This window comes from Mauremys mutica, chromosome 1, assembly GCF_020497125.1.
Source record: "Mauremys mutica isolate MM-2020 ecotype Southern chromosome 1, ASM2049712v1, whole genome shotgun sequence".
NCBI lineage: Eukaryota > Metazoa > Chordata > Testudines > Geoemydidae > Mauremys > Mauremys mutica.
The window spans coordinates 248,367,344-248,511,522 of NC_059072.1; the positions used below are offsets into that span (position 1 = coordinate 248,367,344).

Here is a 144,179-nt window from a genome sequence, read left to right on the forward strand (position 1 = left end):
TTGGTGTTGGAGCAGGATTTACCCAGATACAGTTACCCCAACATCCCATTCAACTGTTGCTCAGGAGATGGGACTGCCCATAATTTGGAATTGCAATCACAATCGTAGGGATGGCTGCTCAGCAGCGCCAGGCACAAACCTGGGACAAAAATGTTATTGTAGCTCCCGTCATCTCACACTTCAACTGATCAATTATGCATTCTTTGACCGGGCAATGGGACTACTCACGTGCACAAATATTTGCAGGACCAAGGCCTTAGATGTATCAATCTAATAAAGGAAATTTAGCTATAGATTATAGAAAGAACATGTGAACAACACTATCCAAAGTAACATATCACGGTGAACTATAATAAAAAAACAAAAGGTAAACAAATCTAAACCTTTTCCTGTCAACAATGCATATTCACATTGTTGAGTGTTCAAAACTATGGAAGAGGTTATTTTTGCCTCTTCTGAAAACCTACATCAGCTATCAATGTCAGTTATACCTTACCTCACTAGATATCTCAGTTACGCATACCATGAGCACGTTTTCCCAGAATTTCAATCACTTCCTCTTGGCTGCTGACGTGAAATAAGAACCAGACAAGATTGTCCTCTTTACCTGTGGTGACCTGAATGCTTTTGTATTTTGTTCCATTACAGAAACTATTTTTATTATATTTTATCTTATTGGAAACAAAACTTTGATTTTAAGAGTCTTGTGATTGTTTAAAAAAGCAGTGTGAGACAAAGGTTGTGCTGTAACTGTAAATTTATTGCTATATATTATCTTTATAGCAGTAATCTTTAGCAATTGCTGTAGTTCTAGTTGCAAAACAGTTTCAATCATACAACACTCTGTTTTCAAATGCTGATAACTTTCAGAATTATCCACCTACTTGGCTGAAATGTTCCAGGTGTAGTCTGTTCAGCTGCAATTTTCTTTTGGATATTTTGAGCAAAATCCTTTTATCTCTTTTTAAGTTATGGATGAAAGAGGGACAAAACTTATACTTTTACTCTTAATAAGGAATGTATGCTTTATTATCTTTTGAAGTGGAGGATATCAGCTGTATGCAATGAAAAATCACCTTTGAATACAGCTGGTCAGAAAACTGTCATGAGAACAAAATTTCAATAGAAAATGGAAAAGAAACCAGAATTTAATGAAAAATGTTTTCCATTCTTTTATAGATGGTTGAAAAATTGCTGTCGAAATGTTAATGAAAAAGGGGACAAATATTCATAAAAAAGTTCATGAAATTGTTTTCTGTTTTCCAGTTAGCTGCAGCTTGTTGCTTTTTTAAAGCAGGATTATAAATACTAGCCATATAAATATCAGAGACAATGCAATAATCATTAGAACAGTGAACTTTGGTTTAGAGAAACAATATACTGTAATATAATCATTTTATCTCATATTGAATGGGGTGCTGCATGTTACAGCTGCATTTTTGATCATATTATCCATGGGCATCTATTAAGATTTTAACAGGGCCTATAAAAATGCCATCTTCTTTGAGACTTCATTGCACATTAGCCTTTTCAAACCTGGCTGACAAAGGGGTGGCTACTGTTAGGCTACTGCTAGGACAATTTACAGGAGGGACATTGCAAATGTACTACTGAAACGTACACAACGATATTGTCCAGAAAAATGCTTTAAGGTCAGGAGAAAATTATACATGGAAATAAAATTGAAGATCATGTGGTTTAGGGTCGCTCTGAAAATATGACTGAATTCTACAGTATTGTGATCATTCTCTCTATTTAAATGTTTGTCTTTTGCCACTGTGAAAAGAGTGAGCACAATGTTAACAAGTGAATATCTTTTTCCATTTTAAGAATATAGTCAGCATGATAATAATCCATCCTTTAAAATCAAAACCTCGATCTATACTAAAGCAAATACAAATGCCGTGATTGTGCATGGTTACAAGTGCTTTTATGTGTGGACACAAGGACCCTTATGTCTGGAGCCCCATTGACCTCAGGGGGCTCTGAAAGGGTGCAGCGATCCACCCACACCGATCCAGTTACAGGATTGGAGGCAATGTGGGCGACGAGAATGATAGGTAATTATCAAGCAAGTCTCTAATGTTCAGAGGCTGTAGGAAGAGAGAAAGCACCATCCCATTTATCTCAGTAAACTGTGAGCATCAGAACCTAACTGGGATTATCTAAATACCAGTATTATTACACAAAACATGCAATTGCTGTTCCTAAAAAGACAGATCCAGGAAATATTTATATAGAGATGTCAATGTAACACCATAGCCATTTCCATTAATTCCCTTGTCGCCAGCTCCAATTTCAGTGCCTTTCCCCTTTTCTCACCTTTGGCTTGTAGCAATATGTTTCTTCATCACATCCCCTCTTATCAGGAAGGTAAATCACTGGTCCGAGGATTTATGACAACACTTCACCCCCCACCCACTGTCTTCCTCTCTCCCCTATACCAATTTCCATTCTTATGTGCTCCTTAGTTATATTTACATTAACTCAATATGGAGCCTTTGGGTCCTAATAGATCTGAGAAATAGTTTAACTCACAAGATGATCTTTTTATAGGGAGAGTTCTACCACATTCTGGTAGCTCATCCAGTGGTACACACTTGTAGGCATTTGTATGTTCCTCTCCATATTTTCTTCTCTGTGCTCTGGCACACCAACAGGTGGCTGATATTTTTCCAAACTTTGAAGAAAAGAAAATGTCAACAAAACAGGTCACACACAAATGTGGCCATTTCTTTTAACCAGCTCTACTTGTATCTAAGAGAAAGAATGGTCCAGTGCTTAGGGTCTTAGCATGGTACTCAGAACTGGATGGTTCCCGACTCTACTTTGCCACATGTGACCTTGGGAAAGCCATTTAGTTTTTCTGTGCCTCACTTCACCATTGGGGAGTGATAATACTGTACTATCACACAGGGGTGTGCTGAGGATACATTAAAGATTGAAAGCTGCAACCCCGCCCCCTGGCAAATGTTATGTGAATAGAGTTACCATGGATAGATAGGTGTGGACACCATCTCCTTACCACAACTTTTTCAGGGGAGTTTGTTAAGATACTGCTCCAACTGATGTAATGTCCTGAAGCCACAGAAACATAGATCCACCTGGCTTGGTAATGTCGCTTTGGTGTGGCAAGCTTCATTTGTAGGCTTTCTTCCAACAAATGGCCAGATGGACAGAGGTATTTCCTGGCACTGCACAATCTTTTCTTTCTGTATCAGTATCTCCTTCCAGGGAGAGTTCCTTAGTATGAACAGTATTCAGCAGTCCCTCTCTTAATTCAGGGAACCTAAGACAAGAAACAAAAGCAACACTAAGGTCTTCTTGCAGAAGGGTACCAAATCCAACATATAGTTGGAATGTTTGTAGACTGGCTAGAAATTCAGACATATTTTTTCCTTCCATTTGATTTTCTAGGTGCTACATAGCTTTCATATAAAAAAATCTTGGTTTTGATACATCATGGCCAAAAAATTCAAACTTGGGTACCTACTGATATGCTCTGAAATCTATTAGAAACAAGTACAATGGCCAAACTTTGAAAGACGTTGAAGTCATTGAGAGCTGCAAGGATTCAATTCTGCTTTTTATTTAGGATCTTCACCCAATCTCCCCCAGAGCCTATGAAAACCAAAGTATTTAAACATGGCAAAAGTAATTTTCCCCATCACTGTTAGGAAGAAAAGAGCAGTTACTGCTGTCTTTGGTGGTATTTGCATTAAACTACTATTAAGACAAAGGGAATATCTGATTGTGCACGATGAAGTTTCTATTGGGCTGAGTTTTGAAATACTACATTGCTCATTAGTGGGGAAGCCAGAAGAAAGTTATGCTGATTATCCCAATAAGTCTCGGTAAAAAATGTATTCCATACTATTGGGGGAAAACGGCTTCTTTGAAGTCAATGGCAAATCTCTTTCAAGTTCATGGCCTTCAGCGAGGACCAGATTTCACCTGTGTTCTGTATATGCAATAGGTATTTTTAAATCTTTTAAATATATTGTAGTGAGTTGCAAGACTACATTGGGACTATTTTTGCAACTATCATATGTAAAGCCAAATGTCTTAGGTCCCCACTTTGCAAATGCGTGTATGTATGTGCTTTACTTTAAGCACGAGTAGTCAAATTATGTTACAAGTTCAGCACATGCATACATGTCTGCAGGATCAGGCCCAGTTACCATGAGTCAGACTGTACAGGACTCAGACATAGTCATGTAAACCTCTAAAATAGCCGCGGGTAGCTTGTTTTTCATGCATAATACATGTATGTCACTGTCTTAAGCTCTGTTACCTTGGGACCTTCCAGGGTTGGGATCAAATGGCAGATGTTCTACTAGGAGGCTAGAGGTCTCTCCTTTCTAGCATTATGGGGGCCAGGAGACATCACCGGGAGGGGGGATGACTGAATACGTTCTGTCCTGGGCCTTGGGTCAGTATATTTTTTGTAGGGGAGGGGTTCCACATTTCCCTGGCTGGTTTCTCATCGCTGGCAGATGAGGGAAGGTTGGGAGGCGCTCAGAGCGCCGGTATAAATGGGAGGAAGCCTAGTGGGCAGAGTGCAGGTGAGGTGGCCCCAGGAGGAGGAATGAGTGGCAGGATCCTGGGGCAGGTGGCCGAAGGGTGCCCTGGGCTGGCTCTCTGCCATGCGGCGCGCACAGCTCGGGCTGTCCGGCGGCTCCCCATTGTCCCCAGACCGAGCCTTTGGGCGCTTGCTTTCCTGCCCAGCAGGAGCCGGGGCTGGCTATTTCCTGGGCCCGGCCGCACCTCGCTCGCTGCCGCGCCGGGGGAGGGAGCGGGCTGGCTCCCTGGGCGCCGGCGGCAGGTGCGCGGTGGCAGCCAGCGCCCTTGTGCCCGGGGCGGCTGCCGAGGGGCGTTGCCGGGGCGAGCGCGGGGCCGGCCCTGGGCAGAGGCAGGCGGCCGGGGGAGGCAGGGGCCAGGTGAGCAGCAAGGGGCAGAGGGAGCGGGCGCCTGTGCGCAGCCCCGGGGCGGGGCGCATCCGGAGCCCGGGGAGCCAGGCTTGGCACGGCCCCGGGAGCGGGGCAGCAGCGGGCGCCGGCCCGGCACGGGGGGATCCTGCTGGGCGTAGCAGGGGGGACCCCGACAAGCCGCGCCATGGGCTGCCGCTGCCCCCGGCTCCTTGCCGGGCCCCTCGTCCTCCCCCTCCTCGCCGGGCTCCTGGAGCTCCGGGCGGCCTCTGCCTTCTCCGCAGCCGCGATGGGCACCGCCAGCGCCGAGCCCGGCAGCTCAGGGACTCTGCCGCCGCCGAGCGGGACCCCCTTAGAGGAGACCCGGCTCCATGTCTTCACCCTGGACTATCCGCACGTGCAGATCCCCTTCGAGATCACCCTCTGGATCCTGCTGGCTTCCCTGGCCAAGATCGGTGAGTGCCCCCGGCCCGGGGCGGGCGCCGATGGGGAGGCTGAGGCTGGGCGACTGCCCCTGGGTCCAGCGGAGCTGTGGGAGCCAAAGGGAGCTTGGGTGGGAGCCCAGTCGGCGGGCGGGTGGGGGCAGTGCCCAGCGCACTTCACCGGCGGGGGAAAGCCTCCTGCAGGAGCACTACAAGTGTGGCAAAGGGAGAGCCTTGCAATGTACGCTTTGCTCTTAAAAATAGGGCAAATATATGGGTAGATAATGTGGCCCTCCCTGTCTATTTATACATTGAGGGCTAGTGAGAATGCGGATACATAAGGCTACTTCTACTGCTGTTCAGAAATCCCTGAAAAGCAGCGAAAGTCCCCAAGTTATGTCTTCATTTATATATGTACACTCTCTAATTGTTCATTGGGCAAGCACCCACCTAGATTCTAGATTTTAACTTAATAGTGGCTTTCACTATGACCCTGCTTGGTTTTTTTTAAGACAAGCAGTGAATAACACTGATTTATAAAATAGACGCAAGTCACTGGGAATTACCTTTCAGTGTGATAAGTTCAGTGAAAACTCCTCAGATGAAAGATAAGGTGGGTGAGATAATACCTTTTATTGAACCAGCTTCTGTTGGTGAGAGAGACAAGCTTTGTAGCTCTTCTTCAGGTATGGGAAAGGGCTCAGAGTGTCACAGTTAAATACAAGGTGAAACAGATTGTTTAGCATATTTAAGGAACATTTCCAAGTGAAATGTCCTTTTTACACCCCTTCAGGGGGAGAATGGAAAAGGTCGGGGAAGGCAGCTTGTGGGGTTGTTGCAGTTAACCGTAAATCCAGCATCTCTTTCAGTCCTTGACTTGTAGTGTCTAGCAAAGTTATGAATTAAGCCCCATCCTTTGAAGGTGTTGTGAAGATTTCCTTTGAAAATGAAGACTGCTAGGTCAGGTACAGAGTGGTAGCTGACTTTTAGAGTTACTGACCATTAGAGTTACTGACCATTAGAGGGATTTTCTTCTATCGCTTAGTGATGCAATTTGAAGCCTTTGGCATGATTTGGCAGACAAATTTTTTTTGCTTCTTCACAAGAAACAGTATGAACGAGAACATTCGATTAAATTACCATTAGAAAATGTCCCTCATATTAGGCCTAAACAAAACATAAAGCTTAAAATAATTGGTTGCAAAATATTTAAAATGTAGACCTAAAATCTTATAGTTTCATTCATCCTTCTGTGTATACATGAAACACATTCCCTAGAGTCTCTAGATACATATTTACTAGAACAGTCCTGAATACTGTATTCCTTTCCATAAAATATTACAGTACATAATGGTAGGCAATTATATAATTTATCTTTAATAAATAATTTCATCTTAAGAAAATTTATGGCAAGGGACTGATGGAAAGCAAACAAAAATGTTAATCAGTGTGGATTAAGCCTCCCCTTAGTTTTTTTTTTTTTTTTTACCACTCAGCTATGTCCTGTGAATAGTTCCTGAAAGATGAGAAACACTGAGTGATTAAAAGGTCATTCATTCTCTGATGTGGGAAAAGTTTGTATTGCATAGTTCCACAGTGTTGTGTTCTCTTTATAAGGGAAATATATTTTTGTTTTTGAATTAACTGTTTTATTTCTTGTTACAATAAAATATTAATTTAAACTAGTAACAGAGTGATCTGGAAAACAAAGGATTTTAGGAACTGTGTAAAAATCAGTAAGACCATGTATAAATGATGAAATTCTTTTTAACTAAGTTTCTTTCTAAGCAGACCTTGAGAATCTTAGTCTGGAAGAACCTGCTTTGAGGAATAAATGGGAAAACATACCATTACCATGTTTGTTTGACTTCAAATGCCTTTTTTGGTATCACACATTTCACTGAAAACTATGAATACATTCATGTGGATAACTACTTCTTGAGCCAAATTAGCTCATTTACTTGTAAAACTTTAGTCTTCTACATATACATTCTGCTTAGTAGCCATATAGCTCTGCTCCTGCAAACACTTAAGGCATGTGCTTAACTTTAAGCATAGTCTCCTTGACTTGAACAGAGCTACTGCAATTTACATCAGTTGAGGTTCTGTCCAATGGGACTACTTATGTGGTTAACCTCAAGCATGTAAATAAAGGTTTGCAGGTCTGGGGTCTATATATTTAATTTTGATATATAGAGCACCAATGTATTACAACTAATCGCCTGATATAAACATATGCCATTTGTTTTGTATCCATCTCTCCTCATTTAAAAGAGTACTGTAAAGTTGATTTAGGCCAAAATTTAGATTTTATAATAAAAAGTCTTGCAGAAGCTAAGACCAATGGAAATATTTCTGTGATTATTTTTATAATTCCAGTGATGCCATTTTAAAAACATAAATATTCTGGTGGACTGTTTGCTATCCAAATATTGCAGCACTTTGTTAATGCTTAAGGCTCCAGAAGGTGAAAAAGACAAGTCTAATTTTATTTTCTAAGAGGAATGCAATGCAAAAAGTAAACCAACTTCATTAACTGTGAGAAGTAAAGTAGATTTTAAAAACTCTTTCAGATGTAATAATCTAAAGCATTATCAGTAATACAGAACATTGCTTTATTAAAAAAATGCACTAAACAATAAGACCCTTTCAAAAATTACTCAAGCTCATAGGATATGATCAAATTTCATAACCTCTCATTGCATATGAACAGAACGTCATGAACCTGAAGGTCAAGTATATTTAAATGTGCTGTTATTATTAGAGCTGGTCAGAATATTTTTGACTAAGTGTAGTGTTGTCAAAATATGCAGTTTTGTTGTAGCCAAAATGCTAGCAGAGAACTTGTCAATCTCATCAGTGTTTTCATCTGGAAGGTTTCAGAGGGCCTGGGTGGCTTCTGGTCACTGCAGATCAGAAAGAGTAAGAGAACACAGAATCTAAAACCTGAGTTTTCTGAGTGAAAAATGGGCATTTTGACACAATGCTGTTTCTCAAAAGGTTTGGTTTTGTTCCATCGCAGAATGAAAACAATGGCCTTTTTCAAAATAATTTTTTTAAACTATTGATATTATCAAAATGTTTCAGTTTTTATGAGCAATTCCATGCATTTAAAAAATCAGATTTTATAAATCAAAAATGTTATTGAAATGGTTTTCAAGTTTTAATTTTAGAGAGTCTGTTTCAATAAGGCTTTTGATACTTTTTCTGATAAATGTTTTGAAACATTCCTGAAGAAAATTCATGACAAATTAAAACAAACAAACAAACAAACAAACAACAACAGAAAAATGCGTACACTTTGAATTCTCGGCAATTAAAACAACTTCAACCTTTCCATTTTTTCATGAAATTAACTTTTTCATGTCCCACCAGCTTTACTTTGTATTAATAATAACTACAGAGGTGGGCCTAAGTGGTAAAATTTCCAAAAGTGGGCCAGAGAAAGTGTGAGGATGACTCTGTGGCCTAGTGGTCAGTGCATTCACCTGGGAGAGCAGGTTCCAGTCCCTGCTCCAATGAATATTTAAATACTTTATACAAAGTGGGCCTATGAAGTCATTCTCACTCTCTGTGGCTCAAAGAATCTTTAATTATTTATACCCAGTGGAACAGCTTCCAGAGGAGAAATTGAGAGAGCACCATCCCACATAGCTCTATAACTCAGTGATTAAGGCATTTCTGGGGGAGATCTGGCTTCAGATCTCTGCTTCAAATTAGACAGGGTGGGAATTTAAACAACCACATCTGCCTGAGTATTCTAACCACTAGGGGAACCTCCTTTTGGATGTCTTTTGTGTGGTGTAGGTGTGCTCCAAGAATGCCTACTGGATTGGGCCCCACAGGCAGGATAGACAGGGGAATGCTTAGTTTGAGAATCTACCAGAGTTTAGCTGCTGAGAAGATTTACAGTGGCAGGACTTCGATGGCTTTACACATTTGCACCAGCAGAAATGTAGGCATCTCCAGGGTTAATTAGCTGAGCAGAGGTTTTGAAGATCTAAAGCAGGGGTAGGCAACCTCTGGCATGTGTGCCGAACATGGCACACGAGCTGATTTTCAGTGGCACTCACACTGCCAGGGTCCTGGCCACCGGTCCAGAGGGCTCTGCATTTTAATTTAATTTTAAATGAAGCTTCTTAAACATTTTAAAAACCTTATTTATTTTACATACAACAATAGTTTAGTTATATATTATAGACAGAGAAAGAGACCTTCTAAAATGTTAAAATGTATTACCGGCACGCGAAACCTTAAATTAGAGTGAATAAATGAAGACTCGGCACAGCACTTCTGAAAGGTTGCCGACCCCTGATCTAAAGTTTGGACTTGGGCATCTGAAGTGGCAGTTAGGCATCTCAGTCCTTTTTTGGATTTAGACTGTCACTTTTGGAAATGGCTCTTAGGCTCCTAAGTCACTTGGGCACTTTTGTAAATGTTACCCAAATCTCCTTTAACCAGTTTTCAATATTTTAAGTGGCAGTAATATCACTATCACTAAGACTTGGAATTTTCATTAATTAAAGTCTTTCTTTTCAGTGTTGACATACTGAGGTGCAGTTTCTATTGTCTTCTGCTAGTTTCAGTAAACCTAGCCCAATGTCTTTGTATACACAGTACAGTATATTTCCACTTAGTGTGCCATCCTGTGAAAATACAGATGCACAAAGAAAGGTAATTCACGAAAGCTAGGAGTTGCCGGCTCTCCACCCTGCTGCAATAAAGGCATAGTTGTGATTTTATATTACCTGTGCAGAATCCAGGTGTCAGAAAGAAAATTTTTGATTCAGTTGATCACGACAAGTATGCAGGGCTATAACTAGCAGGAAAAATTGAAATCTTTCTGGCAGGAGCAGCTCCAGAAACTTGTGAAACTTGACTGTAGGGGTCAGGTGAGATTTCACTCTCTTCATTGGAAAGTTTGTTCTTCTGTCATGGCAGAAACCGGTACGAAGCATGACAATTCAACATGGAACTGATTGGAAGATGCAAAGCACCACCTATGGTCCCCAATGGCTCATTCTCATGTCCCTTAAAGCCCTCACCTGTTGACCAAGCAGCAAACTGGAGGTGTCCTACTGCAGGTTATACTGAGTGGCTTTGACAGCCTCTTCCACATTCACTCAGATTCTTACTCTTGAAATTAAAAAAATATATCTGAATTTACGTGAGCTAGACATATTTTGGAGGGCCAACTTGCTATATGGGTACCCTGTAACAGAAAAAAATAATTACGCTTGTGCCCTTTTAGTTTAAAAATATCTTTATGGTGTATAATAAAAAAGGCCTGTAAGGTTTTTGTTTGCAGTTTTTTTCTGTTTGCTTTTTACATGAGAAATTCAGACATGGGGCTTGTCTAGATGCAGTTAGTGTTGTTTGAAATGGGAGTAGATCAAAGTGCATTAGGGAACTTATAGTGCATGGTACCAAGATCCATACAGATAGTTAGTTTGTAGTGTGCTAGCGTGACTTAGATTTACACCCCAGCTCACCACACGTTCACTATTCATTTACCCACACCCTTTGTCTACCCTGGAAGACTCTCTGAGGACCAGAAAACTAGTGAAATATGTCACAATATCAAAAGTTGGAAAACTGAGGCCTGGTGTGCACAAAGTTTTTGTACCAAATTAACTATTTTGTTTGTGAGTGTGAGTGGTACTGAAATAGTTAAATCAGTACCATCTGGAGTAGAGATGTGGTTATGTCTCTATAAAGGCATCTAAGGCCTGGTGTACAGAAGGAAATTAGGTTGGTATAACTGTGTTGCTCAGGGGTATGAAAATTCCATGCCTTGACTGATGCAGTTAAACCAACCTAACATCTGGTGTAGACAGTGCTAGGTTGATGGGAGAATTCTCCTGTTGACCTAGCTGTCACCTCTTGGAGAGGTGGATTCCCTACGCTGGTGGGAGAACCCCCCCGTTAGCATAGGTAGTGTCTTCACTGAAATCATTAGATAAGTGTAGACAAGCCCTTATACTGGCTTAGCTTATTCCCCTTCCTGTATGGGAATAGCTGTAGAAATATAGCCCTTTATCCCAGTGTAACTATACCCACACTAGGGGGATTGTACTGGTTTAACTATACTAATATAGTGAAATTGGTACAATTTCTGTGTGTAGATAGCTCTGAAAAGACGGAAGGAATTTAGAGTCAGCCTGTTTAAAAAATTGTGTGTATGTTAACAGCCATTAAACTTCAGTGACTGAAGAACACTTTCTTGATGTATTTGTTAAAGGTTCAACTTCTCCATCCCTTGCGTTAAGAATGAGAGGGGCTACCTAAAGATCCCTCCGTCCCCAACAGATCCTCCAGCGAAGCCAAGTCTGATCAGATTTGACATTCTTGATATTTCGGATGAAAAATGAAGCAGAAGAAACACACTTGCAAGGGGAAAATAAACTATTTTCTAAATAGAATGAGTCATAAGCACTGACTCCATGGGTGCTCTGGGGCTGGAGCACCCATAGGAAAAAAATAGTGGGTGATCAGCACCCACCAGCAGCCCCACGGATCAGCTCCCTCCCCATCACTTCCCACTCACCATGATCAGCTGTTCAGCACGGTGCAGGAGGCACTGGGGAAGAGGGGGAGGAGTGGGGCAGAAAGAGGTGGGGCTGGGACAGAGCGGGGGCAGGAAGAGCCAGGGAAGGAGTGGAGGCCTGAGGGAAGGAGTGGAGTGGGAGTGGGATTAGGTGGGGTGGGGTTGGGGACTTGGTGGGAGGGGTGGAGTGGGGGCAGGGCCTGGGACACAGCAGGGAACTGAGGAAGTTGGCATCTATGGAATGAATTCACAAAATGTAACATGATGTGTCAGAGGCTCATTAAACCCTGATCTAGAGCCCATTGAAGAGAATAGCAGCTCTGCCATTGACTTCAGTGGCTTTTAGTTGGGACCTAAATCAATTTATATTACCATATCTTCTAAGTGTGGGGAGTCAGATGATGTTTACTACCACAGTCAAAGTTTACCATATTTATGAATGGTACCACCCATTTAAAACCATTACAATGCTTTTCAGTTAGCCAAGAATTGTAGATCTTGTGGGTGGGCTTTGTTTGCTCTTGATTTTCAACAAGCCCTATTTTCCATTCATGAATAATTACAAGGGTTAAATATAGCTAAGGGTGGTATGGAAAAGCTTGGCATCTGCCGAACCTGAAATGTATCTTTGGTGAGTAGGAGGTACATTCATGTCAAATCCTAAAAGCAAAACTGAACTGTCTGGATGCCTCAGACAGGGCGGATTAACTCTCCTGTGGGCTTGGGGCTATTAGATTTTGTGGGGCCCCTGTGTACAAGCCTTTTTGTGGGAGAAAGTTTGATGCAGGAGGAGGCTGCGGCAGGGGATTGGGGTGCAGGAGGAGGTGCGGGGTCTGGGTGCAGAAGGTGATTCTGACCCGGGGCAGGGGATTGGGGTGCAGGAGGAGGTGCGGGGTCTGGGTGCAGAAGGTGATTCTGACCCGGGGCAGGGGATTGGGGTGCAGGAGGAGGTGCGGGGTCTGGGTGCAGAAGGTGATTCTGACCCGGGGCAGGGGATTGGGGTGCAGGAGGGGGTGCGGGGTCTGGGTGCAGAAGGTGATTCTGACCCGGGGCAGGGGATTGGGGTGCAGGAGGGGGTGCGGGGTCTGGGAGGGAGTTTAGGTGCAGGAGGGGGATTCTAATCTGGAGCAGGAGGTTGGGGTGGAGGAGGGGGTGCAAGGTGTAGGCTCCGGCCGGGAGGCGCTTACCACAGGCGGCTCCCGGCCGGTGGCGCAGCAGGGCTCAAGCTGCCTGCCTGCCTGTCATACCCCATGCCATTCCCAGAAGCGGCTGGCTGCTAGCACATCTCTACGGCTCCTGGGGGGAGGGGGATAGCAGGTCTCCGTGTGTAGCCTGTGCCTGCAAACACCACACCTGTAGCTCCCATTGGCTGGTCCCGGGAGTGGCGTGGAGTCACGGCATACAGGCAGCCTGCCTGAGAGCCCCTTTTAGTGGCCTGGAGATTGCTGCCTGTGATTTATTTTTGTGGGGCCCCCCCTTGAGTTGGGGCCCTGGGCTGCAGCCCCTAAAGCCCCTACCTTAATCTGGCCCTGGCCTATAGGTTATGGAACCTTTAGGTCACCACTGAAAATCTCTTCCAAGAAGTTTTCTATGTATTTGTACAGCAGACAGCACACTGGGTGTTCAGCAGAATTGTGAAATAATGAGGCACTAAGGCCCAGATTTTAAGAATTGTGAATGCAAAATGTTAAGTGGCTTCTTGCCTAATTAGAGTGCACAATTACCACAACCGTGTGCACAGCCATGGTAAACTTGTGCACAAATGTCAAGTCAGATCTCTTACCGCTCATTTACATGTGTATTTACTGCATGGTCTGGATTTGCCTGGTGAATGGGCAGGTTGGGAGATGACTATCAAATCTACATATCTGCCAAACAGGACCTGTATTCTATCCCCACCTCTTGCTGCACAATGAGATTATGTGTGTTTGTTTTCTGCTTCTCTGAACGTTTCTTTGAAGTGAAAATAAAGTTATCATGTGATTATTATTTCTTTAGTATAAAGAATAAAATAACATGATTTGCTTGTAGATTCTGGAGAAGTAACTATTTTACTTTCTTTTGTTTTGAACTCCCCTTGAAGGCTTTCATCTCTATTACAAGTTGCCCTCCATCGTGCCCGAGAGCTGCCTCCTTATTCTGGTTGGATTACTACTGGGTGGAATTATTTTTGGAGCCGAGGAAAAGTCCCCACCTGTAATGAAGAGCGATGTTTTTTTCTTGTATCTCCTTCCACCGATTGTACTCGATGCTGGGTATTTCATGCCAACTCGTCTGTTCTTTGAGAACTTTGGTACTATATTCTGGTATGCTGTAGTGGGCACGCTCTGGAATTCTATTGGCATTGGGCTTTCCCTCTTTGCAATTTGCCAGATTGAAATATTTGGCTTGACCGATATCACTTTGCTGCAGAGCCTGCTCTTTGGCAGCTTAATTTCAGCTGTGGATCCTGTGGCAGTGCTGGCTGTTTTTGAAAATATTCATGTCAATGAACAGCTTTACATCCTAGTGTTTGGAGAGTCTCTGTTGAATGATGCCATAACGGTGGTAAGTTACTATATAAACAATTATTGTTGCTGCTACTTGACTGCATGGCACCATCATGCCATATGTCTTTCTATCTAGTTCTCACTATCTACTGAGAGCCAAAGCCAGTTTATCAAATTCTTTCTTTTCACTAGACCTACATGCTAATATTTAATGGAGGCATATAAATATTTCATAGATTTTAATACACCTCTACCGTGATATAATGCTGTCCTCGGGAGCCAAAAAATCTTACCGCATTATAGGTGAAACTGCGTTATATCGAACTTGCTTTGTTCCACCAGAGTGCGCAGCCCCGCCCACGGAGCACTGCTTTACCACATTATATCCGAATTTGTGTTACATCAGGTTGCGTTATATCGAGGTAGAGGTGTATCTGAAGTCTTCAGGTATTTATCATTGAAATCTGTCAGATTTTTAATAAAAATTTAGAGCTTTTCCCCAGATGCAGAAATGTCTGTGGGGGAGAGGAGGAGAGAAGTGTTCAGCATGGATTCCCATGAATACACCCAGAAATAGTTCAAATCCACATGGAGACTACAAGCCCAGTTTCCAATTAGTGCTAATTTGATGTGGGCACCTGCCCAGTTGGAGCTGCACTGAGATCACCAACTTATTTCCTATAGGACACCAAGCAGCCATCAGATGTCTAATGATTAACCAGCTGAGCTAAATTTCTTATGCTGACCTAGAGATGAAAGTCTGCAGAGCCCATTACCCTTTCCCTGAGCCATCCACCTCCCCATGTGTAAATCCGCCATCACTGTATCTCGAATATTACTGGCATTTATTCTTACCTGGCCTTATCTCTCCTGAAATCCTTACCCGTGTATAAATCTCCTGCCATCAGTCCTGTAATGTCCTGTTTTATGATCAATGTAACTCCAGTTTTCCACATGTCATAAGGACCAGACAGCTCCATGAATTGGAACCATCTCTCTCTTTTTTCTCCATCACTGGCTTCCTATTCATCTCCTAATTCAACAATGAGTTGTCTTCCTGATTTTTAAACTTTTAAAGGATTTTCTCCAGTTTATCTCACTGACCTCATATCCCCCATCCACTCTATCTGATCCTTCAGTATTGGCCATTTTTCTTTCCCTTCCCATGATCCTCCACAGTTGGAATATTGTTTTTCCACTTATACTTCCCAATCTACCTGATGTTATCTCCTTCCAAGCCACTGAATCATATCCTCTCTTTAAAGCTTATCTTAAAGCCTGACTTTTCTTGTTAGTTTGTAGCTGAATCTCTCTATCATGTCTATGATGGTATTAGGGTTGGCCTAACACAGTACTGCAAAAACAGTGCAGGCAAATATTAATTCCAATTCCAAATGGCTGTTTGGTTCAGACATGTCTATTCCTGTCTTAACAATCATTCATGCAAAGGTGTTTCTGTTTGCATCAATATTTGGGGAATGGCTGTTCTTCGTATTTATATGGAGCCTTCTCATTGTGTAATTGTTTTCAACAAAAACAAACACTTTTCAGTTCAAACAGCATCTAACCTAAACACAAATGAGCACACTTTGCTAAAAAGCCCACTGTTTTTGAGGCCTGAAATACGTGTGCCATGATCAAAATGACACTGACTCCCACCTACCATTCTGTACATACACTGCAGTCGTGGTGCTGTAACCAGGCTGCAGATCTTTGTTACGGTCTTCATGTTTGTGTACCTGCTTCTAAAGAAATAATTTATCACAGAGATTTTGAGCATCCTGGGGTCAGATACAGAGGACACAATTTATGGCTCTACCGAATGAGGCCAACTGGCCTCGTTCAGCAGATGAGCTGACCATGCTAACAACTTCACCTTGCAGCTCTTTTGAAGTCTCTTGTTGGTCTGTTTTAGATGTTGTTTGGGCTTCTATTTTTATCCAGAAATGTTCCAGAGTCAGCAGATCTGCAGTCAATGGGAGTTTATAATCAATTCAGTTCCGCTTCAGAGGCAGTGAGTGTTTAAAGATATCTGAGTGATTGTTAGAAGGCCCAGTAGCTTGGCATTAGACCTACTCATGGCTTCTGGTTATGATTTTGCAGAGCTCTAATCAGTTGATTATATTTAAAATATAACCCAGGTGATCACATTGCATGTTGTTCTAAATGGAACTTGGCAGGAGCAAGAGGCATTGTAGCCATTCTGGGTTTGCATCTGTCACAGTTCGGCTGAGCAGATATGTTTTCAGACCTGTTGTCCCACAGCCTCAAATGTCTAATGGAATTACTTGATTTTACTGGTGAACAAACAAATCGTTCTTTTCTTTTCTTTTCTTTTCTTTTCTTTTCTTTTCTTTTCTTTTTGAGTCTGAAAAATCTTGCCTCGGGCAGGGAAAATGTGAAGTTAGGAAGTCTGAAAATGATTGGTAGCATAGATGGGACACAGGAATTTGCATCAATCTGGAGAAATTGGTTTTATTCTTGGCGTGGTTGATGACCTGCTGAGTGACTTTGATGGAGTCAGTTTGCCTTTCTGTACCTCAGTGTCTGCAAAATCAATCTGCAAAACAGGAATATTGATATTTATCCCCCTTTGTAAAGTACTTTGAGATCTATGGATGAAAAATAGTATATATATACATATTATAAATATATAAGTAGATTATTAATTATTTAGCATATTTTTAAAGTGAATTCAAGGTAAAGACAAAAATACAAAGTCTTCCATTAGAATGCAGGACTACAGTGACACTGAGAGGAATTGGGAAGGCTTCTGATAATGTGCTTTCTTTTCTCCATAGGTCCTGTACAATTTGTTCAAGACTTTCTGCCAGATGCGCACAATTGAGACCATTGATGTATTTGCTGGAATTGCTAAATTCGTTGTGGTGGGGATCGGTGGAGTGTTGATTGGAATCTTTTTGGGCTTTGTGGCAGCATTTACAACCCGTTTCACCCATAAAATCCGAGTGATTGAGCCACTTTTTGTCTTCCTCTACAGTTACTTGTCATACATAACAGCTGAAATGTTTCACCTCTCAGGCATTATGGCGTAAGTACACAAAAAAGGTACTTTAGTAATAATAGCACCAAATGGCAACGCAAAGCCAGACATCAGTGATGGCTAGATTCTGCAGGCTGTACCTCACAATGAGTAGTACTTAGTTATTTGAATAAGTACTGTTGAATGGAGACAATGCTGTTCCATTAATGTTAAATGAAAAAACTCCCATTTACTAAATTGGGAGTAAGATTAGGACCAATGGGATTAAGAATTTCAGAATCTTGCTCTAAAGTGATCTTATAATAACTGTTGATCTTTGCTTCTTGGGGCTAGATCAGTGGTGGGCAACCTCGAGACATTTTGCTGTCATTGACCGTCCACAGGCACGGCCCCCTGCAGTTCCCAGTGGCCGTGGTTTGCCATTCCCGGCAATTCTCATGCTTGTTCACTCTCTCTCTCTCTCTGGCCCTGTGACTTTTCAAATTGTTTATTCACCATGGAACAGCTTCAGCAGGAGAGACTGAAGGGACCTCCTTTCCAGCTCAGAATATCCCATAACCCCACAGCTAGGGCATTCACCTGAGTGGTGACAGAGCCCAGTTCAATTTCCTTCTCCCCATCAGGCAGAGTGGGAACTTGCACCAGGGGTTTCACACTTCCTGGGTTTGTATTCTAACTGCTGCTATAAGTTATGCGAAAGATGGTCATCCTCCTTCTCCTTCCCCCTGCGCCCCCTGCTGTTTTGTATAAACTTGTCTATAGGGGCCCAGTCTGGCATGCGAACTCTGAGTGGTGATTATTGAATTTGGCCGCATAAGAATGCATTTCTTTCCCCAGTTCATGAATTGCTCTGTGGTTTATGTGTCCACATACCTGGCATGGGGCTGCAATGCACATGCAGAAACATAGGCACCTAGGGAACTTTTTACTGCAAAAATATTAGGTGCTGAGCTTGTTTAAATGCCTATAGGGCTTGGAGGCAGCTGAGCAGGGGCTTTGTGAATCCCAGCGGGCCTGTTTCTTGAATTTAGGCACCTATAGTGGCTCCTAAGTCATTTTGTGAATCTAACCCTTTGTGTGTGTGTGTGTGTGTGTGTGTGTAATTGCAAACAAAAATAATATTTTCTCTGTTATTTCTGACAGATAAAAGTATTATAGTGCTCCCCCATAGCGCTTCAAAAGGAAGAACTAAGTCACCCTTCCTGTACTGCATAAAATGACCTGTAATGACCTAAGTTTTAGAAAAGACCATCATGACATCAAATAAATTAAAACAGTTTATTGTGATTCAAGCAAATATTGTGTAAAGAACAATCTTCTTTCACTTAAGTATTGCATTGTTCTAGTGACAAACATGAGGCAGTCAGGTTTCAGAAGCGATAATATTTTATGAAACTTAAAGGTTACTACTTAGTATCTCTAATATTTGGTGACATTTTTGTTGTTTTTAGAACCTTTTCTAGTATCTGGTTGAAGATAGGATTGTTGATTTATCACTGATGTGGTCATTCAAGTTTTTCCAGGGCTAAGAAGCAATTAAATGGGAAAAACAACCCTAATTATTTAAGTACTATAAACATAGAAATATTCTCCCCACCCCCAAAAAGAAGAAGAGAAAGAAGTGGAAGGCATGCTAATGAACGTAAAGAACTGAAGGGTGCATGTGTTTCTTTCTTAGATATGAACCGAAATAAAGTAACATACAAATCCAGTTTGACCTAGTTCTGAAATGACCCATCTCTTCCACTGGTTGCTATTGATAGCATTTGTGTGGTTTCCAGTTTCCTCCTGTTCTTAGTCAAATGTCATTGGCAGCATATGATCATGTACTTAAAGGGCTCCCATATCAAAAAGGGGAGTGAAGCATTATATCAAAAAGTCATAATAGTTTGCATGAAAATGCTGAACTGGACTCTGTGAGCCTAATATAAAACTAATAACACTGCATGTCTCCTAATGTGTAAATGGAATAAGCACATGGGTGGAGAATAATACTGAAAGTATACAGCTGTATGGATAAATATTCATTACTATGACAGCCTTAGTGTCAACATGTGATTGGCCCCTGCGTGGGTATGAAAGATGGAGGAAGTGGTAGGTAGTATTATTCCTATTTGATATTCCAACATGACCACAATATATCTATCATCAAATGTATCTTGAACGTGTTTTTACTCTAAACTTGTTTCATGTTTATAATACTTTATACATATTAATTATTATTAAATATTTTACTCTTTCCAATAACATGCCATATCCATAATACTGTGCTTGGTCATTTCTGGAATAGATTAATAATGATCATTTATAGCCTGACCTGTGAGCCCATGTGGGGAGTAAGCTCCCTTCCCCCTTTATTCTTCTGTGGTGTTTACTTGGGCCTTCCAGTTGTGGATAGGATAAGTAGACACTGTACATCTATTCTTCCTCTCCCCACCTTGAGCATATGGGCAGAGGGCCCCTCGGGGCAGTGCAGCTATGCATCACCCCATACACTGCAAAAGCAAAAGCATGTTCTACCTCTTAATTTAATAAAGCACAAAAAGCACATGGTGTATGGCATTGAAATACAAATTTTAATAGCAGGTCCAGGTTTTCCTCTGGCATCTATTTAGTCATCTTGAACAGCAAAGACTAGAAGGCCGTGGGTTCAGTCCCACAGCAGGACTTGGGCTCACAGTGAGAGCTGACACTGCAGTGCAGTACTTGGAGAAGACAGCACTGCCAGACGTCTCATCATTTGTATAAGACTTTAAACCCTGGCCACTTTTGCCTAGTGGCTTCCAGACAGAAGTTATGAAATATCAAAACAGTCCTATAATGTATTATTTAGAAAATCAGAATATTCTCTATTTTGAAAATGAGGTTGAAAGTGGTGTTTACTCTATCATCCAGGTAAAAGTCTTGGATCCTTATACTTTGGGAAAAAGGTTGTTGACATGTCTGAAGCATATGTGATAGCTGCAGGTGCCAGAGATGAGTGAACAGTGAATCATTGTACCAATGCAGATGGAAGGCTGTGTACATTTAATTTAAAACATGCTGTTTCAAAGATTGATTTCAGATTATTTTCAAATAAATTCTTCCCCCAACCCCTCAGCTCTAGGTTTTCATGTATCACAGCCACTTAGCCCTGAACTTCTAAAATCCAGTTTCCATTTACCTGAATGAAAAGAACACTGAAACTGACATATTAAAGTTGTGGCACTGGTAAATTACTGGAAAGGAAAATGCATCATTATCAAATAAATAATATCTATTGACCCTGTCTCCTCACCTGTGTGCAGCTGGGAAATTGATTGAAGCCAGAGGAGAAGAGGAAAAAAAGGAGTTAATGCCTTTTACTTTTAGCCAAAATATCCCATGCAACATACTTGTCATGGGGACAAGTGATTCTTGAAACAGCCATTTATAACTCCTGGCCAGATGACTCATCAAAAATAGTAGGTTGTAATGGATTAATCATCTCCCAGATAGTCCCTATTAGAGTGTTCTCTTCTGAAGGCAAGGAAATGTATTATGATGTAATTAGAGCTGGGCCTGAATCAAAACCATGAATTAGAAACAGTAGCAGCGGAGCTGAACTTTTCAGTCTAGTCCCACCTCAAATTATAATACTACATTTTCTGTTTATAGTTTTTATAAGGTTTGTGAAACAGCAGAACTATTAATATGTGTTTCTTTTTTTGCAACAATGAATGAACAACCTAAAAGAAACATGCACTGAAACTACAGTTAAGTTTAGTAGGTCAAAGAAACTTGAGGACTGAATCCAGAACTCTAGTTTATTCCAACCACAACAGAAACTGCACTGTTTGTGCAAATGGACTTTCATTAGTCGAAGGGAGACAAAATACAATTTGATGGTAATCAGTCCTTTATTCTTTTCCTGATTTTAACATAGCAGAGTCAACAGTCTGAGAGCAAAGAATGCAGGAGCGACATGTAAATTGGATGTGAACAGGAAGTACAAAACAAAATGAAGAGAACACCTAGGCTTTCCCACTCGCAGATTATGTTGACAATATTAACCTGCATTGGAAAGAAAATATTAAAATAATATTTGTATTTTGCACCTTTTAGAAGTTTGGTAGCTATCTTGTAATTTCATTTTTCCAAATGAAGAAACTCACATAGGATTTTTTGTTCAAATAGAAGTAACTAATCTAAAGAGCTATCAAATGCAAAATTGTACATTGACTAATTGTAGCATAGTCATCATTTGAAGATTAATGAAGATTGATAGCACTGCTCAATCTCAATACATTACTGAATTAAGTCAGTTACTGACATTCAATAAGTGAAAGTAATATTGTTATTGAAAAAATATATATAAAAAATTAGGATGCTGTCCCTTTAAATTTTAGTGGTTAAATATATGAGATGCATTAAGTTACAGAGGGACAAATTAATCTGGTGACAGATTATTTTCAGACATCCGTGCACAGAGTCTCCATTAGCTCAGGATCCAAAAACAAACTGCTCCCAAAACTGGTTGACTCACCCTGGAGCTGCAGGGCTTTCCTACCTGTCTGTAATCATGATAAGAATTAAAGTTAAGAGGGGAATCAATAGAATCTAACATTTAATTTCATTTTCTATTAGTTTGTACACTGTGACGGTCAGGCTTCCCAATAAATCAGAAAGTCAGGAAGGTGAAATGTTATATTGGTTAGACACCTTGCTTCACACAGCCTTCTGGGAGTGGTTTCGGGCTAACCTTAATGAGTCCTGGCAAAAGACAACGGCTACATTATCATGGACAATACGTTCAGGCCAAACCAAAGATGTTGAGGGGGGAAGAATGAGATCTTCACCCATTCTTCTCTGACAGGTCCTGGCCTGTCATGACAAGCTCCTTTTCCCAAAGAACCCACAGGTGCAGGGACCCAGAGACTACATCCTAGATTCAGTTTTACTCAACATCTGCATAAAAACACTGGGGTTACAATAAGGCGATATTGGACACAATCCTCACCAATGTCAAACTCATGCTCAGCACAGATGAAGGCCAGGGGATGCAAAGGTAGCTCTACACTAACTTTATTCCTCCTCCATCCTCAGCTTGTCCGGGGACAGAGCCAGCCCTCAAAGAGGAGCCAAATGGCTGCTCCAGATTGCACTGACTGGTCTATGTTTCATTAGCAATACGTGAGGTTGCAGGAAGACAGCACTGTAGGAAAGAGATTGTTATTAAGCATGCTGGGGCCAGTATTGCACAATGAGGACCTGCTGTGTGAGTGGTAATGGCCTAGCCCTAGCCCCACCCTACTTGCATTTTTGGGCATCCATTTCTACGCTAAACTCATTCCCTCCTGAAACCTGTCCCTCTTTTTCCAGTTCCACTCATCATACTGCACTCTCCTGGGAACCATTCCGCTAGTCAGGGATCAGCAGAGCACACTGTGCTCCAGCCCTGCCCCTCCAGTCTCCATCGTGCCTGTCATGGGGAGAGGGAAGAGTTGGATTCCCCCTTACTGGGGTAAGACTCATCAGCCACTTATGGCTCTGGCTGTAGCAAGGGATCCTAGAGGAGTAAAGGACTTAATATATTCAGCTATTAGTCTTTCTCATCCAGAGTAAACAACACTGTCTCCCAGTATCTGAAGGAAATTGGAATCTGGACAAAAGATCAAGCTAAATCAGGAAATGATGGAAGCAGTTTTACTAGGAGAGGGTACCATTTTGAGAAAGTGTCACCAACTACAACCTCAACTTCCCCCATTGTCATCTTCCCACAGCTGCTCAAGGTAGTGCATTATTCTGAAGTCATTTGGGACTCACTGCTGATTTTGGATGCACAAATAGCATCTATCACCAGAAATGCCTTCTTCCCTCTTTGGTTTTCAAGGACATTTAGTTTGCTCTTTCCACTAGAAGATGGAAAATCTTCCACTAGAAGACAGTCCTAGTCCTGGTTATCCCATAGTGCCACTTCCAGACTGGACGACTGCAGCATAACTATGCCTGTGCTAGAAAGTACAGGCTATTCAGAAAGTGAAACTGATCTATCTTCCAGCAGCCCCAAACCCAGAGAAATAAAGGGAGCACATGCTGTCTCATTGTGTTCTGTACCTTGCATTGGCTCTCCTTTCAATTTTGGATGTGTATAAAGATGCTGATTCAAATCTCTAGAGCCCTCAGTGGGTTTGGCCTGACCTCTCGCTATGAGTGCCACTCCTTCAGTGCCCCAGTGTGGCGATTATGACTGACAGGGGTGATAAGGCTGTCTCAAAGATGGGACTCTGTGACTAGGGGCTGAACATTCTCAGTTGAGGGCCCTCTCCCCTGAAAGTCTCTCCAACAGACAGACAAGAGGCATCATCCTACTGGACAACAGAAAACAATGTCCCAAATACCAGAAGGATGAAGAGTATAGGTCCAAGTTTAGCCAGAATTTTCTGTGACTCTGAGTGTTGTAACACACATGTTAAACGTATAAGGAAGTGGATTATGGTTGCATGCTGGGATGTGCAGCTTTAGTGCAGGCTATTTTTCAGGGGCTACATGCAGAAAGGCAAAATGGATTCACGTCTTTCCATCTCTATCTGCAAACCACTGGGCTTCATGTGCTTTGACCAAAAACTCTTATGCAGGTTTATATGAAGCCAGTTTTTAACTGGGAAATCAGCAAAGAGCTGCATGGTGGCAGCATATCCCTTTAACCACAAACACATAAGATCAAGGGGGACAGTTGTTTGATAGTCTCAGCTAGGGATCATGCTCTCAACACACACACCTGAGGTAAATACTTGGTCACTTAGCTTCCTATACTTATGCCCATCTATTTGGATGTCACTTTGCCTGCTCATATATTGGTTGCAATATTCCATAAATGCTGAGTGACTAAAAGTTTATTTGAGCAGCTTGCAGAATACTGAAGGGACAGTACCATCTGAAAACTGGAAGACACCATGGGTACATGTACACAGCAAACAGTGCCCTGCATCAGCAAGTCTCAGAGCCTGGATAAACTTACTTGGGCTAGCGGGGCTTGTGCTGCAGCACTGAAAATAATAGTGTAGATGTTTCGGCTTGGGCTGCAGCCCTGGCTCTGAGACTCTCCTCCCTCACCAGGTTTCAAAGCCCAGGCTCCAGCCTAAGTCCAGACATGTACACTGCTGTTTGAAGTCCTGCAAGCGCAAGTCAATTGATCCAGGCTCTGAGACTCACTGCTGATTTGCTGTGTAGACATACCCTAAATCACAAGCATTATTAGCTGGCAAAACTATACTAGTTTTAGTATAGTAAGCTCCATGGAAAACATATTAGCAGCACTCATGTTGTCAAATTAAACCACAGAAAGTATGAGAGTACTGCCCTCAAAATCTCAATGTGATGTTCATCTGATGGCACCTGGGGAAAAGCTAAGCCCTAAAGGAGTGATCCCCACAAAGCACAAGAAAAAAATTGGACATTTGACCTGTGATACAATAAGCCAGCTGACAGAACATATGAAAAACACAATGAAAGAAATAGGGTATTTTCTACAGTGGGATTTCAGTCACAGATGTAGCTGCACCAGTGCAAAAAACTACTATTGACATGGTTTTCAGTGGTGCAGTATGATTAGTACAAGTGTAGATTACTGTGGTTTTGAGGCTGGAACTAAACCACATTGGTTCCAATCATCCTGTACCAATAAAACATAGCCATGCATTATTAGGGATTTGCCCTGGGGCAACTATGCTGGCGGCTGAAGTCCTTCTGTAGAAAAGGGGTAAGATTTTCAAAACTACCTAAGTGACTTAGGCACCTAAGTCCCATTTTCAAAAGTGACTTTCAGCCAGACTTTTAAAGGTATTTAGTTGCCTAAAGATGCAGATAGGTACCAAGTGGGATTTTAAAAAGCTTCTAGGAGCCTAACTCCCATTGAAATCAGAAATCAGTGTCATTCCTTCAAAGTCAAAATCCCATTGACTTTCAGTGAAATTTAGGGTTCTGAGTACCTAAGTTACTTTTGAAACTGGAACTTAGGCACCTAAATCACTGAGACTTTTTTGAGCCTTTTACCCAAGGCCCCTGTCATCTCTTTCCTACTCAGAGTCAGTCCATGAACAGAAATAGATCATTATACTGAGTTATGACCATCATGGAAAAGGACATAGAAATACTTGTTATCAGAGGACATAGAGGAATAAGGGAGAAATATGAATGTTGTTCTTTAATAGCGAGAAACTGCTAAGTCCTTGGCCCTTGCTGTCTATGTCTGTCTTAGTAAGCCTTGCTTCTTCCCTCATATGTTGGATGATTGTACCGAACATCCCCATGTCACTCACTCATGCTGGAAACATATGTATGCTGAAGGACAGGTGTGATGTCTTGCATTGTGTTTCTTTGAAGGGGTTGTTTTGGAAGCTCTGCATTAGAGTCTTGAGTGACCCTGCAGAGGGTCTTTCATTTGGGCTGTGTGGATCAACCTGTGAGAAAAGGTTCTCTACACTAATACTTTTTTAGAAAACACACCTCTGGGGAAAAAAACCTTGTATAAATACATTCTACATATATAACTGAAAATAGGTAGTTGGTAGAATTAATTATGCTTTTTATTTAAGAGACAACCAATATCAAAGGGAGCCCTTCCTAGCTGAACATTAATAATATAAAAAAATAATAATTGGAGATAAACCAGTCCCCTAGAGCTGGAAGGGACCTTGAAAGGTCATTGAGTCCAGCCCCCTTCCTTCATTAGCAGGACCAATTTTTGCCCCAGATCCCTAAGTGGCTTCTTCAAGGATTGAAGTCACAACCCTGGGTTTAGCAGGCCACTATTCAAACCACTGAGCTATCCTTCCCCAGTATTGTTCTCTTTAGATGAATGGGTTTAAAAAATAAACTAAACGCTAACTTTTAACTTTGCAGGATAACAGCTTGTGCCATGACCATGAATAAGTATGTGGAGGAGAATGTTTCCCAGAAGTCCTACACAACCATAAAGTATTTCATGAAGATGCTGAGCAGTGTCAGTGAGACCCTGATCTTTATTTTCATGGGAGTGTCCACGGTTGGAAAAAACCATGAATGGAATTGGGCCTTTGTTAGCTTCACCCTCCTCTTCTGTTTGATCTGGCGTGCACTGGGTAAGAAAGTCTTGACATCCAACGTCATTCTTAAGCATTCTTTACAAGTGAAACGTGCATCTTTTGTGCCACAGAACCTGTGAAAAAGTAATAGCTAATCTGTATAGGATAGGGGAAAGCTGAATATCTGCTTGTGCTGGATATGGGAGACTAACAACTTCTTCCCTAACTATTGGCAGGTGACTTCAGGTCAGAGCTCTAGGGATAGATAAAGCTGAGTTTCAGTAGGTCACAAAGTGGTCTCCTTACATTTAAGTGTCCTTTATTTCAAAGAGGTTAGTTTGCTTTCCAACGATTACTTTCAGCTCAGTCTTGTGCTCATGAAATGCGTGGGAGTCCATACATTCCCATAACCATATTGAAACTAAAGCGTCATCCTTGTCACAAGCATTTTATTTGAAAGTGGTTTAAAAATAAACAAAAAATGAAAGAAAATTTCCCAAAATTATTGGCAGCATCACAAAAAGGAAACAAATAAGAGTTAGTTAATGTTTTGCATGTTTATCCAAGTCAATCATGGTCAGAAATACCAATAGCATTACAGTGGGGGATACCATAGTTAAATTTCTGTTTACTGTGTTATATGGTTCTTAAACCAGAAAAGAAGAAAGTGTCTTCTATATGTTGAAATGAAACAAACCCTTTAAAGAGTCTTTTTGGCTTCTCCTGTTCTGGGCCACAGTCCTGCAAAGATTTATGCACATGCTTAACTTTAGTCACTTGAATAACCCATTGGCTTCATCACTCATGCAGGTAAAGTTAAGCATGTGACTATTTCCAGGATTTGAGCCTTTGTGTGTTGGAGACAACAGGTAACATTTTTGAAAATGTCTAAGTCCCATTTTTACAGTTATTTAGGCACTTAAGGCCAGGTTTACAAAGATATTTAGGCACCTAAAGATTCAGATCAGTGTCTAGTGGGATTTTCAAAAGTGTTTTAGTAATTTAGGACTAGATTCACAAAGTTACGTGCCTAGCTGCCTCTTTAGGCACCTAAATCTCAGAATCAGGCCCCACTGGGATTCACAAGCCCCACCCCCCTCAGCTGCCACCAAACCCTATAGGTGTCAAACTAGCTCAGTGCCTGAGTTTTTGCATTAAAAGTTCTGTAGGCACCTATGTTTCCACCTCTGCACATGCGCACTGCAGCCTCATGTTAGGTGTCTGGATGCCTAAACTCCAGAGCAGTGCACGTACCAGAGGAGGAGAGGCGCTTCTCCACCTAACTTGCCTGCAGGCCCAATCCAGTCTGCTTAAATGGGGGGAGGAGGAAGAGCTCCCTCATAATCTTTAGCCCAGTGGCTAGGGTACTCATCTGGGATGGGGGAGATGCCCAGCTTAAGTTCCCTCTGTCCCTATAATAGTAATAATTGGAGACATACCAATCTCCTAGAACTGGCAGGGACCTTGAAAGGTCATTGAGTCAAGTCCAGTCCAGTCCCCTGCCTTCACTAACAGGACCAAGTACTGATTTTGCCCCAGATGGCCCCCTAAAGGATTGAACTCATAACCCTGGGTTTAGTAGACCAATGCTCAAACCACTGAGCTATCCCTCCCCCATGAGAGGAGAAGGGATTAGAACAGGGATCCCCTGGCTTTTGGGTGAGTGGTCTACCCACTGGCTATGGGATATTCTGATCTGAGGCTTAGTCTCTCCTGTTGAAGCTGTTCCACTGTGGATAAATAATTAAAGGGTCATTGGGCCAGAGAGAGTGAAAGCACACAAGCTGAGAATGACTCTGTAGTCTGGTGTTTAAGACACCTAGTGTTCACCAGAGATGTGGGAGACCCAGGGTCCTGCCCTTCTCCTTCAATGCCTCTTTAATTATATGGAACAGTGGAACAGCTTCAATAGGAGAGTGATGGAACCCCCCTATCAGAATGTCCCATAGCCCAGTGACTAGGATAGTCACTTGAGAAGTGGCAGATTCCCTTTTCCCCCCTCAGGTGGAGGGAGGACTTGAAACAGGGGTCTTGCACATCCCAGGTGAATATCGTGCCACTGGGCTAAAAGCTACGAGGGAGCGCCTATTTCTTCTCCCCACTGGCTTCTTGCAGAAAACAACATAAGAAGCTAATTTCAAGGGAGTTCAGAGCTGAGAATCCAAAGCAGAGGGAGGTGCCTCTGTCCAATATGGATTTAGGTGTCAAACTCCTTGAGCCTGAGAAAGGTGGGGCTTAGGACACAACTCTCTCCTTAGCATCTCCCATAGGCTAGCTTGGCTGGGGAACTGACTGTGAATGCTGGTGATTTCTAGCTGTCTAACAGTTAGGTGTTGTGACACACAGCACCACAGTGCCTAAGTTCCTTTGTGAATCTAGCCCTTAGGAGTTTAACTGAGCTTTTGTAGACTTTCAGTGGGAATTAGGCACCTAACCAGCTTTGATGATTATATAAATTTCACCAGGTGCACCTTGGTGCCTAAATACCTTTGTAAGTCTAGCCCTTAGGAGCTAAAGTCCATTGATTTTAAATGAGACTTAGCCACTGGAGTGCTTACATCATTTTTGAAAATAGGACTTGGGCTCCCAAGTCTCTTAGGCACTTTTGAAAATGTTACCCAAGGTTTTGAACTAAAAATCTCTCAATCTGGTAAACAGACATTTCCTTTCTTAAATAAAAAACAGAAACAAACTCTGTGTCATAAAAATAAACATCAGCAACGATGAGGCTTTCCATGTCACCTCAGTTTTCCGTTTGACTATTGTCTTCATCCTTTCCTCAGGTGTTTTTGTTTTGACTCAGATCATTAACATGTTCCGGACAATTCCTCTAACTTTTAAGGACCAGTTCATTATTGCCTATGGAGGTCTCCGAGGAGCCATCTGTTTTTCTCTTGTATTTCTGCTTCCTGTTGCTGTGATCCCCAGAAAGAAATTGTTCATTACTGCTACTATTGTGGTGATATTCTTTACCGTTTTCATTCAGGTGAGAACTCTCCTCCTGTCAGGTTTTGTTTCCCAGATGTTTTGTGAAGAAGCATTTGAGAAGAAAATCGAAACATTTAATCTGCCTGAATGAGCCTTTTTCAGAGGGTTTTGTCATATGACCATACCTAAAAACGCAGTGTAGCCAGCAGCCAGGCAGCAAAGATGTGTCAGGTATTTATTAACAGCTTATGTTAATGTGTAAGTAGCATTAAAATAAAAAGAAGACATTTCCTCCATAAGTAAATGTTAAAAACTAATATAGCATGTTGTGCAAGCCAGAAGTTGGTGCCTTCTCTTAAAATAACCAATTGAGGATAAATACTAACCAAAAATTCCACTGTTACCTACTCTTCGATATTAATTTCCATATTACTATTTAGTCATCCCTGAATTTTAATTTCTAAAACAATAGCTGACGGAGAATGTAGCAAATCTGTGTTTGAAATAAGAAAGATTTGCTTCTGGTTTCAAAAGCTGATTGTTTTTCTTCATCATGCAATTCTTGAAAAACTTTTATTGTAAAAAAATGGTTGCCATTAGCAAGTGGCAAGTCACTAATAGGATTTGTCAGATGAATGCATCCTTTTTTTATGGACATCAATCATAGTCTGGAGATTCCCTTCACTTCTGCTTTGCTAGTGGGGACTGTATTATGTGAGGGAGCACATTGCTGACTAAATGCAACACTTGCTAATTACAGGGATGAATTCATATTTGAAACTACTGTACCATACTTGTGTTTGAGGAGCCATGAAGACCCCCAGGCTGGTTGTCACAGTTTTGACTGAAAAAAAAAAGAAGGCAAATGACTGCAATGTATGTCTCTATTCCTTTATGTCTATGAGTCAACAAAGATTTTTTTTTTCTGTTTTCTGTACAGGGAATAACAATTCGCCCACTGGTGGAGTTTCTTGATGTTAAAAGATCGAATAAAAAGCAGCCAGTAGTCAGTGAAGAAATTTACAATCGGGTATGCCATAGCTTTAGCATTATAGAGTGAAATCCTGGCTCTATTGAAGGCAATTGCAAAACTCCCATTGACTTCAGTAAGACCAGATTTGACCTGTAATGTGCCTGTGCCACAAGGAGATAAACTTTATATATATATATATATATATATATAATTTGCCTTTGGATTGTTCATTTTTTAAATTGTTGATCTGCTGTGATAAAATTACATTCTTTTTACTCTTTATATAGGAATTTGCTGCAGTTTTAGGACTTGCCTGTGCTAGAACAGTGGCACATGTTTAACTAAACTGATATTAAATTCAACTAATGAAACCAGTGCAAACCCTAATGTAGACACCCTTAAACCAGTTTAACCCTACCTTACATCAATTTCTCTCTGAATCTAAGATACATACTCCCATAGTTAGATGTCTAAATACGTTTGTGAATCCCACTCTGGGTGCACCACAATTTGTAATGTATTTACCCACAGAATACCTCTGAGCAGTAGAGAAGTGCTATTATCTCAATTTTACAGATGGAAAACTGAAACACAGAGCGATTAAGGCTCAGATCCTCAAAGGTGTTCAGGCACCTAACTCTAGTTGATTTCAGTGGAATTTAGGAGCCTAAATACCTTTGAGGGTCTAACCCTGATGATGTGTACACTGCATCTGGGAGCGAGCCTCCGAGCCCAAGAGACTCCTGTTAGCGGGGATCACATTAGTACACTAAAAATACTGTGTAGACGTTGCTGCTCGGGCTGGAGCTCAGGCTCTTAAGCCCCTCCCACCCACCCCGATTTGAGAGCCCAAGTTACAACCTCAAAGCAATGTTTACACAGCTATTTTTATGCACACTAGCATGAGTCCTGCTAGCAAAAATCTGTGCACCTGGGCTGTGAGGCTTGCTCCTAGATGCAGTGTAGACGTATCCTAAGTGACTTGCCCCAAGGTCACACAGGAAGTTTGTGGTGGAGTAGGACATTGAAGCCAGGTCTCCTGAGTCCTAGGATAGTGCTTGAATCACTCGATAATCCTTCCACTCAATATAAAGCAATTTAAACACAGACTAAACAGATTTTAGGGCATCTATTAACCCTTGCAGTCCCTTCTAACCCTGTGGTTCTGTGATTCTACTTTACAGATTTGCACTGGTTTAACTCAATTGACTTTTGAATTGATTGAGTTAAACTTTTCTAATACAGACAAGACTTTAGTGATTTAACTAAGCTATCATTAAAGAATCATATCTAAGAGCAAGCTAAATGATGTCCGTGGGAATTCATAATGAATCTGTATTTTTGCCTTTAGTTCTTTGATCATGTGAAGACTGGAATTGAAGATGTGTGTGGACACTGGGGTCACAACTTTTGGAAAGATAAGTAAGAATGTTATTTAAAACTCTTTGTGGTAGAAGAGAGACTAAGTTGGCTGAGTGGATGAGCTGGCTCAGCAACAGCAAAAGCAGCCAGTCGGGCAGCAGATTTACGCCTCGGGGTTTTACTCCTGTTTGCTTTGGGTTTAGCATGCGTGGGTTACACAGTGGGACAAAATAGTTTTACAAAACCACAGGAAAACAGAACAAAAACATAAGGCTGTGTAAAAACCCAGCCCTCTGACCCAAGTTATGGAATTCCATCACCTCAAACCATTTGTTCCCCATTTCTGGCTGTTTTTGCAATGTTTTCTGTATGGTTTTTGAGAGTGTGTAAACCTGTAGTCCCCAGCCTGCTTTGCTATTCCAGTCTGTACAGCTTTGTAATGTTGAAGCACAGGGTTAGCTCCTTGCTTGGTGGAAACCAATCAGAGTCCTTTGGATCTTGTCACAGGAAGGCTCAGAACTAGTTGACTTTGAGGTGCCTGAAAGAGTTGAATATCAGAACAGCAGATTGTCTGTTGTGTGATTCTTGATGGTTTTATTTCAAACTTAGTAAGGAGAAGGAGGATCAATAGTGGTTCAGTAAGCATCCAGTTGCTACACTAGAGGTGAGAACTTTTAACAAACTGGAATGTTCTTTTTCAGGGGGCCATTAAAAGTTCAGAGCATGAAAGGTAGTGAGTTCAAGCCAAGGCCTTTTTGTCGCTATTACAGTAATATTTACTGCTCCCTTTGTCTTTTAGGCAAATTGCTAATTAAAAATAATAATTGTCAATAAGCCAACACAATTAAAAGCTAAAGGTCGCTGTTAGAGGGTGAATGTATGAGCTCACACAGAGGCCAGTCCCAGCAGAGAAAGATTTACTTGATCCTTGATTAACTCATTCATTGATATTTGATTGACCTGGCCAGAAATCCATCCCGCAGGGAGTAACCTCCATCCCCATCACTGTAGCTGTGGAATATTTGCTTTCCCAAACTATTTGTAACAGAAGCTAACTGGTCGGGTTGGTTTGCCTTCCCCACAGGTTTAAAAAATTTGACAATAAATTCCTGCGGAGACTTCTAATCCGGGAGAACCAGCCCAAATCCAGCATTGTTTCCCTGTACAAGAAGCTGGAAATCAAACACGCCATTGAGATGGCAGAAAGTGGGATGATAAGTACAGTCCCATCCTCAGCTTCTCTCAAGTGAGTAAAGCCAGTGTGGATGAATCTCCGTGTAGGTGTGTGGATTTATTATACGACACCATTTGTGTACAGGGATCATGTCTTCTTTAAGGCTGGTATCCTGGTGTTGCCTGACATTGACTGTTACCATTTACCCCACGATGAATCTGAAATGAATGCCATCAGCGGGAGTGGTGGCTGTAGCTTTGGGGTCGCTCGGGCTCTGGCCCACTAAGAGAAGTGAAGGGATTCATTGTTGCTCAGTTTCACCTTCAGCCCACAGAGACTGAAGGTGACCTTTGCTCTTCCAGGTTGAAGAGCCTGATGGCACAAGTATCCCAGAGTGCAGCACATTCCCATAGGGAGCTGAGTCTAAATTCTGAGACAGTGCCTGCCGTTCTGAAAGCAGCTGGTACAGCCATGGCCAGATTTAGGGGCAGGCGACCACCTGGGGTGCTGGGCTTGGAGGGCACTGGGCTCAGGTTGCTATAAGTTAGTCAAAAGTTTAACAAATTGGGGAGGGGGGTCCCTTTGGTCTAGGGCCAGCCCTGGGTACAGCAGCTGGAAAGGAGGTTTCAGGGGCACTTTGAAAAGTACCTCAATCAAATCTGTAGTTTAATCCAACCTGTATAGAATTTTGAGAGAGCATGGCATTTTTGGGTGAGTTTTGAGCTTTGCCATTGACTTCAGTGGAGTCAGGATTACACCCTTCATCTTGTAAAAAAAAATAAAAATTCCCACTATGTAAAATGTTATTTTTATCTCTAAGGAAGAAAATTGGTAATTTGTATGATCAGGTATTAAGCATTTCTCTCTCGCTCTCTCTCTTTTTCTACTTTTCAACAGTGACTATCTGGAAGATAAAGTAAGGCCGCTTTCCCCTGCTGAAATGGATAATATGCGAGAAATATTAACAAAGAATCTCTATCAAATACGACATCGAGTAAGGGTGAAGTTATACTTAATAGAATGTCCCACATCAGTTTTGAATGTAAAGATCATCTGTAAAATCCATTCTCAGACCAGATTCTCAGCTGGTGAAAATCAGTGGAGCTCCATTTGGATTTATGCCAGTTGAGGATCTGTCCCTTTTATGTTCACAATAAGCAATCAGGGCTTTACTCTCATTTATACCTAAATATTATTGTTACATTACAATCAGCTTATTTACTTTACTTTTGAAGGGTCATGTGCACACAACCCCATGAAACCAAACCCCCGTTTTGTCCCAGTTCTGTCATGCCAGTGTTTTGGTCAGCTCTTGATGTGAGACGGCTCTTCTCATTTTCAGTGGTTGTGTGGTCGTTTCTACTGAGAGTAAGAATTGATGAGCTGAGAAAGTCGTGACATAAAAGCAAAAAGGACACTGTTCTTACACCCTCCTGTGGCTAAAATGGTTTGTGTGTCTGTGTTTTTGGAAAGTGTTCAAATGAGGATCTGGTTTCAGCTCGCTGGAGCTGAAAATATTTCCCCCCTTTGGTGACTGATCTTATCATCTTCAAACGAGTGTCCTCTATTGACACATTGAATGAGCTAGTGTGAGTCTGGCATAAACACTGTATTAAGCCATTTTTTCCCAATTCTTTTTCATGATAAATATTGGCAGGTTTAACAAAGGCAGGTGCCGAACAGAACGCCTGTGGAACAGATGACTAAACAGACATTGACCTAATCACTCATATTGTCCTTAATCAATTTTTAATGTGATTCGGTTTGGAAGATATTTGTGACGCTTAATAAAATGTTAAAGCAAAGAGTGCATTTTGTGCTGTTTGTAAATCGTCAATGCATTTGCCATTGTGCTTTTGAAAACATTACCACTGCCTTTGTTTTTCAGACGATGTCATATAACAGACACAGCTTGGCTGCAGATGCAAATGAAAAACAGGCCAAAGAAATTCTTATCCGTCGCCGGCACAGCCTGCGGGAGAGTGTAAAGAAAACCCGCAGCCTGTCTAGGGACAGACCGGTATTTGCATTTTAGTATGTTTGTAGAAAAGAACTCGTCATAGCTAACTATCATGCAAAACATCCCCCCTGAAACACAGGAAAGCTTGAATGTGCAAGGGAACAAGTAAAAATCAGTCATTTGTAATACTGACACTTAGGCTCTGATCTTGCACCTTGTTCTATGCACGAGCCCTGGAGCTTGTGTGAAGCCCCATTTACCTCCACAGAGCTCCATGCAGTTGCATCTGTGTGGAACATGTTGTAGGGTGAGGTTCTATTGCTGCTGTCATCTGAAATGTCCACAGAGAACTTAACAAACTTCATACACATAGCACTACAGACCTCTCTCTGTGAAGGTGCATCTGTATGTTAATAGATCCCGCTTGGCTGAGATAGACAGTAGCACTGAGGCAGAAAATCTGTCCATAGGATGCTCCGCAACAATGTAAAGAGGACAAATTTTGACCAAGCTCACCAGACCACTCCCCTCATTTGAAAAGTGCCAGGTGTTCTGCAATATCCACAGAGGGCACATAAGACCCCCAGCTTTGAGGAGGCACATAAAGGACCCCCTCTCCCCGCCAAGTAAATTGCATGGTCTGCTATTTATTCTCCTTCAAATGATGCCGTTTGAAGGGCTGAGTCAACCTGTACTGCAACAATCACAGGTCATATCTGAAAGACTAGGGGGAAAGGGTCTTCCAGCAGAGGCCACACTGGCAGCTGCTTTGAAATCAATCCATCTACCCACTTTAGGAGAAAGGAAAATTAACCATTCTTTGAATATTTATTTTTGCATTCCATGGTTACTTGGTAATTGCTGTACTCATTGTTACAGCTGAGGTCAGAGTGACATCTGCAAGAATCACTGTATTTGGTTATCATCATTATTGAGGCTACCATGGCATTTAGTGTAACACTGGATCTTGTTCTGGAAGCACGATATTTTCCTGTCACTGCAGCCATGGCTACACATTGCCTTGGTCATGCAAATAACTGATTTACTAGCCAGGGATACCAGGGAGAAATACAGGACAAAGAAATTTTGTGGGTGGGAAAAGAAACAGGGGGTCCAAGTCAGATTGTCAACATGCACAGGCAGTAATTTTAAAAATAATTTTTCTTAAATAATGCTGGTTTTTTTAAATTTTTTTTACTTTACTTAACCAATATGCCTTCAGCTTAGTGCTCATGGGTAGCACTACAGTATCCAGATGACAAATGTCTGCTAGGAAATAATTTCAATTTCAAGTTTCTTTTGGGTACACAATGAGTGGAAAGGGTAGATAGGGAAAGAGGGCAGATTTAAAAAAAAAAATCTCTTGACAGTGTCACTTTAACTACCACAAACTGGATTCACTTGAGAAATTGTAGATAAAAAATTCAGAGTCCTACGCTGTAAGCTACCTACCACCAGTTGCTGACTGTCTTCAGCTCCACCTGATTTTAATGACTCAGCACTTTGCAGGAGTGAGGTGTTTAGGCTCTGATCTTGCAAACACTTAAATGTGTTTAACTCTATGCAGTGAGTTGCCCCATAACCTCACTGGGATTAGTCACATGTCTCAAATTACTCAGATATATCAGTGATTACAGGATCAGGGCCTAGATTTGTTCCTGCTCTGAGAGTTTGTAAGCCAACTTTGAGCTAATTTTAATAACTGAATAATAAAGTTCTAAACAGGGATTGTGTATAGAAAGACTTTGGGTTTTCCTACATTAGCAAAAGTGGTCAAGGAAAGGTTGGGGTTAATGAACATGTAACTAACTCTGACCTATCCAGTCTAGTATAGATGGATATTAACATATTTTATTTTGGTTTAGCCAGCTGACATTAACCTTAGGCTTCCCATTGGCTAGGGTAGGCCTCAGCCAGCTAAACTGAGACAAAAGATTAACCTAGGTCTGTGGTGGGAAAAGATCATGATTAACTATTATGTGTTTGCTAACCTCAGCCTAGCCTTCAGCTCTTTTCCTAAGGTAGACAAACCCTTTCCGGCGTCTCGCTTGTGTTTCTGATGTTCATTATGTGATATTTCACTCTGCTATAATTTAACACTTCCTGCATTTATTTATACAGGCTATCACCAAAGCAACACGGTTTCTGTCCCTGCCTAAAGATGCTAAACTGCCAGAGAAATTACGAATAAGGAATAAAACATCTTTTAGAGGTAATGCAACATGGTCTGATACCAACGGCAGCACGGCCTACTATATTGTATATTTGGGATGGACAGACTCCCCAGATAGGGCCCCATTTACCCATATGAGTAATCCTTACGCGTGCAAGCAATTGCATTCACATTAATGTAATTACTCACATGACTAAGGACTACTTGTTGGAGGAGGGTTTGCAGGATTGTGCCCATATCCTTGCTCCTAAACTATAGATTCAGTAACTTCTTCAGTTGTTTTTAAGACCTCAGCACTATTCAGTTGAAAAGCGGCTATTGTAAGCATTTTTGTAATCTCACCTTAGAGCAGTGGTGCCCAAACTTTTCCTGTCACGCCTGCCCACCCCCTTACCAGTAATGGAATCTGTTTGCACCAACCCCCTTTCCCCCCCATTATGCACAGTTGGCTCAGCAGAGGAGCTTGAGCTGAATAGGGTGACCAGATGTCCCGATTTTATAGGGACAGTCCCGATTTTTGGGTCTTTTTCTTATATAGGCACCTATTACGCCCCCCCCCATCCCGATTTTTTACATTTGCTGTCTGGTCATCCTAGGGCTGAAGGTGGTGCTGGGGGCTGAACTGGGGATAAGGGAGGGGCTGGCCTGGGGGTGGAGAAGGAATGAGGGCAAAGCTGGGCATGGAGTGGAGCTGCGTCTGGGACCGGAGCTGGGCTGGGGGCGGAGTGGAGCTGCCACTGGGGGTGGAGCTGGGCTGGGGGCAGAGTGAAGCTATGGCTAGGGGTGGAGCTGGGCTGGAGGCAGAGTGAAGCTGTGGCTGGGGCCAGAGCTGGGCTGGGAGCAGCATGGGGCTGGATGGCTCTCCCTCCCTGCAGGAGCTGGCCCAGACCCCGCCGCATGCCCCCTTGAAAGTTCCTCTGTGCCCCCCTAGGTGGGGCGTGCCCCATGGTTTGGGGACAACTGCCTAAGATGGTACTGTGTTACTTTGCCATTGCAAATACTGCTCTTATGGGGCTATTAAGACATACCAGTGCTAATTAAAAATTAAGATAAAATAAGTTACTGATAATTAGCAGAATTAATTAGAAGTGACTTTTTTTGCTCCAATAAAGTTTAGTGGTGGCAGAATATACTTAACTGGGGGCAAGCTAGGGGGAACTGGTGAGAACAAGAGCCTGGACCCTGTGGGTGAAATCTTGGCCCTGTGGAAGCCAGTGGGAGTTCTGTCATTGACTGCAATGAGGCCACGATTCCACTCCCGGTATTCTGTGGGTGAGAGTAAGATAAAAGTGGTCACATCATTTGAAAAGAGAGTCAGAAGAAACAACACAAATAAATCAATCAGGGCATCGAAGATTTGGAAAACAAAATATTTAGTCCTTGCTTGACATGTCTTCAAAATACACATTTCCCCCATGATTCCCTTTTTCTTATTGAAGAGGATATCTGCATTTAAGGCCCAGTCCTGCAACCCTTTACTCATGAGAGCAGTCCTTATATAACCACTCCCATAAAAGTCAGTGAGATTTCTCATGGCAGCAGTTCTGTACCACTGAAGTCAATGAGAGATTATGATTTAGTTCAGTGGGAACAAGCACATAGGAGTCAAGCCTACTCATGTGAGTGAAGGTTTGCAGGATTGGGTTCCTGTTGTGTTTCAGTGTCTAAGACTTTCTCTGCTTATATGTGCACCACAGGGATTATCCCCTTTAAAGATTTCCATGGGGCGAGATGCTAACATCCTGCCTGCTTCTCCTTTCACCCCAAACTTTGATGCTAAAAAATGAGAATCTTCTCTGCATTACTCCCCACACATAGCAGATAAGAGTCATTGTCACGGGCATTAGAAAGAATGAAATCTTAGATCCACAGACTATTGTCCAAAGAGAACACCTAGTCCAAACAAGGGGAACAGGAGCCATAACCAGTGGATAGGTTATTTGAACATCTGATAGGAGTTAGGACACTCACATTCTACTCCCAACTCTGCCACTGACTGCGGGCACATAACTCTGTCTTTCTGTGCCTCAGTTTCTCAATCTGCAAAATGGGGATACTACTTACCCTCTTTTACAAAGTGCTTTTTCTGCTATAAATGAAGCACTATTGACAAGCTGAGTGTTACTATGGCAACTGGCCCAGAACGCTGATCCATGGATGAATTTGAAACCCTCTGGGTGATGTGTTTTTCTGGCCAGTGTAATATATTTCATGCCCCAAATATCTCAGTGTTTGCCAAACCAGTGTTTAGGCATTTGGTTTCTCACCAAATTTTTTTTTAATATTCCATGGAAAGTAGACAGTCTTTGTGAAAAATTTCATTTTGTTGAAATCTGAGTTTTCCATAGAAAAACGGTTTCAATGGAACATCTCTGGCTTGCCCTCTGTATTATTTTTATTATAATTTATAAGTAGATAGAACCTGCTCCATCTGATTCTCTTCCATGTAAAGTAACAATCAAGAGCTACCTCTGGGAAGATGCAATACATTTAGATTCAGTAACATTTCCAGACCATACTGCCCATCATAATTAGTGGAATATGACTCCCTCCACAAGTTTAGCAATGGATCATGTCCTTGCAAGTTGGTAATTATGTCTTTGCTCTCCTGGAGTGTAGTGATGCCTTTTATTCTGTAGCTCTGTCTACAGAGGTCATCCACTGTCACCTAGAATTAAACACTGAAAAGGAAATGTGCCTCAAGATTATTCAATTGTCAAAAAATATATAATTTGACACATTTAGAAAAAAAAGCAATAAGCCTGCCACCAGAGATGGAGGAAGGTTTTCTTTCTATGAAATTATGTGGGTGGATGGGCAATTATATGAGGATATATTTTGTTGACCTCTTCCTCCTTTGTGCAAGAGAAATGCTGTGAAGAGTACTAATGGGAACCGTTCTTATGACAGTCCCACAATGTACTCCTCTTAAATACTATTAAAAATAGATTTAAAGCACCGTAACTGACTTAAACATAGGAAATACCACAATTCATTTGTAAATGGTAAATGCTATAAAATATGGAAGTATTAAAATTATGGAAAGTATGCAAATATTGATGAAAATATTAAGAAATTTAAAGGAATGCTGCTAAAGGGAAAATCATTTTGATCTATATCTATCTATCTTTAGGAATATTATCAACTTAAACTAACAGCCAGTGACCATTCAAGAGTATTTGTTGATAGATTACCACAGCTTTCATTGAGACAATTTGTACTCTGCCCTGGGGAGACCAATGAGAAGGGGTCTGAGGGATTGGAAACTAAGATTTATTGCTTGGTGTTTCCTTGACAGTGTCTTGTCTGGTGGCATAGAGAGGTAGGAGACATGACCTCCCACCTCCACAGATTCCCAGGGAAGATCCTTTGTCTCGTGGAGGGTTGGCCCCTTTGTGCTGCTTCTCTGGACCTCCTCCATCCTGGGCCATGCAGTTCCTTCAGGGAGAAGCATGCATACACCGAGGCTGAGTTAATAGTGATTTGATTACTATTCACTTAGGCAAGGATGCCCAGTGTAATACCGGCTGCACAGAGAGGACAAAACATTGAAAGGAGCAGTTGATCCACCCCTCTTGCCCATACAAACCCTACCAAAGCAATATCTGTGGAACATTCCCAGTGGGAGTTCTTCAGAGCTGGGGAGGGAGTAAATGCAGCAGACCTGACACTTTCCCAGTATAGACACTGCTACACTTTGAGCTGGAGGTATAAATTCCAGCTTGAGGGAGACATACCCTCCAAGCCAGCTACTGTGCTAAAAATAGAAGTCTAGCCGTGGTGATGCACACCGTGGGGGGGCTAGCTGCCCAAGTACATGGCTAGCATTTCAGATGGGATTGTACTGGGGCAGCGAGCTCACCCGCTGCTCACACCCTGGTTGGCTACACTATTTTTAGTGCATTAGCTCAATCAGAGCTAGTGTGGGTATGTCTCCCCGCGTTGGAAATTACACCTCCAGCTTGACGTGTAGATGTAGCCTACGGGAGCATCTACACTGCAATAAAAAAACCGGGTCACTGAGTCTCAGAGCCTGGGTCAGTTGGGCTCTGAGACCCACCCCCATCACAGGTTTCAGAGCCTGGGTTCCAGGCTGAGCCTGAATGGCCACGCTGTAATATTTAGCCCTATGGTCCAAGCCCTGCGACCCCAGGAGCCCCATCCACATGTCTGCATTCCCTTTCCCTCATGTAAGTGGAAGGGAGCAGACAGACTGCTGTCTAGAACAACCAGAAATGTATAAGGAAATGTCACAAATGCTTTTGAAAACATTCAGCCAACTGAGCACAAGTGCAAAATTCTATCTGTGCAAATTTCTGGGAAAACAGGCAAAATGGCTGTGAATTGCAAAATACAGATAAGCATTTTTATTTCTTGTGGTTGATACTGTGCATGGCTCAGTTATTTTGTTTTACAGCACTGTATAGGCAGTGATATTCTTCAACTAACATTTTAATATTGTTTTAAATTAACAGTCGGAGGTGCTGACAGCAGTGACTCTGAATTGGAGCTTCCTACCACAGTGCTCAATTTAAAACCCAGAGCACGAAAAATTTTGCAAGACCAGAGCCAGCAGCAGCCACAGCAGCAATTTAGAATGGAGTGGAGGAATGAAGTTAATGGAGACCATGATGGAAGGGTAGATCACAGAGAAATGTACAATGAAGCTCAAGCATCCAGAGGGTTCAGGCAACCACTGCTATCGAGACCAAGATTTGGAACAGTGAGTGAAGAAAATTTGACTGAAGATGTTAGATCAGCAAGACCAAAGCCACCACCACGAATAGTCAGGTGGGCATCAGAAGCTGAAAGGCATAAAAATAAATCTCAGAATCAGCCATACTGAAAACAGTTGAAGTAGAACTATCAATAATAAACTACAGATTTAAATTAGCATTCTAAACCATCTGACTGGACAATGGGATCTATTTTAAAAACTTGGTGTGGATCCTTTGGGTTGCATGCCCATATCATTAATTAACAGATGAAATACTACAGCAAATACTAAAGCCAAGACACAAAAGAAAGCATCTTTTATGAATAACTTTTAGCAATGCTCTGATAATTATGTTCTTTTAACCACTAAATGGAAAATGTGCCTTTTATCACACTATTAGCTCTGGAACCAAATAACCCAAGTTTGATATTTATTTATCCAACTAAGAAAGTTTTAAAAACTCTTACAATGAAGAGAACCTTTAAAAATATTCTAGTACATTTAAGATTGTATTTATGATTGAATTTTGCTTGTCTAGATCAGATTTTTAATGTGAATAGCACTGAAAATTGCACTATACCCCTGTCCCATAGACCTTGCAAGACAAATACATTTATCACTGCAGATTATTGTTAGAATGGCCAGTATAGTAGGATGTGGTTAGGGGTTGGGAAGGCTGCAACAGGGTCAAAAAAGGAAGACCTAGCTGCAGAAGCAGATTCTGAAACACATTCAGTTCATGGAAAATGGGCTGTAAAATCAGGTGAAGGACATTAACTCCTGAGTATTCCTGATTCATACTATCTGCATTTTTTCCCCAGCATATAACCAATGAAAGGTGCCAAGCACCTTCAGTGCTGTGATGAATGCCCTCAACTTTCATTCATGTCAATGGGAGTAGATTGCACTCAGCACCTATCAGGATTGGGCTCTCAGAGGAGGAGCTGCAGGCACATCAAAAGGGTCTGTTTGAAGAACTGGCTCCTGTGTCTGTTTGTGGTTGCTGTGGAAATGCAGCAGAATTGTTATAACACTAGTCACAGGCTGAGGGCGGATGGTGTCACGGTGAGGCATGGAGTCAGATTCAGGAAATGTGGGTCCAGTTCTCAGTTTTGTTTGTGAATTTGGGTGGCTCATTTGGTCGCTGTATCTCCTCAGATATTAGTCCTTCATCTGTTTTGTCTTTATCTAGACTGTAAGCTGGGACAGGGACGATCTCCTATTTTTGTTTGTACCGCATGTTGCACAATGGGGCCTCAATCTCATTTGGAGCCACTAGACACTACAATAAATAAAATAAATAAATACTACTATTACTACTACTAAGACACCCATGTCTTTCTCGTCTCAGGTTAGAGCTGGCCATTTTAGTTTTATTTATGTTGGAGGGTTGGTGGGGTTGGTTTGTTTTTGGTTTTTTTTGCTGTCTCAAAATTTCCTAAATTTTGTTGCAGTTACTGTAATACTGTTCAGGTTATGTGGAATTCTTGTATTTGTCAAATGCAAATTCTAAATTGTGTGCAGATGGAAACATGATCTTTTTAAAGGCTCACTCAAAGGCCCATGTCAAGATACTTTCTCTACTGTGAGATGTTGATTTTTGCAAAAAAACATGGCCATTTAGTTACTGTGGAAATCAGTCACCTGTGCATGACCATCTTCTTCTCTTTGGCTTATAAGGGAGGGAGGTGATGCTACAATGTTAATTTATATAAATAATTTTGAATTCATTTTTCACCAGCAACTTTTTTTTTTAATACATTTATTAGAATTATCAGCATATACTCTCGCCGTATCCGAATTAGAAATGAGCCTGTGCTGGAATTTTCACACTTGAATCCAGGTCCAAATTTCCCCCATAATAAGATTATGTTATGATGGGGGGGGAGGGTTGAATTAAGTTTGAATTATAACTTTAAAAAACACGGTAAAATTATGCATGTAGAAGGTGAGTTTGGTTTACTCACTCTCTTTCCTTTGCTGATAAGGACTAAACAAGCGACTTGTAACTGAGCAAGTCACTTAGGGTCAAATTTTCAAAAGTGGCCTCTGATTTCTCCCAACTCCTGAGAACTTGCATCTTTCACTGACTTCAGCTGGAGTAGTGGGTACTCAGTGTGATTGAAAGGCAGCCCAAATGTTTCAATTGCACACCCAAAAACTGAGGCACCTAAAATTAGGGGCCATTTTCAGAAACTTGGGTCTTAACCTCTTTGTACTTCAATTACTTCATTTATAAAACAGGATAATGCTTATTTTTAAATGCATTTTGAGATACATGAATGAAAAGCAGTAAGTAAATGCTCACCATACACTTACAGAATCATTATATTTTGAAGTATGTCTACCACCTTTTTCCTCTACAAAGTAAATTGGAACATTATTTTTAAGACTTTCTAATCAGCACCTTCAGCTACAGCCTGCAATGTGGATTTTATCTTTTGTTATCCAATGTCAAAGAAAGTTTGTGGATGTTGGGAAATTAGAAGCCAAATAAATGTATGACTATCATCTAGCACCATCTACTGGCGGAAATGATGTATTGACTGTAGACGTGGTTTTCATTCCCTTCAAGAAAAACAAGTCTGCAGTGACAGAATAATTTCTGTCACAGAAGTGAAGGGAGAAATTTAGGGAGACAGAATTAAACTGAAGTTTGATGATGAAATGAACACACTTGTTCTTGTGAAAAAAATATTGTGGGATCATTAGTGACAGTTAGGAAACTTCAAGAGGTGAATTGCAAAACTAACAGCCTTCCCCCCCGCACCTCCCCACCCAAAAGACAAGACTCAAGGCAGAAAAAAAGTAGTGAGGTGTGACTCATGGGAATGGCAATAGTGAGAATGGCAAGATGACAAACTTATTTTCCTTGGCACCGGAAATGGTGGCTCTGGACGCCCTATCTCAGAACTTGTGTTCCAACTCTTTCCCCTTTCTGTCTTTGTTTCTCTTGTATCCACTGATGGCCCTGCATTCCTGGGTGAAGTAGAGAACAAATCCCATTTGCCATTAAGTGAAAGCTGGCATCTCCAAAGATAGCGTTTAGCAGTAACTACCTTCCGCAGAGGGGAATCCAAACCTCACAGATGCAGGCACTGCCAGGAACAGCATGGAAATTGGGAGCAAAGGGTAGGAGCAGACCCTAGTACAGGGATCGGCAACCTTTGGCCTGCGGCCCGCTAGGGTAAGCGCCTCACAGGCCGCATGCCAAAGGCTGCCGATCCCTGCCCTAGTAATAGCATCCTCTTCTGTAAGGAGGTGTGGTCAGGGAGGTGCTTAGATTGGAGCCAGAAAACAGAGGAGAGCTGGACTGGCAGGGGAAGCTAGCAACAGGGTTGGAGACAGTACATTCATATCTGGGCACTACAGGAATAAGAGAACAAGAAGGAACAAGTTACCAGCAGTTCCTAAGGAATGGAGAACCCTCTTGCACTCCCTTCAGCTACCATATGCAACTGAACTGACTTCCCAGCCCCATTCCTTCTGCTCTTAGGCCCAACTCAGGAAAGCACTTAATCACATGTTAAACTTGAAGGACATGCAGAAGACAGTGGGACTTACATATGCGTTTCAAGTTAAGCACATGCTTAAGTGATGTCCTGGATAGAGAAGTTTTCCTGAATGGGTGCCTAGCTGATCAGGAAGCAAGAGGTCAACTTGACCCAAGAAGTCAATCAGGCAGAGGAAGACTAAAGAATTGAGAGAAGGCAGTCATGGAAACTAAATATGCTGCATTGGATGTGCATTCCATCCAACTCCATTGACTTAGCCACCTGTCTTCTGAAATGCATTACAAAGAATATATAAAATTAACAGAAGACAATTACTGAAACATTAATAAAAATGGAATGTCATTTCACTTTATTGCATTTTAAAAGAAACAATTTTAGTGCATTTTTGGTAACTAACGCTACAGAGAGTAATCTCTTCTAAAGTACTTCAAAAATCACTTTTTGCTATAAATAAAAGCCATTTTGTCCAGTAGCATCAGCTACAGTATGTCCCTGAGACCACATCTTTCACAGGCTTCTCACTCCAAATATTAATTTTCCATGATACAGATTTAGACAATAAGAAAAATACAATACATCTTCCAAACTAAAAATCATTCATATATTAAAGCAAAATAATAATTAAAAAAATAATAAAATAAAATTTGGTTGTGGAAAGCAAAAAGTGTTTCAGCTTGTGCATAAACATAAAAAGTGAAGTGTTGAGTCCTATCACCCCTAAGAGTGGAATGCAGACAATTGTTAAATCTAGTGTAAGCTAATTTCATGATGCATTTGGTCTAAGAAAGCCCCCCCACACACACACTTTTGTCATCAGTGTCACAAATTAGAATGAATTTCTATCTGTTGGTTGTTGGGTAAGAAGACCAAAGTTGTTAAATCCTTTATACCAAATACCAGTCCACTGTTTTATTTCCACTTCATTCCAAGTGGCAGCAGCAAAGCAAAGTTTGCCCTTGTTGCCAAGAAGGCTAACAGCATACTGGGCTACATTAGTAGATGGTTTGCCAGATCAAGGGAAGTGATTATTCCCCTCTATTTGGCACTGGTGAGGCCACATCTGGAGTACTGCATCCAGTTTTGGGCCCCCAACTACAGAAAGGATGGGGACAAATTAGAGAGAATCCAGTGGAGGGCAACAAAAATGATTAGGGGGCTGGGGCACATGACTTATGAGGAGGCTGAGGGAACTGGGCTTATTTAGTCTGCAGAAGAGAAGAGTGAGGGGGCATTTGATAGCAGCCTTCAACTACCTGAAAGGGTTTTCCAAAGACGCTGTTCTCAGTGGTGGCAAATGACAGAACAAGAAGCAATGGTCTCAAGTTGCAGTGGTGGAGGTCTAACTTGGATATTAGGAAACACTATTTCACTAGGTGGGTGGGGAAGCACTGGAAGGGGTTATCTAGGGAAGTGGTGAAATCTCCATGCTTAGAGGTTTTTAAGGTCTGGCTTGACAAAGTCCTGGCTGGGATGATTTAGTTGGAGTTGGTCCTGCTTTGAGCAAGGGGTTGGACTATGCGACCTCCTGAGGTCTCTTCCAGCCCTAATCTTCTATGATAAAGGTCCCTGTTCTGGGGAATTATGTTTCTTTCCTGAGTGGAGGGGAAAAGGGCAAAAGAATTAGTGGGGACGTTTTGAGGCTCTTGCTTAAATGGTCACCAGGGATAAAAATTTAAAAAGTGACTTAGGTGCCTAAGACTCAATTGAAAGTCAATAGGACTTGGGCTCCTAAGCACCTAAGTCACATAGCAAAACTTAATCCCAGGTCACAAAAAAAAAAAAAAAAGATGAAATCTACAGTACATTAAAAATGAGAAGGTTCCACTTTCTGCATGAAGCTTAACTCTCATACAGAAATCAAGGATACCTCCCGAAAACAAGCACATATATAGACTAGTCTCATTGTGTCCGCCTATAAAATGTCAAGTAATTAAAATATGTGCTCCCATTGTGCTCTTACTGGGATTTTTCCAGCGATTTCAAATAAGAACAGGCATTCTGTAAGAAGGAAGGAAAAATTGATTTAAAAACAAAATTACAAAACACCATCTGTGACGGCTATGAAGTAACATTTAAAGTTGCATGTGCACATTACATATGCTAAATTCAATTTAAAAAAAATCTGCAGAGCAGCTTTGTATACATCATCAAATAATTAAATGGGAAGTGCTATGAAACTTTCAGATAAAAGGCAATACAAGAACAAACTTTTTTTTAAACTAGTGGATAAAATGTAATGCTCAGAAAAGTGATAGACTAGTAACACTGACTTGAACCTGGTATAGTATGGGTCAGTGCTATAGGGAAACCATCCCCATAAGTCTGTCAATGCATTTCATTCTTTACCTGCATCAACCGCCATTAGCTTTGGCCTGCTAAAATGGATGCAGAAAAATGAAGACTAAGCTGCCAAACACACACATTTTCCCTGGTTACCTAAATTGGGATTTAAATGTACGTCTTCAGAGATGAAAAATAATGGATTAATCCTACATGGAACAAACACTTTAAAACATCACTAGATTTTCCAAAACTTGTCTTAAACAACCATCTAAAAAACAGGAAGGAGCAGTTGTTCCATCTTCATTTTAAGAATAAAATAGCACAGGAAGTTCTGGGAGTTCCTTAAAATACTCACTTATGACAGACGGTTGCCAGATGGAGGTGTTCAATAATGGGGGGAGGGATAGCTCAGTGGCTTGAGCATTGGCCTGCTAAACCCAGGGTTGAGAGTTGAATACTTGAGGGGGCCACTTAGGGATCTGTGGCAAAATCAGTATTTGGTCCTGCTAGTGAAGGCAGGGGGCTGGACTCAATGGCTTTTCGGGGTCCCTTCCAGTTCTATGAGGTATATCTCCATATATATTATATTTATTATAATAGTCCAGGTACCACTAGTGCAAATTTCACTGTAATTTACATCGTCTTATCTTCAATCACCCTTACTCCACATGATGGCATTTTCTCTTAAAATACCTTATATATTATATATAAAAGAAACATACATGCTAGAGCATACACAGCTCTATTTACCAGAAATGCTGGGAGAGAGGAGTGAAAGCAGAATGTCAGCCATCCAGTTGGGAATGGTTAATTATATGCTGCATGGGAAAACTTCTAGGCAGAGCATGCATCACAAGTTATATATGGAACCTCTGATTTATCAACAAGCCATTGTCACAGGAGGCCAATGGTTTATCCAGGTCAGCCTTAATTTCTCATACTGGTAAGTGCACATAACAAATTTTACTTGTTTAAATAAAAAAATTAATTTGTCTGTCTCTCTCAGTCAAACAGCCTATCAGTTTAACCACCATGCTTCAATGTGGGGTTGCAAACTGGATTATTCATCAGCCATTTATATATTCAGAGTCAGAAACATTTTTCTTGAAGGGATTTCAACCTTATTAGCACAAAGAAAATACAATGCTCATTTTACAAAGGTTTTAAATGATACCTGCACCTTTGAAAGAGAATTTCTCTCTGAACTACAGCTCTGAGCATTCCTGTCTTGATGTATGATCCTGTAGCAGACAAGTCTGTATGAATCTGAGGGCTCAGTCAGGCTGGCCTCCCCTTGAACTTGTACCATTTTTTTTTAGAAAACAGCCTGCTGCTGCAATACAGGTTTCTTTAGTGCTCACCATTCTTTAGTATAACGTATCCCCCATTATTTGAATTACTTTGCATTTTATTGACGATGCACCAGCCTGTCCCAAATAAGTTGCTATTCACTTTTTAATTTAGCATTTCTATCACTGCAATATCGTGGCGTGTTCATGAGCATTATCAGAATAGCCACCAGTGCCAGCCCCACACCAAGACTTGGAGGGCCACAGGGACTGAACTCCTGTGCAATTCCTGAGAGAAGAGGGGCAATTATGCGTCCCACAGATGTCACAGACTGGCCAACTCCTATGAGCATGCCACTAGCCTGATTCCCACCCAGGGTCAACTCAAGGTCAGTGATGCAAGTGCGTCCTACAGTGGTTGAAAACGCTAAAAATGTTGACGATAAAATGACCGTCCATATGCTGAATGCTGTGGAATATAGCATTATCAATACACAGGTGAGAACAGTGGAATGTAATAAAAGTGCATAACTGTTATGTTGATAGAGTCTTGTTATTGGTCCAAGTAAAAAACCAGCAAGTGCTCCAAGGGTGCTACTATAGCTTATGAGATACCCTGTGAGCTTAGGTTTCACCCCAAATCTCTCTTCAATTGCCAGAACAAAATTGCTATAATACAGCATTACAGCTACAGACATTAGTAACCGTACTAAAAATATATCCCACAGATCAGAGCATGCAATGCTTTTAATCCTCTTCAGCACTGACACAACTGGAATCCATAGGGACTGGAGGGGAGTATCATATTTCATTGCTCCATTAGATAGTGATTGAACCTGCAGGTCATAGTTTGCCTTTGCTGTCACTTTGCTGTTACTGGTGGTCTGTTCGTTTTCATTACTATCTGTGTGTTCCTCACTCCATGGTAACATCCAGACCAGGCCTGTAGAGGTAATGCATTACAATTGGTTAATTGTAGACAGTTACGCTCTTTACCGCATGCTCAAACACGCAAGTTACTGTTATTTTTTAATGTTGACTCTAATTGTAGAAATCAAAGACATAAATGAAAGTATTTTGCACTTTGTTGGCAACATTTCATCTTAAAATAATCACAAAACAGTTTACAAAAATTAAGTACAACATAACCCATGTAGTTACTATTGGTTTCTCCATATTTTAAATGGGGCTCTATAATAAGAGAGAGAAAGGTTAAGTGACATGCTCATGTAGCATATACATAGCAGATCTGAGAACTGAACCCAGGATTCCAACTCCCATTGTCCAGCTCAAAAACAACACTCCATCTACTGTATCTGGATGTAAAAAAGTAATAAAGAGGGGAGGGCTGTCTTGAACTATTTTCAAAGTCAGAAGAAGTTTACATTCAAAGAGCAGTCTGAATGCACAGAACAGAAGGGGATTACAGTCATATTACTGGACAAACAGCATGAACACATATCGCTTGAAAAAGCCTGAAGCGCAAAATACTACATACAACTTACCAGCATTCAGAATGAAGATAAAAGAACAGATGAAAGATGTCAAGTAAAAGCCACTCTCTAGCTCTGTAAAGTAGCCACCTACCACAGGACCCAGGATGAAACCGACACTGGAGGCTGCATTGAAATGTCCTATTACAAGAGGGCGCTCTTTCTCAGAAACCAAGTCAGAAAGAAGAGCTTTTGAAATGGAGAGTGTGTGTTTGAAAATACCTGCAAGTTAACATAAAAACATAAAGGAAAACTATATCATATTTATTTAGCATGTGATGTAATTTATAAGGTTGTGTTTAATTATTGTTTGAAAATTCCAAAAGCTACAAATTGTCCAACGCCAGAGCTACAGAGATTGTGTCATGGGGTGGTGAGCTGGGCACGTGACGAGTTTGGCAGCAACCATTCCCTCGGCTAGTTGAGGGTTGGGACATAGGAATCATGTTAGACAGTGATCTGTGTCAAGTGAGCAGAACAGCTCAAATAGAATAGAAGCAGCACCTCTGAATGGTGGATCCCAGTAGAGGTGAGGCAACTGCCAGGGACACCGCATCTTGCGGTCAGTGCTGGGGAAAGAATGATACGGCTGGCTACGGACACTTGCAATTGGTACAGTACAATCCCAGATTGTTAAACAGTAGGTGTTGACAGGCCGAGAGAAGCAGTAATTAATATGAATTCTGGGCATTCTAAAAATGCCACACGTGCACAATAAAATATCTTTCTCTGCTCCTTCCCCACAAAAGGATTATCTTACACCACCACAGTCCACAACCATTGGCAATATAGGAGCATTACAAAAACCTCTTAAGAGGTAGTTAAAATTTTAAAGATTTATCAAACAAACAAACCACTGAAGTTCCTTTATGGTACCAAAAAACCTACTGCCTCCCCTATCGAGGAAACAAAAAAGTTTTCTTTGGAATGAGGCTAGTCAGTCAGAATTTTAAAAACCTATTATCTGAGTTTTATAATACAGGTGTGTTGATGGAAACTTAGTATTAGTGGCACTAACAAATATGCTTTTACACAACATACACATTCCATTACGTAGTAAGCCAAGCTTTTAGATGATATCCTATTTGGAAATATATGTTCAGTATGACAATATACTGAAGATGTTATATATCATGTTATGTGGTGCACACAGACTAACATTTTTAGAAGTTACTAGTGACTTTGGGTGCTCAACTTGAGGAATATTAAAGTGGCCTGATTTTTGGGAAGTGATAAGCACCCATCCTTTGAAAAAACAGTCCCTGCACTAAGATGCCTCAGAAGTTGTTCACCCCCTCCCCCACTCTCAAAAAAAAAACACCATGAAAAATCACTGGTCACGTTTCTCATAATTAAAAAAAAAAAATTAAAAAGTAAATGAAAAATGCAGTAAAAAGATACACTTAGAAGTCTTTTCAAAGCTGGGGTTCCATAGGTGCCAAAGAACCATTGCACCTGTGATAAGTAAAACTGTTCAAAGCTGCTATCCAGCTTTTCCCCATATCTAAATACCATGACTTCCCCAGCAATAATTCTCAAACTAACATTGGACTGAATATAAATCCAAGTACCAAGTCAATTACTCACCTACAGGTATCCTTGCAATGGCAAATAAACACACACTGGTGGACATGCCAAGCAGCAAATAACCCAGTGCACTGAACAGGATACAGGCAAGCAGGGAATATTGTCTTCCTATTACATCACTCCAGCAGCCCTGGTAAGACAATAAATAAGTGCTTTTATAGTACTGAACTACCCATTGTAAACAATATGCATGTCTGAATTAAATTGATTACTTCTCTTCTCAAAAGAGAGGTCCCTGAGGGACCATCAGTGGAAACATTCATAAACAGATTAGATAACATTCATAATAGTATTGCGTCTAGATGCCAGAGGCTGGACACGATGGACTAAATTCAACCCTGAAGTCAATGGGAGAAGCACCTGCTTGCACCATGAATTAATTTTACTAGATGAGGTATGAAAGCCAAGCTTAATTTAATTTAACGTCTCATCTTAATTTTATGTAAACTCATGACAATTTAGTGAAGTATCATGGGCAACAGCCTAATGAAAATGCCATCACACCAACACTCACCACTATTATTTATTTATGACAGCAACTACTGTGTGCTAGATGCCTGCCAAACACTCAGAGAGAGCAGTCCCGGCTTGAGGGAGCTATCACTCTGAGGGCAGACAAACAGAAAGAGATCATGGGAAGGGGAAAATTAAAAGGTAACCTATATACAATAAGTCAGCTTAATTCACTACATGCAGCATGGCAGAAGAGTCTTTATGTAGGAAGGGTAGGAGCCTTACACATAAGTTCAGGGAAGCTGCAAGAGACAGAGGAAAAGGTGACTGTGCGCCAAACGGGTGGATGAAACCTAGGAGCACTGGCTCCAAAGTACAGATTTGAATGCTGGCAGGTACAGTATGCATTCCTGACCTATGGCTTTGGGGTTGTGTCCTTATGCATATTTGTTTTGGGAAAGGAGGGGGAAAAGCATAACCTATGGGAAAAAAATAAAGTTTGAGAGACACTGCATAAATTAAGGCCATCTGGCAAATTACAACAGACTCCATATCTGTGTTTCTCAAACTGGGGTCGCTGCTTGTGTAGGGAAAGCCCCTGGCGGGCCGGGCCGGTTTGTTTACTTGCCCAGACCACAGGTCCGGCCGATTGTGGCTCCCACTGGCCGTGGTTCGCTGCTCCAGGCCAATCAGGGCTGCTGGAAGCGGCAGCCAGTAAGTCCCTCGGCCCGCGCCACTTCCAGCAGGTTCCATTGGCCTGGAGCAGCGAACTGCGGCTAGTGGGTGCCGCGATCGTCCGGACCTGCGGATGGGGCAGGTAAACAAACTGGCCCGGCCCACCAGGGGCTTTCCCTACACAAGTTGTGAACCCAGTTTGAGAAATACTGCTCCGTATTAATCACAGAATTGCAAACACAGAAAACATAATTTCAGAGATCTGGTCCATGATACCATTTCTTGTATTTAGGACTACTGCGTTAAAGAAAATTGTTCTAATAGCAACACAACATTACATAGAATGTTGCATGACTGACACTTAGTAATATTTGAATGCTTAAACTACTACTTTCAAATCTAAGCAGAGATTTGGTTTTTAGCTAAAAATTTCATCTTGTGTACTAGGATTTGATTAGTCCCTAGAACTGAAACAAAAAGTTCCACAGAGAGTAAGAACAGTTCCTCCAATCTCAAGGGCTTGTGTAAACACTAGTGTAACACCGACAGACCTTGGTTATTGGCATGCAAGATCGAACCCAGGACCTCTGGAGCTTAGTGCATGAGCCTCTACCGTATGAGCTAAAAGCCAACTCGCTGTTAGCTAAGGCTGTAGAGCACACTCAATCTCTCTCTCTCTCTAAGTGGTCTCAGTGCTACTAGATGGGACAGAACAGGAGGTGTGTGGGTTACACTAGCAAATGTACAGTTTCACATTCCCCAAAATATTACCATTAATGTTATCAATTTTCCTACAAAGTTAATAGAAACATCAATATATATTTAAGATTCAGTATTCAAAACTTACCACAAATGTGCTGGAAAAGAGCTGCAGTAAACCATAAGAAGATCCTAAAATAAAAATAGTGAAAAAGACACCGAGAATTAAGTATGAACCGACTTGCGAAACTGGCTTTAAAATGGTTCTGCAAAATGGGAAAATTAACAAAATAGTTCATTAGAAGTACAGGAAGAGGCAATAGGGAAAAGCAGGGGCAGGGTCCAGCATGAACAAGAGTTTCACCACTGTGGTGGATGAATTTTCCTCTTTTTCTGGGTGTCTCAAAATTGCAACACCATTCAACTGAGAAGTATGGAAGCAGAAGTATGCTGCTTTGCCAGGGGAAATAACTGAAACTGGGACAGTTGGCATCCTACACCAAACATTATGACAGGGCATTGTAGCAGCAGGCCTGGAAGAAATTGCAAATCCTACCCTTCAAAATGAAGGGTAAGAACCTAGCAGCAATTGGCAGTAGGAGAGAAGGAACAGAAAGACGAAAACAATTCCAGCATGGAGCCAACAGTACAATATTTGTCAGTCTCTTTTATTGATTAAAGGACATTCCAGCTTCCTGGCTCTTTGAACGCTTAAAGTCGTTGCAGAGTGTGGAGGTGATAATGTACTGTACACTAAAGTTACTGCATAAAACACATTTCTGTCAACCAAACTCAGAACTGGGATTAGCATCAGAAGGAGCTCTATTCCATGCAAACTGAAAAGGCAGGATATTAAAAATCTGGATATAAAGAAGACATTTATATCATCATTACTATTTATAAACAGTGCACTAGACCTGTATTTGTGTTATAAGCCAGCACCCCAGAATCACTTCAGTGGAGGAGAGGAAGCTACAGAACCCAAAAAGGTCCATCATTTGGAACCCACCACACAGTAGCTTCTGAAAACAACTATGAAGGAATACAATGACTTAATAGTGGGACAATCATGATTATAAGGGGGAAGAATCAGCTGCAGAAAAATGTCTATCTTGCTTAGAGCTTGCCATTGTTTTCCATTGTGTGGCTACTGAAGGTTAGTTATGATACATATCTGACTTCTACATCATGTCCTGGGTAATCAGTGCCCACGCTGTACTCACCTACTACTCCTGCAACAGTTGGACTTGCTCCTAGAGACTTGATATGAAGGCTTAACAGAGGCACAACCATACTTACACCAAAGAAGTCCTGAAAGAATAGGGAGAATGGAGTTTCAGTAATTGAGCATATTTACAAAGATACAGAAAGTCAAAATTTAGGAATAAGTGATTCTGTATTTTAAAAGGGTATTATATTTTAATTAACTAACAATCTAGGATCAGGTCTACATTTGGAAGGCTCCATCTGTACATATATACCAGCATATTATACTGGTCAAGTGCTTCTAGCGTGGATGCAGCTTATTCTAGCTGCCCTGAGTGAAACAAGCTATACTGGTAAAAAGCACAGTTTTGCTGGTCTGACTGCATCTACACTAGGGGTTCTAGAAGGCACAGTTATGCTGATCACAAATCACACTATCATACACATGATCAAAAGTTTGTAACATAGACCTGGTCTACAAGAAATAAAAAATTTTGCATGACAGAGAAAGTGTTGTGTTGCATTGTATAATCCTTTCAATTTGACTGGTATGTTCACAAACTACAATTTTTTAAGCTAAAAACTATGACAGGAACTACTTATCTTCTAAATGGTTCTAAATACATGAAAAAAAGCAGTGCTACACTTTTTCAGAAGACCTAGTTAAGAAATATTTAATGCTTATATATATATATATATATATATATATATATATTTGAAGTTGAATAATTAATTTTGAAGTTTCAAAATGACAGGTTTGCACTAATAGCATTTTTAATTCAGCAATATAAATAGTCTGGTGCATCATGCAAATAAGAAAAAAGCTTCTCTCTGTACAAATAATTAAGTTATGAAAACAAACATTTAAAGCACTTTGAAAAATGCATGTAAAGTAGTCTTTCAGTTGAAAAACATCATCTACAATGGGAAGAGAGGCTTTCAAGACATCCCACTCCTGTAAGTAGATTGCCCATTGTAATGCAAGAAAAATAATGTAAAGTGTTATACAGGATACAGTACAGAGGCAAGGCAAAGCATAAGAGAAGCAGGGATTTTCTCAGTAGCATCAGAGGAAGGCGAGACAGCATGTGGGGGTTCTGCTCTCCTATACTGTACAAGGATCTCCTGGCCTGTCCTTTCAAATTTTTATCTTTTGTTAACTTACCACATTGACCTGCTAATTCTTTACTGTACAATGCTGCTTGCATGCCACTTCTACATGTGAGTGGAACTGTGCTGAAGGGGACTACTGAAGCAGTATCACCTTTTATGAGAGACTACTGCAGTTGGACTAAACGTTCATAATAGTCTGTCCAAAACTAGAATAGAGATGTAATTATAAATACCATTGAGTCAAATGCTTCAAATACTTCATTAAGCAGTCACGATGGCTAATTTTTATATATACATACACTCACAAAACTATTAAATATTTATTAGCATAAGTCTAATAATACCCATAGCTGATCCCTGGTACTCAGTTCCAAAGAAGTGGGTATTCACCCACGAAAGCTCATGCTGCAAAACGTCTGTTAGTCTATAAGGTGCCACAGGATTCTTTGCTGCTTTTACAGAACCAGACTAACACGGCTACCCCTCTGATATGGTACTCCTTAAGTAACACAATCTTTAAGCCCAGAAATTGTTACTAGTATTTGCATGTCAGTGAAGAACAGTATGGTAATTATTTCTTATTTTAAAGAGAGAAGCGTATGTTATTCTAAACTCTAATTTACTGGCTATAGGAAGGTTATGTAGCAGACAACAGCTCAGTGACATCTTTCAGCTACTATTCGCAGCGGTTACCCTTAGAAATGTGCCAATTGCCTTCTATGGCAGAGTAAATTTACCTCAGTATTTGAAGGGTTCTAATTATTACCTATCATGAGTACAAGGAAGTTTATGAAACACTGCAAATATAAATGTAAGCATTATCTGTTTAAAGCAAAACAGAAAGCTCTGTGGAGCACTAGTGCCTACTGCTTTTTCAGACTTGTAAGGAGAAAGACAGAGTCAAAGAGGAAGCATGAACAAAGGAAAAGAAGCAAAACCGAGACATTTATCAAGGGTGGAAATGATGGAAAACAATATAAAAATATGAAAAAGAAAAATGTCAGTTCTCTTCGGCTAGTTTAAACAAAGTAACTTGCAGTAATACATATACATACAAAAACATTTCCCCCGTTTTATCAATCTTAAATGCTTATTTCTGAATTAAACTATCACACTGTCTAATTGAACTGAAAGCACTCAAGGTCCCAAACATGAATGGTTAGTTTGCCTATGTTAATAGACAGTATAAACATAGTGCTTTAATTTAGTAACAGGGCAAATCCTTATGTCTCTCCTACATGTGCAGATGGCTCTCTTTGCATGAAACCACTGTGGTATCACTTTCCAAGGGGCTGAACAGGATTTGGTGAGTGCACTCCCTATTCAGAATACTCTGCTCAACAGGGGCATCTTGCATGGTTGCATGTAGGGGGAGATTTGGAAATAGGGCAGGGATGGAAGTTCTACAGCCAAAGCAGAATCAGACCCAGGCCACACAGCAAGTCAGTGACAGAGCCTGGATTAGAACTGAAGAGTTCCTGAATGCAGCTCTCTTTCTGAGTCCACAGAACAAATTGTTCAATCTCTTAACAAGAGCTGCTCAGAAAGCAAGATTTCACATGATTTAGTTCAATAAAAGTGCCTGACAAATTGTCTTCAGTAAACTCCAATTAACAATTATTTTGTTTGGAAGTAAACCCTGCACTGCAGTATTAGCAAGCCAACTTGAAAGTGAAAGAGACTCCATTGTCCAAACTGCATTAAGAACAAACAGCACATCACTGCGGTGAATACTTGAGTACTGAACAGAACAGATTGTCTTTGCCCATCCCTAAGCTCAGACATTTGGAGGAATTTTTCCAGTCCCTTAGGACTCCTTCAGGAAGCTCAGGGCTTTTTTGGCCAGGTAGTTGCTATTACTGTCAAGGCCAGGGGAGCTTCAACCCTGACAGTGACGTTAAATACAAACACAGGAGAAACGGGTGGTGTCCAGACAGGCTATAAAAAGGCAGCTCTCAAAGCTGGATGCTCTAGGGTCATTTACAGTATGGGACAGAATCTATTGTATACGTGGATTACACATATTTAAGGTTCCATTTGTTATACATTCCCCACCCCTACAAACAGCAGAGAAGATCTGCCATGGGCTGCAGGAGTGCCTGGCAATGGAGCTGAGGAGCCTGTCTCAGGGTTTGCTGAGTGTTCAAGTGGAGACAAGCGGCAGACACACCACCGTGGTGGCCCTGGTTCACCTACAGGCCAGATAGTATTTGCTTTTTTACATTTACACACACACAGAGCCCCAGGGCAGGACACACACACACTCAGCCCCAGGGCAGGAGCCGGGACACACACACACACACAGAGCCCCAGGGCAGGACACACACACACACACACAGAGCCCCAGGGCAGGACACACACACACACACACAGAGCCCCAGGGCAGGACACACACACACACAGAGGGGCAGGGCACACTCACACACACACAGCCCCAGGGCAGGACACACACACACACACACACACAGAGGGGCAGGGCACACACACACTCACACTCACACACACAGAGCCGCAGGGCAGGGCACACACTCTCTCTCACTCACACACACACACTCACTCACACACACACAGACCCCAGCCCCCGCCAGGCAGGTGACTGACGCTCCCGCACTCACCAGGAAGCCCACCAGGTAGAGGCACCGCACGAAGCGGCTGGGCCCGGCCCCGCGCGGAGCAGGAGCCGCCGGGCCCGGCCGCGGGGCTGGCGGCGGCTCCGAGGCCCCCATTCCCCAGCCAGGCCCAGCGCCGGCGTCCGCAGCGGGGGCCGAGCATGCGCAGCGCGGGAAGGGCGGGCTGAGGCCCGGGGCGGGGCGGGGCCCCAGCGGGGCTGAGCCCAGGCGGGCGGGCGCAGCCGGCGCGGCCAGAACCGCGGAGATCGGGTCGCGTATTTGCCAACCATGATCTCACATGAGTGATAAGTGGGGGTCAGGGCTGTGCTTAGCAGGGGCGGCTCTAGTAATTTCACCGCCCCAAGCAGGGCGGCACGCCGCGGGGGGAGGGGGGACGCGCTGCCGGTCACCGGTCCCGCGGCTCCGGGGGAGCATCCGCAGGCACGTCTGCGGGAGGTCCATCATAGGCGGCAGGTTCGTAATATTTTTGGTGGGGCCCAAAATGGTGGTTCCCCCCCTCCCACTCTCACCCTGTAAGCCGATATAAAATGAAGCTACAGTGCATCGGCACCACAAGATTACAAGGGTCAATTAAAAGTGGAAAGTCAGAAGCAGCACTTGCCTGCTTCAATATACGGTATTAAATTTTGTTGCACCTGTTGTGACAAAGTGGGAATGTTCTTAATGTTTTCTCTGAATACTGTGTGGTGCCTCCGTTTCCCCTGCAAGGTGCCAACTGACGGTGTTGGGGACAAAAAGATCAGGTGGCCTCCTTGTCCGGAAGAGACACAAAGGCCAGATGAGGGAGTGTCAGTTTGGAGCTGGCTGGGGAAATCGGGAGAGGCCCAGAACTTGGGTCTGGGCTCCCCACCCCCCAAGATGGACCTGATTGAGGGGTCCTGTTTTCTGTACCTACAAGCTCTGTTTTAGACTGTGATCCTGTCGTCTAATAAACCTTCTGTTTTACCAGCTGGCTGAGAGTCAGGTTTACTGCAGAGTTGGGGTGCAGGGACCTCTGGTTGCCCCAGGACCTGCCTGGGCACACTCGCTGCGGAAAGTGCATGGTGTGGAAGGGCATGCTGAATGCTCCGAGGTCAGACCCAGGAAGGTGTAAGCTTCTTGCCCTGGAGACAGTCTGCTCAGAGATAGGAGGCTCCCCCAGAGTCCTGACTGGCTTTGTATGGAGTAGTTCCAAAGCATCCCAGCATCCCCTTCCACACCATGCGCTTCCCGGAATTCTGCACAGGCACTGACACTCCCTCCTCTGGCCTTTGTCTCTTTTCCAGGAATTAGGAGGCCACCTGATCTCTTTGTTCTCCAACACCTTCAGTTGGCAGCTTGCAGGAGAGTGGCCCAGGCCATCAGTTGCCTGGAGACAGGGTTGCAGCCATTCTCTGTGCAGACGGCATCACATTGGCCCTCTAGGGCTCTACAACAATCACACCCCCTTATCCCACCATCTAGATCCTTGAAAAATGCATAGGGGAAACTGAGGCACCCACACAGTATTCAGAGAAGAACATTCCCACTTTGTAACACCTGTATATGACTAGTTATATACTTTAAAGGGGTGTAAAATAATCAAAAATTGTGCTAAACACAATGATACTCCGAACTGACCACCAAATTTAAGTTGCACGTTTTTCCCCTCAGGTGAGGGCTCTGGGGTGGCGCTGGGGATGAGGGGTTCACAGTGCAGGAGGGTGCTCAGGGTTGGGGTGCTGGGGGCACAGGGCTGGGGATAAGGAACTTGGGATGCAGACAGGCTGCCCCAGGGCTAGGGCCAGAGAGGACTCTCCCCCCTCCTTACTGGCAGAAGCAAGCTCCAGGGGAGGGACCCCTCCTCTCCCCACCCCCTGCCTGCAGCACACTCACTCTGCACCACAGTCACTGCACATGCTCCTAGGGACTCTCTCAGGTCCAGAAAGCCCACTCACCTCCCCTATGGTGGGTACCGGGTGTCACGGAGTCCCTGGGCGATGCTCTGGAACTGCTCCCCACAAAGCCAGGCAGGACTCTGGGGAGCCTCCTCTCCCTTGGAGCAGACTGTCTCCAGGGCAAGAAGCTCATACGGCTTCACCTCCTGGGTCTCTCCTTGGAGCATTCAGCATCCTCTGCCCCTCCGTGCGCTTCCCACAGCGAGCCCGCCCCAGCGGGGTCCTGGGGAAGCCACAGGGTCCTGCCCCCCCACTTGCAGTCAGACGTGACACTCAGCCAGCCAGTAAAACAGAGGTCTATTCGATGACAGGAACGGGGTCTAAAACAGAGCTTGTAGGTACAGCGAACCAGACCCCTCGGCCGGGTCCATCCTGGGGGGCAGTGAGGCAGGACCCCCCCATCTGCACTTCACTCCTCGTCCCCAGCCAGCTCCAGACTAACCACCCGCTCCCGCTCCTCCTCCTCTGCTCAGCCCCTGACCTCTTTGTCTACAACACCTTTAGCTGGCACCTTTTCAGAGGAGGGGCCCAGGCTATCAGTTGCTAGGATACAGAGTGCCAGGCATTTAGGTGCACTGGCTTTTTGCTCTGCAGCAAAGAACTGCATAGGGGACACTGAGGCACCAACACAGTATTCAGAGAAAACATTAAGAACATTCCCAGTTCATCACACCGGGGTAGGGGTGGGGGGGATTGCCATCATGTGTAGCCTCCCCACGCCTGCTGCTGCCCCAGCGGGGCAGGGGAGAGAGCTCCCAAGCACCTGTGTGCCTCCTTCCTTCTCCTCTCTCCCTCTTCCCCTCCCCCAGTGCTCTAGCAGCTGCCGGCTGCTGATCTCTATAGCCTTAGGCAGAAGCAGCACAAACAAAGGAGAGAGTCACTGGCTGTTTTCTTTCAGGCAGGGAAGCTCTGAGGTGGGGCAGGGGAGAAAGCCAGCTCCAAATATTGGTGGAGCAGAGCCCTCAGGGCTTGAATATTCCTGGGGCTTTAGCCCCTCGAGCCCATATAAGTTGGCGCCCCTGAGGTCCACGGGAGCCGCCCTCCTGGCGACAGGCAGAGCGCCCCACGCAGCGTGCTGCCCCAAGCGCGTGCTTGGCGCGCCGGGGTCTGGAGCCGGCCCTAGTCCTTAGGATTTATGGTGCCCTAGGCAGGATTATTAAACTGGTGCCCCTGTGCCTGTCTTGCTCTTAGCAACACAAACATAAGCTTACACTACTGGAAAACTTGCCACATGCATGTTATTAAAACCAGTTTAACCTAGGGCTTGGCTACACTTACAAATTTGCAGCGCTGCAGCAGGGTGTGAAAACACACCCTCTGCAGCGCTGCAAATTGCGGCGCTACAAAGCGCCAGTGTAGTCAAAGCCCCAGCGCTGGGAGCCGCGCTCCCAGCGCTGTCCGTTATTCCCCACAGGGAAGTGGAGTACGGACACCGCTGGGAGAGTTTTCTCCCAGCGCTGGCGCTTTGACTACACTTAGCGCTTCAAAGCGCTGCCGCGGCAGTGCTTTGAAATGCAAGTGTAGCCAAAGCCCTAATGAAGCACACTGTAGTGCTGATGGACTAGCGCTAAAGAAGTAGCACTATAGAAAAAATTCTGATTTGACAGAATGATGCAAATAATGTAATTTTTTTAATTTGTCAACATTTTATTGGAAATTTATATGAAGAGGTATTGAAACAAGGATTAGTTTTTAATTAAAAGCAATCTTTCTGGCTTTTTTGGCTGTATAATCAGTAATAACGTAATTGTATGACAAAGACAAAGTGATGTCTTGTTTGATTGCAAGACTAGCAAGACCAGTCAAGTGTGCCTGACTCCTTGTAGAGCGGAGATAGTTTTTAATGAGCTTTAGTTTTGAGAAACTCTGTTCTCCTGATGCTACTGTTACAGGAATTTTCAGTAGAATACGAGTGTCAATGTACACATTAGGATAGATGTCAACAAGTTTGCTGGTATGAGTAAACTGTACAATGCCCATTATCGATTTTGCATGTGGCAACATTGATGGCAGTGTACTCAATTCTTCGTACAGTTCAAGTCCATTTAAATCAAAACGATCACCGTGCTTCAGGAGGCTCTCTAGGTCAGGGGTCCACAACGCGGTGCCTGCGGGTGCCATGGCGCCCGCAGGGGCCTCTCAGTGCACCTGCGTACTGGCTGGCGGACGAGCATCCGCCGAAATGCCGCCAAAATTCGGTGGCATTTTGGCGGCAACGCCTCTGGATGATGCCGCTTGCTGCCAATAAGCAGCGTCATCCAGAGGCGTCGCCGCTGAAATGCCACCGAATTTTGGCAGATGCTCGTCCACTGCCACGGTAAAAGTTGGGGACCACTGCTCTAGGTTCTTGCACTTTGTCATTAGTTACTCTTGTTTTCCTATTTCATTGAATTTAGTCCTGCTCAGCCTGCTACCAGCTAAGTGAATGGAACCCCAGGCCGATAGCGAGTTGAGTGGCTCAGCCAGGGTATCAGCCACCAGCCTGCTCAGCCTGCTGCCAGCCTGGGGTTCCTTGGGGGTCCCCAGGCCAGCAGTGGGTGCTGAGTGGGGCCGGCGGCCGGGACCCCGGGTGGAAATGGGGCAGCAGCCAGAACCCCAGAGCTGCGGCGGGCTGAGCGGCTCAGCCCGCCGCTGCGTGCCATCTAAAATCAGCTCGCGTGCCACCTTTGGCACGTGTGCCGTAGGTTGCTGACCCCTGCTCTATACATTAGTAAGGAGATGAGCATATTACAGTTGTTGGAGGGCTCTATTTAGCAGTAACAGGGCTATAGGAAAGTCAGTCAACACTTTTTGTTTCTCTGATGAAAACTGGCCCACTCCCTTCCCCATACCAAACTTGTCACAAATAATTGTCAACAACTTACTTTTCTGTTTTTGGCTAAGATATTGATTTTTTAAAACAAAAATATTGAAATTTAATTCAGGATTGTTAGCAAACTCTTTTGGCAAACAAAGTTGTTAAATGACAATCTAAATGGCAACTCAGTACTGCTTTCATGCTTGGCTCACTCCACAGCCTGCTGGTCCAACAGCTGCAGTAGAGGAGGAGATAGGTGGAAAACTGCAGGACCCCAAAATCCACCTCTTGGGGTGCCGAGTGGCAACAGCAGCAGCAAACCCTCATCTCTGATCATACGCCAATGGGCACCACTGCCAGCCCAACGACCATGATGAAGTTAGCACAGCATCTGATATCAGGGACGGGGCACCCATGGAGCCACAGCAGGTCATCCTTCCTTGTGCAGCTCCCCCTGGATGAGATGGATCACTGCCAGCCCAGGGGAGAGACGTGTTCCCCACCTAGGGTGACCAGATCCAGATGTCCTAATTTTTTAGGGCCAGTCCCAATATTTGGGGCTTTTTCTTATATAGGTACCAATTACTCCCACCTAGGGTGACCAGACAGCAAATGTGAAAAATCGGGACGGGGGTGGAGGGAAAGGGGAGCCTATATAAGAAAAAGACCCAAAAATCGGGACTGTCCCTATAAAATCGGGACATCTGGTCACCCTACAGGTGAGTTCCTTCCCCCACCCCTTCCCAGAGACCCCAGCAGCCAATCCCCTCCCTCAGACTGTGCTGCATTCGCCTCTCTTTAGGACCCAGCAGCCCAGCTCTTACATGCTCCACTGCTTCCCATCTGTCCGGGCTCACAGCAGAGTGGTGCCCCCAGACCTAGTGATGCCCTAGGCGGCTGCCTGTTCTGCCTATGGCTAAGGATGGCCCTGGTGGGGGTGGGGTTGATTTGCCATCCAGGCTTGAAGCCTTTGAGGATCATGTGCCCAGCTTTTCTCTAATCCCCAGCCCAGCAGCTGGACCCCTGCTGGGACTGGCACAGGATTCCAGGAGCTGGGGCTTTAAGAGGTGGGTGATACCAGTCACCAGAGGGGACCAACATTGTCAGTGCCTTCCTGCAGTGTCCAACACCAGACTGCATCTGTTAGGCCAGATGAAAGGATGCCATTGTGCGTACCCTTTCTCACTTCCTGCAGTCCCACATTTGCAGGGCCGGCTCCAGGTTTTTCGCTGCCCCAAGCAAAAAAAAAAAAAAAAAGCCAGAGTGTCACCCCTTGAAAAGTGCGGGTCCAAGGAGTACCGCCCCATGCATATGCTTGGAACGCTGGTGCCTAAAGCCGGCCCTGCTCTTTTGCACCCATGTCAAACACGGGCTGTGGCTGTGCTGATGGCGCCCAGCATGGGGTGCGATGATTCTCTGTGGGTCAATGTAACAGCTCTGGCTTAAGGGTTGTGTTGGAGAAAAGAAAGGGCAGGAGTCGGTCTTGGTCAGAGCACACTAGGCTACCGCTAGTTTGTAAAGGTGTGAGACAGCACACTCGTGGTCCTTAGGAGCCAATACATCTTAGAGCAGCCCTGGAGCCAAAACTCAAGGGGCACTAAAGATGGCTTAAAGCCACCCCTCCCCCAACTCAGACACACTTTTCTGCACCCAGCCCTGAAAAGAAGAATCTGACCACACAAACTATAAACCTCTAAGTTTGGCTCCTTGAGGAGAAATTCATGGAGGAAGGTCCGTCAATGGCTATTAGCCCAGATGGGCAGGGATGGCGTCCCTAGCCTCCGTTTGCCAAAAGCCGGGAATGGGTGACAGGGAATGGATCACTTGATGATTACCTGTTCTATTCATTCCCTCTGGGGCACCTGGCATTGGCCACTGTTGGTAGACAGGATACTGGGCTAGATGGACCTTTGGTCTGACCCAGTATGGTCATTCTTATATAGAAAATTTCTCATGCCCTCCCACCCAGTAATCTGAAATGGCTCTCATCTTGTTGACCTGCCCCATACACTGCAAAGCCCCTTTGTTCGATCTGGTGTTTGGAATGGGCTGAGATGGTTGAAGAGTGGGCACTAAGAGGTTCTGGCTTGTAATACAGAAGCTGTGCTGTTGTTTTGGCTCTGTATTTGTATTTTTGTATTGTTTATTTCTGAATGTCAAGACTTTGGTAGGCATTGTTTTTTGCTGCCTTTCAATTCAAATACATAAAATAACATTTATAAAGCATTTTGAGATCCTCCAATAAAAATTGCTATATAATAATATAGTATTATTATGTTAAAACCAGAAGAGATTTCCTAATTCAGCGACTTGGTCAGGAATCAACCAGCAAGGCTACACTTTCTGAAAACTTAAGAAATTTGAAGGAACAGCAGCTCAATATTTTTACTTTAAGCATAAACTCTTTATAAAACAAAAACTATTTTAAAATATTAAAGTCTTGGATAATGCTTCGAAGCCTGCAATAATGTCTTAAGAAGAATTAGACTCCACATGAGGCTTGTGCTATAATAACTATGTTTAAAGAGTCTTCTGGACCTCTAGGCATCTTTCAAGATACAATCTGTCCAAACACCTATTACCATCACCTCACTAGCCATAGCCTCTCTTATAGAATATGTCCTCCTAAATTAATTGGGTCAGTCCTTATCAGTTTACTAATTTACTCTAGCCACTTGGTAAAACCAAAAATGAAAGTTGATGTTTGACAAAAGAAATGAACAATTGATGTGTACCTGTGAACTCGATAAAATATATCTTCATGTGTTTTTAAACAATCAGTTACAGAGTTACGGTCTTGATCAAGAATAGGGTACACAGTAGGAGATGGAGTTGTGTTTGTCTTCTGAGAACAAGACCTGAAGATAAGAAGAAGACAATCCAAACTTGCAGATATGTAACCTTAAGGGCCAAAGAGGCCCAGATGTGGGTGGAAAGCTGAAGATTCCCACCCTAGGCTCAGGAACTGGTTTCTCTACTGCCCTGACACAGGCAAAAGGCTGGAAGTCAGGGGCGCTAACCAGTGCCTGGCCCTCTGAACCCCCATCATAGTCACATCCTAACATTTAACAAAGTTTTGAGAACATATTCAGTCCCTCAGTAAGAGAGACAAAATTTTAAGCCTTATAAATTTTCAACTAAAGTTCTTAAAATCATTTTGTGAGACAGATCTAAGACAACGAATGCAATTTATTGCAGTAAATGGAACATATTCTTGGATTTCAGCATTACAAATAGGCAAGATCAAGACCCCCAAATGTATCATTTATCATCAAACTTACCAAATCTAACAATGACTTATTTCATTCTGCTTTACAACTTCAGATCATTAGGGTGCATTTAGCAGTGATTTCAACTTTTCCTATACAGATTGAGCCCAGAAGAAAAACTTACAATCCACTGGTCCAGAAAATGTTGAGGCACTATAAATGGATTGGAATTTTAAAACTGCTGAACATACTAATAGTATCTGAAGAGTAATCTTTTCTAAAAGATCTGGGAATGAGCGACAGGGAATGGATCACTTGATAATTACATGTTCTGTTCTGATCATTCCCTCTGGGACATCTGGCACTGGCCACTGTCAGAAGACAGGATACTGGGCTAGATGGACCTTTGGTCTGACCCAGTAGGGCCATTCTTATGTTCTTATCTACACATCTGAGACATGAAAATTAGTCTTTTTAGTGACTGCAACCTCAAAGCTATACATTTTGGTGAGTATGACAGAGAGGGTGACCTCTTTTTCAAAAGGCAAAGTGGGATACACGCAGGAGCTCTGCGCCCCCCCTTATCCCACTGAGGCCCTGCCCCCTGCTCCTCCTCTTCCCCCTGAGGCCTTTCCCCCTGGCCAGGCTGGAAGCTGGAGCTGGGCTGTGGTAAAAGCTGCCTAGGGAGCCCAGGCCGCTGTGGGAAGCCCCAGATCCTCCGCCTGCCCTGGGTAGCACACCCCAGGTAGCACACCGGCTGGGGGCTACTCTCAGGCACCTGGCCCATCACCCAAGGCAGGTAGAAGGTCTGGAGCTCCCCACAGTGGCCCGGGCTCCCTAGGCAGCTTTTATCATGGCCCAGGCCACATCCAACTTCTGGTCTGGCTGTGGACGGCCTCAGGGGGAAGAGGAGGAGCAGGGCCAGGGCCTTGTGGTGAGGGGGACTAAGGCTCATCTCAGCCTCTCCTCCCTCCACCACCCCTGAGCCTTTGGTAGGTGCAGAGCAGCGCTGCAAGGAATTTGGGACAAATGCTGTCACAGCATCATTCAGCCTGGCACTGGGACTTGAGCTCTCTGCATTTTGGGACTGTCCCGCCCAGTTCAGGACTGGTGGTCACCCTAGTGACAGAGTAACTTAGAAGGTTTTTTTAAAAAAATCTGGTTAATGGAAGGAATTATTTCAAGGTTATAGCCTAGTTCAGCTTTCTCCCCTCTTCAGGTGTTTTCACAGCTAGTGTAACTAGAGTTGAGTATAGCAGTTACCTTTGCCCTCTGTTTCTTTTTCTATGTCTATCAAAAATATTAACTGGGGGGAGGGATAGCTCAGTGGTTTGAGCATTGGCCTGCTAAACCTAGGATTGTGAGCTCAATCCTTGAGGGGGCTACTTAGGGAGCTGGGACAACATCAGTACTTGGTCCTACTAGCAAAGGCAGGGGGCTAGACACCATAACCTCTCAAGGTCCCTTCTAGTTCTAGGAGATATTTCCATTAATTTATTTAACTAACATACTTCTGTGCTTCAGGAGTTCTGCATAAGGGAATAATGGTACCTTCAGAGAAATGACTGAGTGCCTTTTCAGAGTGAGGCATGGTGAGAATCTTCCCTACATATAAAGATAAATCCTAGCATAAGAAGCTTAATTTGGTAGGCTGCAGACACTGAAGGAATCTATACCCAATTAGAGAACCAACTTTTCTCTCTTTATCTATTTTTTTGTTTGTGTTAAGTTAGAACTATTTTTTTAAACTACGCACCTTGAATCTGTGCATTTTATGCTTGGAGCTCTGGGGATCCTGCTGACTCCATGTCACATATCACCAGGAAATCCTAGAGACCCAAACATATGGTTAAGACTATGGAATGATGCTACAGTCCTAGAAACACCAAAGGATGTGCTTGTCCTAAAACAAAATTTGAGAACTATGACCACTTTTTCTAGGGCAGAGTTGCTGGATGAGCAAAAATAAAATTTAAAAGGTAGCCTAGGAGTACCTTTGAAAGAGCAGCTTGGGTCCAAACGATTGGTACATGATATCAACGTTTCAACAGTTGAGGTATGAGTTGTTGCAGGCCCTGCTTCTCCAACTACAATTCAATGAGATCATTATGATTTCTAGAGGTTGAGGTGTGATACAACCTGGCCTGTTCTCTTGCTTGCTACAGATCTGAGCTAAATTTTATGTTACCTCTGAGATTAAAGAACAACAGTAAACCCTCTTTGTCCCAGCAACACAAATCTAAACTAAATAGGCTATGTCATTTTGTTGACACTACTAATTTATTAATCATTCATTTGAACAGAATATAATCCTTCAGGAAGGCAAATAGATTGTGTCACTTTTCAGACTTTCATGAAGCAGCTTAAGGACATCTTAGGATAGAGTTGTCATGATTACAAGGCTAGCTGCACTTTCGCCCTTTTTCTGGATGCTATGAGCACACCTCAGGCATCAGGCCCTATGCCTTTACCTGTCTTGGGGTGGAATTCCACAATTTTCCCACTCCTAGGCTGGGTTTGGGGCTACAGTATTCCGTGTATCAACTGTGCTTACCAAGCATCTCTGACTGAGTTCAGACACCTGTGATTCTTCTTTGTGGGAGTCTTTGGCCAGCAGTACATAGCGATCAGACAGCCTGCTTAAAACCAAAGTATTGTTTGTATTAATAATAGGAACAAAACATTTAGTGAGAAAGGACTTTAGAATAACAGTCTACACATGTTTTACCTGAAGTATTACTCTTCCTTGACGGTAGCCCAGGCAGACGTCCCAGCAGGTGCCTGTGTCTTAATCTGGTTCCCCCAAACAACTTGCCCTCAACCATTTTGAAACTGCTGTAGTCCTGTTCATCCTACATTCATTCATTCAATAACCAGGTTAGCAAACAGCACTCATAAATTATTACAGAGCAGTTCCATTTCCATCACAGGAGTATTAATGCCTTCACTTTTCAGACACATTTTGCTAACATCTGCCTTGCATATGATTATAACATGGATTCACACTGGGAAACTTTTCACCTGTCAGATAGCCAGTGCCCACAGTGGCATTTGCTGGGAGCAGTGCCTACATAAAAAATCCAATATATGATACCTATCTCATATAAACATATAGGGAAGGATCCTGAGTCCTATAAAGGTCACTTTGTGCTTTCAGACAGTACCAAGTGACCTTAAAGCTACTGCAGAGAGGCAGCTGAGGATTCCCCCAGCATCCCAGCTGGAGTGGGGTATACCGGGGTGGAGAGGGGATGTGACGGGGACAGGGCCAAAGTGTGATGCGTTCTGCTGATCTCCTGTTGATGCATGTTAGCGCATCTTTAACTTGTATAGGAGTCTGGATTTGTGTCCAGGATTAGGGAGGAAAAAAGGAACTTCAGGGCAACCTTTATTTCTTCATAAACTGCATCAAGTACGAGTTCAGCATGACTGAGGATTAAACCACTTGCAAATCCTTATGTGAATGGGTTACAGTCACCCTGTTGCAGAGTGTGAGCACAAGCCTATGCACCACTTTAGTCTTGTTTAAGCCTTGTTGTAATGACTTATAGCCTAACTCCACAGACATTAAGATGTCCCTAGGCCAGATGATTTTCACCCAGCGTGCATGCCCAGTATTCTGAATGTGATGTAATGGATAACATATAATCCAACCGGGGATGGTTGCTGTGGACTAGTTTCTGTATGAGTAAGCGAGACCTTCCAATGCTATTTAACGTGTCTTTCTTTAGCAGTTAACGGGCTATGAGGTCCTCGGAGGATTCAATTGCAGGAGCAATTTTCTCAGCAACTGCAATAATAGTTTCTTGGTATATGTTGAGACACAAGCCAATATAAAATGCTGTTTTTAGATCATGGATGTATCTGCCAGCACAGATAAGGAACTGCTTGCCAAATCTAAACATACACACAAAACATTGACTCAGTCACTCACAACATAAACAAGCAAACAAATACCCCCTCTCCCCAAATAAACTACTGACTGGGAAAGAAAAAAAGAGACAGACTGCTATTGTTATTTCACTTCTAAATGCTCAGGAGGTGTTCAGATGCTGCACTTACAGCAGAGCCATAGAAACACATAAATAGATAGAAACATGCAGAGTTAGGAGTCAGTTGTAAGCTTATTCAAAACAGACTGAATCATAAAATTGTTGTCAGTTTTCATAAATGATATGTTTGAATTAATCCTTTCTATCAGGTCCTTCACTACAGTCTGCCATACTAAAAAGTAACAAAAGTAACTAAAAGTTAACAAAAATTAGGAATAATGGGAGAAATTGATCCCTAGAATAAACTCATTTGACTCAGTGGAATTTTTTATAGCAGGGGTGAATTTGGCTCAGTTAACTTTTGTTTTTAAAATCCTAGTCTTACTACAGACACTTATGGGCATTAGATATTATGAATCAGTGACTGACCTTACAGTAAGATTCAAAAGAATGATTGTTTTATTTTGATAAGACTGAGACTCTTTTCTTTGCCTTGACTGATTTTACTTTCTAATGATGAACCTTCAGGGTTTAATGCAAGTATTCAAGTGGTAGACAACATGAATTTTCACTAGGACATAACATGTCTTAATATGGCTTTTGATTCATTCCCAATTTAGAAAGGCATAATACCAAAGATGTTAGAGTATTTGGAAGATGTGAAGGCCAGAGAACATGCCATAAATAAAGAAGAGAATAATTAAATTAGGGCCTCTCAGAATGAACATTCTAAATTAAGAAACAAAACACATGTACAGTATTTTAAAAATAAACACTTGAACTGCATAGCGAATGATGTAGCTGTCAATTGAGTTCAACCGAACTATTCATAGGAGTGAAGTTACTCACATGTGGAAGTGCTTGCAGGATCAGAGCCATAGGTATCTCTACTTCTTTCTGCTATAAGAAGGGCTGGATTTAGGGGCAGGCAACTCAGGCGATCACCTGGGGTGCCGGGCTTGGGGGGTGCCAGGCTTAGGATTTTGTTTCTATTGTTAGCAACAAAAGGGAAAATAGAATGCTTGAGGTAAAATGTTTCAGGTATTCCATGTGTGGATTAATTTTTCACTAACCTCCTAGAATGTTGGGGACCTTTGTGGAACCTTGGGGAATCTTACAGACTTTCTGAGAACTACATTTTCCTTGAACCTCTTAGAATATTGTCATCCATGCCCTTGCAGGTATATAAGGGGCGTGTCGTGTCCAATCAGTCAGTGAGGTATAGGATGAACTAAAGTGAAGTAAGAGCCCAGCTGCAATATTGTGAACCTTGTTTTATTGTGTAATTGTGAAAGTGTACTTGTGTTTTAAGAATTGAAGAGTATAAGTAGCGACTAATAAAGGACATATTTAATGAGATGCCAGAGATATCTATCAAACCCATTTCTATGCAACAATATAAAAGAAATACGGTTACTTCTTTTGTCATGCTTAACACGTAATGTGTAATGACTTTCTAAGACTGCGGAACATAGACTTTTGCTCTCCTTCATACTGTCTGTTTCCCCCACAGAAAATAAAAGATGCCCCAAAGAAACCTTCAGGAGCTCTGAATAGGAAGTGAAAAGCTCAATTCCAATATAGTTTGCAGCAAGGGGCAAATTTGATGGGAAAATATCTGAAACAGAACAACTTAGACTGTGCTTTAGGCAGGAGTGATCATCTCATGCAGAAGAAATTGAGGAGTGAAGCGTAAATGATGGAAGTCCTATTACTAAGGAATTAGCAGATTTATTGAGGCTATGACAGTGGTGTGAACATGAAGGGAAGAAACAGTGGTGCCCAGGCAAGGATCCTTGTGCTGAATCTTTCTTCATGCCTTCTGGTTGCCATTCCCTTACCTGGTTGTGTCAGATGCAGCTTCATCTTCTGTAGATTCAGTATCTCTCTTCGGAATACTGCAAAGGATATACACTCTCTGGGAGAGCCGCATTGACAGCATAAGGCCAGTGAGGTACTAAGTGACTGAGGTCTATGATGCCTTGATGGAATTAGCACTGTCAAGTAAAGCTGAGGCCAAAATCAGACACAAAGAGGAAAGCCTGGAAAATCAGATCACTAACTTCAAATTTCTGGTCTCAGTTGTGGTTTGGCACGATATCCTGTTCCAAGTAAACGTTGTAAAAAAGGCATTACAAATTCAGTCAGTGGACATCGCGACTGCTACTACTTTGATGAGAAGCTGCCTTAATTTTGTTGTGGCCTACAGAGACAATGGATTTGAAGATGCCATCACTGCTGCACAGGAATGGCGGAAAACTTGGGAGTTGAGTCTGTCTTCAAGGAAACTCGTATACATTGGAAGAAGAGACAGTTTGGTTACAAGGACAGAGATGAGGTGATGGGAAGTGCGGAAGAAACATGCAAATGGGAGTTTTTTTGCTTGCTCATTGACACTGCTCAGGTGTCCATCAGAGAAAGGTTCAGACAAATGAAGCACCACGAAAAGACCTGGGAGGTTTGGTATGACCTTAGTAAGCTGACGGCGGACAGGAAAACACTCTTGAAGAATTGTACAAACCTTCATTGGATGCTGACACATGGGGAATGTTTGGATGTCAGTGACAAAGATCTCTATGTAGAATTGGACAACATCTGTCACATTTTGCCACACGGGAAGCACTCTCCACTTCAAGTTCTCCAATTCTTTCATGATGCAGAGCTGAAAGACTCATTTTCTAATATGTGGATAGCTTTGAGGACCCTGCTCATGCTGCCAGTCACAGTCGCGAGTGGTGAGCCTCGCTTTCTGAAGCACAGGCTCATTAAAACGTACCGGTATCTTCGATCAACAATGGCTAATGAGAGACTGACGTGGCTTGCTATTTTATTGCTTGAAAATGCCATTGGCCAGTCTTTGGATCTCTCTGATGCTTGCTTCAGTTTGTGAGGGCAAAGGTGAGAAAAGCGACCTTCTGAACAAAAGGACTAGGGTTAACATTCCTGTTATGTCCTAGGGGCAGCCGGTGTAGGAAGCAATCACTTGAGGCCAGAGAGCAGACAGCTAACCAAAACCTCCATTTTATTTACAGAAAAACAGAGAGCTCACTCAGCCGGTTGAAACCGGCTGAGCTATCCCTTAATAGTCTAACTCAGTTGCCATAGTAACAAAACCCATGACAACCAAATACACAACATATTCCTCCCCCCCTAATAAGAACATCCCCTAAATAAAACACACACTAAACTAGAGAAGGAGGGTAGACTGCCTCCATTCCCGGCTAAACCCTGGGGATTATTTTGCCCCATAACCGTGGGTTCGCCCTAACTAAAGATCCAGCCGATGAGGAGGCCTTCTGTCTCTAGGTGGATTACGGCGAACTTCTGGTGTTGTTGCACCTGAAAGTACTAGGGGCTCAGGGTCCGCAGCACGAATAGGTGAGGAGGTGGTATCAGCTCGTGCTGGGCAAAGGGGTATCTCAGCTGCCGGCAGTAATGGAGGAGAACAGTCAGGAACAGGTGACTCATGATTCGGTGTCTCACCAGGAGGGGTGAAGTCAGACCCCTCAACTGCAGATGGGTCCTGAAGACTGGCATGACCTGGCAACAGCTGATTTACATGTCGCCGCCAGGTAAGATTCTCTGCAGTCCGGACTGTATAGGAAACAGGTCCTGTTTGAGTGATGACTGTGGCCGGAACCCATTTAGCTCTGGAAGTATAATTCCGAGCCAAAACTGGCTGCCCTGGGCTAAAGGTTCGGTCTTTTGCTCTGGGTGCCCGTCTGATTACTTGATATTGCTGCTGATGTTGCATAGTTTGTCTGGGTTCAGAAGGTTTCAGCAGATCAAAGCAAGTGCGCAGCTGTCGTCCCATCATTACAAAAGCTGGGGAAGCCTGGGTCGTAGCATGAGGTGTGTTTCTATAGGAAAGTAAGAAGGTATCCAGACGCTTTTGAATGGAGTGTTGTCCCTTTGCTGATTTCAAAGCGTTTTTCATTGTCTGCACAAATCTTTCAGCTAATCCGTTGGTGGACGGATGATATGGTGCTTGTAGTAAGTGCAGGCCCTAATAAAGGCCCAGTATGAGGCCTGAGGCCTGAACTAAAGTAATGGTCAAGACTTTGCTAACATAAAGCAAAGTTAAGCTGTGAGTCAGAGGTAGGCCCTGCTCACAGAAGCTGGCACGAAAAGGGCTGATGCTGCATAAACATATATTCACCTAGCATAAACACAGCACTAGAACACACTATACTGAAACATTCCATAGATAACAGGAGGACAGGCCGACCCATCCCAATGACAGGGGCAAAAGGGTAAAATGATGGATAGAGTTGTTTTGATCGAACCAACATGTACAAGGTAGAAGGCGGTACCTTAATACGTAGAGGGGTTGTAACTTGCTACGTAGAGAGGTTGCACCTCAATACGTCAGGTGTGATGTGTAACTTGTTTGTATCTGTGTATAAGAATGCATCCCTGGGGAGGTGCCTTTGTCCGGCCGTAGGGGGAGTGGAAAGTCCCGCCACTAAGCCGGGTCCTTGCCAAGAGGCACTTTCTCGTAGTATGCCCTGAATTAGGCTAAGAAACCTACAGGGAACTGCAATTGTGTCCGAGGTCGCAATAAACCTAGCCCGATGTGGCTTTGCATCTTACTGGACTCTGTGGTCATTGGGGATTCTCGTCGGGTCTGCTGTGTCAGCTTCTGCAGAGCTGGGGCAGCACACAGAGGGACTCACACACGCAGCCGAGTGATATCAACAAGGAGACAGCAGAGCACCACACCGGTACCGCTCTGACAACACTGGTGACCCCGACCGCTGATCTGGTGAGTAAGCGAGCCTGCCGTGGTGAGAATCGCAATCCAACATGGCAGTAAACCTCGAGCTAGGGAACCCCCTTATCCCCTCCCTTTTAATCCCCACGGAGTTTGATAACTCCTGGACCCGCTGGATTGCCAGTAAAGGGGGTCCTTATGAATTTAAAAAAGAGAGTGGGGAAACATGGACTGGCATATGTAGAGCGACGGTACAGACCGAGGCTCTGAGAAATAGTAATAAAAGTAAAAAAGCAGTGAAATGGCTTAAACAGCATGCTGGCATGCTGGCCAAACAAGTAACAGTAACAAAGAAAGAGTTAAAAGAATCAAAAGAAGCTACACAGCCCTGGAATGCTCCCACGCCCCTTGCAGGGTGGCAAGCAGCCCAGAGACAACCAGTACAGGAACAGAATGAAACACTGGAAACAGCTGTAAGGAACTTACAAAAAATACATGTGCCGTCCCCTGTTATAAATATTGGTGGTAAACAGCAGGCTTCAGGTAGCTACCCTGTGCCTGAAGAATGGGGACAGAAATGGAAAAAGGTGGCCCTAGTAAAATTAAAACATAAAACAGGGTCCACTGCATTGCAACCATCACCTTATGATAAAAGCCAGGTTCCAGTTAAACTTAAACCGGAACCTAGACTGGTGCCTGTCAGAACGGGACAAGTAAGTGCACAGAAGGAAAGAGTAGCAAACAATACTCTCACTGAATTGGTAAATCAAATGAAGGAAAAAATGGAACAGTTCCCAGAGCACATTAGGAGACAGGAGCTGCGACTCGATCGCAGGGGAGTGAATAAAAAAGAATTTCAAAGTAAAAAACTGAAAGTAAGCGGGTTAACATCTAGAATTGATGCATTAACACATGGAGCTGCCCAAAAACAGTTAACTGCAGCAAAAAAGGGCACTCCCACTGTCCATTTGGCATGCACACAAAAGCAACAGACACTGGGGGAACAAATTCACGTTTTACAAGAGCAGGTAACTACCCCCAATCTCCTCTCAGAGCCAGGATAAAAACCAGGGGCGCAATTCCCAACTGTGCAGGTTTCCAATTGCTTTGACCCATGGAACCACACTCGCGCTCATATCTAAAAATATAACCTTGTTTCTTAAATATTTGTACATACCAATTAAGTTTTGTCCTTTATATGTTAGGACAGTTTGCTAAATTTGTCTCAGTTTGCTAAACTTGCTGCTGCTGCTTGTACTTTCAAATACCTTAATACAGTTAATCTCTCTTGGCTCAGGTCTTGCTACCTTCCTAGGAAGAGCTAGGTTGCTCTTCACCCCCCTCCTTCCCCCCCTTCCCCCCTCCCACCCTCACTTCGGCTCTCTTTTTGTTTTAAAAGTTAAGTTATAGTTTTTACAGAAACCTCCAAAAAATAAAGCAATTGAAAACAGAACAAAACAAAAACAAAAAGAAAACAAGGTAAAAACTTTAAATCCAGTAAATTAATTATTTTAACCCTTCAGGAATGCAACAGCTGGAATTATTCCTAACTTTCTTGAAAATATGGTTGCCAAGCAACAGAAATGCATTCTCTGCTAACTACAAACCACTAACTAATATTTGAAATATGGGCTTTTTTTTTTTTTATTTCCATATAGCAGAGTTTTAAAATGTTAAACATAAAGTAATGTAAAATTCCTTGTTACCAAATACAATACAATACATTTGGCAAATATTAATATATTTTTTATCAAATTTATGCTACAAGTTTTAAATAAGGTAATAACTTGTTTATTCAAATGTTTAACCCTTTTTACTTTTTATTTTTGGTTGTATTATTTTGTATAGTTATGAATAGAATTTTGGCGCCATTTGTTTTTAAATTGTAAGTTTGTCCTGTATGTCATGTGTGTGTCTTGTGTTTATGTTGTGTGTGTCACGTGACTATTTTTTTTTTTTTTTTAAATTATTTTTATTTTGTTGCAACAAAAGTCAATTTTATACCCTTAAAAATATATATGAGACGTGGTACCACACTATTTTAAAATCATGGTTGGGGTGTAATCATAGTATTATTAGCACCAATTTTTGTGCAAAGTTCAAAAAGGTTTCAGTTACAAATATATGTACATATATTTCTGCCTCAACAAATAATGCAATTGGAAACAAAAAGAATTCTCTTTTATCAATCACAGTTTTGTTTTTTAAGTTTTTTTTTTGTTTTTTAATTGTTATTCAAAGAAAAAATGTAAGGGAAAACCTCAACATTAAGGTAAAGATAATATTAACAAAATGTCAATTTCTTGTTTGGGCTTTTTATAAAATTGTTTGCACTTTTAAATATAGTTATAAGAATGTCATAACCAAGATGTTTTAAAATAACAATTTATGCATAAAGCTAACCAAACAATTTTAACTTGTTTTAACATTTTCAACAGGTTTCCACCTTTGGCTCCCAAACATAACAAAGCATCATAAAAGTATACCCTCAAATACCCTCAAAGTATTTGCATGTATCTGTATTTAAAATTTATTTGGTTTAATTTTATATGCGTTTCTTTTGTTATGTTATGTTAATGGGAAGCAATGGTTGTTAAGGTTTGTGCTTCTAAACAGTTAACAAGAGTGAAGTTGGTATCACAAGCAAATTAATTTTAGAAAGCTAGTTAAAATTATGTTACTAACTCTTTTGCTGTAACAAAGTGTTCAGCAACGGAAAGCAATATACCTTCTTATGGAAGATTGTGAGCATTTATTTTAGCTGTTAATCATTACATTTAGTATGAAATATTAGTAATGCACCCCAAATGAAAATGAATGTCTATACAACAATTGCAAAAGTATAGCTTGTGTTATAAAAGACTCGGTCCCTATTACATTGTTCTTATTACATTGTAAAGAAACTAAGTTAAAACTGTGTATTAAGTTTGGGTTACTGAAAAGCAAACAAAAAAAAAAACTTTACTATGTTAACTAACAAAAGTTGTTTAAGTTGCATCCCACAGACTAAAGATGCCAGAAAATATCATACCCTGAAGACACCAGTTCATATCTGTATACAGTGAAGAAACCCCCAAGCATCAAGAAAAGAAAAATGAAGTGCTTTATAAATAAGAGACTGGTCCATTACACCTCTATCTACAATATATGGACAATTAATTTAACAATCAGCTAAAAAACACTAGCTGGACCAGAAAAACTGTCATTTAATTTCAACTTGGTTATTGTGTAAAAACAACTGTATGATTGCTGTACTACTGTATTATCATTGTACTGCTATATTATTGCTGTACTACTGTACTATTATTGTACTGCTGTATTGTATGATTGCTGTACATGTACAATGTGTATAACCTTGCTAAACTGTTTAACCAACACACAGGTACAAATCAACAAACGAATGGCAGCAAACAACATGAAGACAAGGAAAAAACAAATTGGTAAAAAAACTAAGTTACATAGTAACTACAAATTGGGTAAACAAATTGCCTGTTAGTACCAGTCATAATTTGGATCAGTAACACTGCATCCTAACTGAGGCACATGTTATTCAAAACAATCTTGTTCAGTGTCTGGGTACCAATATGAAATCCTGACACAGCAATATTTGATAAATTGGTTACTGTCCATTCAGTAGGTTATCTGGAAGACAGCATCCATAAGAAACAACTGGATCTACATCAACCAATGGAACAGAGAAGCTACCCACTTCTGTTTCCTGCCCAGTAAAGCTGACCAGAGGGTGACAACCAGCTTTAAGGATAACCTATAACATGAATGGACAGTACTGTGTAGTAACTAATTACAATATATTTATATATAAAGGCCTCAGTGGTAGTGTCACTACTCCAAATTTCTGTTTTATTTCTTATATACATAGCGGTGTGGGACACACTATCACAATCCCTATCCCAGTATTTTAAAACACTCAGCCTACTACTAATAATGAAAGAAATAGTCACTAAAATTGCCCTAATAAGAGTGTGTTTCTATCTGTGTCACAAAAGTAAAAGGGCCAAAGTACACTAGCAAATTGGAAAAACATGGTTATGCTTGGATATAAGGTGGTGTCATATGTACACATACATACTATACATATATGCCCATACACACTACAAATATATATGCCATATCCATATAATTCATATATATTAATTATTTGGCAGTGCCTCTAAGGCTCAATCATAATATTACATTCCTCAGTCATGGTCCCGGGCCTAACATTCCCAGGCCCACCATAAGGGACAAAAAATAATTGGATAATAAAGTCTGTCTAATAGTCGTACGAGGGAATGTGCAGACTAAAAAGACAGATGGGGCATGAGTGTATGGATGGTAAAATAAGGTAACCACATAACAGTGTTTAGCCCACTGGGTTATCTTTAGTCCATACATTATGCTTTTCCGGGACGATGGGTAAACATCCTCCCCATAAAAAGACAAAAAGCGGGGGAATGTAGTAAGTGCAGGCCCTAATAAAGGCCCAGTATGAGGCCTGAGGCCTGAACTAAAGTAATGGTCAAGACTTTGCTAACATAAAGCAAAGTTAAGCTGTGAGTCAGAGGTAGGCCCTGCTCACAGAAGCTGGCACGAAAAGGGCTGATGCTGCATAAACATATATTCACCTAGCATAAACACAGCACTAGAACACACTATACTGAAACATTCCATAGATAACAGGAGGACAGGCCGACCCATCCCAATGACAGGGGCAAAAGGGTAAAATGATGGATAGAGTTGTTTTGATCGAACCAACATGTACAAGGTAGAAGGCGGTACCTTAATACGTAGAGGGGTTGTAACTTGCTACGTAGAGAGGTTGCACCTCAATACGTCAGGTGTGATGTGTAACTTGTTTGTATCTGTGTATAAGAATGCATCCCTGGGGAGGTGCCTTTGTCCGGCCGTAGGGGGAGTGGAAAGTCCCGCCACTAAGCCGGGTCCTTGCCAAGAGGCACTTTCTCGTAGTATGCCCTGAATTAGGCTAAGAAACCTACAGGGAACTGCAATTGTGTCCGAGGTCGCAATAAACCTAGCCCGATGTGGCTTTGCATCTTACTGGACTCAATACGCCCTGTGAGCAGGGCCTACCTCTGACTCACAGCTTAACTTTGCTTTATGTTAGCAAAGTCTTGACCATTACTTTAGTTCAGGCCTCAGGCCTCATACTGGGCCTTTATTAGGGCCTGCACTTACTACAGTGCTGACATGATGTGGTGTATCCCATTTGCCTTCATAAATTTTTGAAACTCCTGAGAGACGAACTGCGGTCCGTTGTCGCTCACAAGTTGTTCTGGCAGACCAAAACGACTAAAGAGTCCTCGTAGTTTTTGGATAGTACTCTCTGCAGTAGTGGACTGCATTATAGAGACTTCTGGCCATTTAGAATGGGCATCTACTGCCACCAAGAACATGCTTCCTTCAAGGGGTCCAGCAAAGTCAACGTGAATACGTTGCCACGGGTTTTCAGGCCAGTCCCATGGGTGTAGGGGTGCCCACTGGGGTGCATTTCTTACACTCTGACATGACATACAAGCTTTTGCCTTCTCTTCAATAGCACTGTCCAATCTAGGCCACCAAAAATAGCTTCGTGCAATTTCCTTCATGCGCACTATTCCACAGTGACCGGAATGTAGCTGTTCTAATATCTGTGATCTCAGGGGTGGTGGAATAATGACACGCCTCCCCCACAACAAACAACCAGATTGGACCGATAACTCCGTCCGCCTGGACATGTAGGGAACAAGGTCGGGTGAGACCGGAGAGGTTTGTCGAGATTTTCCATGCATCACCAGGTCCATAACTTGGGATAATACTGGGTCAATGCGGGTTGCCTTCTTTATCTGAGTAGCAGTGATGGGTGTATTCTCTACCTGTTCAAAGTAGAAGATTTCCTTTTGGGCACTATCTTGATGTTTGACCGGTAAAGGCAACCTTGAGAGGCCATCTGCATTGCCGTGCAGAGTGGATTTCCGATATTTGATTTCATATGTGTGTGCAGAAAGTATCAATGCCCAACGTTGCATACGACTAGCAGCTAATGGGGGAATGCCTGTGTAGGGTCCAAAAATTGATGTCAGAGGTCGATGGTCTGTAAGAAGAGTAAACTTTCGCCCAAACAGGTACTGATGAAACTTCCTAATTCCAAAAACAATTCCTAATGCCTCACGTTCGATTTGGGCGTAGTTAGTTTCTGCTTTGCTTAGAGTGCGTGAAGCAAAAGCAATAGGTCTTTCTTCTCCCGAAGGCATAATGTGTGACACGACCGCTCCCACTCCATAAGGGGAAGCATCGCAGGCCAATTGCAGGGGTAAGGATGGATCAAAGTGCGTTAGAACTTCAGAATTTAACAATGCATCCTTAGCTTTGTTAAATGCAACATCACAGGCTTCAGTCCACTTCCAGGCCTTGTTCTGCCCAAGGAGCTCATGAAGTGGTTTTAGCAGTGTGGCTAACTGTGAGATGAACTTTCCATAATAGTTCAGTAGTCCTAGAAATGAGCGTAGCTGGCTTACATTTCGAGGTGGGGGAGCCTCCACAATAGCTTTAACTTTTGCAGGGGCCTTATGAAGACCTGTAGAATCGATGATGTGTCCCAAATATTCAAGAGAGGGCTTGAAGAATTCACACTTGTCTTTGCGAACTCGTAGGCCATACTCTTCCAGTCTTTGTAGGGTAGCCTCTAAATTCTTTAAGTGATCCTCTTCATTTCTTCCAGTGACCAGGATATCATCCAGATAGCACTGAACTCCTGACAAGCCACACAAGATCTGGTCCATAGCCCTCTGGAACAGGGCGGGAGCCGATGTGATTCCGAAGGGTAGGCGACAGTATCGATAAAGCCCCTTATGAGTCACAATAGTCAACAGCTCTTGGGACTTTTCATTGACGTGCATCTGTAAATATGCTTGACTCAGATCAATCTTACTGAACTTTTGTCCCCCAGCCAGGCCTGCGAAGAGGTCATCGATGCGGGGAAGCGGGTATTGCTCTGCACACAACAATTCCAAGACTGTCACCTACTGTAACATTATTAAATACTGGTCCACCCAATGTTGGTGCACAGTTAAATTTCTTGATGTTAGAATAGTTTAGTTATTCTTAAAATTAAAAAAAGTTTCTGTAAGCTTAGAGGAAACACATTTTTTTATTTGTGTATATATGGCATGAATAAATACAGATTTACAGATCCTAGCATGCAAATTTATCTTCTTATATGACAGGGATAAAACATGTATGCAAATTGTGCATCAATGTCATGACATGGGCTACAAATGCAATAAAAATAAGGTATTAAAAAATTAACAAATGGAGGGGTAGGGAAGGCACTCAAGATGCTCCTAGCCCGTGTCTCTTGCACAGGCTTATATAACAAGAATTAAACTAAGCATGTTATTACTTTCACAATCTGTAATCCTGTGGTTATGCTACAAAACTTTGGGTCAGGAGACCTAAATTCTATTCCTTGCTCTGGTATTAACTCATTCTGTAACTTTGGATAAGCAATTGCACTTTCCTCAGTTGTAAAAATAGGAATAATTACGCTTATCCATCTTCATAAAATGATTTGAGATGTATGGAAGAAATCAATGATATACCGGGGGTCCCTGTATATGTCTCCCCCTTATCCATCATTTCACATATCCATTGCTCATCAATAGAGGAATGTGTTCTGATTAACTTTGGTCCCGATCCGCATATCCGTCGCTTCACCTTTTGCGTGGTTTTTCTGTGGGTGTTTAGCACCCACCGGCAGCCAGCGCCCCCCAGAGTCTCCTGTCTGCCAGCGGCCCTGCAACTCCACCTCCCTCCCAGTGCCTCCTGCAAGCTGCGAAACAGCTGTTCTCCCGTGTGCAGGAGGCACTGAGAGGGAGGGGAAGGAGCAGGGATGGGGCGCACTTGGAGGAGAGGGTGGAACTGGGTGGGAAGAGGTGGGGTGAGGGTGGAGACGAGTGGGTGGAAAGAGGCAGGATGAGGCTTTATTTCTTATGGGAAAAATTCCCTAGTATCTGTCATTTCGATATCCATCATTCTTTTCAAGAACGCAACCCTGAAGTATACCAGAGACCCCCTGTAAGTATTAATATTATTATTTTCACTTAGAGTAATATCGTAAAGAAGACCAAACTCAGGCTTGTTCACCTTCTCAATACACGTGACAAAGAGTCCTGTGGCACCTTATAGACTAACAGACGTATTGGAGCATGAGCTTTTGTGGGTGAATACCCACTTGTGTCTGACGAAGTGGGTATTCACCCACAAAAGCTTACGCTCCAATACGTCTGTTAGTCTATAAGGTGCCACAGGACTCTTTGTCGCTTTTTACAGATCCAGACTAACACGGCTACCCCTCTGATACTTCTCAATACAGGCACCAGTGTTGTCCAACTGATGTTTGATAGGATAAATTAATAAAATTGGAAATACATTTATAGTTCATAAAATTGGGAAATAATATTCTTTAAGGAAATCTATGATGTACAGCAAATCAAAATGAATTCCACATCAGCTCACTTTGACTTTTTGTGTCCAGTTATTAAATAAAGCTTTACATCATAATAGGTTGTATTACAACACATTTCATCATTCTGAAAAAATAATACAAATAATAGAATATGTGTAAGACAGTGTTGGAAAGATTTACTTATAGTAGAACTTGCATGACTTTAGATCCACCGTAGTCAATGGCAACACCCCTGCCCCCATTGACTTCAGTGGTAGCAAGATTAAGATTTGTTGAGCTTTGGGCATCAATGATTTGTAAGTTAATAGTTCCCAAGGTAATAGAATAACTTTGACTTCAAATAACTGTTTCATGACACTTTCCATGGTTCTGTCAGTAGAACACACCATTGTAATCCAGCACTAATCCCTTAATAAAAGTTGCTTTACTTTCTTTTATAATTGAACCATATTCACTGCACGTGCCTCTTTGTAGTGCGACAAAGTAAATAGTTTCAGTGACTCTAAAGAAAAGGAAATACTGACATAGAATCTGTTTGATTGAAAAATGCATTTACTTTCATGTGTCTAAGTTGTCCAGTGTAAAAGGGCCATTGCCGTAAAAGAATATCACACTTACATTTTGCACTATTCTAACTTTATAAATATATATCAGGTTTGCAGTAAATATGTCTTCTAACAACCTGCAGATGTGGCATTGGTTAGATATGCTAATTGTGTAAAATCTTATCCAGACACTGAAAAAACATTTACCACTCAGGTGTGGGTTTTTCTGCTATGGGTTTGATGTTCATTGGCACTGGGAGCCTCTTTCACTTTCTTTCTCCAAACATGCCTGTGTAAGATCCAGAAAGATTGCTGACAGCAGTGATCCTGTGGTGGGGTAGCTAGCTTATCCAAAATAAGAGGGTTCTCTGGGGCTGATCCTCTGCTGGGATAAATTGTCATAGCTCCCTTGGCTTCACTGCTTCCCAGGATGGGAAATCAATGGAGTTTTGCCTGAGTAAGGATTGGAGGATTTGGTGTATTGTGCCATATCAGCACCTGTTCTTGGGAATGTTCCATGTACTCATGTTGTGCCATATATTCTTGGGAATGCTCACTTGGCATCAAAAAAGAAGGGTGCTGGTAGGCTTTCTGTGTGAGGAACTTGGAATTTAGGGATTCATTCCCTTGTCATATTCAATTGGCTTCAGGGCGTGTGGCAAAACTCCTTCTTTTTAGAAGGGCTAACATTTAGGCAGCAGGGACTGGGACCTGTGGCTGCAGGGATTTGATTCTCTTTCTGATTTTGGAGACCACTTTCTTTATACAGTGTTGCAGTTTAATATGTATAGGGAGCTGAATGCCTTGGATAGGTGCTATTAAATATTGTATATAAATCTGAATAAATAAGTAAAGCAATTGAAGACTTAATCCAGCATAATTAACTGAAGCTAATCATAAAATATTCCCTTTTAAAGCAAACTGAATTTACAACAAAAGTTTTCATTCAAGTTGGGATTTTGTGTGTGTTCTCTTTCCTGCTAATGGCTGGAGAAATGTTCACTGCCAGAGTGAACAAGCACGTTGGAAGTGCTTGTAACTATGTGCTGTAATCCAGTCCAGGTGGAATGATGAGGGCGCTGCAACTTCATCTCCTTTCCACTGTTGTTGATGCACCAACTGCAATAAAATTTCAAGTCACTCCCTGTCTCTCTGGATAGTTAGGGGAAGGTCAGCTATTTTTGACTGGCCACGCCCTGATAGAGAAACAGAGTAAAGCTCTTCCATCAATGTCCTAAAATAGAAGGGCTTTTCCATCTGTCAGGCTGAAGTCAGCCTTGTGGAACACAAGTCAGGGAACACAAAATCAACCCACCAGGCACAGGGAAAAACAGAAAGGCAAAGAAAGAGAAATTTCTTCAAACACAGGCTGCATTCTGCAACCAGCACCTATTGTCCACTTGCCTAATTTTTTACTTTGAGAGGGTTGATTTTTAAAATAATAATAAAAAAAATTCAGATTCATTTGGAAACAAATCAACGATGAAATTGAGCGTGGGGATATTTTTTGGAGGCTTCTTCGGGGCACTGGGAGTTTTGCTCTTTTTGGTGGCCTTTGGGACAGATTACTGGCTTCTTGCTACAGAAGTTGGAAGATGTTCAGAAGGTCCAAACAATATCACGGTTAGTATGTATATTTTTTCTTCAGAATAATAGCTGGCATTAGTTTCACAGATGTGTTAATTTCTTCTTCACGTAGAAAGAACATACTGTATGGACACTAAGTCTGACTCTGGTGTTTATGGGCCTGATCCAAAGCCTATTGCAGTTAGTGGATTTTTATTGACTCAATTTGGCTTTGATCAACCCATTGTGCTCAGAACCACGAGATGCGATCTGAGCTTTTGACAAAGGAGGTATCATGGTACAGGTTTTCTTTAAATAATCTGCATTCAAGTAAGATGCGTTTTCTTATTATTTTCAACTAAAAACCTATATTTGATGGGATTTGATTCTGTTAGCTACCTGAAAAATGCCTTGACTCTGCTCATGCATGCCAGCTACAAAGATTGTGTTTGTTTTGTGCAGGAGGAGAAGGTCACTTTCCACCATGAAGGTTTCTTCTGGAGGTGCTGGTTTGTTGGAGATGTAGAAGAGGACACTAACAATATTTGGAAATATTGGTACAGTAAGTGTAGTTTATATTTTTACATTACCTTTATCATGTTGATGCAAAGGCTGAAATTCTTTTTGTTGGTCATCTGGTGCAATATCTATCTATATATATGCTATTATCTCATAAATAAGGAGTCTCTCTCTCTCTCACTCTCTCTCTCTTTCTCTCTCTCTCTCTCACACACACACGCGATTCTGGCCCCCAAAATGATTGCTTTTACTGCTCTGGCAGTGCAAATCACTCTTACAGCTTCCCTAATTGGGCATTCTCCCTAGGTTGAGGAATCCCCAGATGGCATGTAGCTGACAGTGCTGGTATCCCTTACTCAGGCAAAACCCTCACTGAGGTTAATGGAGCTTTTGCCTGAATATGAACTTGGAGGCTGGACCCATAGAATTCAGTCTGCCACTTTAGAGAATGTGTTTAAAAGTGTTCTACTCAGCACAAATACAACTCATGATCATATAAATACTAGACATTAATGTTTAGGGTTTTTTTTTCCCCCAGCCAACCAATCGCCGTCTAAGAATTGCACACATGCCTATCTTTCTCCATTTCCTTTTATCCGAGGTGAACACAACTCAACCGCCTATGACTCTGCAATCAGTAAGTACCGGTACTTTCTTGGCTTCAAATGTATACAGTGCCTATAGTTTCAGGAGAACAATTTGGATACTTCATTATGAAGTAGCTTTATCATTTCATGCAGTTTAATTAATGGAGCTTTGGAATTCCATAGTCCATATGATTTTAAACTGTGTTTGGAATTAAAAATATAAGTAAAAATTCTATCATTTCATTTCACCAGGACTGGACTGCTCATTTCTGGAAGCCATAATATTTAGGTTACTATTCAGCAAAGGCTTAAGCACATGCTTAACATTAACCATGTGAATAGTCCTATAGAAGTCAATGGGACTACTCACAACCTTAAAGCTAAGCATGGGCTTAAGGCCTTTGCTGGATAGGGGGCATAGTTTGCAAATGTAAAATTTCCTTTTTAAGTGTGTTTTTTTCTGTTTTCCCAATAAACAAAATATCTTCCCCCCAAAAATCTTAAAATTGAATATAGTATAAGAATATAAAAGAACCATTTAGTGTCTTCAAAGAGCAGATTTATCTTAAACTCCGCTAAATTAAGAGTCAGTCTCATAGAATTAGGTTGTCCATGTGATGAATTATCCTACTGCATTTATTTGTGCTTTTCTCTGATTGGTTGAGTTAGTGGTTCCCTCCAGAACAATGTTTTTTGTTCCTGTGTCATTGCGTTGGGCTTTGTAATGGGGTTCGATCACTGCTGGGATGCCTCCTTGTGGCTAGGTCTAGAAATCAGCTCTTGCTTGGTCTGGCACTCCCTTCCATTGTTCCTGTACTGTGTCCCCCACACCTCTGGGATTTGGGATCCTCCCTCTCTGTGATTCGACCTTCCAGCCAGATCACTATTTAGTCCTCCACTTCCAGGGTGTCAGCGTCCCACTGGACAAGCTGTCCATATACCATGTCAGACAGTCTTCTGGTCCAAGTACATTGGCTGGTAGGGGAACCCTGGCTCCCCACCATCTCCAGATTCCATTCCAGGGACCCAATGCCTAGCAACCACCATTTGCTCAATTTCAGACCCTGTTGCTATTTCCCTGGGCACCTTCCTACCTCACTTCTTTGTCTTCTGCCCTACTCAGGATTTACCAATGCGAGCTTCTTCTATTTGCCGTGGCTACCCCACCCCTCTCGGTTTCTTGCCACTCTATAGTCCAGGGTTTACTCTCCCCATAGATCCCCTTCTTTCTCGCCAATTCCCTTTCTCCCTCTGGAGTGACTGTAGGGCTCCTCCCTATAGCTCCCTCCTGCTCTCAATTTCCTGGCTTTATATAAGCCCCAGCCTGCTCCTGTCCAGCTGGGCTTCATCTTCAATTAAACTTTGTCCCTGGTTCTCCTCCAGGTGCAGCCTATAAGGTCAATTGGTCGTATTTAACCGGCTCATGCCGTGTGTGGGGTGGTGGACATATACCAACTTGTGGGGGAGCGTATGGGTACCTTCTATCCTGGAGTTCCTGAAGTTGGGCCTGCAAGTCATCTTGCTCCATCTCTGGGTCACCCACCATGAGAAGCAGTTTACTCTTCTCTTCTGTGGTGTTCTGGTACTTCTGCTAACACCCTGAGGTTTGTGAAGCCACTTCCGTGGCTTGCTCTACAGCTATCAACTTCTCCTGCTCTTGGTCTGCTCTCTCTCAGCACCCTTTCCTTCAGGGTCTGAGTTCCCCACTGTATATTGGTTAGTCTCTGTATTTGTCCCACTATCATTCAGTCCCATTTATCTTCATGGGACCATTTCTTCCTTCCAGTTCCTTCCCACTTTTCGTCATTACAGACCTGTTGGCTTTCTCTACTACTGCTACTACTACTACGCCCCTATTGAGGGCAACTGGCTCTTCCTTTCTTGAAACCTTGCCCTTTTCCTGGCTACGTTTTACCTTCTTGTGAGGATTATGCCTCCTCACATGTCCCAATTCCCCACAGGAAAAAATGGACACCTCCGCTTCCTGCTCTCGCAACAGGTGGGACTCTTAGTCTGTCCTGCGTTCCTCCCTTCAAGACAAGCCCTCTTGTCATGAACTAGGTGGGGGGATTCCATTTTTTAAGTGTCCCCTTCCCCTCCCCCGCCCACAGGCATAACACTCTTTTGCCAGGCCTCTGGCCTCCTGGCCCTGAGATCTCTTTTCTGTTCCCTTCTGCAGCCTCTGAAAATTTCTTCTTGCAGGATCTTAAATAAATATCGCTGCTGTTCTGCTAGCATTGCCAAATAGCTCTGCGGGTATAACTGTGCTTCCCACTGACTCTGTTGGTTCTCCAGGACCTGTGTAAGTAGTACCTGGATCCCCTTTGGTTGTTTTTTTGTCTCGCTTAACCAGAAGCAGAAACTCAAGGGTCCAACTTGGGAGAGTGTATCTGCCTTCTGCAAAAAAGGCCTCTGCACACTGCCACTAGAGTGTCTCTTTCTAGTATGGCGTCTCACCCTCCCCTTGTATTGGGGGTGACTGCCATGCCCATATGTTTCACCAGATTTGTAACAGGGTACAATTCACCCCTGGGAGCATCTCCTCATGGCTGGATCTGGGGCCTGGCTCTTGCCTGGTCTGGCAACCCCTTCCTTTGGTTCCTCACACCATGGTCCCTCTCTCTATCTCTGGGACTTTGGGTGTTCCTCTTTGTGCCTCCACTCTCTGGCCAGTCACTATTTAGTCCTCCCCTTCTGGAGTGTCAGACAGTCTTCCGGTCCAAGTCCAGGTCCAGTGCCACTTTCCCAGTGACTGCTAGGGGAACCTGGGTCCGCCCTCTGTCTTCAGGTTCCAGCCCAGGGACACTATGCCTAGCAACCATGGTCTGCTCAATCTCAGACCCTGTTGTTGTTTCCCTGTGTGCCTTCCCACCTCACTTCTCTATCTCCTGGTCCCCTCAGGAGTTGCCAGCCTGAGCTTTCTCTGATCCCAGTAGCCACTTCTCTCGGCTTCTTGCCAGACTCTAGTTCAGTGCAGGATCCCAGTGCTTACTCCCCTCTAGAACTCCTCCCTAGCCAACTTCCTTTCTGTCTAGGGAGCGACTGCAGAGCCCCTCCCTGTAGCTTCCTCCTGCTCGCCACTTCCTAGCTTTATACTACCCCCAGCCTGCTCCTGCCCAGATGGACTTCATCTTCAGTTAGACTTTATCAGTCCTTGGCTCTCCTCCAGATGCAGCCTACCAGGTTAGGCCCTTTTTAACGTGCTCAGGCCTTGTGTGAAATGGACACCCCATCAGAGTCTTACTGATATGTTTGTCATGTATACAGTGTAAGATTTCAAAACATATACTCTCCTAAAGTGAGATATATGAAATAATAACATCGGGATATTCTACTAGAGTAACTCTAACATACTGTAGTAAGGACATTATTTTCTGCACTGTGATTGGAAAACTGAGTTTGTACAAGTGCCATTTAAAACAAATTGGGCCAATTGTTGTGACGTTGATGTCAAAGGTCAAATCAAGGATTTTATGGAATCTAGGGGAAATTATTTTTCAAATGATATATGCTGGATGTCTTTCAGTCTCATAATGTATAGATACATGAGTGCTGGATGTCCTTGAACCTGCTCTATCCCTATTAGCAAGTGTTTTCAGGATTTGATTCTTGTTGCATATACTGCTTACATAAGAAAATAACTTGTACTGTCAACAGTTCTGTTGACCTTTTAAAAATATTAACTAGTAGTCCAGGAGGAGGTCAAATGTAGAGCCAATCAATGTCATAGGTCAAATCCATGACTTTGCAGCACACCAGAGAAATTTGTCTTTCCAATGACATATTGTGGAACCTTCCTCTCCTAATAATCTAGGAGGAGTTTGCATTCATCCAGTCATTCATAAATTCATAAGGAATCCCCAAATTACATTATATGATTACACAGAAGTGGACAAACAAAGAATAAGAATGGGAGAAAGGAACATCATCAACATTTCTTATTAATTTTAGTTAATATTTGCCAATAGATCCATTGCTCAAATATAATTTACCTAGCAATATTTCATATTAGGAGATTAAAAACAGAGAAAATTGTACTACAGGTGATGTCCCAGAAACTCTATATTCAGAGCCATCCCTACTATACAAATAGAAACAGTTGGATTGCTTTGGAGCTCATTAAAATTCTGGTAAGAAAGAGATTGTTTCTGCATCCAGTTCATGCCACACAAGTTCATTTTCAGCATCTGAGTCTAATTTTTTATTAGAGCAGATATTTACAGTCAAGAATATTTTATCATGATCATAATAACTCCCTTTGCTATTTAATGCCTTTTTACATTATCATCATTTTTGCTAGTACAGAAATTTACTCATCCTTAGTCTAGCACTCTCCTGTCCACAGTATTTTAGTAGAACAAGCTTTTGACAACTTGCAAGATCAGCATTTGTTAAATTAAGAAATACTAGAAGTGTATCCTTTTATTCTTAACATACTCTGGGTGAAATCTTAGCTCTGATGAAGTGAATAGCAAAACTCCTGTTGATTTCAGTCAATCCAGGATTTCACCTATTACTTTTTGTATCCATTTGGCAGTGTCCAATATTGTATCTCAACTAACCATACAATAAAAGGAAACTATTAAAATATTGATATTACTGCTTCTCTTTATCTGTTCTTCTACTGTTTGTTGATGGTCCCAGCTTACTATAACCTCAACCTCAATGTTGCAAAACAAATTCTATTATAACCCCCATTTTCACATGCTTATAACTTTCTCAAACGTTCACCCTTGGAGGTAAAATCTTCCACAGTTTGTCTCTTCCTGAAGGTGAACTATTTTTTTTAGTGAATCCTGCAAGCCATATTTTAACTGTGAAACTGTGAGGGGTAAAAAAAAAGAACCACTTTTCCTTCTGAAAAAAATGGTAGCCACCCTTTTTGTAACATGCGTATTGCAAAAGAGATGTTCTAAGCTCAAACAAAAGTTATGGGATTGATGCAGGAATTACTGGATGAAGTTCTATGGCCTGTGTTATGCAGGAGGTCAGAACAGATTATTTCAGTGGTCCCTTCTGGCCTTAAAATCTATGAATCTGAGTAAAAACAACAACTGAAGTTTTAAAGCTAAAACGTGTGAAAAAATATAATATGTATGCAATTTTCAAAGGTGCCTAAGTTTTTCTCTAAACTATTTATTTTTCAAACCAAGTAAAGGCAAAGTATTTGGCCCTGTATGTGCTATTTGACTTTAATGGGCTTTGCATCATATCAGAACAATTTGGCGCTAGCTGCAGGCTGTAGCAGAAACACTAATATTCATGCTTTTCTGGTCCCACACTGAGATCAGTTATTTGTGAAAATCATTTCCAGTTTGCCCAGCTAAAGCTGCTCAGGCAGAGGAAAGAAAACAGTCTCCCAAGGCCAAGGAGTTTCTAAACCCTAGATTTAAGTAGCACACACGAGGCCAAATTCCCTGCTGGGATAACTCTGATAACATCAATGAAAATTTGGCCCAAAGCATTGAGGGGCAACAGTTCAAAGGGGCCTCAATCCACCTTCCATTTTTTTGCTTATTCCTTTGCATGCTCAGTTTTCAAGCTGCAATGCTTGTATGCTCAGGTGACAGTGACCAAAATTGCACATGCAGATGGAGGCCTTAGAGTTTGTGGCTGTCTTTAAACACTGCTAGATACATTTAAAATACAAGTTTACAAAACACCAGACACAGAGCCCAATTCATTCTGCTGCTTAAACTCAGGCAGTAATGCCCTCAGTGGGCAACTCCGGTAGAGAGGTGGTGACACAAGCCACCCAGAATCCTGGCTTTTTCGGAGAATTAAATATACTTTGTAGTGTTCCTGGTTTTCTTGCATTGTTGCCCCCCCACACATGATCAGCTTTTAACAGTTAGAGTCACAGCTTCAAAACTGTAACTTGTTACACTTTATACAGTCACCATTATTTTGTGCTACTTTACACGTTCACTTTTGTAAACACCATATGTCTCTTGGTGATAGAATGACAGTTTACAATGACAGCGTGCAGATAATAGGCAAACACCTACAGACTCTAGCTGTGCTGCCATTGGCTCCACTTGCACTGAATTTCATAAAATAATAAAAGTTACAAACGAACAATGAAAGAAAACCAAAATTATTCTGTGCATAAATAAATGAATAAATCATGAAAATACATTAATCAGAAACATGCACACTCATTTGTAGCCACATAATTCTCATGATATTAGTGGGAACTGCACAGATAACACTGTACACTACTTTGAAAAAGTAGGGATATGGTATTAAAATAGTAATGTATTGATGTCATTATTAATGTATTGTATCTCATTACTTATACCAGATCATTTAACACCAATGTTCAAGTAGTATCTACTATGTTGTTGAAAAACTTTTGCTACAATGTGTTTTTTTGAATTAAAGAAATATTATTATTATTCTTTCAAATCTGGAACTGATTGTGCAGGTCTTGCAATGCAAATAGTCCTGATTTGCACATGTAATCCCATTGGCCTCTTTGGGACTATTTCCAAGAATGAGGGTTGCAAGATTTGGTCCCTAGTCAAGACATTAATTTGATTTTAAAATTGATGTTTTCAAATTGATTTGCAAATAAAGAGCCATTCCTCAACTGTTGTAAATCGGCATAGCTCCTTTGAAGCCAGCTCAGAAAGCCACTGAATTTCATGAATTTACACTGATTTATACCATCTGAATAATCTGACCTGTAGCCCTTAGTAGTTTTTTTCCTGATCCCATCTGACCATTTATATTTTGTGTTTTGTACAGTACTGAGCACGCACTGTCAACACTTAACATATAATACATAATTATATGGATGCAGAATGTCCGTAGAGATGAGGAGAATTTCAGTTTTTTCAACTATTATGTTTTAATGACTGAATCATATTTTTGGCAGGTGTGTTGCTGTTTTGAGACCAACCTAATAGAGCTAGCATACATTTCTAGTCGGTTAGTCTGTGAAATATTAGCTTGGCATTTGAAAATAATAATTTCATATGTTACCTCTAGGGTTTCTATCTCCAGAGCAAGAATTGATAATACAGGCACATATTTGAGCCCAATAGCTTGCAGTGTAGTACATTAATAAAGGAAACCTTCCAGCTATACATTTCCAGGGAGAAATATTTAACAGAGAAATGTATCAGCAACATGAAAATTGTGTTTGTTTTACTGTTAAGAGTCAGTGTTTTTTTTTTTTTAAGAAGTAATTATTACTCAGGGGTAATTGCTGATAATGGAAATCTTATGAGAAAAACCTGTCTGGCAAGATTTATGGTGTTTCCAGCTAGGTCTCAGATAGGATGGGCCCAATACTCATAGGATGGGCCCAACTGATCTCCCTTACATTGTTTTGACTTCAGAGGAGCCACTCCTGATTTACACGGCTGTATCAGGCCCTCTACCTCTAGCTTTTATTTTATTTTATATTTTTTACGGGGGACATCTTGATACTTCTGTCCCTGGCAGAACACAAGAGGGTAAAGAAAAAAAAGTTTTAGTTCAGGGTTGGAGTTTGTGGGTTAATGTTCAGGTCAATTCTTATCCAAATCAGTTAGCACTCCTTTATCATGATTACATACACCTGTACTCACACATGTCAAAAAGGCTTTTGGCTTCACATTATTTTAATAATTGTATTTTTTGCTTTAAATTGTTGCTTTCTATGGAAATGTATTTGGTATGTTCTCTGAATGGACCAAATTTTAAGGCGTTTGCAGCTAGAGTTGTAGATTAAGTGTTGCAGAAAGAAAAATACAATAATTGGTATGGTTTCATGAATTTGGTATTAACATCTCTAGCTAGAGATCTGTGCACACCCTCCTTACAGTTGTGTCCTCAGCTAGCCTATGCCTGAATATCTTATTTTATAGTTTCTGGGGTATGTATCACCCTTGCACATGCTGTGTGTACTGTGAACTATTTAAGTCCTGATTCTCAGCTGCATAACATTTCACAGTATTTTTGTCACCAGTGATACTTTGGATGCCCTCTTTCTTTGGAAAATCCTCTCACATCCCTTGATGTGAGCTTTAAAACATGTGAGAGTACTGCTTAATGAAGCCAATATGATCATGTCCTATCATCTTTCTCTACATCATTGACACTGTTGTACTGCTGTAGTTACATTAGGCATCCTTTAAGTCTTTCTAGATCAAACATACCACTACTTTTCTTCTCTATCTATAGCACAGGTACATAATACATTAAAATACTAGATCATAAATTCCTTTGCTAGCAGGGGTAGGGAGCTATTTCTCCCAGCTATCATGGGAACCATTTCTCAACATTCAGTTCACTGCTGAAGACCAGCCACTTCAGCTAATTAATAAATGATGTAGAGATGCTCAGAAGGGAATCCCCTTAATCCTCAGTTGGAAAGATGATGGTCAGGGTTTTGTAAATAAAGAAGGCTAATAAGGGAACAAGAGAATCAACCGGAGTGCTTCACTAGTGACTGAAGATGTTCTTCTTCAGGAAAAATAAATAAAAAGACAAAATTACATGCCAAGCAATTTGGAAAATCGGTAACACATGAAAATGTTAATGTTCCTGTGCTCTATTCCAAATGGAGCAGAGCAGACAGCCTATTCTCTTGTTTTGTTCCAAGCACTATTATATTTTCAGGCTTGCCTGACACTCCCAAGGGAATTTGTGTGTCGAGATGAAGGGAAAGTTTGCTGAGCTGATTTATGAAACTGTTCAGTTTTAAATTATTGCACCATAAAGCGGTGGTATCTAAGATAAATACTGTTGATAGGGTACCTCAGAATGTGCAGTATTCCCTTGCACTTTCTTACTTTGACTGTAGGAAATGCCTTAAATACTACAAGTACTGTACTGAAGTTAACTAACTCAGTACATCTGGGAAATTAATTTACTTAGGATCTGATTCTTCCCCCTGGCTACCGTTGAGTAGTACCTTACTCTGAGCCAGAACATAGCCTATCCTAAGCACTGTCTCAAGGGAGTAGAAGGAGTGTAAGACTCCCCTTTAATACCTTGCACAGGTGCACAATACCATCACTTCTTGCAAGCAGTCTCCCCAGAAGGATTATGTCCCTCCTTACATAGGTGTAGAGAGGCAGGGCATGGAGAGAGCTTTGACTCTGCTCCCTTCCCTGAAATGTGCCCAGCAGCACACTGGCACGTAGAGGAGTGCATGCTGCAACACTTATAGACCTGTTGCAGTTTACTCACTCCCCAAAGCAGCAGGGAGACAGAGAGATAGTGATTTGGGGAATTATATTCTCCCCATCCCAGGCTACTTCAGGCAGCACAACAACATACTGTCCCTTTCTATGGGCTGTATTGCAAACTTAGGAGTAGCAGTGGTTTGACTTGTGGAGTAAGGTATTATTCAGTGTGAGTAAAGACTGCATAATTTGACCCTTAGTTTTCCCGGGTTGTTGGCAAGTTTTTACATATCACTCGTGTGCAATTTGGGAGTATTTTGTACTTTCAATTTGGGCACTTGTGGTAGCCCATGTTGATGGCTTAAGAATGCATTAATGCATAGTACTCACTATATACACAGGTTTCAGAGTAGCAGCCGTGTTAGTCTGTATCCGCAAAAAGAACAGGAGTACTTGTGGCACCTTAGAGACTAACAAATTTATTTCAGCATGAGCTTTCGTGAGCTAGCTGTAGCTCATGAAAGCTCATGCTGAAATAAATTTGTTAGTCTCTAAGGTGCCACAAGTACTCCTTTACTATATACACAATCAGTCTAAAATAAAATGGCATTGTTACATGTAAATCAAGTTTTGAAACATTTAAGTCTTGGTTCTTAGACAGGCCTCATCCCTTTGGTTTCTAAACATCTTCCAGAGTTTAAAATAATGACAAAAATGTGTGTTACATAATCAGATAAAGATACTCCCTATTCTGCCCCCAAGGGGAGTGAGTTAGGTGGGATTTGGTGTATTTATTCCTGAGATGCCAATAGATTAAGTGTTACTGTGTCGGAAAGCAAGGTCAAAGAAGTGGGATATGCATTTGGATCTGAAGGTGGTGAGGTTTGTGGTCATTCATAGTTCCCATTGGAATGTATTCTAAAGTCAGTGGTCCACCAAGAATGACCTGTGTCCTGCACACACAAGCCCTTAGGCCTGGTCTACACTAGGATCTTAAATCGAATTTAGCAGCGTTAATTCGAACTAATCGCTCAACCGTCTACACCAGGAAGCCATTTAATTCGAACTAGGGGGCTCCTTAGTTCGAATTTGGTACTCCACCCCGACAGGTGGAGTAACGCTAAATTCGCACTTGCTAGTTCGAATTAGGCTAGGTGTGGATGCAAATCGAACTTAGTAGCTCCGGGAGCTATCCCACAGTGCACCACTCTGTTGACGCTCTGGACAGCAGTCCGAGCTTGGATGTTCTGAGCAGCCACACAGGAAATGACCCGGGAAAATTTGAAATCCTTTTCCTGTCTGGACAGTTAGAATCTCATTTCTTGCTTTGACATCGGGGCGAGCTCCGCGGCACCTGCAACGATGCAGAGCTCTCCAGCAGAGGAGTCAGCCCAATGCAAGAATAGAAAGAGATCCCCAGCATGGACAGACCGGGAAGTCCAGGATCTGATCGCTGTGTGGGGCGAGGAGTCTGTGCTGTCGGAGCTGCGCTCCAACAAGCGTAATGCAAAGACCTTCGAGAAGGTCTCCCAAGCCATGACACAGAAAGGATACAGCCGGGATGCGATGCAGTGCCGCGTGAAAGTCAAGGACCTGAGGCAAGGCTATCAAAAAGTCAGAGCGGCAAACGGACGCTCCGGAGCACAGCCCCAGACATGCCGCTTCTACGAGGCACTGCATGCCATTCTCGGTGGGTCTGCCACCACTGTCCCACCAGTGACCGTGGACTCAGTGGATGGCATAGTGAGCCAGGACAGTTCCTACTCGATGTTCGCCGATGGGCAAGACGACGAAGGGTCCGTGGAGGAAGGCGCAGGCGACAGCGAACACAATGCCGCTTTCCCTGACAGCCAGGATCTGTTCCTCACCCTCACAGAGATCCCCTACCAACCCTCACCGGCCGTGAACCCGGACTCAGAGTCAGGGGAAGGATCAGGCGGTAAGTCGTATAAACAAGAAAATATTTATTTGCTCGAAAACATGTATACCAAAAATATAAATTCTATCTATAAATACTATATCTAAAAGTTTTTAAAGGGAAACTAAACGAACAGTAGGTCTACACAGATTGGGATGGAACAATAGTCCTCCATGGACAATTCCACAAATGCTTCAAACTGTTCCTCAAATACCCTCCGCAGGAGGTTTCGAGGAAGAGGTGCCTTATTTGGTCCTCCGGTGAAGCTCACTCTTCCACGCCACGACATCCTCAGATACAGGGGAACCATCGCCTCTACCAGCATGGCCGTGTAGGGTCCCGGTCGGTGAAGTGCTTCCCTTAACATCCTTTCTTTCTGCACTCGAGAGACACGCCTCAGGGTAATCTCGTTACTGAAGTGCTGCATCTAATTAGGGCAATTAGCGAATAGTTACTGTTCTTAATGGTTTACTTATACTTTGCATAACAAAGCCCCGCGCTTAGCAGCCACGTGCTGTAGGCCACACAGGAAAAGCATACATTGATCTTTCCCCTGCAGTGTCGGGAGTGGCTGCAAAAGGGTCATAGTATCTGATTTCCAGATTGCCTTTAGCACGACGGCACAGCTATCCGTTAACTGATAAGCATAATGTACTGTAAGGCTTACCAGGACTCTCTGCTAGAGGGATTCTGCTATCTCTCCCGACTTCTCCGCTCTCCTGTGCAATGGCGCAGCCAATCAGAGCGTAGGCCAAAATGTTGTGCTTCTCTGGAGACCACGTGACACTTGTTGTCCGGTACGGTCTTCTTCATAGAAATTGACTAGACGGTGTTCACTGTTCGCCAAAATGTATCTGTACAAGGAAATCACTAACTTTCCCCATCACACAGCTTCGGATCCTTCCCGGACTGCCCCGGCATCCCCCTCGCAGAGACTGGCAATGATTAGACGGCGAAAGAAGAAGACTAGGGACGACATGTTCGCTGAACTGATGGCCTGCTCCCGAGCAGAGGCTGCAGAGCAGAAACACTGGAGGGAGACCCTATGTGAGCAGCATCGCACACTCATGGAACGTGAGGATAGGTGGCGGCAGGAAGACCAGCAGACCACCCAAACGCTGCTTGGTCTCATGAAGGAACAAACGGACACGCTTCGTCGCCTTGTTGATGTCCTGCAGGACCGCAGGCTGGAGGACAGGGCCCCCCTGCAGTGTCTCTGCAATTGCCCTCCCCAGCCAAGAAGTCCTGGCCCCCCCTCACCCAAAAGTACAAGACGGAGGGGTGGTAGAGGCCGTGAGAACTGTCACTGAACCAGAGCAGAGCGGCCGTGTACCCCGCACTTCTCACGTTAGAAATTTGTAGAAGTGCTTCCCTTATAGGCTCAGCCAGTCCCAAATCCAAGGTTCATCCCCCCACTGTTTATTAGATTAATAAAAGATGTTTGCTGTTAATCACTGTTTCCGTCATGTCTTTCCTGTCAGAGGATTTTTCGGTGTATGGGGTGGACAGGGGTTTCATACTTGCACGGTATAGCCTACAGTACCAGGGTACAGACTTGGGGAAAGGATCAACTGCGGGGCACACACACACTGCAGTCAGTAGGCACCAGGGTCATTCTGTGTTGTGTATGCTGCCCCTGATCATTTCGTAATGTGTATGCTTGTCCAGGGTCCTAGCGCCTGCCACGCCATTACTGTGAAGGCAGGCTGCCCTTACGATGCACTTGCAACGGATCCACGAGCCTATCCGCTGCCCTGAGCCCCAACAAGAGCCCTCATCCACGGACAGATAGTCACCCTTCTCCCACACCCATCACCCCTTCCCACGCAGAAACCCGCAGCCCACTGCCGTCATCCAAACCCCTATGCAAAGAAGGCACCACTCGCCCCTTCCTGCAAACCCTCCCCTTCATGCAGAACCTCTGTCATCCGTCCCCCACCCCAGAGACCTATGTAGGAGCAGGAGGATGTCAGTACTCTATGGAGGAAGCGGTCTGTACGTCAGTGCACACCGTGCCCAGCACAGTATGCGTCCATGTCTCAACACCAGAACAGAAATGCAAAGTAAAAGAAAGATTTATTAATAATGAGTGTAACAATTAATTTGCTTAAAAATGTGCTTTGGAAGTGGGGGAAACTTGGAGAACGCGGCATGTAGCCGCAGATCCAAATCGACACAAACTGACACAGGCCCAGGGTCAGTTTCTCTTGAAAGCAAGTGGAGAGTCATAGGTTACCCTGATCTCCGAGGAAACTTGCTTTCAAAGCCTCCCGGATACAGAGCGCTTCCCGCTGGGATATTCTCTCGGCACGGGTGTCTGGCTGAGCGTAAACTGCAGCCAGGCGATTTGCCTCAACCTCCCATCCGGACAAAAAGGCCTCGCCCTTGCTCTCACACAGATTGTGCAGCACACAGCATGCAGCAATAACTACGGGGATATTCTTTTCGCTGATGTCCGAGCGAGTGAGTAAGCTCCGCCATCTCCCCTTGAGACGTCCGAAAGCACACTCCACCACCATTCTGCACTTGCTCAGCCGGTAGTTGAAGAGTTCCTTCTCTCTGTCCAGGGCGCCTGTATAGGGCTTCATGAGCCAGGGCATTAGCGGGTAGGCTGGGTCCCCGAGGATCACTGTAGGCATCTGCACATCCCCAACCGTTATTTTGTGGTCCGGGAAGAAAGTACCTGCCTGGAGGAGTCTAAAGAGACCAGAGCTCCTGAACACACGCGCGTCATGAACCTTGCCTGCCCATCCGACGTTGATGTTGGTAAAACGTCCCCTATGGTCCACCAGTCCTTGCAGCACCATGGAAAAGTAGCCCTTTCGGTTAATGTAATCGCTGGCCTGGTGGGCCGGTGCCAGGATAGGGATGTGAGTCCCATCTATAGCCCCACCGCAGTTTGGGAATCCCATCGCGGCGAAGCCGTCTATGACAACCTGGACGTTTCCCAGGGTCACCACCTTTGAGAGCAGTTGCTCAACGATTGCGTGGGCTACTTGCATCACAGCAACCCCCACGGTAGATTTGCCCACGCCAAAGTGGTTCGCTACTGACAGGTAGCTGTCTGGCGTGGCAAGTTTCCAGAGGGCTATGGCCACTCGCTTCTGCACACTCAGGGCTGCTCGCATCCGGGTGTCCTGGCGCTTCAGGGCAGGGGACAGCAAGTCACACAGTTCAAGGAAAGTGCCCTTACGCATCCTGAAGTTTCGCAGCCACTCTGTGTCATCCCAGACCTGCAGCACTATGCGGTCCCACCAGTCCGTGCTTGTTTCCTGGGCCCAGAATCTCCGTTCCACAGCATGAACTTGACCCATTGCCACCATGATCTCCACTGCCCGGCGTACCCTGCTTTCTGAGAGGTCTGCGCCACTCTCCTCACCGCGCTGCCGGAGCCTCCTCGCCCGATTTCTCAGCAGCTGACTGTTGCAGAGGTGGACGATAAGGTGCGAGGAGTTGACAACGGCCATAAGTGCAGCGATGATCGCAGCGGGCTCCATGCTCGCAGTGCTGTGGCGTCCGCACTGTAACCGACCAGAAAAGTGCGCGAACAGATTTCCCGCCGGCGCTTTCAGGGAGGGAGGGCGTTTGTGAGTGATGGTTGAATGATGACAGTTACCCAAAACCACCCTCGACACATTTTTCCCCCAGCAGGCATTGCGAGCTCTACCCAGCATTCCAATGGGCAGCGGGGACTGCGGGAACTGTGGGATAGCTTCCCACAGTGCACCGCTTCCAAAGTCGACGCTGGCCCCGTGAATGTGGACTCAGAAATTCGAATTAGTGTATTTAGTATGGATACACAAATTCGACTTCATAAGGTCGAATCCACAAATTCGAACTAAGTTGATTCGAAATAGTCTTGTAGTGTAGACAGCTCCAGGGTTATTGAGAAGTGGAGTTGGTGAGATCTTGGAGAATGCGGGAGTCCTTTAGTTATCCTGTGTCTAAGTGCTTAAGGACCTGGAAAATGAATACTGGGATCCTAAAGTTGACTCATTGTTCAATAGGAACCCAGCAGAGTGGAGAAGTACTGGGGTACTGTTGCTGACACGGCAAGCTGCTCCATTTTGACCTGTTACAGCCTTTTCAAAGGATGAAGGTTTCAAGCCACCATATATGGAATTGCAATATTCCAGTCTGGAAGTAATGAAGGAGTTCATGGACACCTGGCCAAGTTGGCATGTTGTTTCCTAGCTAATGATAGATAAACGGAGACATTTTTTGTGGCTGATGCTATGTGGGAGGCCAGTTTCAGTGGACAGAAGGACTCCTAGACTTTTGACTACCTTAAAGTCTGGGGCAAATTTCCTTGATTAGTGGAGACATCACATAGTGACAAGCACTGTAAAGTCTTTCCCTTTGACTACCAGAATAAATTCATTCTTGCTTGAGTTTAGCTTCAGCCAACTCTTTCACAGCCATATGCTGATCTTGGCTGGACATTAGGATAGCTGAATGACAGAGGGCTTCATGGATGTTGTGAAAGATAAACAGTTGAGTATCATCTAAAAATTGTTGGCATTTCAGTCCATAGAGACTCACAATTTGTCCCCATGCCACTTGTAAATACTGAATAGGCTAGGAGAGTGGTCTGAATCCTATAGAATGCCACAGTTGAGAGCTCTGGTGCCAGGAGAGAAGTTGCATGTTACCACCTTCTGGATGCTGCCCTTCAGGAAGGAGGCACACCATTTTAGAGTTTCCCCAGTCTAGTACCACAAATGCCATTGACAACTGAGCATTTCATTACTGGTAGTGCTTCCCTCCATGTCTTTTACCATGACTTCTCCTTTTTCGCTTTTAGGAGACAATGGTTAGGATAATTTTTGGCAAATAAATAGTGGATTTGAAAAATCCCAGTTTTTGGTTTTGCAAAGTTATATACTCTTGCTTGTCCACTTTGCTTCGCTTTCTAGTGTGCAAAATTGGCAATTAATGTGTGGTTGGCTGCAAGAACAGAGATTGGGATCATCATAGCAGTTGGCCACTGTTTTTACAGGAGTCATAGGTCAGTATTTTAAACAAAAGACCTGGAGCCATACATACAAATATATATACACACACAAACAAACCACCTGCCACATGTAGATGTTAGCAGGATTTAGTTTATAACTAATAAGATAGTTATATTATTAGAACTGGGAAAGCTTTCCTTATTCATGTGAAGGTTTTAATGAATCAGAATTAGTTACATTTGTACCCCCTTTGTGTTCATTTTCCATGAACGTTTGAGTAAATCAAGGTCTGCTAGTAGAATTTTCACAGAAAGCAAATTTCAAAGCTGTCTGTATGAGTAGTTCCAGAAAGTAAATATTCAGATTACATACCAACATTTTTATGCTGAAGGTGCTTGTGTTCTTGTCCACTCAGAAAATAGAAACGATTCTATGTGACTTTTCTGACCAACCATAAAGATACAGAGGAAAGCTTTTGCCAGGTCTGTTTTTGCCAATATGTCCTTTTCTATATGTGACTTTCAAGTCTCCTGAGCCATCAACACTAAATAGTTGGATGGTTATAGATTAGTTTAGCAGCTTAGGTTTTAAATGGGGAAGTAATGTCCAATGGGCCTGCAGATTGTGATGCTTCCTGAACTACCCATGTGAATATCACAATAGGACACTTCTTCAAAGGCCCAAGACTGAAGGCCTTGAGAGATTTATTCCTTCAACCCCTGATTCACTGTCCATTAAGTAAGTCATGTAAGTATGTGTTTACCTTTAAATATGTGCTTAAATGCTTTACTGAACTGGGGCCTTAGTTCCCAGGAGGTATCTTTGTCAATGTTTATCTGTGAAGGAAGAACCCTTTGCACTGGATGTGAACCTAAAAATAGAGTTAACTGCTCTGATAGCCACTCTAGGATAGAAGATGGAAGGTCAGTCCTTCCTACCCCTGAGCTGGCCCATGGATGCTAGGGGCATATGATTACCTCTCTGAAGCTTTGACTGATTAATATTTAAAGCTCAGTTAACAAGAAGGCATTAGTTAACATATCATAACTAACACATTCTAAAAGGCAGTGTATTCTTCAGCACAAGCTAAGCTGGTCAAGTTAAAGCCTGTAGACTTTTAGAACACATTACTTAGACGGTGTTAACTAACATCGTACAGTGTACCTTAAAATCCCAGTCTAGCAAAATCTGAGTGACTGCAGAGTGGCTGCTTCTGAAGAGCTGTAAATTTGAAAATTTCAGTTTACAAATCCAAATGTAAAAGCTGCTTAGTTGTGTCATGCCAACAACAGTAGTACCCCTTTTTCTTAGATGCTATCGGGTTTGCATGCTTTTCCTTAGCCAGGTAGAAATATTTTTATTGACTGAATTTTCAGAACTCTGCAGTTTTGAGATCCAGAGTTAGAGATTGTAACAACTCCTAATTTGGCTAATCGTTGCATTAGTGCACTCCTTCTTAAATTTACAAGAGGAATTTATTTTGCTATATTAGCCTTTGTCAAATGATGACTTAGCTTAAGAGATGTGCAATTAACCAGTTAAAAATTATTGTTAGAAACACTTTTTTGGCCAATGTATTACAAAACTCTTAGCCCATTTATCTCCAGCTTCATCCATTAATTCAGCGTGGCTTGTCCTTGACTAACAGGGTTTTGTGAAACTTTACATTTTGAATTTAATAAAGTACAAAGAGCTTTACTGACAGAATGGGTCTGATTAAAAGCACTTAGTTGTTCTTCAGAAACATCATTTACATTTTTCTTTCCATTTTTGCTGCGTTAGGTTTTCTTAAAAACTATTCAGGACAGGATCTTAGATTGTTAGTGGTGATATTGGCCCAGCACTAAGAATATCAATATGTTACTTACTACTTTTCATCCCCCTTCAACTTTGGTAGAACAATTGTATCCAGTCAAGTTGAGCAGTGATCCAAAAGTTTCCTGGCTACCGTTTTGGTGCACCACTTTTAAAACTACTTAAATTTGGTCAAGTAAACGAACCTATTACAGCATACATACACTGTGTAAATACAGAGCTCCAGGGTTTCATATCCCTCTATTATCTATTTCATGATCACCAAATAAAATCTAGGGTTCAAAACTAATTCAGTCTATACGGTAAAATATATCCTCAGTGGAAGCAGTCCTGGAATGACTGTTTGGTTTGATAATAAGAAAAAATGAAAAGAGAAAAAAAATCTTTACTACAAAACTGTACTTGAGTTCTAAGGATGTTTGTGTTCTTTCCCTCTTTTCTGGTTTCCAGTTTATCGTGGTATCTGGACTGTGCTCATGCTCCTGGGGGTGATCACTGTTCTGGTGGCCAGCTTCTTCATCATCTGTGCAGCTCCCTTTGCCAGCCATATTCTGTACAAAGCAGGAGGAGGCATTTTCATCGCTGCAGGTGGGTATCATGTACACTCAGTCAATGGTAGCTGTCAACACAGTGGGGCTGTTTTTCCCGCTTTTAAATATTTACCTGATTAGTCCCCATAGTAAAAAAAAAAATCCTATACTTCAGTGCTCTGGGTATGTCAAGGGCCTCACTTGGAGATGCTATTTCCAATGTTTCTTAGGCAGAAATCTGTATAAAAGTTACATTTTGGTTAAGATAAAGACCCCCAAGATTTAAGTTAAATCACACAATTACATTTCAGTTTTAGACTAATTTTCACAAACAAAATGAAATCATATTTACTAGTGCTGCCCGTGGTAACATGATTTCCGAGTGCTTGATTTAAGGTGATATTTTTGCAAGAAAAACGATCATAATGGACTTTATTGAAGTTGCAAGCCACAGTACATTCATATGAGCATTATATCAGAAAGATTTTGATTGAGATTGGAGTGCATGGGATTCTTAGTATTGTTTGTAAAGTGAAACTTGAATAAATAGTAGCTCTAAAAAAATTATCAACAAAGGATGGCTTATTGCTGAGTTCCCATCTCCTCGTGAAATTGTAACCTTAAAGACTCTTCTGTCTCTCAGGTGTCCCGAAATATGTCCCCTAGTTAAAGTTCATGTGTTGGTTTAGATTTCATTTGTTACACACTAAGCATATTTTCCTTTTTTACATTTTCTTTATTGAAAATGTCAATTATTATCCAGGAAATATGATGAAGAGCAAAATATGACTTGTATAGGAATAGTAACAGTCCAGTTAAATTGAGCGGAACAATACAAAACTGGAGAAGTTTTTGTGTGTTTCCATTGGTTCTTGCACATCAGAGTACAGAAAGAAATTTTTCTAAAGCGATAGTGTCCAGATGTATAATAGACATTAAAATAAACACTAACAACATATATTCAAACATGCTGAGGCAAAGGCCATTTAGGCCTATTAAACTGGGGACTGATGTGTGTTCAGAAATTTCAAAACTATTGGGCAAATTGCAGGTGAAAGTGTACACTGCAATGTAAGCCCAGGGTTAGCTGGGACTTGAATCAGCTGACCTGAGTTAAAGAATCTGGGCCTTGAGTGTCTACACTCATTCTTAACCCTACGTTAAGACTTTTCTAACTGGGGCTTGAACCTGGGGCTCTGGCATCCACACTACACTATGCAGACTTGAGTCAAACCAACCATATCCCAGACTCCCTAGTGTCCTTCTGAAATGTGGCTGCTAGGGTCCTTTGAACATGGTTCACTGTGGGAAATCTTCACTGCCCACCCTTCACATTACAGGAAGTTTGAACAGCCTGCCAATGCAGCCTGTCAAGCAATATGGAGACCCCTCTTCAAAAAGTTCTCTTGCTTGCGCTTTTACTCTTGTGTCAGGAAAGAGGGAGAGGTGCTGGTGGACATTTCAGCAGCCTTTTCTGACCCACCAAAGGCACCCAATAGAACTTAGGATGGAGGAGGAAGTGGAGAAGGCAGAGGAGGAAGAGTATGGCATGGCAGAATAGCACGGGCTGATGCTGCTCAGTACCCTCAGTATAGCCACTGATACCCGCTGCTTAGACCAGTACTTCTGGCACAGGGTCACGAGCACAGACTGGTGGGAGCACATCATCATGCAGACCTGGGATGACCAGCAGTGGGTCCAGAACTTTTGCATGAAGAAAGCTACATTTCTGGAGCTTTGTGAGCAGCCTGCCCCAAACCTCCAGCGTAAAGATACATGCATGAGGCCTCCCTGGCCGGTCCAGAAGTGGGTTGCTACAGCCATCTGGAAGCTGGCCAGCTGAGAGTGCTGTAGGTTCATTGTCAACCAGTTTGGTGTTGGAAAGTCGACTGTGGGTAAAGTGGGGGCAGAGGTTTCTGAGGCAATCAGGCATGTGGTTTACCCCAAGATAGTGGGCATAAAAGAATGTCAGTGTGAGGTGGCCGTAGAAAATACACCCTTGTCCAGAGGGTGACTACCTGTCTGGAGTTTCTGCTTCAGGAAAAGTTTGCAGCTATCAGCTCCCAGGATTGGGTCAGAATTCATGAAGGAATCAACAGGATGCTGCATTGGCTTTCCACCTGGCTTACCCTGTTATGGCTGCATGCAAACACGCAGAACTCCACAGCCGTCCTCCACCCCGCAGCCAGCACATTTCTGGATAAAAATTAAAACCACAGTCATATTTGGGACACAGGATTTTGTCACCTATGGTTGGCATGGACCATGTCTAATTGAAATGGACTAATTCTGGAAATGGAAAACATTTCCCCAAACACATGCACACAGTTCACTGTTCCCAGGCAGCTCCATAGACCGTTGAGGATTAGAGCAGCAAACTTAAATCCATGGCAGTGCAATGTTATTACTTTTAAGAAACAGGAATAGCCTTTGCAAAAATCTGTGTCTTTCCAGTAAAAAATACACTTTAAAGGTGTACTTTACTGTTTGCGTTTCCCAGGCACCCTTTGAACTCCATGTGGTGGGGGCGGGGTGAAAGGAGGACAACAAGGCACTAGCCATTAGCAGATGCCCTGGCTAGCAGCATGTTTCTCATAACTTTTGCATTGGTTCTTAGAGTAGAAATATCTCCCATTAGTGTAGCAATTAACATTAAATTGGAGCCAGGAACTTACTGGGATCAGGGGTGGCTTCTGTCCCTTCCATGTCTGCTGCAGACTCATCAGCGGGAGGTTCCTTGTGGGAGTATCAAACAGCTCCTCCGAGTGTGGACCCAGAATTTGCTGCTGATCCTGTTCCAAAGCCTGCTCTGGGTCCAGTTTCAGCAACAGAATGACTTCCTGGTCCTCAGTCGGTGCCTGCTGCTGACTCCCATTAGTCCCCAGGCTGGATTCTGGGGCCAGCAGGGCACCATTCTGGCTGACCAGGTCATCATGCACCACGATTGGCTCTGTGCTGGGTGCAGTGCCCAGCACCTGGTCAAACTTCTCATAAAATGAGCAGGTTTTTGGTAAGTTGCCTGAGGTGTGGTTCTGATCCCTGGTCTTCCAGTACTTGCTCTTGAGCTGCTTAATCCACTCCCTACACTGGTTATCAGTCTGGTAAATGTGCAAAGTTGTCAGCTACTTCACTATCTGCTGGTATGCATGATCATTCCTGGTACCTTTACTAAAGGCCACAGTTGTGCTATCCTCAGGCCAGAGAGTTGCCAAAATCTGGCTGTGCTCCCATGACCATGAAACAGCGCGCTTTGCAAAAGGCTTGTTCTGCTCACTCTCCATTGCAAACACAGAAGGCTCCCTGATGGTGTGTTTGCAGCTCAGTGATCAGAAGACAATGGAAGGGTTAATGCTGTTTTAACTTGAGTTGATTGGAGATTGTTGGGCTAGAGAGGACAAAGGAAGTTGGCCCATGGTATTATAAGATAGTTTCGGTGGACTCCCAGCACCTGAGTCAAGCAGGACTCCATCTACACTGCACAGCAATAGGGCTTGAACCCTGACTCCTGGCTTGATATGGGCTCAGACCCTCCACTCCCACAGGATCCTAGTATCCTAGTTCCAAGCCTGAGTCTGAGAGATGTGTGCAGATGGAACTGGGGTTTGGTGGCCCCCCAGGGACTCTAGGCTGCTATGAAAATACATGAAGGGTGCCGAAAAAAGGCACCAACTTAGAGTCCCTCTAAACTTATCTCTGAATTTGCCCTAAATATACTCTCCTATATTCCTGCTTCCTTTTGTACTGGTGCTTACATTTTACATAAAAGAATAAGCAGTGTTGTGCTATTCCCTCACTTATTGACTCCCATAGCTCATTGGAACTGGTTGCCATTTTCCATCAAAGTAAAACTTTCTCAACAATAACACTATATTGGCAGGTTATTAAGTTGCAAGGGTATTACCTCCTTCCCCCACTACACTTCATCTGCTCCTCTTTCATGGTATAATGTAAATATTACAAAAGCACAAACATGCGGAGCTGAAATTGAAACTTTTACTCTTAACTCAGATATTACACAATATATAGTCTCCCAGTGTACAATTGCACAATTGATATGGGCATCTTATTGAAGCATTGCTTTGTCAGTCTTGGAGAGTATGAAGTATCATCTTGTAGTAGAGCAGTGTTTCTCAAACTGGGGTCGCTGCTGGAAGCGGCGGCCTGTAAATCCCTCAGCCTGCACCGCTTCCTGCAGCTCCCATTGGCCTGGAGCAGTGAACCGTGGCCAGTGGGAGCCACGATCGGCTGGACCTGCATACAGGACAGGTAAACAAACCGGCCCAGCCCGCCAGGGGCTTTCCCTACAAAAACGGTGACCCCAGTTTGAGAAACACTGTAGTAGAGGGAGAGAGTCTGAAGCACTGAGCCTGGTGCAAGATCTAAGGCCTAAGCCAAAGGCTGTAAAGGAAAGTCAGGCCATGTATTAAAGCAAATTCTTAAAGGTTCACTGTCCAGTATATGAACGTCGCAAAGTTGTTGCTAGCATATTAGGCATTAAATATGTACCTGTAACCATGGAGCCAGGGCACTAGGACTGTGCCTTGAAGGCAATAAAGCTGGCCAAGTGCCTTTATCACCAAACCATGCCTGTGGTCTTTCTTTATGAATAACATAGAGGTCTGCTAAATTAGCAGGCTGCATTATCTGCTAGTACTGATAACACTGGAGCTCCAAGAACAGAAACACTGAACAGCGTTACAGAGGCAATGGCATTCCAGCCTTCAGCACTTAATAACACACGCCAGTCTATAGAATAGAGATGTTTAAGAAATAAATTAAAAATACATTTACTCTATTGCAAGTTTTATTTTGTACAAAATCTGGAGATAAGTTCTGTGAGGTAGAAACCAAGAGCTCTGGGCTCCATTTCTGGCTTTTCCATTGACGTGCAGCATGACCTTGGGCAAATCACTTTATCTATCTATACGCCTGGTCCAAACTCTGAGTAAAATGGTGATTATAATCCGTACATTCCCTTTAAAGGACTTTGAGATCTACCTAAGGAAAGCTCTGCATAAGAACTAAGTATTTTATATTATTATTATTGATTATTTAAACCCCGCCCCGAACATTTGCATTTATTCCTCTAGCTCCCACTTCATCATTTCTTTTTTAAAAGTTAAGAATCTATAGGAAATCGTAGGGTATCTTTCCTAGCTTTAAATGCTTTATAAATCTTTATGCTGTGGGGTTGCCATGTCAGTCCTGTGATATTAGAGAATCAAGATGGAGGAGGTAATGTCTTTTACTATCCAATAAAAGATATCACCTCACCTACCTTGTCTCTCTTGTACAGCTTTATTCTTTTACAGGCTAACAATCCTTAGAAGTCCTTTTTTCTTTCTTCCTCTCTCAGCTCTTATTTCAGAAGACATTAGTCTGGACTTGTGAGACAGCAGAATATTTGCATTTGTGATGAGGCAGTAGGAAAGCAGTATAAATTAGTGGATAGGGCACTGAATACACTTGGGTTGTATCCTTGACTGACACTGGTCTGGTGAGTGACCTCGGACAAGTCACTTCACATCTCTCCATTTCTTCTCCCACCTTTTGTCTATTTTAATTGTAAAAGTGTCAGGGAAAGCGCTACCTCTCATTATTGGTTTATACAGTACCTAGGTCACTAGGGCCCTAGTCTAGGCACTGCTGAAATATTAATAATAATGAAGAAAAGCTGAGAAATTGGACAAAATCCCACTCTGATTTACCAGGAGTGATACCAAAGAGAATGACTTGTGACATTATCTGGACTGGTACATTTTGAACCAAAATATGGATGCTAGAACCAATGGAGAACAAGTGTAAGTGTGTGTGAGAGCAATGTGGAGGGAGGCAGTATGCCTGTGTAAGGAATAATGCTTGAGGAGGTGTATTGAGAATGCTGACCCTGCAGCCAGAGCTCCTCCTTCAGTGCTTGCAACAACAGTGGCTTTCATAGTGCAGGCAGTAAGTAGCATTATGGCTGCCTCCTGTGTGAATATATTACAGAAGGGGAATGGGTATATTCCATAACATACTCACTAACAGCAGTAAAGCCTATAATTACCATTTGCCTAATCTTGCAAGGTATTGTACACCTTCTGGGATGAATTTAGAGTCTTGATGGGACTCACTAACCCCTGTGAAATGCACAGCACATTGCAGGATCAGGCCCTTGTGGGCACTTAAGATCAGGAATGTATTGAGGATTATTTCATTTTTTTACAGATAGAGGCAGAATATGTGAAGAGAATGATGGCTTCTTTTTAGCTGCTCAATTAGGGCCAAAATCTGCCCTCAGATGTAACATGCCAACACCATTATTATTCTATGTGAGATCTGGTGCGCATATCTAAGATCTCACTATCTCCTATTAAGGTCCCAGGAGTGATAATGACAGTGGTTAGAGTGTGAGGGAAGTCTGAAGTAAACCTGAGGACAAAAAGGGATTATAAAAAGTTGCCTACAAATTAGAGGAGTTCTAATCTCCTAGGCACAAGCAAAAGGCTCACATCATTCTGTCCAGCACCTGTTGTCTTCATGTCTATGTAGTGAAAGATTTGTGCTATAAACAGCCACTCTACATTGACAAGTGAAAGGCATTTCTATGAGGGAAGAATGAGTATTAAAGGCCAAGAAACTGCCTCTTGAATTCACAGACATTTCTAAAGGTTCTGTATTCTTTTTCTTCTGCAATATGCAAAAGTATTTGTTTGAAAGAAATTCAAAAGAACAAATGCTAACGACGGAAAAGAGTGACCTCAGAGAAGTCCATGTCTTATCACACTGCACAGTGCTGTGTATCAAACATGTGTGTTCTTAAAAAAAATAAATGCAAAATGGAAAGAAAAGCGGGGAGTGGGGGGGGGAGAAGAGTATTTATTTATCCTAATCTGTCTCAGACATATTTCATGTTCTAGAAATAATTTCGCCCATCATTCCTGATTCATCCAACTGCTGTTTTATTCTATGCTTTGCAAGGGCAAATGGACACCCACGCCATTTGTAAAAGGTCTAGAAGCTGAAAAATGTAGAAATATACCACAGACTGAAATGTTGCTAAAAATATCTGTTTCATAAAATTGTGAGGGTTTTTTTTTTTTAATCTCAGTCATTTTGGCTGGAAGCTTGACCAAGAGAGTTCATGACAGATTGTCAGCATAAGATTTTCCCAATAAAGATATTCATTTTGCTACATTCTGCTTTGTAATGAACTGAGATTCTAATTACACTTCGAATGCATGCTTGCTAGATTTTTATTGGCATGACTAATATTTAGAAGGAGAGAGATGAGCTAGGGGTGAAAATTTGTGACTATAAAAATAAGATGGAGCAGCCACAGCAAATTATTTAACAGTAAATTATTTCCTGCAACCTTCCACAAGTGATGTAAACTTTATCTAAATAAATACTCATTACAAATGAAGCACATACTTTTGATCTCACTCATATAAGGTTTACACTGACTTTGTTATTTCTCGTGATTTACACTAGTGAATTAGCTTGAAAATGAGGCCCAAAGCTTGTACATATCGGGGAATATACAGCATTATGCTGATTTAGCTTGTTGTCTCAAAGCTTCAGACACAAAAACTAGTTATGTTTTTCTTACTACCTTGTAGAGAAACTTCCTTCAAAAATTATTATATCCCTTGTATATAAAATGAAGTACTTACATACTATGGTAATAGTTGCCAGTTTAAAAACCCTTAAACAGATAAACACAGAATAAAACAAAAAAATCACTGTTGCTTGGTAAGATTTTGAATAGTCTCCGATCTCTATGATTCCCATTTAGTTAAAATCCTTGCTTGTAGTATTGACACATACCTGTGTGTGTGATAGGGAGCTCTACTTACTGCTGGAAGGTACATCCTCCTGGCTGTTCTGGAGATTAGCTCCACCAGGCAGACACTCCTTCCTGTGATTGCACTCCATCTCTCTCTCTCTCTCTGTGCAGCCCCTCTCATCCCAGGAGCTGCTGCTTTCTTTCTGTATGTTGGCCCTCCAGCCAGGTCACGCAGCAGTTTTCCCTTTCCAGGATGTCCATTCAAGGTCTCTCTCCATAGGCAGTGTCAGGCATAGGGTGACCAGACAGCAAATGTGAAAAATCGGGATTGGGGTGGGGGGGTAATAGGAGCTTATATAAGAAAAAGACCCCAACATCAGGACCAGGGGCGGCTCCAGGCCCCAGCACGCCAAGCGCGTGCTTGGGGCAGCATGCCGGGGGGCGCGCTCTGCCGGTCGCCGGGAGGGCGGCAGGTGGCTCCGGTGGACCTCTCGCACGCGTGCCTGCGGAGGGTCCGCTGGTCCCGCGGCTCCACCGAAGCCACGGGACCCTCCACAGGCACGCCTGCGGGAGGTCCACCGGAGCCGCGGGACTGGCGACCGGCAGAGCGCCTCCCGCGGCATGCCGCCGTGCTTGGGGCGGCAAAATGTCTAGAGCCGCCCCTGATCAGGACTGTCCCTATAAAATCAGGACATCTGGTCACCCTAGTCAGGCAATCCTCACACTGTGTCTCTTCAGCAGTATTCATATCCACTGCCCTTAGCTTTTCCACTCTGCAGTGGTTGGTAGGGGAACCCAGGCCCACCCTCTACTATGGGTTCCAGTCCAGGGTCCTGTAGTGAACAGTTAAGGTCTGTATCTACATCAGCTTTACTGCTCTTACCCATGGACTCCTTCCTACCATGCTGCTTCTTCCCTTCCTTTCCCCTTACCTCAGGGAGCAGCAGGGGGGATGCGAGCGAGGGGACCACAGGCTTCCTCCCTACTGCTCCCCACATTGTTGCCAGCCTTCTGGCTGTATAGAATCTCTGTCTATTCTCTCACAGATGAGCTTCCTTCTAACTAGTGTCCCACACAGAACCTAAATCTCCCCCTTTGCAGCCTAATTGGCTGATTGGGCCCACCTGCCCTAATTCAACTCTCTCAGGGCCACTGTGGTGAATACACACCATTGCACTGTGATATGTGCTTCACCAACCAGTTATAACTGATACAACAAGTTGGCAGCTTGAATATGCCAGAAGGCACCATGGTCTTTTGCATAGGTTGCAGGACTGGGAGTCAGAAGATGTACCTGAGTTTTATTATTGGTTCTGCCACTGATTTCCTATTAGACTTTGAGCAAATCACTTTATGACCTGGTTTTCAGAGGAGCTGAGTTGTCAAGAGTAATGGATGTATGCTCAGAACCTCTGAAAATCCGATTAATCTCTCTGCCTCATTTCTCTTTCTGTAAAATGGAGATAATTATATTAATTCATGCTTATATAGTGCTTTTTATCTGGAGATCTCTAAGCACTATATAAGTGCTGAGTGCTGTTTATGTGATTCTGTTAATAATTCTGATATTGCATGTTTCAGAAAAATGCTCTTACATGTTGTACATAAGATAACGGCTAACTATGTCAGTCCACAGGATTATTGTTTTTACCTTCTGTTTGGTACTAATTTTGGACTATTTAGCTCTTGACTCTTTCACACCTTTCTGTTTTGCTAAAAAGATGTGTTGCAACCACACATTAAATTGTCTCAAATGAAACTGGGAAATTCTTACTTAAGAGTCAGTACCTTACTACCAGATAAATGTTTAGGGCTCTAGTCCCCATTCAGTAAGCAAACAGCTTCTCTTTGAATCAATATCACTATGTGTTAAGTACAGGAGGAAAGTCCCATTAAAGACAATGAAATTTAAACGTGCTTAAAGTTTAGCACACACGTGTGGTTTACTCAATAGGGATGGTTTACTAAAAGGAAGCCTCCAACCCTAACATCAGACATTTCCAAGCAGATGATTTAGAAATAAAGCAAACACTGTATGCTGATGATTTGCTCCTCAGATCCTGACATTGCTATTGGTAGGGTGTTTTTCTCTAATATCTCGAAATCAGGATGAAATGGGCAAAAAAATGGGGTTTTGCCATTTACTAAATTCTGCTTCCCAACCCATTTTTTACGTTCTCTTCTGTGATAGAATGCACAAGGATTTAAGTTCTGAGTTGTCCAATTTTTGCCTGACTTTAATTCATCAATAAACACAGTGTTTCCCAAACTTGGGACGCTGCTTGTGTAGAGAAAGCCCCTGGTGGGCCAGGCCGGTTTGTTTACCTGCCCTGTGGGCAGGTCTGGCCGATCGCGGCTCGGCGTCCCAAGTTCGGGAAACACTGAACTAAAAGATAGAAAACTTAGTAGTCCTTATTACCTGGTGGGGGCACTTAGAAACAATAAAAATGGTCTTAGTGCCTCAGTTAACAAATTTATATATGGTCCCTTTCATTTCCATCTCACTTTTCCAGAAGTATTTTTCTCTCTGCTTAGGTTACATTTTCTTAAGCAAGTTTCCCTGCATTACAATTTGGCATACATAAGTCTCAATGCCCTGCTGTGAAATCACATGATGATATCTGGCTTAGTCTATGTTGCTTCACTCTCCTTTTGCAGTTTTTGCTCCCATCTCTGCAGCTGAAGAAGTGGGCATTCACCCACGAAAGCTCATGCTGCAAAACGTCTGTTAGTCTATAAGGTGCCACAGGACTCTTTGCTGCCTATTCAAGGTTGGGCCCTTACTGCCTATTCAAGGTTGGGCCCTTACTTAACAATTCATAAGGGTTGCTCACTATTGCTGTGCGTATGAAGGGTGATGATAGTAAGATATCACATTTCAGGAATCAGTCATTTTTAATGCCAGAAGCTCTAACCACATTATCTAGTACATAGCTGCACAGTGCACTGGAGACTGAAAGTGCTAGAGGTCTATAAGGACTAGTTATTTTTAGCTGTTATTACAATAAAAGCACCTATGTCACTACTTTACCTTTTTATTTACTCTGTGTGAAATACATCCCTGTGGAGAGGGCCAGCACAAGGCCCATGTGCCCACTTGCACCCTCTTTTGAGGGACTTAAAATGATCCATAGGCATGGTGTTGATATGACGTGTAGGCCCCTTGGTAAACTCACAAACTTAACAAACTCACTACACCAAACACATCTCTTCCAGGTTGTTTATCCAGAAGGGATAACATAAGGTATCCACAAAAAGCTCATAACTTATCAAAACTCATAACCATTGTGAGATGCGTGTATGGGTAATACATAAGGAATAATGTAACTATAGTGAAAGTATGCTTTGTGGACTTCGAGTAAAAGTCAGTCACCAAGGGATAATGTCGCGGTGCAGGAGGGAATTGTCACCCCTGCCTGGTTGGCTGGTGACGTAATGCAAAGCTCAGTTGTCTAGCCTTGTTCCACCCCAGGTCTATCAATGGAAAACCATCAGAGTTAACTGCAAACAATCAAAACCACTTGGAGGTAAAAAAAGACACATTACAATAGACAGAGGATCGCCCTGTCTATAAATAAAGACAAAAGACTGTTTCAGTATAACACATGGTGGGGAGGGGCACTCTGTATCCATTAACAGAGGAGACATTATGGAGCAGGGGTGTTTTCATTAAAGTTTTCATCCTGGTTCCTATAAAACCAGTCAGCTCTTCGATAGATTGAACATTGCAGGGAACACCTACTTTACTACATAGGAAACATGACTGTTAATAAGTGTAGACATTTTATGATTTTGTTTTGTTTCATAACCACTTGTTTCTACCACTCATTTGTTTCTAGTGGAATCACTATTCCTTCTTAAATAAACAGTCTCTTGTTTTATTGCAAGTGCTGTGTGTTATACAGGTGCAGTGATTTAAGGTAAAACTAGTAGACTAGGTGAAGTGCTTCTTTGGGGGCAGAGGATCTGGGATTCCTGTGAGAAGCCAGTGTCAGGGGCTGGAATATAAAGGGGAATGCTTCAAAGGGATGTGGGGCACACCTATTGTTAACCTGCAAGGCAAAGACAGAGCTGGCATAGCTCAGAAACTAGTGCTTGAATGGCAGACAGGCTGGTGGTGCTAGGGAGATACATCCAGCCACTATGGGTAAGGCCACCTTTCACTAGAGGCAGGAGGTAACAAGGTGACTCCGGTCCCGGGTACCCCAAGAACAGTCACAGTTGACCATCTGCAGAGAGATAATCTCATCCTCTGTATGGATTTTGTCACATTATTATTAAAGCATCTTTCAATATTTAGGTACTATCTTGGGCTAACGCCGTTTCTGCTATACTCCATGAATGTATTTGGCCCTGAGACTTTACTCCCGTTACACAGAAAAATACTAGAACGTGTCCTCTATAATTCTGTTTGGTTCCAATTTTGCGCTAGTCCTCTACAGTATCTGTTATTGTTAGGTGTTCTGTTACAACAGTGGTTCCCCTGGGGGTTCGCTAAATGTTACAGGGGGTTCTCGGGAAAAAATTCCCTAGTGGTGGACAGAGCTGTCCCTAGGGTCCCCGGGCAGCAGTCCCTAGGGTCCCCTGGACTTCCAAGAGCTTAGCAGATCAAGGCAAGCATATTTATCACATTGAGGAGATTTAAACTTCAAGGCTCCTTATAAGAAATGGAAAAGGAGGTGGATATTTTTTACTGTTTTTAAAATTAAATAGGCAGCTAGTATTGTTTTTAAAATGATTATGAAGAACAAGTTTAAGCTTTTTTGTAACGTGTGCTGTTTGCCTGGACTGCTCAAGACCTGAATGCTTGTGTAGGAGGAACTCTTTGAGTTGGCTTCTTAAATACCTTCCTGCTGTTTCACATCTGATACTCTTGATGAAACGTAGGAGCCTTGTCTTATAACAGGCTTATTCAATGTGATACAAGCTACAAAAGTGAGATCTTTGAAGAGTGTTGACATTTGCATAATGTAATAAAAATACTGTAATGATAAATAATAATAAATAGTGTGTAATAAGCACGTCATAAAAACAAATTTTATATTTCCAAGATCGCTGCTTTTATAATTTATACTCAGGTAAAGGAGAAAATCCCTGGAAATATTCATTTTTAGGAGAGGGTTCGTGAGACGACATTTTAGTGAAAGGGGTTCACAGGTTATTAAAGTTTGGGAACCACTGTGTTACAAGATTCTCTTGCTCAATTTCACGTTTATTCAGATAATTTGCAGTTTGATTTCTTCTTGTGCATGTTTTGCCCTGAGGTTATCCCTCTATCTCAGATTGTTTCACTAATACCAGTTGTATGTCTAATACAACATCAGTACTACATTTAATCAAGATTGAGTTTATGCAACATTTTGCTTAAAAGATTTTCAAAATTTAATTTATACCTTGTAGAGTTGGGTTTTTGACTCTGTCATGAAATCAAGCATTTGGAAAATAAGTAATCCCGAATGTGTATTTCATCGATGGGCAGTGTGTATAGAGGCCTGCCTCACTCTTTATAGAGCAGTTCTGCTTGCCTTCAATCTCATTAAAATTGCAGATCCTTTGGGAATTTAAGTCATGGTTTCATTATGCCTCAGGTTAACCACTTTAGCTCTTTTTTGGTAGTCTTCAAAATCTAGTTTTCATAAACTTTAAACAGTTGTCTGTCTCCTGTCAGATGTTCATGAGGCAGTGTAAATGTATTTTGTTTTGACAATAAAGCACCATGTCAGTGAACTCAACTCTCTGAATTTGGGTTGACTAATGATTCATTAATACAATTCAGCTGGTTTTAGGCCTTTTATATTTAACTACTTGATAGCAATTGACTTCACACTTGGAGACCTGGAAAACCAAGCTCCTGGTAGAAAATAATTGACCTCGTTTTCACAAATGTGCTACCACATTTCAGAAATGAGTGTCTGGCTGGAAATCCCTTTATTTATTTAATAACACGTAGCACTTGTCTTTTCAAAGGGTCACACCAACAGTAAGTCTCTCAATAAACCTCTGAAGTAGGTAAATATTATTCCCATTTTACAGATGATGCACAGAGAAGTTCAGGTTAAAATTATACAAAAGATTTTGGGTGCCCATCCTTGGTCTGATTTTTCAGAAGTGTCGGGATATGCCATGCCAATTGAAATCAAAGGGAGCTGTGAAAATTAGTACCAAGGTTGCTCAAATTGAACACACAACATCTCAATATATTTTAGCTTATGTTCTTCAGCAGAGTTCAGAGTAAACACAGAAGAAGCCTTTGACTCCCACTCCCCTGCTCTTTCCTGTGCAATCTATTGACTGTCACTTTTTTTGCAAAGTGCCCAATAAATGAGTATTTTTTTAATATTACTGAACAGTGGACTCTTCATATACGCATCATGGAATGGAGATTTAATAAGTAGGTGTGACAGTGCGCGACTCACCCCTGTGGCGCATCCTGCTGGTCGTCTCAGGAAATTAGCGTTTCCAATCTCCAGAGCGCCCTCTGCAGGCCAGTGTCTGCTGCCCCCCATGTCCCTCCCAGGACCCGGTGCCCCTTTCCACTGGGGCGCTGTCCCCTGGCAGTAACCCCACAGTCTGTGGGTCTCCCCCTCCCAGGGGAACCCCCACCCACTATCCTCACCTCACCTCAGCATATGGCTACTGCCCAGTCCCCATCTAGCCCACGTTCACTGGGGCAGACTGCGGTATATTCACCACTCATCACAGGCAAGGGGGGTTTGGACCTGCTGCCTCTGCCTACCCTTGGGCTGCCCCCTGCAACCCCAGTACCTATTCAGCCTTATAATAGGCCTGCAGCCTGGGGGGTTTCCAGGCCAGAGCTTGCCAGCTCCTCTGGCCTTCCCCCAGCTCTGCTCCTACTCAGGTACACTTCCCAGCGACCAGGCACCTCCCTCTCAAAGGCTAGAGAGAGAGTGTCTGTTTGCTCCTGGCCCATTGCTCTTTTATAAGGGCCAGCTTCGGCCTGATTGGGACATGGCCGCAGCTGTGGCTGTTTCCCCAATCAGCCGAGGCTTGCTGCTTTCTTAGCAGCAGCCCTCTCGCAGTCTCAGCCCTCTCCCAGGGCTGATTTCAAGCTCTTCAGGGTAGGAGCAGGTGACCACCCCGCTACAGTGGGACATCCCTCTAACATTTTAACATTTGAATGACTGTAAGGCAGCAAACTGAGGGCTTGATTCTGTAATCTCAGTATACCCAGAACTCCCGTTGTCATAAATGGGAGTCTTGGAGTGTGCGAAAAATTCAGGATCAGGTCCTTACCTTAACAGATGATCCCCAACTCCAGTCCAGCATCCATGCTGCAAGGTCGTATTTTTTAAATACTAATATTCCATTGGAATAAAATGTAGTAGTAGGCATGTAACCAATACCTCAGCCAGGCACTGGGGGTGCATTTGGCTCCATCTACCTGGTTCTGGTACATAAAGTAGTAGCAAAGTGATTAATAAAGTTTACGGGATGTGTGTTCCTGTTTTTTCATTTGTAAGCAATCCACGGGGTCTCCAGAATGGTGACAGGGAAAAGGCCATTTGTATTATGGTGGATTCCTTTCAGGATGCTATTGTAAATCTGATGTAAATATTAACATACTACTTCATTTTTATTATTAACATTTTAATTTTTTTCATATTGCAGTCCTAGTCTAGAGGGAAATTTGGTGGACTTTTTAGGTGATGCAGCAGGATTTGCCCATAAAATGATTGAGTGGAATCTCTGAACTGAATACATTCTAAATGATGCCATTGACATTAGGCACCCTTGTGAAGTGCCTTGGCGTGGACATATCAAAGAGGCGAAGGGATTGCAGGAATCTCCCTCCCACCCTTCCTTCTTCCCCACCTTCTTGACATCCTGCACAAGATCTAGACTCAGAAGCAATTCCTGAACTTGGGGAGTAGAGAGATATCTCTAGAGCCCTCACGGGTTCAGGTATAATGCAGTGGATACCCAGCCAAATCCAAGACATAAACATGTTTCTGTTTTGCTTCATTGTGGCTTTGAACTGCGTACCAGAACCAGCAGTGCTCTTGCAATTGGCTCCCTTTGGGTTGATGCTGCCCTATGCCCCTCTGGTGCAGTCCAGAAACAAAAAAGGGGAAGTTAATACTGCTCAGAGCAGCAGTAGGCAACAAATATGTGAAGATAGTTAGCAGTGCTAAGCAAACAGGACTTGATCATTGATTGGTTCCGAGGTGATACTATAATCGGTAAATATAATAATTATTTATTTCATATCCCTTAACAGTAAAATTCTGATGTTTCTTTTTCAGGCATCTTGTTTTCACTGGTGATCGTGATGTATGTCATCTGGGTCCAGGCAATGGCTGATCTGGAAAACTACATGAATATGAAAAAAATTGATTGCCCAGACTTTGTTGCTTATGTGCACTATGGCTGGTCTTTCATACTGGCTCCTATAGGAATATTTTTTGCTTTGTTTGCAGGAATGCTCTTCCTATTAGTAGGGCGTACTATTCAACTGAACTCTGACTTATCACACATCTAATAATGGGTATACTGGGATTGTGATAAAAATTTTAAACTGGAACACAAATTATGTACATTATTGCCACTACTACTATATAGCATTTGTAGAGGCACTTCTAGAATTGCTTAAGTTACTTGTTTAATTGAAACGTTCCTATGGGACATAAAACTCACTATAGGAAAAAATAATAACTTTCATTCCTATCCAATTTCTTTAAGTTCTTTAAGTTCTACATGGAATGGTTCTCCACATAACATTAGAGCTCCCTGCAAACACAGGAGGGCAAAAACCCACCAACATAAAAATGGGTCAAATCAGGATTTTGTACGTTTGTCTTAGCCATTTACTTTGTGCCACTGTCAAAAAAGTCCTTGTGGAGAATGGTAAAGACAGAGGAAAACAAATGTTCAACAGAGTAATTTAATCCACCTCCTCTCCCCCTTTCCAAAACTTTCCTTTGCTTTAATATGAACAAACACTTCTGCACTTAAAAATAGAGTACAGTTGTTCATGCAGTATCCACATGAACTGGGCAGTAGAGAAGATGATTCCAGTGAATAATGATTTGGGGCTAATATCTACATGTAATAGCTTAACTGTTAACATGATATGTTTTACTGCTATGTAAACATTTGAAAGCTGTATTCTTCTATATTCTGAAATCTGTGTTCATTTGTTGCATGGTTCTGTAAGCCAAAATAATATAGTTGAACTACTAACTAAAGGTATGCCAAAATTATATAATAAAACATATGGTGTAGATTTTTTATATCAAGTTTTTATCTGGACCTTTTGTAGGTATGTTTGATGATTGGCTTTTTCAAACATTATCTGTGATTTACATACTTTAAATAGTGAAAAATTGCTGTATAATGAGATTTTTAATTAAAAAAGTTTATTATGAACACAATATAAAGTGCACAAACGTGTAATTCTTCTGCAGCCCTCAATTTTCTAAATATTTGTATATGAAATCTAGAACATGATAGACCAAATCCTGCTTGCCTGCAAATAGTCCCAATGAAAGCAATGAGACTACTCCAGTGAGTTACCTACATTATGTAACTGGAGATAACTGGCTGTGTGTGTTTGTGCCTGCGTACATGAGTGTAGGTGCTTGTATTCCTAGAGTGGAGGGGGTAGAGTTCTAATATTAGGGAAAGTTCTTTTGCTTGGTATTAGTTCTGGTTGAAATTCAATCCATCTGAGTGCATGGGTAGAGTTTGCACTTTGTAACTCAGTGCAAAGTAGTCTTGGGTGATGGAGAAACATAAAGATTATATGTTGGTTTCTTCTAGTACCCAGTGCTTCCTTCCACAGCTGTTATGAGTACTAATGGCATCTCTAACTGGCAGGAAAGCAGTGACCTCTTAGAAGATGTGGTGGGATAGATTGTCTGTTGCTTCCAGTCCAGCAGCACTCCAGATTAACTCCCCACCCCTTGCAGATGTATTATGATCCTGTCCTGAATTACATGATCATATGCTCTTTCTCAAATAATGCATTATGTCCTCTTTTTCTCTATAACCTTAGATATTCAATGGCAATTATGGGAGTCAATTTGATGATCAAGAACTATTTGACTAGAAAACATTGGCAAGCCCTGTCCAATGCTCCTCAGGAGGGAATCCCTCTCCACAACCCCTTAGGAGGTCAGCAGGGAGTGACACACTTCCCTGAAACCCTTAGAAGCTGTGGAGTGCTGAGAAGCCTCAGAGCTGGGCCCCTTCCTGCAAACCTGACACTGTGTGCAACAGCAACGAATAGATTCTTCAAGGAATGAGCCAAAGGCTCCCGTGGAGCCCTTCATTCAGCCTATGTGCATTTTCAGAACTCCATGATGTAGCTAAATTGGCTAGCTGTCTACGTGCAATTCAGCTTTCCTTAATGGTGCACTTTGGGCCAGATTGTGGCATAAACTAAATAGGAGGATAAAGGAGAGATGTACAATATGTTGTTTCCATACCTTTCACTTGGAAATTCAGTGATGCCTTTTTACTGAACTTTGGAATCTTGCCTTTCTTTGACTGGATCACGTCTCAACAGCATGCTAACTTTTAGTAAAGGCTTGAATATTCCATTTAGCTGGTTACCCTCACTTTCTAGCCTGTACTAAATGGTTGAGACTGGGGACATTTTCACTCAAATTCACACTTTGGAATTATTCTACCATTGTGATGTAGCAATTACTTTAATTTCCATAATCTTTTCTGCTCTTATGGCAGAACTCAGGTGGCACAGAGCAGAATGGTGCCTTTTTTTGTTGAAACCCATTTTTCTCATTTATTCAAAGTACAGTAGTCAGATTAGGGGATATTTTGTTTAGACATCATGGGTTAGATCCTCATCTAGTGTAAACAGCATAGCTTTATTAAGGTCAGTGAAGCTCTGCTGATTTACACCACGTGAGGATCTGATTTGGTTGTTTGGTTCTACTGTCGGTTGGGTAGTCTCTCCAATTTCCATAAAAAAGCATCAGGGCCAGATTGTGACTACAAGCCCATGCAGAGGCTAGACCCTGCCTTACACCTGTCATTCAGGCTACTTGGACCAGTTGGGTTGAGAGGGGCTTTGTTTACACACACTCACAATACGGCAGCCGGTGGCGCTGAGCCATTGGGCAGAAAGTTATGATATGCTGCTGCTGTAGACCAGCAGTAAAGTGGGGGGAAAAGGGTGGGAATGGTGCTCAGAGGTGCTGTTTCCTGAAGCGTCAAGCTGTGCCTAAAAGCCTTTGGTACTTTGGTTTTCAATACATTTAATTACAGAGAAACAGCCTTTTAAGTACTCCAGGAAGGGCAGGCTTGCTAGAGAGTCTTGCTCTGTGGTATTCTTCAGATTTAATGTTTATCTAGAAACATGGATGATGACACCAGTATTTTCTTGATTAGAGCACAATAAAAGATTTTTAAAAGTGGTTAAATGCTTTAATCTAAATATCTGGTGAAATTCATCAAATGAATTTTTCCCAACTGTATCTCTATTTTAATTGACCTCGCAGCTGACCAGTCTGTGGGAAATAGTAAGAAAAAAAGTTTATCAATTAATTTATTTGGAAAAAAGATTGTGAAAGGGGACAAATAAATAATAAAAAAATATTTTGATCCCAGTTCCTATCACAGTACTATGTTGCAGGCTGGCAGTGTTACTAGGAATCTTGGTCCCCAGCAAAAAGGAGGCTGCGAGGGGCATTCACTTTGTGGAGAACAATGCAGAGACGACACTATGGAGCAGTGCCCTCTGGCAGCCATTTGATGCAGCTGTTATTGGTTCCAGAGGAAGGGACTGATACAAAATGGCAAATGCCGCTGTAGCTGAGATTACAATGAAAGATTCTTCCTAGTTTATTCTAGTTTCTAGGCGAGTTGCTTGAGTTCCTGCTGAGCATGATCTTCATTAGGTTCCTGGTAATTTATTATATTTAAATTAGTGAGACAAAGGAATTATATCCTTTGTGGAAACAAAGAAAGAATCTGGCTTTATTACTCTGCAGGGTGTTTAGCTATTAGTCACAAACTCCAAACAGCCCCGCAATGTGTTAGTAAACTGTTAATAACAGAACATGTGAGTAATATCCGTGCTGCTTTCCACATCCTTGAACAGCTCCTTATTCTCTTTTAATAGGTGATCCCAGGTATTAAACCTCACACAGGTGTTAGGTGATAAGTTGTCACAGCCCTTACTCAGTCATGCAAGGAAGTGATGCAAAGTTAAAAAAACTGGGTATGCTTGAGAAAAGAAGACTGAGCAGGGACCAGATAACAGTCTTCAAATATGTTAAGTGCTGTTATAAAGAGGATCATGATCAGTTGTTCTCCATGTCCACTGAAGGTAGGGCAAGAAGAAATAGGCTTAATCTGCAGCAAGGAAGATTTAGGTTAGATATTAGGAAAAACTTTCTAACTATACAGATAGTTAAGTTCTAGAATAGGCTGCCAAGGGAGGTAGTGGAATCCCCATCACTGGAGGTTTTTAAGAACAGGTTGGACAAACACCTATCAGGGATGGTCAAGGACAGTGGTCTCCAATCTTTTTATGCCCACAATCACTTTTTGAATTTAAAGGCAACCCAGGATCTACCTCGCCCCTTCCATGAGCCCCCGCCCCTTTCCCGAGGCTCTGCCCCACTCACTCCACCCCCCTCCTCTCCATTATTCACTCTCCCCCAACCTGACTCACTTTCACTGGGCTGGGACAAGGGGTTTGGGTTTGGGAGGGGGTGCAGGTTCTGGGCTGGGGTTGGGGTTGGGACTGGGGCTGGGGTTTGGCATGCAGGAGGGGGTGAGGGGTGCAAGCTCTGGGAGGGTGTTTGGGTCCAGGAGAGGGCTCCAGGCTGGGGCAGAGTGTTGGGGTGCAGGAGGGGGTGCAGGGAAGCTGGCTCTGGGAGGGGGCTGAGGGGGTTCAGAGTGCAGGAAGGGTATGGGGTTCTGGCTCTGGGAGGAGGCTCAGGGCTGGGGGTTTGGATGCAGCCTCCTGCTGGGCGGCACTTACTGTGGGTGGCTTCCTGTTGGGGGCACAGTGAGGCCAAGGCAGGTTCCCTGCCTGCCCCAGCTCCACGCTGCTCCTGGAAGGGGCCAAGGCACCTCTGGGAGGGAGGACTGGGGACATGTGGCTCTGCGCATTGCCCGTCTCTGCAGGCACCACCTCTAAAGCTCCTATTGGCCAAAGTTCCCCATTCCCAGCCAGTGAGAGCTGTGGGGGCAGTGCTTGCAGGCACGAGCAGCACACGGAGACCCCTGCTCCCCAGGGGTTGCGGGGGCATGCTGTCCGCTTCTGGGAGTGGCGTGGGGCCACGGCAGGCAGGGAGTCTGCCTTAGTGGCAGCCCTGCTACACCGCTGGAGATTGCGATTGACTGGGAGAGTCCCCAGAATCGACCAGTTGATCGCGATCGACGAGTTGGTGACCACTGGTGTAGGAGGTTTGCCTGGTCAAGCCTCAGTGCAGAGGGCTGGACTACATGACCTCTTGAGGTGCCTACCAGCCCTACATCTCTATGATTCTAAGCAAGAAGAAATAAGCTGCCCCTCACCCGTACTCCCCTGCATGGGCCTGCTCAGATTGTGTCCCCAGCTGAGGAGTAGGGAAGACAAAGAGCTACATGTGCAACACTCTCCTCTGTAGTGGGGCAGGGAGGGGATGGAACCAGAGTCTCCATGAAGTCCACCAGGGTCTTTGATATTTCTAATTGATTTTACAGGAAAGATACTACACTGATGGGCAGCAGCATAAAACCCTGAAGTAGGTAGAGTGGAAAGAGCCCTGCTTCTGTGCTCCCCTCTCCCCCTCCCACTTGTCAACCAGAGTAGCTGGCCAGGTGCACAGAAAGTGTAAACTGCTCCATTAAAAGGATGAAGTAATTAACTCTTCCCCACAGCAAGGGGGAAGTGTGATCATCTGAGTCATAATTCAGTCCCTAGTCTGCTCCTGAGGCAGTGCAGCTATGCGCTGCTCCTTACTCAGGGCAGACTGTGAAGTTACAATCTTAGCCCCTGTGAGTAACTGCTCACCAGTAAGAATAAGGGGTTCACAATCTGGCCCTAAAGGACTGCAAAATATTCTCACGGCACAAAGCAGAAATTCACTGTCCTCTTAAATGGGAATAGCTCTACTTAGCCCCACCCTGAGGCTGGAATTTGAGCTAGTAACAGCTGAATTCAGAAGGCTGAGGCACTAAAGCCCAGTAATTTATGAATCAGACACTAAGCCACAGTCTTGCCGTAGAGGATTGTAATGTCTTGAGCATGCTAGCTACTGAATAGCTTGAATCAAATGTACCATTCTGCGGGTACAATTAAGAATTCTTTCAAATTGAAACAAGGTACATGCCATGTTGGGATGCCGACTTACACAAACTGGCTTGCTTGCACTGTTCAAAAAATGTACTGTTTATATGCGTTCAAGAGAGAGCAAAACCCTGCCTCAGTATACTAATTAGAACAGTAACTTATTCATAGATTCATAGATTTTAAGGCCAGAAGGGACCACTGTAATCAGCTTGTCTGACCTCCTGTATATATCAAAGGCCATAGTATTTCCCTGTATTAATTCCTGCTTCATGACCAATAGCTGTAGCTGAAATAGAGCATAACTTTTAGAAAGACACCCAGTCTTGATTTAAAAATTACCAGTGATGGAGAATCCACCACAGCCCTTGGTACGTTGTTCCAATGATTAATTACCCTCGCTTTTTTTTTTAAAATGCACTTTATTTCTAGTCTGAATTTGCCTAGCTTCAACTTCCAGCCACCGGTTCTTGTTATCCTTGTGTCTGCTAGATTGAAGAGCCCTCTATTATCCAATTTCAGTTTCCCATGCAGGTATTTATAGATTGTCATCAAGTCACCCCTTAACTTTCTCTTTGATAAAGTAAGTAGATTGAGTCTGTCACTGTAAGGTATATATCCCAATCCTTTAATCATTCTTATTGGTCTTCTCTGAACCATCTCCAGTTTATCAACATCCTCCTTGAAGTGCAGACACCAGAACTGGTTGCACTTGTGCCAATTACAGAGGTAATATAGTTTTCCTACTCCTACCTGAGATTCCCATTTATACGTCCAAGGAGTGCATTAGCCCTTTTGACCAGACCATTGCACTGGGAGCTCATAGTTGCTGATTATCTGCCATCAGAGTCACTGCTTCCCAGGCTAGAGTCCCACATCCTGGAAGTGTGGCCTACATTCTTTGTTCCTAGATTAAGGACCTTACATTTCGTGAAATCCAAAACCAGAATTTCAGGGTCCAAGTGGAAAAGTCTTGACTGCTGAAATTCACTATATTAGAATCAAAATATACTCCCAGGTACACTGGAGTAAATCTGGTGTAGCCCAATTGAAGTAAAAAAGGAGTTAAGACAAAACAGAAGTTGGTACTTACTGATTAATGGTGTCAGAAGAGATGAAATATGCAAGTATAATTGTATCATATTGTCCTTCAGCCCTCCCCTATCCACTATATCCAGTTTAAGTGGGACAGAATTTCCCTCTCCTCATCAACTTGAAACTTCATCATAGGACCTACCTATCTAAGAGACTGCTTCTCTCCCCCATGACATGCTGCTAAATAGTGGTTAGTAGAGGCACCTGAGCAAAAGCCCAATTGTTATAAAAGGTAGTGGGGGGATGGCAAGATGTTTTCCATTAGTGCTCCGCAGCTTTGGATCTTGTTTCTTACCCAGGTCTGTAACAACCTCAGTTGCCGCTTGTGTAGGGAAAGCCCCTGGCAGGCTGGGCTGGTTTGTTTACCTGTCCTGTGGAAAGGTCCAGCCGATCACAGCTCCCACTGGCCGCGGTTCGCTGCTCCAGGCCAATGGGAGCTGCTGGAAGCAGTGCGATCCGAGGGACTTACTGGCCGCCACTTCCAGCGGCCCCCATTGGTCTGCAGTGGCAAACCATGGCCAGTGGGAGCCGCAATCGGCTGGACCTGCAGACAGGGCAGGTAAACAAACTGGCCTGGCCTGCCAGGGACTTTCCCTACACAAGTGGCGACCCCAGGCCCATCTTTTCTTCCTTGGCTGTGAGGAGATATGTGTTGTGCAGAACTGAGTAGTGGTGGTGTGGGATGTGTGGGAAGGCTGATTAGTTTGTTACTGGTTATTTGAGTTGGGTAATCGACAGGTCACTTATTATTTATGTATTTCTAAAAGGTGCTCAAGGGTGGGCAGAGATCTGTCTGGGTGCTCCTGTATTGTAGTTTGTACAAATCAAAACAAATAAATAAAGCATAAGGTGCTGTGATGGGATTACAGACCCCACATGAAGGCAAAAGGAGTGGCAGATCATTATTGGGCCAAGAAGACCCTGCCTCTCAGCAGCTGTCAGGCCTGCTCCCTATGGATGGCCTGCTTAAAAGGGAGCTCTGCCAGTCTGACAAAAGAGCGTGTGGAGGAGAGACTGGCTGAAAGAAGGCAGACAGGCTGCAGCCACTGAGGCAGAGCAAGCTACAGGTCAAGGACTGTGACTGTGAGTAAGACTTGGCTGGGATCGCCCTTCCCACTGACTAAGTGGGGGACAGCCTGGACCTGGCCTCAAGTCATCCATTGAAAGAAAAAAAAATAGGGATACAGGATGACCCAGAGGCATTACGGGTAACCTTTGAAAGGGTGGCCCTGGTGGCTAGCTGGCCTGCAAAGAGCTGGATCACTCTTCTAGCATTCCACTCAACAGAGGCAGCCCAGGCTCTGTACTGGGGTCTCGACATAAGGGCTGTACAAGACTTGCTTAAGACAGCCATCCTAGGCTCCTTTGATATTTCTGCAGAGATATACTACCAGTGATTTCAGGGGCTACCTGGGGCACAACTATGGGCGGTGGCCCAGGACCTGAGAGAACATTGCTGGCAGTGGCTCCAGTCCTATGAAAAGTTGGGAGACCAAATAGCCAAAATAATTGTCCTAGAACAGTATCAGAGGGGTAGCCATGTTAGTCTGGATCTGTAAAAGTGGCAGAGTCCTGTGGCACCTTATAGACTAACAGATGTATTGGAGCATGAGCTTTTGTGGGTGAATACATCCAACGAAGTGGATATTCACCCATGAAAGATCATGCTCCAATATGTCTGTTAGTCTATAAAGTGCCACAGGACTCTTTGCCGCTGTCCTAGAACAGTTCACACATATTCTCCTGGCTGGAGGACAGGAATGGGTGATGTGCCAACATCCTGAAACCCTCTCCAAGACCATAGCCTTGGTGGAGGATTACCATTTTTCCATAAGGCCCAGGGTGGAACCCCTTGAGTTGGTCCAGTCCCACCAAAACTGACCCAGGTGACAGGAAGGGAGAGTGGGGGGCGTGACCCAGAAGAACAGGGGTACCTGGGCCCAGCAAGGGTCAGGGGCAGATCAAGAGTAGCAGGTTGGGACCCCCTTCAGAACCAGGATATAAGAAGAGTGAGGGACCTGGGAGCCAGTCCCTCCCTGAAAATGTCAGGAGTCAAGATGGGGCCCTCCTTTGGGACAGGGGCTTGTTTCATGTGTGGGGAGCCAGAACGCTTCTGCTGTGACTGCCCATACATGGACGGTCTCTACAACCAAGTGACTGAATCAAGGCCCATAAAAGGGGGGCAGGAAAACTATTAGAACCCATACAGGTCAATGGCATGGAGGTGCGAGGATTAACTGACTCGAATTGCTCCCAGAGTCTGATAAGGGAGAGTCTGGAGTGGCCTGAAACAGTTCCCACAGGGACTGTCTCTTTGCAGTGCATTCATGGAGATATGCATCCTTACCCCACGAAAAATGTACAGCTGAGGATGCAGAACCACAATGAGGAGATCTGTGTGGGGAGAGCCCTGAACCTGGCATATCCGGTGATAATTGGGTGAGATTAGAGGGTTTTTAGAGATCTGATGAGGTCTGAGAATGGGAGGCCCTGTGAGGGACCAACAGCAACGCTGGAGAAAGGGAAATGCCAGAGCTACAAGCCTTAGCAGGTGAAGACAGGAAGGAAGACCCGGGAGAAGGAATATTGTCCCCTGTGGACGATGCCTCAACTGGGGTGGGACATACTTTTCCCAAGAGAGACAAATTATAGGAGAAATTAAGTGAGCTGGCATTGACTGAAATATTTTTGGACAATGTGGATTTAGCTGAAGAACAAAGAAACAACCCATCAAACAACAAGTCTATGAACTACTTGTCCGGGTTAATGGTGAGGTGGTTGAACCTTGATTCCTGAAACAATGGCCACACTTTGAGCTAGCAGGAGAGAACATAGAACAGTGAAGGACGATCAGATGAGGGAGGTTAGAATTCAATTGCTTGTCCCAGTGAAGTACCTAAGGGAAATACTAGGCCTGGCACATGACACACCCTGTGGGGGACACGTTGCTCAGGAGAAAACGCTCTGCTGAGTGACATTTCATTTCTATTGGCTAGGTGTTCACCACGAGGTAGAAGAGTACTGCACCTCTTGCCTGGAATGCCAGTGGGCAAGTCAAGGCAAGGTACCCTGGGGCTTGCTGTTACCGTACACCTCTCTGTGGTAGGGACTCCATTTGAGAATATTGGCATGGACCTGGTGAGCCCATTGGAAAAGAGTACAGCCAGGTTCCAGCACATACTAGTCATATTAGATTATACCACATGGTATCCTGAGGCAATTCCACTCTGCTCCACAAAAGCGAAAGCCCTTGCTCCAGAGCTCATGAAAGTGTTCATCCAGATGGTTAATCCTCAGGAAATAATCACAGATCAGGGCACCAATTTTATGTAGCAACTTATATACAGGGAACTGTATAGCCTGGTCAAGATAAAAGCTCTAAGAGCATCAGTGCACAACCCTCATCCAATGGGCTGGTAGAGAGTTTAAATAAGACTTTGAAAAGTATGCTGCGGAAGTTTGTAGTCTTGGAGCCTCTCCACTGGGACCAATTATTTCTGCCACTCCTGTTCACCATCTGCAAAGTCCCTCAGGAGTCAACAGGGTTCTCCCCATTCAAATTACTGTATGGGAGATTGCCAAGGAGAATACTGGGAGGATTGAAGTTCCAGGCCATGGACTCGGTACAGTATATTCTATGACTGAGAGAGATGTTAAAGCCTTAAGAAGAGTTTGCAAGAGCAAATCTAACCAGAGCACAAGAGGGGTAAGCACAAGCATACAACAAGGGAACTCATGTACCGGAGTTCCAACGGGGGGCTTGGGTGTTACTCCTTCCCACCTCAGAATCCAAACTGTTGGCTAGATGGTAAGGCCCCTTTGAAGTGATGAGATGAACTGGGGCAAATTATAAACTTTGTCAATCTGACAAGAGGAAAGATACTAATGTGTACCAGGTCAACCTGCTAAAGGCCTGGAAAGATCAGGAAGGGCTCCTGGTAATGCCGTTTCCCCCAGAACTGGAACTTTGGCTCCTGGCTCCTGCAGCTCCACCCCAGTCCCAGTGGGAGAAGATCTACATGTGGAGCATAATCAGCAAATTCAAAATCTCACCCAGTTCTTCTTGTTAGTCTTTTCCACAGTTCCAGGACAGACTCACCTAGTGTTCCATCATATAGAGACTGAAACAGAGAAAAAGGTGAGAGAGAATTTTTAGCCATTGCTGAGGCACATGTGGGAAGTGGTACAGAAGGAACTGCAAGCTACATTAGACCTTAGGGTGGTCACAGAGTCACATAGCAAGTGGTGAAGCCCTGTAGTGTTGATATCTGAACAGGAAGGGTTGACTAGATTCTGCATAGACTTCGGGAAGGTCACTGTGTCCATATTTGATGCCTACCCAATGCTGAGGGTCTACAAATTGTCAGAGAAGTTAGGAGCCATCGGGTATATCCTCATCCTTGACATAATCAGGATTTACTGGTAGATTCCTTGACTCCAGAGTCCTGAGAAAAGATGATCTTCTACATGTTTGGCCTGTACCAATTAAAGATTATGCCATTTGGCCTACATGGCACGGCACCACCTTCCAAAGGCTGATGAATAAGGAGCTTTGGCCTCATGATCAGTATGCAACTGCGTACATCGATGACATCATCATCTATAGCAAGTCCTGGAATGATCATTTAAAACATGTTGCAGTGGGCTTGTAGGCACTCAGAAGTTTTGGACTTACAGCTAACCCCAAATGGCAAATGGCTATTCTTCTCCCTTCCCCCAACCTCCTGAGAGATCCTGTGGACTCAGGAAAGGGGAGAGGGGGCAAGGAACTGTGGCTTGGCTGCTGGGCCCCTGGACTTCCCAGGAGAGCAGCCTCAAAGGCTTGGAGAGACTGTTTGGCGGTGGCCTGACCACTAGGTCTGCTGGCTCCTAAGTGAAGCCTGCTACAGGTGCCTTGCAGAATAGGCAGTGATGTAAAATTGGATAAATACAAAGGGATGGTCTCTGTGATGTCACTTCTAATACAGCAAATTGTTCTTTCCCATATAATGCCCTGAAGGAAAGCAGAGAAGGATGGCATTGGCATCATCAGTGAAGCAGGGAGGGGACCACACACGGACATTTCCCTCTAAAATAACTTAGGTGGGATTCAGACATCAGACTGGCCAAGAAAAATCCCTGAATTAGTGTCCCTTTAAGATGGAAACAAAAGTACGGTAAATAAGAGAGAAACCCGGAGAGATAATGAAAAATGTTTCCTCTCTACATCAAATTGACTTATCCTCTGTTATGCGGCTTTACTTTGAAACAGATCAGTCTCACTGCAACACGTTTAATGCTGCCAGCCACCACATGCTTATTTGGCAGCTATTTAAAGCTCATATCATATTGCTCTGTTGCAATGCTAGGAACCCACGTTCCAACTGGTATACAACTGATCTAAACAGAAATCAGCTTCAGGTTTTGTTCTCTAAAATTAAATGTGATGGCATGATCTCTAGGATCCTTTTTTTTTTGCATTATTACTTTTTAGAACAGTGTTTTGCTAGCACCACAGGGGAAATTCAGTTGGGTTGTCAGTCTGATACACTGTATTATCAGATAGGTTAGCTTTTCCTCCTCCTTACATTTGCTTAAGAGCTTATAAACCACAGAGAATAAGAAGTGCTAAATAGAATGAAATGACCTGTCAAGGATAGATATAGTATTTGTGAATGACTTAAAAAAATGTACCAGCTTCAGGCACTTCAATCTGACTGAGTCTCTATGTTATCTTGAAACTTGGCCCTTTTCTTTTTTTTCTCCCAAGTAAAATGCTTTGATGGTCATTGATCTTTGATGGTCGCTTCTTGAAAAGGGCCCATTTTTGTCTTCCCAAATTAAGTCCAAGACCCGGTTTCCATAGCAGTAGAGGGCAAGGATGATTAAATGGGAAATAGATTTAAATCCTGCTCTTAATAGAATGGGTCCGATCTTGAATTTTACGAAACATTCAACAAAGTCAAGACAAGCAATTCCCAAGCAGAATTAACCCGTAAGCACTTTATACAGGATTTGGAGGTTTTATTAGCAGAGGATAGGAGGGTTTTCTATGTGGAGTAAAGTGACCAATGTTGGCTTAATGCAGCTGTTAACCCTAATAGATACATTGAACTGAGGAGTTTGGGTGATCAAATTACATTTAACCCATCTCAGAAAATATGTGATAATGTTGTATGCTGAAGTACCAGAGGAATGGTAGGTATTGGTAAGGGCACTATATTTTTGGATGCAGTTCTGCTTTTTTTTTTTTTTTTTAAGGGTGAGGCAAGCAACAGTCATGAAAAGGAGAGTAGTTAAGTCAGAAACCTTTGCAGGTTGTAGGGCTTTGGCCATGGGTGGTTTGGAATGACCATTGGGTGGTTTCAGCAATGTCCTTTTTTTGGAATATTCCTGAACAAATGATAAAGTTTACCTTAAGTTGCTTAGGTGAGATCTCTTCATGCCACATATGAGGGCCAGAGCAGCATAAATAGGGCTCTAAAAGCTCCAGTTCCAACTATAGGAAAATTCTCCCTGTGTAGGCACCATGGAAGACAGCCATGTAAGGCCTTCTGAGGGCTCCTTTGCTCAGGAGTGGGTAAAGGTGGCTTAAAGCCAATTTAGCCCCTGTCCTCCTGTGCCACGAGTTCTGCACTACCCACACCTCTAAGCACAGAATATCGTCCATAGTGTCTAGGCAAAAAGGCAGCTTAGAAACTGACTGTGGTGAAGTCGTTCAGTGCTATAGAGTCTTCCAAGAGAAGCTAAGGCACTGCAGAAGTAAACAGTTGTGGCTGAGGTGTAGCAAGAACTGGCATTGTGGGATTCAGTCTCTCCCTCTAATTGACCAGATGCAGAGAGAGAAATAACAAGTTGTAGAGCAGAGACCTATTATTCTAGTTCCACCTTTGAATAAAATAAATGTATTTAATCAAAACGCAGCCAGTGGAACTCCTTAGCACTAAATATTGTTAGGGCCAAGAGCATGTTGACTTTCAAAAAAGAATGAGATATTTGTAAGGATATGTTCATCAACAGTTACATTCGATAGAATCTTTTTTTTTTCAGAAGGGCTATAAAACCTCATGATTCAGAGAAAGAAATTCCTATAGACTATTTCATAATTTTCACATTTCATCTGAAGCACCTGGCTCTGGCCACTGTTACAGAAAGAAAACTTGATTCGATGGACTATTGCTCCAGATTTTGTCAGTCTTAATCACATTGGGTGGTGCCTTATTCTATGAATAATCCCATTGAAATCAATGAGGCTACTTGCTAAGTCTTACAGTATGAGTAAGGATAGCAGAAACAGGCTCTAAATTCATAAGAGCTAGATTCTGAACCCCTTACTCAACATACTAAGCAATTACTCAACCATGTAATCCCAGAAAAATCAATTATTTGGGTAACTACTTACTATTGTGAGTAGGTGGTTCACAATCTGGCTTTATTAGAATATTTCTTAGTTATTATGGAAAAGTTGTGTCTGGCTTCTTTTGAACAGAAAAATGCCTGAAAACAAAATAAGTATTGTTACACATATTTCAACTTCTTAATAGGTTTTTATTTATTTATTTATTTTTAGAAACGTATAGCAAGGTAGAGGATCTGACAAACAAACTTGAAGAATCAGTTATGCCAGAAGGCCTTTTTCTCATTTTCTTAGACTATATCTACACTCAAAAGTTAAGTCAACACAGCTATGTTGCTCAGAGGTGTGAAAAATCCATACCCCGGAGCGATATAGTTCAGCTGACCTTACCTCTGGTGTGAACAACGGTAGGTCAATGGAAGAATTCTTCTGTTCACCTAACTACCACCCTTTGGGGATGTGGATTAACTATAGCAATGGGAGAACCTCTCCCATCGCCATAGTGATTGTCTACACTGAAGTGCTACAGCGTTTCAAGTGTAGACAAGCCTTTATGTTATACACTGGTTAAGCAACATAAGAGTTAATAAGCAAATGTAATTGATATACAATACAGGCACATCCAGAGTGGTATCCTTGGAGAACCGTGCTGAAACTGTTGCCTGGTAGAGTGACACTTTTCAGATCTTTTAAACCACTTTCATCTATGTTTAAACTCAGCTTTTCCCCTCCAGAGCTGGCTTTGCACATGGATGCTGGTCTTAAAGATATCAGAGGGGTAGCCCCGTGTTAGTCTGGATCTGTAAAAGCAGCAAAGAGTCCTGTGGCACCTTATAGACTAACAGATGTATTGGAGCATGAGCTTTCATGGGTGAATACCTACTTCGTTGGATGCATGTATCCGACGAAGTGGGTATTCACCCATGAAAGCTCATGCTCCAATACATCTGTTAGTCTATAAGGTGCCACAGGACTCTTTGCTGGTCTTAAAGATAGTACTTCCCTGTTAGTTTTGGCCCCCATTATCAAATTAAGCACAATGAGACAAGTTTTTGAGAATGGTTAGGTTGCTGGTGTACTGAGTCTGCTCCCTATCAGGCCAACCAATAGTGTCTCATTGTTTACTTGCTCCCTGTGTATCTGCATCCATCCCGTCTTTTGTCTTATACTTAGACTGTAAGCTCCTTGTGTCAGGGGCTGTCTTTTTGTTCTGTGTTTGTAAAAGTCCTAGCACAACAGGGTTCTTGTCCATGTTTAGGGCTTCTAGCTGCTACAGTAGTACAAATAATACGTAATACATTTCTCTTTTGGTAAAACCCATTCAAGTTAACTTGCCTGACTGGATCCAAAGAGCTTTAGAGTATGGGCACTACTAATAAGTGGAGAGAAAAAGTTACACCCCTTTTGTCCCAAAATATATGACACAAAGCATAAGAAAATCATCATCCCCATAAACTAACCACACAGCGAAGAACAAAGTAGTTCCATGACATTTATGCAACCCCTAAGTTTGTTAGAAAACAGTGTTACAAGTCCATGCCCATACACCAACACATATGTTATGGTCCTCAGCTAGACTGCGCATATTACTGCTGCTCGAGCACCTGAACTCAAGAACTATAGACCTCTGTTACTTCAGCTAAATGAAAATCTACCTTGGAATTGAGGCTATCAGATTAGTGGGACAGCCACCAAGTAAGATAATTCTGCCCCCGGTTACAGCCATTCACTTCAGTGGAGCTGAATGGTATGAGTGAAGGATTTGGCCCAAACATATAAACAGCTCGGATTCTGTTCAGTAGAAGGCAATGATATGAATACTCTACCCATCATTTAGTGCTTTGGAGAGTATGGTATATATTCTCTTCTTGCTCTGGATTTATAACCCACATTAATGTTATTAGAGTGTAATCATTAATTTTACAGGGAGTTGCATACACTCAGAAAGAGGGGAAATTTGGTTCATGAGTTAGACCAAACAGGAGCCACAGATGAAAAAATAATTCTCCAGATCCTGGCATCTGTGTCTTTTGAACACATACTCTCTGACCAGTCATGTTGCAGGTTCCTTGGCTCTGTTACTACTAGTGTAGTACCTAGTGCATAGAGATATTAAGTTTATCATCCAAACAGCTGCACACAAGGGTGTGTCAAACAGAGCAGTGAAGGAGAAATAAGGCAGCAATTTAACAAGAGGATTTAACCTATGCTGACTTTTTCATCCTACAAGTCTCTGCACCAAGATATTGCTGGCAAGCAATTTGAGAGTTATAGTTAAAGCCTAAAAGGAGCACTTGTACCACAGGAATTTCTGAGCTTTTGATCCTTAGAACATGAGGCTTTGGAAATTAACCTTTCTGTCCTATTTATAAATATACATACATGCAACTTTATTTGTGTAAGATGAACTACAGTATCTATTTCATACATCTACATTCATATTTGATATGTATAACATACATGAGAAATCTATATAAAATATATCACACTCTGTAAGCAAGATAGAAATATTGTCAGTCTGTGTATGCAACTGTCAGTGAGACACTATTCTGACTCATCAAATCAGGGGCAGAAATTTCTCCGTAGAGAGGTGGAGTATTTGAGACCGATTCTCTTGAAGCTAGTTTTATGATGAACAAAAATGCAGTCCATGATAGAGCAGAGGTACTAGGGTTTTTGCAAACATGTAGGGAAATGAGCACAGAATTGTTCTATGGAATAGAAGCAAAGAGGGAAATGCAATTGAGGCTGATTTACAATGAAATCCAGATTCAGCTTCCTTAGTTTGGAGTAGGGTGACCAGATGTCCCGATTTTACAGGGACAGTCCCGATATTTGGGGCTTTTTCTTAAATAGGCTCCTATTACCCCCCCCCCCACTCCTGTCCTAATTTTTCACACTTGCTGTCTGGTCACCCTAGTTTGGAGAGAAAGAAAGATGGGTGTTGTTTTTTGTACCAGGGCTCAGAAAAGGAATAAAAATGTGTGCTGCAACGCTGCTGTCTGCCACCAGAGGGCTTCATTTCATCTGTAAAGGAAGCTTTTTGCTGAAAATCCTAATGGGTCTGTGACAAAATCTCACTGATGAGCTATTTAACAAGAAAAAGAAAGCTAGAGCTTTTTTTTTTAGTAAAATATGCTCTGTTTTCTTTTCAAATGTCCTTATCTTTGGTTGAGATTTTCCCCAGTTGGTAGAGTCTCATTGGAGCCATCGCAAACAGCACATTTCCATTAGAAGTTGGAGGATTAAAGAATATGGTCCCCGAGAGCCACCACTGTGGGAAGTTTTAAGACTTTCTTGGTATAAAGGCACCCATTGTTCATCAAATGGCCTGTGGTCCAGTTTCTAGCACCTTCAGGCCCCCACTGGAACCAAAACAAACAGCAGGAAGCATCCAGGTCAAACAAGGGACATGGTCATGGAAGCTGGTACTGCCCTGAAGAGAAAAAGGAAATAGACTGGAGGGGTTTGGAAATTACTCTGCTATAGTTAAGATGTTTTGGGATCACTGACGAACTAAAATGAGGAGGAGCAGCAAAAAGCCAAACTACCAATTAAAGGAGCTGAACATTTCCTAGGTAGCATACAGCTCAAAGATCTTTCACAGCAGTCAAAAGGGATTTCTGTCCTTCAGCCGAGAAGAATATTCCCAGCAACAGGGGGAGTTAAAGCTCTAATAAGAGGCTTCCAATTTTAGAAATTCTCTCCACCTTATAACCCCTCAATTTTCCCAACATTTTTCTAGATCTGACATTGTATGAAGTCCACACTGTTAAAGATACATTACATAACTCACTAGCTTGCCTAATAGTCTGGTGTTTGTCATTTATTTCTAAAACATTTTGGCACTTTTCTTCCAAAGTTATCTTTTCCCTCAGTTATGGAGGGATTTTTCAATTTCTCTTGTTATTATGTACATTATAATATTGCAGTTCTTTATGCAGAAAACATTTCCAGGGCCAGACATGCTGGTATCAGGGAACCAAAGACTGAAGAAGAGCAGTGGCTAAAGGCATATAAGGAGAAGGGAACATAACACAAAAACACAATGTCATGAGTTTGGACACAGTTGGCAAATTCATCCCTGCTTTAACTACATTGACACCTGGGATGAATTTGGCCCTGAGTTTGAACAATCCATCTGATCTATTAGACTCTTTTCTCCTCCAGGTCTCTGGTTGAAATACTAGCGCTGCTTCTAAGGACTGTGGAGTTGTGCAAAGAGTTTCTGGGTATTAATCATGCTGGCATAGATCCGTTTTCCTTGTGATAAGAGAAGAGCTAAATCTGGAAGAAAAGGAGGAGAATCAATCTGCCTGATTGCTATAGACTCTTCATTTTGCACTCCATAGCCCCTTGCCAAGCTAAACAGCAGGGGATCCTGTCTCTGATCAGCTCAGTTCTTCCCAGCAGGTGTCACTGTGGAATGGGGAAATGTGTTTCGAGTTCTAGTGAACTGATTTCCAAACCACAGATTATGAGCCCTAACTGCAGCCAGAGCGTACACTGACAGAGCCATGAAGATAACAGGCCATTACATTTGAAAAACTTTCATAATGAGATCTGATACATAAATAATTTTCACCCCTTTTACAAAGACAACAACAGTAAATACAAGTGCTGAGTTTTAAAATATTTCTTAGAAATGATTAAGAGATACACAGTTCACAGATCAGTACACTAAGTAGTAATACAGTATGCTGACAAAGGTAAAATTTCAGAATTTTTGGTAATTACCGATAAGCCCAGTTCTGGTCTCAGTTACATACAAAGCTGGGCAAACAATGGAAAAAATTAATTAGCAAGCATGTTTGCTGAAGCTGGCTAGTGATTCCATATGGTCACGTTTCTGCCCTTTTTATTCCCTTTGCACAAACATTTGGATGGCCAGTTTTTGTTGGCACCTATGTTTGGAGGAGGAGTTTTAATTTGTGCAAATACCAGGACTCACCCATGATTATGGGCCCCTTTGTCAGCAGTGCTGGTACACTCTCCCTTCCATATACTGGCTTTGTGTGCTCAGCTGTGAGGATGTTAGGAGGCAAGGGAAGAGTTTTAAATCACTGGCTCTCTCAAACAATATCAGGGAGAGCAGCAGAGGGGAGAAGAAGGGGATAACAGGGGCTAAGAAGGGGGATGTTTGAGGAGCAGAAAGGACACTTGTCTGGAAATGTTTTGCATGTGTTTCAGGCCAAGAACATGTAGCAATGTGCCTTCAGTGAGAACACATACCAAGGTAATGGGGAGGGAAAATCAGCAGCCCAAGAAAACTGCCCTGTGGAGCCATCTCTGCATATGGCACAAGGCTGTGTATATGGTCACGAGCCTAGATAGTGACCTTCTGCTACAGTGCTGGGAAGGCTGTTAACAGGGAAGAGGCCCATCAGCTCTGCTGCCATCATCCAGGCAAATAGAGGGCCAGCAAACAGCAGCTCCAATTAGGGAGGACGGGAGGCCATATTACTTGCTCTGATATGCCAAGAAAGAATCAAATATGAAGTCTGCTAAGCAGACAATAAATCTGCCATATATCTTGTACCCTCCCTTAGTCAGGAAGGAACACAGCTATTTTTAAATGTAGGGTCCATGCATGTGGACAAATATAACCCCCTTTTCTGTACAAGGGAGAATAGGAATAGTGTTTCACTGCCCACCTACCATGGCTCTCTCCCTGAAGTGCTCCCACATTCTCCCTGAGGGCGAGCGCCCCAGCATTTTCGTCAGGAACGTCTTTTGTCCGTAAATATTAGGTCATCCAATCAGAGGGACAGAAGAACACACCATGTGACTTCAGCAATCAATAACACAGCCCGACTATTGAATACTGGGAGGTGTGCCAACAATGAACAGTTTACCATTGGCCCCAAAGCATTCAGAAATATCTGCAGTCGAATGAGGCCATGAGCAGAGAATGGATGTGAGCCACCAGTTGAGAATATCAGGATCGTGTTTCAGACCCTTTTCAAAACAAAGAAAAGCACCAAATCTTATTAGTATTTTGTTAGCAGTGAAAGATTCGCTGGGCTCTGGCAGTAACCTACGCTCCTTATCCTTATATCCTTATGCTTATCCTTATAAGATGTTTGGCAGATCGACTCGCCAACCCATCCCCCAACTACACCTAGTCTGTGCATTGTGGCACAAAGAGCCCCAATAGAGTTGTGTACCATTCCAGGGTATGTGGACCCCCGCACAGGCTTCCAGAAACCTGCCCGTGCAGAGAAGCCATAGGAGTTCCATTTTATCCAGACTCCTCTGTGCACATGGAGGAGGGTACATAACTTGCTTGAAGGTAAAGAAAATATATTAAGAAATTCAGTCATTTCACGTGCAGTTTTCTGGTACTGTAGGTCTATAATTGATCTCTCTTCCACCCCTCCTGGAGCTAGTGTTAGGAGAAATGCATCTCTAAATGGTAATTTTCTGTTTATCTTGTAGTTGCTGGATGTGAGCTATCCTAATTAAACTGTGAAGCTCTTCTATAGTGAGCTCAAATGTAGCTGAAATCAACATCAAGCATTACACAAGTCTATGTCATTTCCCTCATGCTTTCTAGTGAGCTCGTAAGCTGCTCTGGTACAGGGAACTGGAAGTAATGGGCAAAGATCAGTTCTCATCAATCCCATGGACATTAGCAGAACTGAGAGCACACTTTGGCTGAATGTGTCAACTGGCAAATCTGAGTGGTATCTTGCTTTAAAGAGCCTATGTAAAGATTGCTTTAGAGATTCAGCCTATGGGAAGAAAGCTATTCCCAAAACATCCTTGTCAAATGATGGGATGAATTTGGTATTGTGGAGTGAGTAAATCTTCTGCAAGGTGCTCCAACTAGGTAGAGCAAAGAAGTAAGTCATACTCTATAGTCAGTAGAAAAGTCCAAGACACCAATGCTGCGGCTTTGCACAGCATGGGAGGCCTTGGGTCATCAGAGTTCAGCTGCATGTGATACAAAAAGAATCCAATCACCAATTGGTCATTAGCTGTTAGTAAATTAATAGGTACACACTGAGCAAGCAGTTGCTCCTGTTTAGAGTGCACAGTGCACAGACAGACACTCTGCAACTAATAGTGCAGAACTGCAGGATATACACATTGCACGACGTGCATACTGCACAATGGGTACCTGATCAGAGTACTGGGGAAAGTTGTACATATCCACCGCATAGTATCTGTGTAAGGAATCATTTGATAGGGAGAGTATATCTTTCCATAGGCCCTTGTTCACAGTGCGATGTGCCAAGAAGATATGGGAGATGGGGTGGATAGATTATACAGCAGCATTGTGATTGGGTATTCAGGTAATTTGATGCTCCAGGGTGAACCATGCAACCTTGCAGCACTCCACCCCAGAGGTGCCCTAGAAGGAAGCCCCACAAAGTCAACAGCAACCTGGAATTGGGAGGTTCATTTCCTGCCAGAATTCAGAAGCAGCTCAGGGAAGAATGCAGAGCTGGGAACATAATAGGTACAGCTGAGTCAATTTAGACTATGTTACGAACAAAGAGCTGCTGGGGCATTGAGTGGATTAGAAACCAGAGCAGGGGGCTCTGGGGAAACACAAGAGTTACCTGTGTGGTTTACAGATTTTGCCTGTGTATTTATTGGAGCTTACTGCCTGTGATCTTGCATGAAAGGAACAGAGCCAGAGACCAGGGCCAATAATGGTCTTAGACAACAACATGGACTTGTAGGATGACACAGTATGGAAACCAGGAAGGAGGAAGAGAGGGAGTGCAAGAAAGGAAACACCAATTTTCCAGACTGGCATATTCCTTTTTTGTGCCCTGCATTATCAAAATAACTTGTACATCATATGGGCTTTGGGGATGCTACTGCAGCTAGTTAGTGTAGTTTTTACTCAACACAGCTCAGTGTTTCAGTACAAGAAATAATGTGCAATAGCCTGGCTTAGAGGTTCTGCCCTGTCTGCATATAGAGTCATAATACTAAGCCCTATATTTGTAGACTATACAATGCAGACACATCCCAAACTGAAGAGGGGTTGCTGTGATTGCTGCCATTGGGTCCTCTCTCATAAGGAAGATGTCTTCTGTTTAGCCTGTGCATGATATTGTTTGAAGACATTTGTGACAAGTGCATTGAAATGTGGAGGACAGAGTGGAAGCAATAAAATCTTCATAAGAACATTATAAACCATTAGAAGAACCAAACTATCTATATTTGGCTGATGAAGTGTAATTTAGGGACTATTGTTGTCCTTTATTTCTCATTGCTAGACGAGGATTTTGGCAGTAGATCTGTTTTTGTCCTGGACAAGGTGAAATGACTATTTGGTTTAATGGCAAAAAGCCACTGTTACAGCACAGCATAGATACTGTTATTTACAGCATAATTCTTTGAACCTGGCCCATAGAGAGCTCTCAGGTACACCAGTGTAAGTCAGGTATAACTTCGCTGAAATAGA

The 144,179-nt window shown here is 42.7% G+C and overlaps 3 protein-coding genes across 3 annotated transcripts; 2 read left to right on the forward strand and 1 right to left on the reverse strand.

The window, feature by feature from the left end:
• Positions 1 to 5,115: 5,115 nt before the first annotated feature.
• Positions 5,116 to 43,217, forward strand: SLC9A2 (solute carrier family 9 member A2). The gene is made up of 12 exons (XM_045010864.1): positions 5,116 to 5,383; positions 13,981 to 14,444; positions 17,188 to 17,438; positions 26,253 to 26,470; positions 29,197 to 29,399; positions 30,282 to 30,371; positions 31,666 to 31,736; positions 32,761 to 32,922; positions 33,748 to 33,844; positions 34,739 to 34,870; positions 36,932 to 37,022; positions 41,459 to 43,217. Exons 1-12 carry the CDS (start codon positions 5,116 to 5,118, stop codon positions 41,827 to 41,829), a joined length of 2,418 nt encoding a protein of 805 aa, XP_044866799.1. The 3' UTR covers positions 41,830 to 43,217.
• A 3,430-nt stretch (positions 43,218 to 46,647) lies between these two features.
• MFSD9 (major facilitator superfamily domain containing 9) lies at positions 46,648 to 58,776 on the reverse strand. The gene is made up of 6 exons (XM_045006351.1): positions 58,629 to 58,776; positions 54,918 to 55,005; positions 53,843 to 53,886; positions 51,868 to 51,997; positions 50,293 to 50,502; positions 46,648 to 49,730 (listed from the first exon to the last, which is right to left on the reverse strand). Exons 1-6 carry the CDS (start codon positions 58,737 to 58,739, stop codon positions 48,943 to 48,945), a joined length of 1,371 nt encoding a protein of 456 aa, XP_044862286.1. The 5' UTR covers positions 58,740 to 58,776; the 3' UTR covers positions 46,648 to 48,942.
• Positions 58,777 to 85,762: 26,986 nt separating this feature from the next.
• Positions 85,763 to 122,301, forward strand: TMEM182 (transmembrane protein 182). The gene is made up of 5 exons (XM_045000765.1): positions 85,763 to 85,903; positions 86,309 to 86,408; positions 86,904 to 87,002; positions 105,210 to 105,347; positions 121,322 to 122,301. Exons 1-5 carry the CDS (start codon positions 85,763 to 85,765, stop codon positions 121,555 to 121,557), a joined length of 714 nt encoding a protein of 237 aa, XP_044856700.1. The 3' UTR covers positions 121,558 to 122,301.
• The last annotated feature ends 21,878 nt before the right edge of the window (positions 122,302 to 144,179 follow it).

Excerpts from the sequence above, each read along its gene's own strand:
- MFSD9 (XM_045006351.1), bottom strand. The coding sequence starts at position 58,739 with ATGGGGGCCTCGGAGCCGCCGCCAGCCCCGCGGCCGGGCCCGGCGGCT. Across the intron at positions 55,006-58,628 it reads TCTACCTGGTGGGCTTCCTG|GACTTCTTTGGTGTAAGTAT; the intron begins GTGAGTGCGGGA and ends CTATTCTTTCAG. Across the intron at positions 49,731-50,292 it reads TATCTTCATTCTGAATGCTG|GCCTGGTCTGGATGTTACCA; the intron begins GTAAGTTGTATG and ends TTACCTCTACAG.
- TMEM182 (XM_045000765.1), top strand. The coding sequence starts at position 85,763 with ATGAAATTGAGCGTGGGGATATTTTTTGGAGGCTTCTTCGGGGCACTG. Across the intron at positions 85,904-86,308 it reads AAGGTCCAAACAATATCACG|GAGGAGAAGGTCACTTTCCA; the intron begins GTTAGTATGTAT and ends TGTTTTGTGCAG. Across the intron at positions 105,348-121,321 it reads AGGCATTTTCATCGCTGCAG|GCATCTTGTTTTCACTGGTG; the intron begins GTGGGTATCATG and ends TTTCTTTTTCAG.
- SLC9A2 (XM_045010864.1), top strand. The coding sequence starts at position 5,116 with ATGGGCTGCCGCTGCCCCCGGCTCCTTGCCGGGCCCCTCGTCCTCCCC. Across the intron at positions 17,439-26,252 it reads CACCTCTCAGGCATTATGGC|GATAACAGCTTGTGCCATGA; the intron begins GTAAGTACACAA and ends TTAACTTTGCAG. Across the intron at positions 34,871-36,931 it reads GCCTGTCTAGGGACAGACCG|GCTATCACCAAAGCAACACG; the intron begins GTATTTGCATTT and ends TTATTTATACAG.